The 144,179-nt window shown below is 36.1% G+C and overlaps 4 protein-coding genes across 4 annotated transcripts; 1 reads left to right on the top strand and 3 right to left on the bottom strand.

The window, feature by feature from the left end:
* Positions 1 to 1,831: 1,831 nt before the first annotated feature.
* Positions 1,832 to 30,767, bottom strand: LOC137402242 (uncharacterized). Its single transcript, XM_068088739.1, has 7 exons — positions 30,749 to 30,767; positions 30,446 to 30,556; positions 28,514 to 28,739; positions 25,789 to 25,929; positions 18,726 to 18,866; positions 11,588 to 11,728; positions 1,832 to 1,976 (listed from the first exon to the last, which is right to left on the bottom strand). The coding sequence occupies exons 1-7, from the start codon at positions 30,765 to 30,767 to the stop codon at positions 1,832 to 1,834; spliced, it is 924 nt and encodes a 307-aa protein (XP_067944840.1).
* A 16,250-nt stretch (positions 30,768 to 47,017) lies between these two features.
* Positions 47,018 to 62,636, bottom strand: LOC137402127 (uncharacterized). Its single transcript, XM_068088598.1, has 7 exons — positions 62,522 to 62,636; positions 60,434 to 60,606; positions 58,769 to 58,834; positions 57,667 to 58,663; positions 56,515 to 56,722; positions 54,442 to 54,695; positions 47,018 to 47,156 (listed from the first exon to the last, which is right to left on the bottom strand). The coding sequence occupies exons 4-6, from the start codon at positions 58,592 to 58,594 to the stop codon at positions 54,647 to 54,649; spliced, it is 1,185 nt and encodes a 394-aa protein (XP_067944699.1). The 5' UTR covers positions 58,595 to 58,663; positions 58,769 to 58,834; positions 60,434 to 60,606; positions 62,522 to 62,636; the 3' UTR covers positions 47,018 to 47,156; positions 54,442 to 54,646.
* Positions 62,637 to 87,023: 24,387 nt separating this feature from the next.
* On the top strand, positions 87,024 to 88,814 carry LOC137402243 (general transcription factor II-I repeat domain-containing protein 2-like). The gene is made up of 2 exons (XM_068088740.1): positions 87,024 to 87,655; positions 88,214 to 88,814. Exons 1-2 carry the CDS (start codon positions 87,024 to 87,026, stop codon positions 88,812 to 88,814), a joined length of 1,233 nt encoding a protein of 410 aa, XP_067944841.1.
* Positions 88,815 to 96,039: 7,225 nt separating this feature from the next.
* LOC137402244 (uncharacterized) lies at positions 96,040 to 137,299 on the bottom strand. Its single transcript, XM_068088742.1, has 14 exons — positions 137,245 to 137,299; positions 126,799 to 126,879; positions 124,736 to 124,837; positions 124,479 to 124,535; positions 123,129 to 123,354; positions 109,425 to 109,565; positions 102,720 to 104,728; positions 102,381 to 102,464; positions 102,075 to 102,229; positions 101,412 to 101,594; positions 100,818 to 101,040; positions 99,499 to 100,080; positions 99,178 to 99,287; positions 96,040 to 97,048 (listed from the first exon to the last, which is right to left on the bottom strand). The coding sequence occupies exons 3-14, from the start codon at positions 124,827 to 124,829 to the stop codon at positions 96,899 to 96,901; spliced, it is 4,014 nt and encodes a 1,337-aa protein (XP_067944843.1). The 5' UTR covers positions 124,830 to 124,837; positions 126,799 to 126,879; positions 137,245 to 137,299; the 3' UTR covers positions 96,040 to 96,898.
* Positions 137,300 to 144,179: the final 6,880 nt, after the last annotated feature.

Below are 144,179 nucleotides of genomic sequence, written 5' to 3' on the forward strand. Positions count from 1 at the left end.
TGTGAATATGAGTGAGAGACAAGCAGTCTCACGGCTATGTACATCATTTTGGGTAAGTCCGGGCACATCTTTTACTTCTGAGCGTTTTAACAGTGATAAAGTTTTGTTGATTTTAATCTTGCAACAACTTAGCAGTCAGATCACCTCAAACATTAAAAATAATCACAAATAATAGAATAATACCTGTACTTTCTGATAAAATTTACTAAAATGTTGTGCAAGTGCATCTTTAAAGCTAAAATTTGTGGATTTTATTTTGAACAGTTTTTGGTAATCTGTTGCCAAGGAGTTTCCCCATTCTTGCCAACAAAGCCATTTTGACATTGCTTCTGTTTACAACCACATATCTGTTTGAGTTGAGCTTCCCAAGTTTTACAGCAATAAAAACTAAAAACAGAGAGATTGAGAACTGTTAAGGAAGGGCTTTGTGTGTGTTTTTCTACCATTCCTGCAAGAATATCCATGTTTTCATTCGGGTCCATGTTTCCCACTAAGTGAGTGTAAAAAGACATTAAAAACTTAACTATATGTATTACAGTGTTAGAGTGTCATTCTGTGTTATTTTGCTTGGTAGTGTGACTCAGAACTTTGTGAATGTGAAAAATGTGCTGCGGCTCAAAAAAGGTTGAAAATCACTGGTATAGATATGATGAGCCTACATGCTGATGTTTGTCAGCAATATTTATAATTAACCAATGAAATTATCCGTACATAAAACATATCATACAAATAAAATCCTTAGAAGCTCCAAACGTAGACAAGGTTTGAGATTCTATATTCTACATGCTAGCAGAATTCTCTTCTAACAACTCACATGCATTATTCACATCATGTGTGTGGAATTCCCTAAAAGTTCCCAATCAATCAACAAGAGTCGCCTTGAAATTTTAAATATTTAAACAGTTTTAAACAATTTAACCAAGTGAGTCTTCTTAAATTTTACAGATACAGTGAAACTCGGATAAATCGAACAGTTTTTTGCCAAACGGCTACCGAGACGGTTGTTACTATCGCTTTAGAATATCACTTTATTCCAAGCCATAGAGATAAACATCGACTTTTAGTAGTTCTTAGGCCTCGTTATTACCAACATCGGCAAATATTTTCATTAACAACTTTTCTAAAGGTTTGCAAAAATCAAATTTTACCAAACATCCGCTTAGCGATAAGCCCTCCAAAAGCAAGAAAAGCGAGGTAAAATTTGGATAACTTTAAAGTAATATCGGCAAAATTGATAATGGGTTTTTAATAGTAAAGCAGTTTTGTAATAACTGACTGCAAAATTGATCTTGGTTAAAACGCTCAGTAGAAAAATACGTATGTATTTTTTCTGAGCGTTTTAACTGCGATCAAGTTTTACCAATTTTAATCAGAGAACGTCCTGGCAGTCACATCACCTAAAGCAACAAACAAATCTCAAGTGATAGAAAAATATCTACACTTTCTGATTAAAAATATTTACAACTTCACACGAGAGACCTTTTAACTTGCAACAAGCAATCTATGCTTTTGATTGATATATAGTTTGTATATGTACATGTATCTACTGATAAATACGTGCACTTATGACTGTTCTGATAACTTGAACGCTCTAATAACTCGAACACTTTTGCTCGGTCCCTTGAAGTTTGAGTTATCCGTGTTTCACTGTATTTTGTAAACCAACTTTGGTTATGAAAAGAATAATCACATACAGGATGATAACAACTATAGACAACATCATAACAGGGCCATGACTCATACACAGGTCCTACACTTCCAGTGTATAATTTGTATATATCTGTATAATGGCTCATCCAACAGACTAATAGAGGTATCCAATATTTGTACATTACCTCTGTGGGAGGTCTCTCAGCTGACATCTCCAGAGACTGAGACTCTCCAGTGTTCCTATCTCACTAATCACTGGAGGTAGTCCTGCATTGAAGTTGTTGTAATCAAGGGTTAACTTCTTCAGTCTCTTGAGGGACTTGAGACTATAGAAATATAATAATAATAATAATACTTTAGTCTGTAATTTAATATATTTTACTAATACTAGGACAGCTGACCCCGTGATAATACAAGACACCATCACAGAAGAGAAGGAATAATTTTACTTTATATTTTATTGACATCTTCATAATGTACCTATCATGGTATAAATAAGATAATTACAAACACAATACATCAGGGAGTCTGTTAACAAGTTCAACTAATAAACTTGGCTGTTTTATATAAAGTCAGCAAGAGAGGACGACTTCAGTTATCTATAGCGGATGACCAAATGATCAAGATTATAGTCTTAAAATGAATGTGAGAATAATTTCTTATAAATACAAATTAGTATATTAAAACTGAAACGATTCCACAATTGTAATAATTATAGATATTAATAGTCTTTGACTGTAGTGACATGCAACTCCCAGGATGCACCAAATTACTGCAAGCTGCAGAGTGTGTCGAAAAAGTAGACAGGGTTTGAGAATCTACATTCTACATACTACCAGAATTCTCTTCTAACAACTCACATACATTATTCACATCGTGTGTGTAAAATTCACTAAAAGCTCCAAATCAATCAACAAGAGTTGCCTTGAACTATTAAGGCAGTTATAAAGCATCCTAGATGATGACCATGATAGAGAGATTAAAGAGGAGAGGAGTCGTCGGACCATGCCAACTCAACACTGATTTCTATGTGTCCTCATCAAGTTTTGTGTGGAAACACATATCATTGGATGAGAGCAATAAACGAGGTATATGCTCAACCCAAAACTGTGAGTTATCTTCCACACGTAACTTACAATTATATGCAATGTACTCTGTAAATATTCTATTGACTAGAGTACGGATTTTCAACCAGTGTGTCTGATAATCTCTTACAGCAAAGTAGTCTGCTGTAAGAGATTCTCAGATGTGCTGTGAGAAATTATCAATAAATGGTCTTTTTCTAACTTCATCTACATTCTTATTGGGTGTTGTCAGTCCATATGTTTCTGCTCATAAATCGGAGAGCATAAATATGATCACAAACATTCCTCATTTATGCAAGGTGGTAGGTTATAGTTGGATATAGATGGCTTGTTAGAGGTTAGCAAAGTTGGTTGAGCATTTTTCTTCAAAAACCAAAGTTCATGAGTTCAAGACCTGTCCAAAGCATTTTAGTTTTTCTCAGATTGGTACAACTATTCTGAGGCTTTGAAAGATGGCTGATTAGCTCAGTTGGTTAAAGATTAGTCTAATAAGCTGAATGTCAAGGGTTCAAGCCCCATATTGGTCAACATTTTAGTCATCTTATTAATTGCATGTCCAGAATTGTGTGATTATATGAAAGTTGGTACATTTAAAACAACTGCTACCGTAACACAAAAATAAAATGCTTTGACATCCATACTGCACTTCATTATTTCTGATAATTGAACATTGATTCAAAAGTTACCTTTTATTAACTACGAATCTGTGAGTCCTCTTAACTGATACTCAAATGAAGCTGTATTCAGATAGAAGGAATTACAGTAGAAATTGTAGTTTATCAAATGAAAACCACTCATTACAATGAATCTAATACCCATGAATTATTTATCATCCATGAATTATGAAGGGTTATGAACAGAGAAAGCAGTAGCTATACTTTAAATTGACCAATGGTAATAAAAATAATACTTTTATAATAATCCTTTCTACTTTAATTTTAATAATAAACAAGCTGAATAACAGCAGTAGCTATCGTTCAGTTTGTTCATATATTAACTATAAGGTGAATCTGTCCCTTTCAGAAATGGAACCATAGCATTTTCATGTCTCTTTGTTACCATGGTGATGTAGCCGTGAAACCTATTTATGGTTACTTGTCATGGAGATGTTTTTGAAATGTGGAAATACCAATACTGAACAGGGTCAGGGACCCATACAGCTCAGTATATGTTGCTGCTAGACATGAATTTGAAGAAGCAGCTCATTAAACTGAACAGGGTCAGGGACCCATACAGCTCAGTATATGTTGCTGGACATGATTTTGAAGGAGCAGCTCATTAAACTGAACAGGGTCAGGGACCCATACAGCTCAGCATATGTTACTGGACATGACTTTGAAGGAGCAGCTCATTAAACTGAACAGGGTCAGGGACCCATACGGCTCAGCATATGTTGCTAGACATGACATGACTTTGAAGGAACAGTTCATTAAACTGAACAGGGTCAGGGACCCATACAGCTCAGTATATGTTACTGGACATGACTTTGAAGGAGCAGCTCATTAAACTGAACAGGGTCAGGGACCCATACGGCTCAGCATATGTTGCTAGACATGACATGACTTTGAAGGAGCAGCTCATTAAACTGAACAGAGTCAGGGACCCATACAGCTCAGTATATGTTGCTAGACATGAATTTGAAGGAGCAGCTCATTAAACTGAACAGGATCAGGAACCCATACAGCTCAGCATATGTTGCTAGACATGAATTTGAAGGAGCAGCTCATTAAACTGAACAGAGTCAGGGACCCATACAACTGGGCATCTGTTGCTAGACATGACTTTGAAGGAGCAGCTCATTAAACTGAACAGGGTCAGGGACCCATACAGCTCAGTATATGTTGCTAGACATGACTCTGAAGGAGCAGCTCATTAAACTGAACAGAATCAGGGACCCATACAGCTCAGCATATGTTGCTAGACATGACTTTGAAGGAGCAGCTCATTAAACTGAACAGGGTCAGGGACCCATACAGCTCAGCATCTGTTGCTAGACATGACTTTGAGGGAGCAGCTCATTAAACTGAACAGGGTCAGGAACCCAAACAGCTCAGCATCTGTTGCTAGACATGACTCTGAAAGAGCAGCTCATTAAACTGAACAGGGTCAGGGAACCATACAGCTCAGCATATGTTGCTAGACATGAATTTGAAGGGGCAGCTTATTAAACTGAACAGGGTCAGGAACCCAAACAGCTCAGCGTATGTTGCTAGACATGACTCTGAAGGAGCAGCTCATTAAACTGAACAGGGTCAGGGACCCATACAGCTCAGCATCTGTTGCTAGACATGACTCTGAAAGAGCAGCTCATTAAACTGAACAGGGTCAGGGAACCATACAGCTCAGCATATGTTGCTAGACATGACTCTGAAGGAGCAGCTCATTAAACTGAACAGAGTCAGGGACCCATACAGCTCAGCACTTGTTGCTAGACATGACTTTGAAGGAGCAGCTCATTAAACTGAACAGGGCCAGGGACTCATACAGCTCAGCATATGTTGCTAGACATGACTTTGAAGCTCATTAAACTGAAACAACATAATTTAAAGATGAACTTGTACAAAATCTTTAGTAAATTTTATCAGAAAGTATCAGTATTATTCTATCATTTGTGAGTGTTGTTGATGTTTGAGGTGATCTGACTGCCAGTATGTTGCAAGATTAAAAACTGCCAGTACAAGATTAAAAACAGTTGCAAGATTAAAATCGACAAATCTTTAACACGGTTAAAAGGCTTAAGGCCGGTTCACACTATGCCGCCGTTTGTCACCGTTTTTCTTTCGGCGTTCATCACCGATTATGTGAACCGTGAATTGATGGCATCGACAAGCATCGCGGACACATCGGTAAAGTTTTCAGCTGTCAAACTTTCCTGATGCTTCGCTGAGCATCGACCGCATATCAAATGTGAACCATTTCGGTGATGGTAATTCGCCGTCAAGGATAGCGCAATTTATTCATATCTGTTTAGGATAGTCACTGCGAGACTAGTTTTTAATTCTTGCAAGCAAAAACAAAGAGGTTTCTTCCTGAAAATATAAAAAGATAAATGTCACGGAGTATTTCCTGATATAAACGTGGATGGGTTTGTGATAGTGAGAACATGGCTATCATTGACCGATCACCGAAGTATTGTGGCATCAACACCGAAATACGTTTCAAGTATAGAGTTTCAAATAGTTTCAAGCTGGTGATGAATCCCTGACATGAAGTGTCGCATGGAAAAGAGTTGGCAAGCGATAAATATGCGGTCCCTTTTTTAGCCAATGATCAAAACAAATTTATTTAGATCATAATAAATATTAACACGGACAAACTAGTTCCCTGTGATACCGAAGATTCTCGTTGTTAGAGAATCCACTATTCACAGTTAGACTGGGATAAGTTAGGCATTAGCGTAAACGAAGATCATCTCTCAGGGTGGGGTGGGTGGTGTGTCTTTCAGTAAATTATCAGGGCAAAACTTGAAGAATGGAAGTAATAACACCACGGAACCGCCGTAGATTATGGGAGAATTCACTGATTTACTGAATGACATTCCTTCAATCATTGAATCAGCACGATCTATTGAACCACAACAGAATTACAACCTTGCCTCTAGTTCCAGTGAGGATGCCTCAGACTTTTTTGAGCATCAGGTGGTGAAAGATTGGAGCAGATAGCCTATGGTTAGAGCTGACAGGTGTTACGCTGCTGAGAAAGATATGAGAATGTAGGTATATCTATCTTTGTGTTTGAGTCTCTTCTATCTACTAAACTAAAGTAAAAGAAATAATTTTACTACTCATGAATATATATACTATTAAGAAACATTGTACAATTGATTGTAGTAAGTCACCTCGTTATTTACTACTTGACATCTCTAGTTTTAACAAACTTTTAACTTCTCATTTCACCTAGATTTAATAAATCACCACGAACAGGTAAGAGGTATGTAGTAACAAGTCTAGATATTCAAGGTCAATTATAATAATGATTGTTTTTAGTATCAAATGATGGCTACGAATTTATACAGAAACTATTAATCAAATATATTTGAAGCCTCCACTTGTAGTCTAAAGACTCGATTTCAACTTTAACTAACTGAAAGCTGTAACTATAAGCCATGTAACTAGTTTAGATTTTCTCTGGTTGTTTTAGCTAGTAAATTATATTAATAATTAGAATTCATGCTCACTTCTCACTTGTAGAAATTTGAGGAAAATGCATTGATCAGTGCCCACCTTTGAATTCCAAAACCAAAGCTTCAAATTATTGGCTTGACCTACTTTTGCTGTTGTTAAACATGTATTCATTTTGTAAATTTTCGATCTCGATCTATCTAACTCCCAAATTGAAAGCTTACAGTAGATACATGTTAGAATAAAAACTAAGAATCAGTAGATTTTGTTGTCTATGAGTGAGCCTTCATCAAAGTAGGTCCCTTGTAAAATACAGTATGCTTATATCACACTTGTTTTATTGATACAGGATGTTGATGTTTCTCCATCTGTGGAGCTGTGGTGTCAGTGTGGAAACTACCATGTCTGGGGATAGAGAGAGATGAATGTATGATGCACAAACCATGATAGCGGTATTCTGTTCCTCAGATAGGTCTCAAGTGTACTGCAGAAGTGGGGAGATTAAAGACCTTATAACTTGTCAAACCAGGTCCATTAATGCGCATTATAACTGCCTACACTACCATGGTAAGTTTTGTAACTATATGGACTTGTCTTGCAAACGTTTTCACTAGATGTTATAAATTTCAAGTGACCTTCAATAAGTTATCAATAGATCTAAAATTTCAATATTTTATTAGCACCCAAGTATCCAAATGGGTGAGCCTGAAACTATTGTAACAACTGAAAATATTGAGATGTACAACATGGTATGTAAAGACAGAGGATGTCATGCATCTACAGATCATTGGTATTTTGGACATACTCAGAAGGACTTACAAGAGCAGAGTGGAGACCTCTACCAACCTGTGTATACTTCATAGTGAGATCTACATATCTTAGGACCAAAGATGAGGAGGAATATCCAGATACGACACATACAGAGTTTGAGTTTACTGCAGTAGAGGAATCTTTTTAGTGAATAAGTTGAAATTATGTGATTGGCCACGACTTGGATGGATGTTTTTAATGAAGACTTTGTGTAGAGATGAAACTTTTTTGGCTTATAAAGATTATGTAATGAAATAATAAGGTTAAAGATAATGCAAAACAAAGTATTAAAAATTATCATGCAAAATATCAGTTGCATAATCATGAGTAAAACTGACTTGCAGAAACTATTAAATACATCTTAGCCCCGTTGCCACTTCTGCCCATATCTTGTCTGATAGATGGGTTTATGAAGTGTACTCAGATCTAGGCTCATCAATAGTTTCATTGTATCTATAGCAGTGATTTTCAAACTTTTTGAGCCGCAGCACATTTTTTGCATTTATAAAGCTCTGATGCACACTACGAAGAAAATTAGTGGCAGGTACTTGCTACTACTGACAGGTACTTTTGCACAGCTCGACTCAATTGAACAATTCCAATGGAAATAATATATTCCAATGGAAAGAGCTACTAGAAAAATTATATGCTCCACACAACTAAGTGAAAACAGGTGAGTCCACACCACAAACCACCAACCAGGAGCAGAAAGGACTTTATTAACCCTTTGCTAGACAAGTCTATTTTCAGAATTGAATTGGTGGGTAAATAGATTTACGAAAAAATATTTTGGGGAACTCAAAAACCCTTTGGTTTGTACAGTATGCGCTCCTACAACGTATATAATCTGTTCCAGGAATGTTTATGTTATAGGGAATTTACATTATAAGAACAGTAAAATACATGTAAATTGCCTAATCCGTTCCAAGATCTCTTCAAACCCTTTTGGATATACAAAAAGGAAAAACTAGACTTAACTTTTTTAAGTTGTAGTCTGTACGATACCTGCAGTTTTATTGGTTCGCATCGACAACTTTTCTCCTTTTTAAGATCAATTTCACTGGTTTTATGGACCATGTTTGCGGTAATCTTACAATAAATTGATGGAAAGCGAACATATCTAACGTTCATTTAAAAAATATTTGCACATTTTTTCTAGACAGCAAAATCTATTCTGCGAAGCCAAACTAATAATATACATATATATAATCTAATACATATATATTAGATACACATGTCGCTTTTTCTTTTGAAAGTCTGAAATAGATTAACATTAAAACCGAAATTAGAGAACTCACCTGATTTGAGACTTCATGTTATATGGAAAATTTTCACATAGTATGAAGCAAAAACTTTACATAAATTCTTATCGTTATCTGGAATTTACGTTATAAGAGGAGCTACTTTACTTTATCAACTAATCAAAAGTAACCAGTAGAAAATATTCTAGAAATTGATACTAATAATGACTAGATAATGTTGACTATACATAACTTTTTAGGGATGCAGTTGGTCTCACCTTATATTCGAACATATTCTTTTCAAAGATGCTAGTTATTTTTTTATCTTTAGTTATTATATTTGCTGGTTATTATCTAGGAACTAGCTGAATGCTAGGTGTTGCACAGGTGATAATATAATCACCCGTGCAATGAATTTGAGTAACTTACCTGGTAAGCCAGTAAAGGTAAGCTTACATTTACTAAAATACATGTAATTACAGTGTTTGCAGATGACTTAATAATCGCTTTACGGTCAGCAATGCTAGTTAAAAAATAGAGAAAGCATAATATTGTTATGCTTTATTATTTATCTTGAGGCGTTGACTTATGTTCTAAAAAAAAATCAACGAGATTGGCCAACCAGAAGCTGAGATATAGCCAGCCAAACACAGGTCTACCAAAAAACATAAGTGTTTTGGTAATCATCAATATATGACGTATGAAATCGACTTGTGTGTCATTGGTCAATTGAGCCAACAAATGCGCTCTCCTATAACAATCACGGCATTTTAATTGGTTTAATCCCTGGAGGTATAGAACAATCAAATTGGGCCTAACAATCATTGCTCTGAGAATTCCGAACCAGTCCCTCTGACATGCAGATTAGTTTTAGCATAAAATAATTACACGCATCTATTATTTCGCAACATTTCGCTATCTTGCTAGTTCAGCTCAGTTTTGTTGTTCTCCTACTTAGCTTCCCTATTCAGACTCATCTTTAGCGTTGTTCAGATTTTTTTAACTAATAGCAATGAACCAACCCAATAATTTTTTCAACTAACTTTTAGCTAATAAATGGGATCAATTACATCAATCTCGGTTATCATTTGGAATTTTCTACAAATTATATTAGTTACATCATTTATTTTATACGCAGTTATATTATTATTTTGTATAATTGCATTATGATTATTATACTAATCATAAAAAATAATCATAGAAAAGATAATAGATCGATAGAAAAATCAAATCAAAAGTTATCGTTTTCTTTTCTTACAGCAAGAGCAGCATGGTCATGTTATTCTTTTTAAAATTATGGCTGTAGTGAACTTACGGTCTGTTAATAGTGACGATAATCATGAAAATCAACTGAATGCTGCAGTAGATACACAGTAGAAAAATGATGAATGAACAAAAATTCACATTCTCATTTCTTATTTTAAACGAACTGCAATCGCGGATGTCGCATATAGACTATACACGCGCCGTTTGTTGAACAGAGGATCTTCGGAGCATATTTGTGGAACTCGAGTTAAAATTTGAAGCACAATAGTCAAAATCTGCTCTTCTGTTGCTCTAATGACCCCAAACATTTTTACTAGCTTACATAACTTACCTGGTAAGCCAGTAAAAGTAAGCTAACCTTTACTAAAACAAATGCAGTGTTTGCAGACTTAATAATCGCTTAACTGTCAACCAAGCTAGTTAATGACCCCAAACACTTTTGTTAGTCTGCCAACCAGCAGGTTCTGAGATGAAATCCTCTGCGATGTGGATTTTTTATTCCTAGATTATAATGCTATAGCTGGACATACACACGACACACAGACTTTATGAATTATATATATAGACTAGTTTCCTGTGTGGGTAGCAACTGAGAACTTCCCTGATACAAAGGATGGACTAAGTTTACTAGACAACCTAATTACTGTAGACTAACAGAATCCTAGTCTGATACTCATATGTTTACACAGAGGAAGCTAATGGGACAAATTTTAATTACCTTATTTGAGACATCTGAGACACCTATAGCAATATATAGGTAGCTGGACTTAAAATCTTATTTAAACAATTATGAACAAATACAAATTAAAATATATGCCAATAGAACTACGTAGTACTCAACTTTGATAGCAATAGCCTATGTAAATACGAGTGAGAGACAGGCAGTCTCACGGCTATGTACATCAATTTGGGCAAGTCTGGGTAAATATTTTTCTTCTGAGGGTTTTACCGCGACAAAGTTTTGTCAATTTTAAACTTGAAACATCGTGGCAGTCAGATCACCTCAAACATCAAAAACAATAACAAATAATAGAATACTGATACTTTCTGATAAAATTTACTAAAATTTTGAAGAGCTTTGTGTGTGTCTAGAAATTTAGGGTGTGTCTGTGTGTGTCTGTGAAATTCCCTAAAAGTTCCAAATCAATCAACAAGAGTTGCCTTGAAATTTTCAATATTTAAACAGTTTTAAATAATTTAACCAAGTGAGTCTTCTTAAATTGTAGAGAAATTTTGTAACCCAACTTTGATTATGAAAAGAATAATTACATACAGGATGATAACAACTATAGACAACATCATAAAAGGACCATGACTCATACACAGGTCCTACACTTCCAGTGTATAATCTGTATATATCTGTATAATAACTCATCCACCAGACTAATAGAGGTATCCAATATTTGTACATTACCTCTGTGGGAGGTCTCTCAGCTGACAGTCCCCGAGTGTGAGACTCTCCAGTGTTGCTATTTCACCAATCACTGGAGGTAGTCCTGTACTGAAGTTGTTGCCATCAAGGTTCAACTCCTTCAGTCTTTTGAGAGAGCTGAGACTATAGAAATATAATAATAATACTTGAGTCTGTAATTTAATATACTTTACTAATACTAGGGCAGCTGGCCTCATGACCCCAGCATGCCAGTAAACATATAGTCCCAGAGTATGTCTAAGGAAGACAGATATTATGAGTTTATGGCTGTATGTAGACATGAATAATTGTATATTCGATGATAGACATAAAAGTGTGTAGTAGGAAGGCTTTTGATTTTACCCTAAAATATAACAACAGATACAGCTGTTAAGCTGATACAGCTGAAAAACCTGAAGAGAAGACAGCAGCAAGGAGAGGAAACCCGACACACAACCTTTGTTTCTAATCAGTGAATCTCTAACAAAATTGTTGTAGAACTATAACCTCACCATCACTAGACTACCTCCCACCTATTGGCATCGACACTCACATAGACAGTGAATAACACGCTATAGTACCAGCTAACCAGAGACCTCTGCACCTAATGACAAACACAACTGAAGTGAAGACTATCCATATATAAGAAGATTTGGACTCATATTAATACTGAAGGTAGATAGCTCATTTAGAATAAAATACGCTACAACGCAGCTCAGCATCTGTTGATGCATGAACGTGACTTTGAAGGAACCGCTCATTAAACTGAACCAACCTTATTTTATACAGATAGACTTACACAAAATGTTTAGTACATTTTATTAGAAAGTATCAGTATTATTCTATCATTTGCGTGTGTTGTTGATGTTTGAGGTGATCTGACTGCCAGTTGCAAGATTAAAATCAACAAAACTTGATCGCGGTTAAAACACTTAATTTTAAGTGAGTACAGAGCTCGTGACATATAAAGCGTCGTATGGGAAAGCGTCAACAAGTGATAAATATACTGTCTTTTCTTTAGCCAATCATCAGCACGAATTTTTTATTTAGGTCGTAATAATTGTTATCGCTAACAATCTAGTTGTCTGTGATATCGAAGTTTTTCATCGTTAGAGAATTCACCATCCGCAGTTAGACTTGGATAATTTAGGCATCAGCGTAAGCAAAGGTGATTTCTCCGGATGGGGTGGTGTGCGTTTTAGTAAATTATCAGGGCAAAATTTGAGAAATGGAAGCAATAACACTACGGAACGGTGGTAGATAATGGGAGAATTCACTGATTTACTGAATGACAATTTGCTTCAATCCAAATCTCCTTCAATCATTGAATCAGCACGATCTATTTAATAACAACAGAATTACAACCTGGCCTCTAGTTCCAGTGAAGATGCCTCAGACTATTTTGAGCATCAGGTGGTGAAAGATTGGGGAAGACAGACTATGGTTAGAGCTAACAGGCGTTATGCTGCTGAGGAAGATATGAGAATGTAGGTATATCTATCTTTGTGTTTGAGTCTCTTCTATCTACTAAACTAAAGTAAAAGGAATAATTTTACTACTCATGAATACATATACTAACAAGAAACATCGTACAATTGATTGTAGTAAGTCAACTCATTATTTACTACCCAACATCTCTAGTTTTAACAAACTTTTAATTTCTCATTACACCTAGCTATAATAAATCACCATGAACAGGTAAGAGGGATGTAGTAACAAGATGTCTAGATATTCAAGGTCAATAATAATAATAATTGTTTTTAGTATCAAATGATGTGTACGATTTTATACAGAAAATATTAATCAAATAACTTTGGAGCCTCCACTTGCGGTCTAAAGACTCATTTTCAACTTTAACTAGCTGAAAGTTGTAACTATAAGCCATGTAATTAGTTTAGATTTTCTCTGGTTGTTTTAGCTAGTAAATTATATTAATTAGTAGAGTTCATGCTCACTTCTCACTTGTAGAGATTTGAGGAAAATGTATTGATCAATGCTCACCTTTGAATCCCACAATCATAGCTTCAAATTATTGGCTTGACCTACTTATGCTGTTGTTAAACATATGTTCATTTTGTAATTGTCCACTCTCGATCTATCTAACTCCCGAATTGAAAGCTTACAGTAGATACATGTTAGAATAAAAACTAAGAATCAGTAGATTCAGTTTTCTATAAGTGAGCCTTCATCAAAGTAGGTCCCTTGTAAAATACAGCATGCTTATATCACACTTGTTTTATTGATACAGGATGTTTATGTTTCTCCATCTGTGGAGCTGTGGTGTCAGTGTGGAAACTACTATGCATGGGGATAGAGAGAGATGAATGTATGATGCACAAACCATGATAGCGGCATTCTGTTCCTCAGATAGGTCTCAAGTGTGCTGCAGAAGTGGAGAGATTAAAGACCTTATAACTTGTAAAACCAGGTCCATTGAGAGTGGCCCATTATAACTACCGACACTACCATGGTAAGTTTTGTAACTATATGGATTTGTGTTGCAAATGTTTTCACTAGATGTTATAGATTCTAAGCGATATTCAAAAAGTTATCAATGGATCCTAAAAGTTTAATATTTTGTTAGCACCCAAGTATCCAGATGCGTGAGCCTGAAACTATCGGATCGACTGAAGAAAATAAGATGTTCAACATGGTATGTAAAGACAGAGGAAGTCATGCATCTACAGATCTTTTGGACATACCCAGAGGGACTTACAAGAGCAGAGTGGTGACCACTACCAACTTGCATATACAACATAGTGAGAGCTACATATCTTAGGACCAAAGATGAGGAGGAATATCTAGATACAACACATACAGTGTTTGAGTTTACTGCAGTAGAGGAATTTTTTTTAGTGAATAAGTTGAAATTATGTGAGTGGTCACGACTTGGATGGATGTTTTTAATAAAGACTTTCTGCTGAGATGAAACTTTTTGGCATATAAAGATGATGTAATGAAATAATAAGGTTAAAAATAATGCAAAACATAGTCTTAAAAATTATCATGCAAAATATCAGTCACATAATCATGAATGAAAAACGACTCGCAGGAAATATTGAATACAACTCAGCCCCGTTGCCACAAAACTTGTCTGATAGATCGGTTTATGAAGTGTAATCAAATCTAGGCTCATTGATAGTCTCATTGTATCTCTACCAGCGATTTTCAGCCTCTTTGACCCGTAGGACATTTTCGCATTTACAAAGTTCTGATGCACACTACAAAGAAAATTAGTGGCAGGTACTTGCTACTACTGACAGGTACTTTTGCATAGCTCGACTCAATTCCAATGGGAATAATATTAAAAGCTACTTGAAAAATTATATGCTCCACACTACTAAGTGAAAACAGGGAAGTCCACACCACAAACCACCAACCAGGTGCAGGAAGGACTTTATTAACCCTTTGCTAGACAAGTTTATTTTCAGAATTCAATTAGTGGGTAAATTTATTTACAAAAAATTGACGTTATATTTTGGTGAACTCAAAAACCATTTGGTTTGTACAGTATGCGCTCCTACAACGTATATAATCCGTTCCAGGAATGTTTATGTTATAGGGAATTTACATTATAAGAACAGTAAAATACATGTAAATTGCCTAATCCGTTCCAAGATCTTTTCAAACCCTTTTCGATATACAAAAAAGAAAAACTAGACTTAACTCTTTTAATTTGTAGTCTGTACGATACCTGCAGTTTTATTGGTTCACATCAACAACATTTCTCCTTTTTAAGATCAATTTCACTGGTTTTATAGACCGGTAGATTGCGGTAATCTTACAATAAATTGATGGAAAATGAACATCTCAAACATTCATTTACAAATATTTACACATTTTTTCTAGACAGTAAAATCTATTCTGCGAAGCCAAACTAATAATAAATATTTTATACGTCTACAATAGAGCAAGACAACCAAATATTTTTACTACAAAAACGGTAATACCTGTTCATCATCTATCTGCATCTAGGGGTCAAGGTTAAAATAAAAGATAACTCTCGACAATACTCCAATTCGAGACATTCAGATCGGTGGATCGATGCTGTAATACCTGCACCGATCGATCGCATATGGAGGAACAATTGAACAATTATATGAACAATTGCACAGCTACCTATTGTCTGTTTTGTCGACACATTTGACGATCTATCACGACAAGCTAAAATCTCATGAAAGTTGTATATAGTAAGAAGTATGGAAATAGTTGTAAGTATATACATATATAGTGGATACACATGTCGTTGTTTCTTTTGAATGTCTGAAATAGATTAACATTAAAACCGAAATTAGAGAACTCCCCTGATTTGACACTTTATGTTATATGAACAATTTTTACGTAGTATGAAGCAAAAACTTTCCATAAATTCTTATCGTTATCTGGAATTTACGTTACAAGAGCATCTACTGTACTTTATTAACGAATCAAAAGTAACCAGTAGAAAATCTTCTAGAAATTGATACTAATAATGACTAGATAACTTTGACTATACATAACTCTTTAGGGATGCAGTTGGTCTCACCTTATATTCAAACATATTCTTTTCAAAGATGCAGCTTACTAGTTTTTATCTAGGAACTAACTGAATGCTAGGTGTTGCACGGGTAATAATATAATTACCCGTGCAATGAATTTGAGTAAATTACCTGGTAAGTCAGTAAAGGTTAGCTTACCATTACTATAACAATTGCAGCGTTTGCAGACGGATTAATAATCACTAAACTGTCAACTGTGCTAGTTATTGACTCCAAGCACTTTTACTAGTCTGCCAACTGGCAGGTTCCGAGATGAAATCCTCTGCGATGCGGATTTTTTATTCCTAGATTATAATGGACATACACAAGACACACAGACTTTATGAATTATATATATAGACTAGTTTCCTGTGTGGGTAGCAACTGAGAACTTCACTGATACAAAGGATGGACTAAGTTTACTAGACAACCTAATTACTGTAGACTGACTGAATCCTGGTCTAATACTCATATGTTTACACAGAGGAAACTAATAGGACAAATTTTAATTACCTTATTTGAGACATTTGAGACACCTATAGCAATATACATGTATATATAGCTGGACTTATAATCTTATTCAAACAACTATGAACAAATGCAAATTAAAATATATGCCAATAGAACCACGCAGTACTCGACTTTGATAGCAATAGCCGACCGTACGTCTGATTTAGTCTGATTTAGCCGATGTGAATATGAGTGAGAGACAGGCAGTCTCACGGCTATGTACATCATTTTGGGCAAGTCCGGGCACATCTTTTACCTCTGAGTGTTTTAACAGTGATAAAGTTTTGTTGATTTTAATCTTGAAACATCTTAGCAGTCAGATCACCTCAAACATTAAAAATAATCACAAATAATAGAATAATACCTGTACTTTCTGATAAAATTTACTAAAATGTTATGCAAGTGCATCTTTAAAGCTAAAATTTGTGGATTTTACTTTGAACAGTTTTTGGTAATCTGTTGCCAAGGAGTTTCCCCATTCTTGCCAACAAAGCCATTTTGACATTGCTTCTGTTTACAACCACATATCTGTTTGAGTTGAGCTTCCCAAGCTTTACAGCAATAAAAACTAAAAACAGAGATTGAGAACTGTTAAGGAAGGGCTTTGTGTGTGTCTTTCTACCATTCCTGCAAGGATATCCATGTTTTCATTCGGGTCCATGTTTCCCACTAAGTGAGTGTAAAAAGGCATTAAAAACTTAACTGTATGTATTACAGTGTTAGAGTGTCATTCTGTGTCATTCTGCTTGGTAGTGTGACTCAGAACTTTGTGAATGTGAAAAATGTGCTGCGGCTCAAAAAAGGTTGAAAATCACTGGTATAGATATGATGAGCCTACATGCTGATGTTTGTCAGCAATATTTATAATTAACCAATGAAATTACCCGTACATTAAACATATCATAAAAACCCTTAAAAGGTCCAAAACAAGCAAGAATTGCTCGCACATTCATGGAAAACATGGGAGCATGGTAACCAATGAAATTATTCGTATATTAAACATATCATACAAATAAAATCCTTAGAAGCTCCAAAGGTAGACAAGGTTTGAGATTCTACATTCTACATGCTAGCAGAATTCTCTTTTAACTAACAATTCACATCTTGTGTGTGAAATTCCCTAAAAGTTCCCAATCAATCAACAAGAGTTGCCTTGAAATTTTCAATATTTAAACAGTTTTAAACAATTTAACCAAGTGAGTCTTCTTATATTTTAGAGATACAGTGAAACTCAGATAAATCGAACAGTTTTTTGCCAAACGGCTACCGAGACGGTTGTTACTATCGCTTTAGAATATCACTTTATTCCAAGCCATAGAGATAAACATCGACTTTTAGTAGTTCTTAGGCCTCGTTATTACCAACATCGGCAAATATTTTCATTAACAACTTTTCTAAAGGTTTGCAAAAATCAAATTTTACAAAACATCCGCTTAGCGATAAGCCCTCCGAAAGCAAGAAAAGCGAGGTAAAATTTGGATAACTTTAAAGTAATATCGGCAAAATTGATAATGTTTTTTTAATAATAAAGCAGTTTTGTAATAACTGACTTACTGCAAAATTGATCTTGGTTAAAACGCTCGGTAGAAAAATACGTATGTATTTTTTCTGAGCGTTTTAACCGCGATCACGTTTTGCCAATTTTAATCTGAGAACGTCCTGGCAGTCACATCACCTGAAACAACAAACAAATCTCAAGTGATAGAAAAAATATCTATACTTTCTGATTAAAAATATTTAAAACTTCACACGAAAGACCTCTTAAATTGCAACAAGCAATCTATGCTTTTGATTTATATATAGTTTGTATATGTACATGTATCTACTGATAAATACGTGCACTTATGACTGTTCTGATAACTTGAACGCTCTAATAACTCGAACACTTTTGCTCGGTCCCTTGAAGTTTGAGTTATCCGTGTTTCACTGTATTTTGTAACCCAGTTTTGGTTATGAAAAAGAATAATGACATACAGGATGATAACAACTATAGAAAACATCATGAAAGGGCCATGATCATACACAGGTCCTACACTTCCAATGTATAATCTGTATATATCTGTATAATAACTCATCCACCAGACTAATAGAGGTATCCAATATTTGTACATTACCTCTGTGGGAGGTCTGTCAGCTGACAGTATCCGAGTGAGAGACTCTCCAGTGTTCCTATTTCACCAATCACTGGAGGGAGTCCTGCACTGAAGTTGTTGCCATAAAGGTTTAACTCCTTCAGTCTCTTGAGAGACTTGAGACTATAGAAATATAATAATAATACTTGAGTCTGTAATTTAATATATTTTACTAATACTAGAACAGCTGACCCCGTGACCCCAGCATGCTAGTAAACATATAGTTCCAGAGCATGTCTAAGGAAGACAGACATAATGACTGAGTCTATGGCTGCATGTAGACATGAATAATTGCATATTCAATGATAGACATAAAAGTGTGTAGCAGGAAGGCTTTTGATTTCACCCTAAAATATAACAACAGATACAGTTGTTAAGCTGATACAGCTTAACAACTTGAAGAGAAGACAGCAGCAAGCAGAGGAAACCTGACACACAACCTTTGCTTGTAATCAGTGAATCTCTAACAAAAGTTGAGGTGGAATAACTCGTAAATCATGTTCCCATATAATAATGTACCTGTACAATCATATACACTGGTAACAGTCAAGTCAAGTATTTTCTCTATAACACCAAGCTGACATGTCATTATTCAACCATCAGAGTTATCTACCCTTTGAAGGAAAACCATCCAGTCACTACAGATAGTAAGTTATGGTGTAGAGACAGTATTTAAACATGAACTGGTATCTAAAGCTGTCCACTAGCGGTTAATAAGGTCAATTTTACCCTGAAACTAGATTAGTCAATCATTCAGAGTAATTTTAGATTACAGCTGATGAGAAACTTTCCATATAATCAATTGAACCTCAAATTAGATGAGTTTAATTATTAAAATATTACTGTACAAGGTAGAAGAAAGATCATCAAATCTCTGCTATTACTAACAACTACTGATATCCTCATTTTAAACAGTGTTAAAATATTTACTTACAAGTTTTGATATAAAACTTATTTTATTAGCTGGAGTTCACAGTATAATTATAAGTATTCAGTGTATGGCAACCTTACTAAGTCTCCAACTGCATGTCAATAAACAGACTATAAGACAGTCTACATGTAGCTTTAGTCATATATAAGTTTAGTATTTTAACTCCGTTTTACAAATTATAATACAAGACACTCTGAAAGGACTGAGGGGTGAGAGGAGCGAAGGAAGGACAGATTAAGGGCACCTTAAAATTCCCAATGCATACTCTAGAAGTACCTGTGACAGACTGTCTAATAATATGTATCATGGAACCAGTATTTGTATAGTCCTACAAGTATCCATAAATTTGGAGTTATCTTCTACATGCTGATTTCAACAACGCGTGACAGACACGGTAATTACTATATTGAAGTACTGCGAATGAATACACTGAGAAATCTTTAGCATACGCCATATGAGCTTGTCATCAAGGTAAACGTTTGGCTATCGGAGCCTTAAAAAGTATTCATAAAGATATCAGGCTACGGTTTTGCAGACACATCACCTACTATGCACTTATCGAATGTCAAAGACTCAAACCATCTCAGTTATCACTGACCATTGTGTAGACAAATTGAGACAAAAGCTATCTTACTTTTAAAGTTGGAACTCAAATGCCTTTTGTGTACCGAGTTGGTTCCTCCTACACATAGGGAATTTTAAAGACTGGTTCACACTATATCGTTATATCTTGGCGTTGATGCCACAATACTTTGGTGATCATCGATGATAACGATGTTCACACTATCACAACCCATCCGCGTTTATATCAGCAAATACTCCGTGATGTAGTGTTCTCATTTTTCTCTTTAACGTTGTGTTCTAACTTTTCATTTCAATTTTTCGCGAAAAACTTCTTTGTTTTTGCGTGAAATCAAATACTAGTTTCTAGTCTATCATAAACGGAAATAAATAAATCACGCTACCAGACTCCGACTGCCAATTACTATCGCCAAAATGGTTGACATAAAAAGGCGGTCGTCGATGCCCGGCGAAATATTGGGAAAGTTTGTAAACACATATCCAATGATATGTGTTTACACATGATGAGTACACGTGTCTACCCTGATGAGTACACGTAGGAATCGGTGTCGAGTTGGCATGGTCAGACGACTCCTCCCTCTTCTCTTTGATCTCTCTATCATAGTCATCATTTAGAGTGCTTTAAGGTTGGTTCACATCATATCGCACTATTACAACATTTTCCTTTGGCCGTTCATCGTCAATTATGTGAATTGTAAACCGATGGCATTGATGAATCAATGCGAATAAGCCGGGAAAGTTTGCTACTGTCAAACACTCCCGACGTATTCGCGTTGCTTCGTGACGGGTATAAAACATGTAAATGAAAAATGGAACTTTTTAAATAAAATTCTGAAACAAGATTTTACAAATTCCAATCTGGGTCCTACAACCATATATGTAGAGAATACCAGAATTAAAGATCCTTTAGAGATTTCTCAATGTATTAACAACCATTTTGTCAACCTTAGATTAGATCTTGCAGCAAAACTTCCTAAATCTGATGAACCTTATGAATCCTTTTTACAACTACTAATATCTAATATTAAATTTAAATTTGAGCAGGTCTTAGAGGATGATGTAATAAAAGTGGTAAATCAGTTAAACAAGTAAATACGTACATATATGGAAGACTTAAACATGCTGGTTGATAACCAGTATGTATTTCATGAAAAGCGCAGCACCACAGGAGCTATTAGTGTAATGCTTGAAAAACTATACGTCACTTTCGATAATGGCACAATTAAACATGGCGAGTTTTTTATATTTTTTAAAAGCCTTCGATACATACCTTTAGAAACATATCATTTCAAAGTCATATTACAAAGTTACCCAGTAAATTACATCGTGTACTTTTGATGATGTGCCATGCGAGAACATACTTTGATACTAAAATATAGATTGACCTGTATTATACATTTCTACCCTCACCTGATTTATGGAAGAGTTTTAGGGCAATATTGGCTCAGAGTTGGAAAATACTTTGATATTACAGAATAAAGCTGTAAGAACTCTTTTAAAAATTCAACCAAAAGCATCAGTAACTAATAGCTTTTTTCATTTTATTAACTTCTTGTAATGTCTTTCTAAACGTCTTCCGGTGCTCACTCATCTGTATGCCAAAACTGTATCTGTTTTTCTGCAAACTGCTAGCAGGGTTGTTCTGATGATATTCTCAAACTATCGGATAGTCCCGTTTGCTTTGTTTGCATTTTTATTATTTTCTATGCGTCACCCATAAATTACATGTACATGCAATAAAACATTGTGCACACATTCATGCACACATTCATGCACACACACACACACACACACACATGCACACACACACACATGCACACACACACACATGCACACAGACACCCTTGATTGTTAACTGGATGCTATGCACACTTTGTGAAATGTCCAAACAGTGTCCTTACAGGAATAATGTGTCTCTGCATGATTTTTCGTGCATCTTTAAAATATTTTAGTTTTACGCACAAACTTTTTGCATTTTTTGTGATATGTGTGCTGCTGGTTAGATGATTACTTGATTTATTGTATGCATATAAAATTCTTCTGTGTTTCAAGCTTTGTATAAACAACTCAAATCCCCAACACCTGTCAGTCTTAAAGACATAGCTTTTGTTTAAGCTATCTGAGTTTGTACTGTGTTTTATGTTTTTATATCATGTTGACATATAGAAGTTGACTTTTATACACTAGCAACATTAATTGATATTCAGATGCATGATATTTTTATGTTTTGACAAGATGGCCGCCCCAAAGGCGAGCATTGGAAAAGATGAGGAAAGATCGGAAGGAACTGGTCAAATCTTGGAGGACACTGATAATGATGAAGCTAGGACTAATTTGGTTTTGTTGTTATCAGAAGATCTTTCTGATAGATTTGATGTTTCTAGTGAACATGATGAGATATATAAACATTCTGATCCAATGTAGCAGTAGATGAGGAATATCAGCAGTTATTAAAGTTACCATAAAGCTGTTGAGACTTTTCAGGAGCACTTACAGTACATGTATTTATGTGGAATTCTGTTTAGTAATCTAAACTTTATAAAGAATTCAAAAGTGCCTCACAGAGAGAGATGGCTATGTGAGCCTGACTGAATTACAAGAGAAAGGTAATGGAGTAAGAAGATGGTGGATAAGAAGGTACAGAGGCTAAAAACTAGCAACTCTTCTCTACTACAGAATTGGTCTCAACACTTCTTACAGAGCTTCCTAGTGTTTGTAATGATGTCACTGTAATTGATACAGTTTGTTGAACCATTGTTGGCATCTATAGACCACAAATACCATAGTCAGGGAGGTACATCAGAATGTATAACACTATTTTATAGAGAAATTGTTTAAAAAGGAGAATATTTAGAACCACAAACATCTGCTTCTGAAGAATCCAAGTACTACAAAGTACTATCTAAGACCTTAGTCTACTTTGATGTATCGACAGATGATGAATTCTCAGAAAGAAAATGATGCAGAACATGATGACTCACTGACTCATAACAATGTGAGGTATGTGGTAATTACATGGAAAATTCTAACCTCTTGTTTAAGCTATCTGAGTTTGTACTGTGTTTTATGTTTTTTATATCATGTTCACATAAAGAAGTTGACTTTTATACACTATCAACATTAATTGATATTCAGATGCATAATATTTTTATGTTCTAACAAGATGGCTGTCCAAAGGGTGAGCATTGGAGAAGGTTGGGAAAGATCAGAAGGAACAATCTACAGGAAGAGTACAATCTTGGAGGACACTAATAATGATGAAGCTAGGACTAATTTGGTTTTGTTGTTATCATTAGAACTTTCTGATAGATTTGATGTTTCTAGTGAACATAATGAGATATATAAACAAATTAAATACCAAGTTACAAAGAAGATAAAGGATGATGTACGAATGTGACAAACAGTGAAGGTATTTGTTACTAGGCTCAGTGCTAGAAAACTGAAAAGTTTACAGCTGATAGAGAAAATGAGTTTACACAAGGGTTTTTGACACTTGGAAGGAAATTAATAACAAGATTAACCTTATCGCAAGTCTGAGAGCTACAGACAATAAATGATAGAAGACAACTCCTAGAGTCCATCAGGACCGTGAAAGTATCTAAGAGGGAGTTAGAACTCTGTGATTCCTTAGTTGACAGAGCAAGGCTGGAAAAGAACAAATACTTCAACATTTTGATCCAACGTAGCAATACATGAGAAATATCAGCAGTTATTAAAAGTTACAATAAAGTTGTTGAGCCTTTTCAGGAGCACTTACAGTACATGTGTTTATGTGAAATTCTGTTTAGTAATCTAAACTCTATAAAGAATTCAAAAGTACCTCAGAGGAAGATGGCTGTGTGAGCCTTACTGAATTACACGAGAAAGGTAATGGAGTAAGAAGATGGTGGATAAGAAGGTACAGAGGCTAAAAACTAGCAACTCTTCTCTACTACAGAATTGGTCTCAACACTTCTTACAAAGCTTCCTAGTGTTTGTAATGATGTCACTGTAATTGATACAGTTTGTTGAACAATTGTTGGCATCTACAGACCACATATACCATAGTCAGGGAGGTACATCAGAATGTATAACACTATTTTATAGAGAAATTGTTTAAAAAGGAGAATGTTTAGAACCACAAACATCTGCTTCTGAAGAATCCAAGTACTACAAAGTACCAGCCACTGGCTGACAGAAAGACATATAAATGTTGCTCACAGCTGCCTCTGGTAAGATTTTACTATCATGACAACTGCAGTGTAAGCAGAACTAGACTGAGTACCAACCCTGTAGGATATTGGCTAATTTACTAACAACAAATTAAACATGATAATGCTAAATATTTGTGTAAAGTGATCGTCTACAGTACAGAACACCTACACTAGGCAGTAGAGCATCTATCACTAGGTGTCTAACCACAGAATACTAATGATACATGCATGCTAGTGTAAACACACCTTTACGCTGAAGTAGATTAATAGAATGACTCAGAAGAGAAGATAACTCCATATATGATAACCATACCTTAGGACCTAAGGTACCTAAGGCCCTCTACCTAGGGCCTAGGTAAAGGGACCACCATGTTGGCTACAATAAGAAGAGAAGAGCAGACGTACATATTGCTGAGCAAAGGAGATCTGAGGACCAGTGGAGAAAGAATGATTATAAATTATAATACAAACATTAAATATAACGGCTGCATGCAGGAAGAAAAAGGACCTAATAAAGAACCTTATCCTATATAAACAGTGTTAGTTTTCTCTCTGTAGAATAGTCACTATAAGTAGAAGATGGTGGAAATACTTTATGGCTATAAAATGCTTGATTTAAGAACTTTTTGTGAAATCTTCTGTGCTTTCTGTATAAAAGCAGTCTATGATAGCCTGATAGCCTAACCTTAAATTCTAACAAAACGCTTTGTGGAATTTTACATGAATAAACATTGTTTACGTTATCATAACGTTGTTAGAAAACATTGTTATTGAATGTTCCAGCAATGTTGCTTTGGACTGTTTGAGCATAAACGTCCATATGACATTGGCTTGCAACTTAACATTATGGTGTGTCAGAAGATTATTTATAGACACCTTTTTAATGTTCCAGCAAAATGGACAATGCAATGCTGGAACATACAGCAAGTACTTCAACAGCATTTCATTTGCAGTATTTGCAACAGCATTTCATTTCACTCCCGTTTCGCAGAATTCTCTAACTTTCTATAATATGGTATGATGGTAGTATGGATGATGGTATTTATATAATTATGACTCATGGTCTGTGACATCACAAGATTGGATAATTTAGTTAATGATTCAGCACTTGGCTCTGATATTCACTAATCCACTAGACTAATACAACTAGTAGAGGTATCCAATATTTGTATAATTAGTAAATGATTAGGGAGACTCTAGTTAATATGCTGTCAATATTTCAGTCTTATTAATTTAATTAATCACAAATATAATCAGTTAAACTCCTTCAACCTACAGTCAAGTTAAACAGTAGATACAGACTCAGTATGTACACAGTACACTGTATATTATACACTACCTCTGTGGGAGGTCTCTCAGCTGACAGTCTATGAGTATGAGACTCTCCAGTGTCTCTAACTCAGCAATCACTGGAGGGAGTCCAGCACTGAAGTCACTGATCCAAATCCTCAACCCCTCCAGTCCGGTGAGGGAGCTGAGACTATAGAAATATAACAATAATACTTTAGTCTGTAGTTTAATATATTTTACTAATACTCGGGCAGCTGCACATGCACTACTGCAGATGACCCTTTGACCCCAGCATGTCAATATAGACATAATAGTTTTAGAGTATGTCAAAGGAGGACAGACATTACAAGTTACATTACTATAGAGTATAGATACTTTTAGATGTTTCATGTTGACCCCTGAAGGTTAGATACAGGAATCTGAAAACATACTTATTGATTAACAGAGACTTGGAGAAAGCAATAAAACACAAAAATAGACAATTTTAATAAATTCATAGTATTTTGTGTTTCACTTGTTTTAGTTTTATTCATACTAAACAAGATGTTATCAGTACACAGTGACAGCAGCATTATTTGCTGCCATAAGTTACTCTAAACACAGATGAGACCTCATATTTATACCTGACACACTCTCTCTACTTACTAGTTTAATAGAAATAAAAGTATTGCTGTAAGATATTTTAAGTTCTGAATGTAAAGGGAACAGCTAAATAATATTATATTTCTAACAATTATTATAGTCTGTTTACTTTAGTCATACTTAGCAATCACCTTTATATCTATGAAAAACTCATGCTAAAACTAGGATTGAACACGGGTGCTTCTTCCCATCCTCACACTACCTAGCACAGGGAATCACAAGCTACAGTAACTGATACTTATTAATAATTCCTGTTTGTCATTGTCTGTGTGTCAGCTAATCTGTGTAAACACGAGGCATTTCCACAATTTATTGGCCGATTTCGTCAAACTTTACTAGATTATGCTCCATGCCTACCACCAGATCACCAAAATATTTGGTTTTAAAACTCCGTCTGATTCCTGAGAACCAGCCCCTTAAATACTCTGATTAGAGACTCAAGAATACATATTTACATGTATTAAGTACAACTCTATGGATATGTTCATGGATTGTTGTCATGAAAGTAGCGTAGTGATTTGTATTAAAAATCTACACGTATGCTGCGTGCCATCTGCTTAACAATGAAAGGAATCTCTGGCAACACCAGGTTTAATGCTAGCCATTATCATAAAGTATACATTGCTACTGAATCCTGGCTATAGTCTGGTTCCTTCTATGAATTCGAGATTGAATGCTAATGTGTTAGAGTAAAACTACATCATAGACATATACACATATATTTAATATAATAAGAGTTATCTCCTCTTGTACATTTATACTGGCACATCTAGATGAGTAAATGTCCCAGTTTACATCGTCTCTCTGTAAACTCAGTACACTAACAACACAGGGTAACATCTATGTTAGTGTTTATTATATCTTAGGATATGTAGGAAGAGAAGTGAACTTTTTATAGTTCCATCTGGTACTACATCTACTATGATTATGGATCTACTAGTTCTATAGTCTATCATTACTATTACTAGAAATTCCCCTGTCATACAGCCCATCACCAAAAGGATAATGGAAAAAAGAAAGGGTACTGCTGGTTGCTGAAAAAGTAGTTACAAAAGGTCAGAATTCTACAAAAGTAGAATTCTTTAGTTAGATGTTTTAGGCTTCGCCTACAACATCTACTAAAGATTTCTCTGAATCAGATGAGTTGTTGTTATTATTTTGAGTAGCGTGTTGTTGAACATTAGCATTTGATGTCAATGGTTGCCGTGAGGACCTTTTATTTCTCATCCTCCGTAATAATTGTGAGAAACGTGGACGGCCACTGCGATGACATGGTGTTCTGGGAGGTTATATGTCCATGGTAGTTGTCAAGTTGTTTTGAAATGAAATTCAAATGGTCAATTATGCAAAACAAAAGGTTGTATAAAAATCAGACCTCATCTACTACTATCTCAAACCTATGTTTTACAACAATAAAATAAATATTAATTCAAGCTGTAGGCCTAACCTACTGTACGTAATTTAACTAACAACAGCAATAAGTTGGTTGTGTTGAATGTGGAATGGTTTTGACAGCAATATGTAACAGAAAGCAAGCATTAGCATTAACGTGTCTGGAAGTTTTCTGCAAACTTGAGTAAAATAAGAAAATATTCTTGTCACAAAGGGGCATTGTAGTTCGGCCCTAGCTTGTAAATAAGATGTAAAGAAATCTGGCTAATGTTCTAGATAATTTAATGAAACCTTCGGTAATTGGACAAAAACATAGGCTGATAAACTGTGTACCACATTTTCGTGCCTGTAAATCGGTCACAAATATATTCATAAAACCCCAATCTGTTATGTTATCTGCTGCTGTACATATCATAATAATTTGTGATGTCAGCTAACCTTAACAAAAGATATTCCAATATGTAACATGATTTCTTTATAGAATAACTAAAAGAACTTTACAGATTTCAAAGTAATATAGCAATTCAACCGTGTTTATTCATTATCAGCCTTTATGTGACATTGAAGGAATTTCTAGAGACACTCACTGTCTTTGAAAATAGAGAATTAGGTCAAGGTAAGTCCAATACAGGTAGGTCATATACATACACCCGCTGTGCAGGTGGTATATCACATATAAGATGATATGAAGTAGCAACACTTAGCCTCAGCACCAACAAATGTACCAACAATAGACATACCATTCCAATTGGGAGGAGTTCACATTCCTGAGCGCTAGCTGTTTCAGACTTGGAGTCATCAGAGCAGGAATGACTCCATTCATGATGCTTATGTGGGTGATATGGTGGTCACCCACATCCTCCAGTATCTTTCTCTCATCATACATAGAAGAGTATGTAAGAAAAGGAGGAATTCTCTCAATCTCAGGCTGGCCAGAATGTCTGTACCAGACCTGAATGTTCTGCCCTGTAATGTAAGTCATTTACTACATACAAAGTCCTGTTGTACCGTGTTCAGGTAGAACAACCTGTGAATACCATGTTGTTAAGTAGAGTCTTTCATGTAAAATCACTGAATTTCAGGTCATTTGAAACATCGGTTCACTTGTAACAGGCTAAAGTATATGACCATATTAGGTCATGACTCAACAAACAGTCTGAACCAGTCATTTGCTGTACATAAAGAATTACATGTTGTTGTTTAGAGCAGCTGACCAGTGAACTGACAACATATAAATCATATATAAAGAATAATCATGTAAAAATAGAGAGATGAATTCCTCAGTTATCCTATTGAAGAAATCTAAATCAAAGTATATAAAACAAAGTAGATAAAGGACCTTCACTTGCATTTCTTTTCATCCTTTCTCATAATATCATTCTGCTAAAATATTTCACTGTGTCACCATTTGCTTGGAATAGAGTCTTGTCTCACTCTTGCTTGACTACCTTATATTGAGACTTAAGTGGACTTAAAAATTCTTTGATTGTTATTACTATGGCTAGCGGAACTGTGGAGGACCATCTAATAGCTTGCTAAAATGTTTTCAGTGTTCTTAGTTTCAGTGCAAGTAGTTTAGACCATAGTTAGACAGAATGAAGCATAATAGTTTGAATTCATTGCTCTATTTCAACTTTTGATATTTTCCCTATTTATCCCGGAGTATTTAAGGTGGAAAGTAAAAACCGTATTTTTCCCAGTGGTATTTACGAGAAAATCCTTGCAACCATGTATGGGTGCCTGTGTAAACTTACCACTGGAATGTTCTGCACACACTGCTACCAAAGGATCTTTACTCTAGAAGGAAATTATGATTAGTTGAAGTAGTTAGGAACTTAGGCTAGCAGTTTGTAAATAATAATGAGCAATTATTTTTATATATTATTAACTGACTGGTTGACAACATAGCTATTTGTTGAACCATGAATAAATATGGTCGTATATTTTAACCACTTGGAAGAAAACTAACACATCACATGACCTGAAACTTGGCTATTCTACATAAAAGACTCAGGTTAGCAACACGGTGTTAACAGATTGTTACACCTGAACATGGCTGACTAAGGCCTTTAAGGAATCTCATTGTACATAGAGTTATCCATCTTTACTAATATTAAAATGTGGAATCCTGAAGACTGGTTGACATGAAGCTGTAATAATTTACAAATCTAGAAGATTTGCAACAAAAGTTGCCTTTGAATAACATGATAACACAAGTGAATGGTAAGAATGTAGAAATGTAGGAATTGTCTAATTTGACATTTAAAAATTCGATATAAAATAGAATTACTACTTGACCTGGTCAATTCCTGTTAGAAATAAATTATAAATGAGCTGAAACACGCCTGAGTGTAAATGATCACATGATAATAATAATAAGAAATATAAAGTCAGTGATATACAATATGATCAGCTGTATGTTAGTCATGTGACAACAACAAATCAGATCAACCAATCAGAGATGAATTACTAGCGATTATCTTGAGTATAGTTGGTGTGACTTGGGACTCACTGTCTACAAATGAGACTTCTATAGAAGAATTGTAATTGTAAAAGAACTCATAGACTCATCTAGTCTAAACACAATTTAACAGATGTCTATACTTGCAGGTAAAACAGTCATACTATACTAAACAGTAATTCACTGCTACAACTTATCATAGAGTACTTACTCTCTGTAGCTCTTGTTTGATATACACGTATCTTGCCTTCGCTCTCTCTCCACTCTCTGTTAGCAGTTGATCTTCTGTCCCTCCTACTCTGAGAAGATCCCATTATATCACCTGTAACAAGTGTCACCTCATGTACATTGAAGTAGTTTGATAATCAGCATGGAGTCCCAGTTATGGAACTAAGGCTACAAAGAATAATCTTTACTATTGTAAGAATCATGTCCGTCTGACTGTCAAAAGCTACAATTAAAAATGCACCTGGTGGGAATCACGGATAATCATCTTAGCAGCCAGGTACACTACCAACTTTATCCTCAGCCATCTTGCTGTACTATGGAGTAATTGTGCAGATAGTTATTACACCTGATGATCTCTCAGGGCGCACAAAACTGACCAAATACTAGTAATAGTAGAAAGACCAGGATTCTACATTCGACTAGTTTGACAATCAACCAGGGTTGGCTCGGTTTAAACCGAGTGGTTTAAACCGAGTGGTTTAAACCAGCTGAAAAAACCGGTTTTTATGGTTTTTTCGGTTTTTCATTATTTTTTGTGAAAAACATATTTTAAGCTCCTAGTGGTTCATGTGCGGTGAAATGCAATTATATGTAATTATCAGCGGTGGAAGTTCATTTAAGACACAGTAGTAAATTGATAGCAGAGCTCAAGTTGAAACTACATGAAATCCTAGCACAACAATGAATTAGTAAATTTCATTTTCAATTGGTTTTATCAAGTGATATGATGATCTCTTCACTGATGAAATATATAAACCATGTGCAATATATTAATCCAATGATCATCTCTAATAATGAATGAATACTTCCTCAAGTCTGGCCAGCGAGAAAGGATTACTTATAATTAGAAATTAAAACAATAAAATCCTTTTGGGCAAAGGCTTTAAGTTTGCAAACTAATATTTTATGTTATGGACACAAACTAAAATAATTGGATTGTTAGAATCAGTTTATCAATTATTTTGTGCTTTGAAAAGTTAAAGTTGTGTCTCAAACTTCCAACATGCCTCGCCAACAGGATCCCGTTTGGCAGTTTTTCACACGAACTGCAAAAGTTTTAAGGCAAAACGTAATAGGTGTCCGGTTATAACGTGAGATCACGCCGATAGGCTTAAAGCTCACGTAGCAAAATTTCAAGCTGACAACACCAACTTAGACAGTAGTGCTAGTATTCAGGTGGTAGAAGTTGAGTCATCAGCCACTGCTCCAAACACTACCAATGCATCTGCATTATGCTCTGCTCTACACTACCACACGACTAATCACTTGGAATAAAATTCCTACTTATACATAGAGCTGTATGTAAAATATTCACTTTATGTGATAAGATTTCTGTTCTGTATTTCATCGATCATGTTTGATTAAAGACTCATTCTGAAAATTCCATGTTTTCTATCTATTTTCCCATAACAACTCCCACAGTACCATCTTTAACAGATGATTCCACATATGGGCTTGTTCATAAATACAATAAAAAATACCCAGTTTTCAAAATGTTCTCTGCACATACAGACCATGTCTGTTTTGTTTAGAACAAGCTTAGGGCTCAGAAAACATATAACTCATCATCATACTTTAGTTATACCACACAATTGAAGTTAAGTGTTCTCAAGTCACCCTCAAAAATTATTTTCAGTGGTAATATTATATTTGCTAATATTGGGGAGCAATATACTGAGCACAGCCCGGCTCGGCTTAGCTCAGTTCTAGGCTCAGCTCTCAGTGGATCACATTCCACAACAATATTATATTTGCTAATATAGTGGGAACTAAAAATGCCAATTTTTATTACTATAAAAATATCACTTCAGTCTGCTTGTTACACTGTAGAACATAATGGAAAATGATAAAACAATTAAAAATGTTAAACCTCTGTCTATACTACATGTTTACAACTACTAGCTATATAACTGTCACTCAGCTAACCAAAAACATTGACAAGTTACTCTTGCACCCACACTGTTCAAGTCTCAGTATTTTTATTCTAAGTTGTATTAGCATTCACCAAGAAACACCATGAATTTTGGGTTTCTAGGTTCAAATAGATGGCTGTGGGATGGTTAGCCATGTGACGGGTTAGTCGCGAGACACCCCCCCCCCCCTGTTGTTGTTTTGTTGCGTTCATAATCCAATTTAATCACATAAAGCAGACTTGTATATGTTTGGTTAGTAAATAGTACTATGCCTTTGAGATTTTCCTTCAATTTATGGCATATAAAAGAAGTCTGTCGATAGATTTTCAAGATCTGAACATAAAATCTAATACCCTACTGGCAGACTGGCTAACCAGCACATAATTGGTTTGCCTGGCTATTTGATGATCAAATGAGATGACATACGTTTGTAAAACGTTACGTCACTACATAAGGACACAGTAGATGCGCTAAAAATCAGTATAACCTTGTTCATCATGAGACGCAGTTGACCCATGACCGATGCCGAAAAAGTGAGAGCTTACGAGGAGCGAATAAAGGATGATTCTGTTAAGTATGAAGAGTTTAAAAGAAGGAAAGCAGAACAATCAAGGATTTCAAGGCAGAAGAGAAAAGATAATAGGACAGAGAAAGACCTAAAGCAGCAAAGAGCTAGCAACAGAGAATGAAAGAAAAAGCAGAAGGACCTGAAGTATAAAACTATGACACTTAAACTAACACCAGGTATGTAGTGATGGCTGCAGCATAAATAAAGAGCAAGGTGAGTAAAGTATTAAGTTACTAATATCACATAGACACTTTTTGGAGTGTTGCTTAACAGAGCTGACAGTTCTTTAGTGGAATAGTTTTTATTGCAGGCCCTTCTCCCTTGGGCTCTGCACAGTCTGCTGGAAAGGCATTGAGGAAAGCTGAAGCAGCTCTGCCAAGAAGCTCCAGGAAATCAGCCCATGTACTTAAACGTCTCATTGATCAGTGCATTCCAGATGAGCCAAGCACAAGTGACTCAGCCTCAAAAGGAAGGAAGGGGCTGAATGATGACCAAAATTATCACCAAAAAAGTCAATGACTTCTATGAGAATGATGACATCAGCAGGATGGCACCAAGAAAAAAGGATTCAATTAAGGTCAAATGCCATCTGTACAATATAGGTGAGACATACGGACTGTACAGAGCTGACAACCCTAATGATGTCATCAGTCGGAGCAAGTTTGCAGCTCTTAGACTCACACACGTGCTGCCATTCAATGAGGTGCCACACACTGTGTCTGTTCCATTCATGAAACCTCCGATTTCTGGCCAAGGCGCTTAAACCAACAGGAAATGACATGCCAAGCACCCGAAGAGAGCTGCTTGACTTGTGTGTCTGCAGCAGAGAGAACCCCATTTGTATGATGATTGAAGGCACTTCATGTGTTAGATGCAAGGGACTAAAAAAGTCTACCAAACCCTTAGCTTTTTAGAGGTGACACAACTTCAATGGTACAGATGGTCAACAGTTGAGGAAAGAAATCTGAAAACAAAACAGAATTACACAGCAGGAGAAGCACTGGTTGCACTTCAAAAGCAATGGAAGGCCTATATCAAGCACTGCTTCTACAAAGATCACCAGTCAGAGTACTTTGACCAGAAAAGAGCCAGTTTGTCTGATAATAAAAGCATCATTCAAACCGATTTTTCAGAGAATTATCAGACCGGCTACCAGGATGAAATTCAGTCTGCTCACTTCACCTACAAACAAATTACCATCTTCCCTTGCTGTGCATGGTTCAAGGGAAATGTCAAATCCTATGTTGTTGTTTTCGACTATCTTCAGCATGACAAGTACGCCGTGTTCACCTACCTACAGGCACTGATCACCCAAGTGAGGCAGCAAAGTCCTAGAGTTTCATCGCTTTATTTATTCTCTGATGGCGCTGCTTCCCAGTTAAAGCAAAGAATTATCTTATCAAGCCTCAACCACAGTAAGCAGTTGAATGACCTAAATCATCTGGAGTGGAACTTCTTTCCTACTTTACATGGCAAAGGGGCAGCTGATAGAGTTGGTGGGAGTCTGAAGAGGCAGGTGTGGAGATTGGTGAAGGCACAAAGAGAGACTGTTGAGGATGCGGCATCATTTTGCAAGGTTGCTAAAGCTCACTCCAACGTAGAGATTTTGGAAACTGACACCTCCACAATCAACAGTAATAAATACTTCCTTGACCAGTGCTGGGAGAATGTGTAAAGCATACCAGCACTGCAGAAGATCCATTTTGTTGTTGCCAATAGAAACAAAATAGTAAAGTACTCAACCGTCACTGGAATAGAAACCAAGTGTCACCAGGTCAAATCAGTCAGCGGGCAGAGAGGCCATATTCTTGATGATGACATTGTTGAAGATCTTTGACTTTGAATGTAGCACTAGTGTTGTCGCATTTATTTTTATTATCTTTTAATATAACCAAAGCATTGTTCCTTTCTTCTCAATATTTTATATGAAGGATCACAGAAGTCACACGACTATTTGTTAGATGTCACACGGCTAACTGTTTTTCATTGAAATAGTTTAAGAACTAAAATTGTTTAAACAAAATTAAAAGTGGAGTAATCTCTTTGAACACCTAGTGGATGCTAAAATTGCAGTAACTTTACAGTAGGGCATTTCAATTCAAAGAAAGAATAAACCAAACATAATGCCTCCTATCAAGCAGAATTCTCTGGATCTCACGACTAACCTCAAATTACACATGGCATTTTTATGATTTTACAAATGGTCCAAATCCAACTTATCAAGGCTCAAGCATGCTTCAAACACTAAGTGGTGTAGTCCAAAAAATACAAATTTAGAATATTTTGAATCATCATATAGCTAGAAAACCTTTACAAAAGTCACACGACTAATTATGGACCAGCCCATATGTATGTTCAATACTCAGTCATGCAGCTTTAGTAAGCGATGTTAATTGGACTTGAAATTGCAAAAAGCTTGATAAAATTATAAAAACCATAAAACCCGGTTTAAACCATAAAAGCCGGTTTAAACCAAAAAAACGTGGTATTTCCGATATTTTCATAAAAACAGTGGTTTTTTCCAACCCTGCAATCAACACTGAGTGACATTTAAGGAACTAAAGCTACAAAAATATAACAATAACAATAATGGAAAGAACAGGTTTCCAGAAGCTAAGAATGATAACCCTAGGACACTTATATTTCGCTAGTATTTAGTTTCGTGAGTAACATACAGAGTAAAATTTTGCTGCAACTTAATTTCGCAACTCTGATGAGTGCGAAAATATAATGATGTGAAAATAAAGGCAGTGGAACAAACATAATTATATTCCTCAGGTTCTGTTCGCCGGTAAGAAAAAATTTTCAATTTGGGACTAGTTTGTAATTGTGAACCGCAGGTAGAATTGTATGGCCGAGATCGATAATGCAATGTGATCGCTTGCTGCCATTTGTTTCTTGGACTACTGTAGAATGGAATTTAATTACGCTGAAAATTTTAATGTTTCTGTCACAATTTAGCTTGTTTTTATATTAACGTATTTTAATTTTAACGATCAACGGTGTTGTGTATAGGTATTAATTTTAACGTTTTCCCAAACACTCAACTGCCGCTAATAATTGCTGAACATCTTTATTACAGTAATTACAAGTTGTATACAAATACATACGTGATACAGCTGCTAGTAATACTACATATACTAGCACAGTGTGTAGTTATTATGACTTCCTCTCTTCCGTTTTTATTAGTGTTATTTATCAGAGCTAACTCTTTCTCTATTGCCTCATCTTCTGAAACATTACAAGTTATTGAAGAGGTATCAGTGGTGAATCCAAACCTTTCCAGAGCCATGCTGCTTGTGTAGTACTGTGAGTGTCAGTGTGTCTTATTTTCTTTCAACACGCGGTGCTCACTGCATTGATTGATGTCCCCAACAAACGATAACGCTACTAATGCGTGTGCATTGACATCAAATTCCTATCATTATAAATCATTCTTAATGGGAAAATAATCATAATTAATTGCAAAATAATAACGTAATAAATTTTGAGTCAAATTATTTTGTTGGTTTATATTTTACCGACGCTATAGTGGTCGTTAAAAACGTTAAAATAAATGTCGTTATAAAATTCCATTCTACAGTATCAACGAGCAAAGCTATCTAATTCCGCGTTTTCGCTCGTTCGTTATGATAGTTTAGTTTCGCTCATGAAATTTTCGCGAGAGGATGACCCCGCGAAAACGCGAAAGTTAGATGAGGGGAATACATAGGTGTCCTAGGGAATAACAAATTATAGTGATGCTACTTCATAGAGATAGAAAACAAAGTAAAGTACCTTCAGAGTATAACATTTATGGGAGGAATAGCTCTAGACATGTGTCACTAGACAAAGGAAGTACAATGTAAACTATGTTAGATATGTGGAAGGTGTATAGACCATATTAATACTAAACAGTCGCTAGACAGAGTAAGTACACTGTAGATTATGTTAGATATGTGGAAGGTACATAGACCATATTAATACTAAACAGTCACTAGACATAGGAAGTACACTGTAGACTATGTTAGATATGTGGAAGGTATATAGACCATATTAATACTAAACAGTCGCTAGACAGAGTAAGTACACTGTAGATTATGTTAGATATGTGGAAGGTATATAGACCATATTAATACTAAACGGTCACTAAACAAAGGAAGTACACTGTAAACTATGTTAGATATGTGGAAGGTATATAGAACATATTAATACTAAACAGTCACTAGACTGAGGAAGTACACTGTAGACCATGTTAGTTATGTGGAAGGTATATAGACCATATTAATACTAAACAGTCACTAGACATAGGAAGTACACTGTAGACTATGTTAGATATGTGGAAGGTACATAGACCATATTAATACTAATAGTTACAGCGATTACTATTTGATTAACTCTATAATCGCTGTAGTTTCCCTCTAACATCTTCATATGGATTCAACCCCTTATATTTATCTCACGTAATAGACAATCATTCATGAAACAAATACTACATTCCATGCTAGTTTATGTTACCATGTAAACTCCACAAGACGGTAGACCAGAAATCAACAACATGAAGAGATGGGATAACCTGGCTTGTTTCTCACAAATTCTTACCCGTACTTGTCTAGTACGGGTAGACGTGTATGTAGTTCTATTATTACTCACCTTTGTTTTGGCTTCTGATATATTATGATGTAACCAGTGCTTTGTTTTCTTTGTAGACAACCAGGGCCTAAGTTTCTCTTAAATCAACCAACTACAATTGTAAGAGCGGAACAGCCTGAACATAGTAGTAAACAGCCTAAAAAGGTGGATTCCCACGCTGTACCTGTGATTGAATGTTAATTTCTTTTGGTCGTCAGCTACAAAATAACACCTGCTGACCTACTAAACTTTGACCTTATGAACAACTGAATTGCGCATCTTCTAGCATATTTAGTATAAATTTACTTGCATTATTTTACAAGCTTGTGGCATCTAATCAAGTGCTTGACCTTCTTACCGTTCAAATAATAAAATAAGCAACCTAATCAGTTAGCATATTCACAGCATTCCAACTTATTTGTGGTTAGTAACATGAACTAAGATGAACATTAATTAGCACTTTATAGCAGGCCTACTGATGCTCTTGTGGTCAACGTGCATGCTGGGATAATCATAAGTTTGACTCTCTAGAAATCCACTTAGAGTTATAGACATTTTAACAAATGACTACTTGCAATCAGAGAATTCTAACACAATCCAGCTTTACCTAAATTAACGCGAACGTTATCATTTAATCTTCAAAAAATCACTAGCAATATTTTCAAGCGCAATATACTTTTAGTAGTAAATTTTCATATATTAGCTAAACTTATACTTACTTTCATTGTCACGTAGAAAGCTTCATGGCACAACTATTTTTCAACTTTCTATTTTTGTGAAGACGCTCGTTGTAGTTGTATTTCAGCCATGGCTTGCAATGCTGTTCGCAGGACATTTCAACAGTGGGCGTATTTCCGGTCATGTTTTATGCTCGTCGGTACTCCGCTTATAGTAACGCTAAGCTATGCAATTTACCGATTTCAGCATATTGAACGCTGCGGTTAGTCTAAGGACATTCGCAATGCAATTGGCTAGATCGTTAAGGGGCGTTCACCGCTCATAATACCGCTTGCTGTACAGAGTGAAACACTCGGCATATAAGAAACAAAAGTTATTTTACATTCCCCCATCAGAGAAATTAGAAGTGAAAATGCTCTCACTCTCTGACTTTCCCTCTCACTCTCTGATTCTCACTGTCTGATTGTCACTCCCTGACTCTCACTTTCTGACTCTCACTTCCTGACCCTGACTCTTTGACTCTCACTCCCTGACTCTCACTCTCATTCACTGGCTCTCACTCTCCGACTCTCACTCCCTAATTTTCGCTCTCTGATTTTGACTCTCTGATTCTTAATCTCTGAGTCTCTCTTTCTGACTCTCACTCTCTCACTGTCACTCACTGATTCTAACACACAGCTCTTCGGATGCCGCTGACAACCTCTACCAGGGTATCCTTCTCACCTACAGATTCGCTATGCCATATTGAATAATATTTTAAAAATTCAATCAAATTTTCCACTTCTTGGAGAACAGAACTTCACCAGACACGTCCATTGGATATCCTTACAATCTAATCACCTGGTAATTTTGTCTACAAATGGCTCCGTTTTTCACTCAGACATGCCTTTACATGCTCATCAGTTCACCTCATCATTACTCGAGACACACTCTGATATATTCTCAGAATAATTTCCCTTTCCAGTGTGACATAATGTGAAAACGGTGATTACGCAGCCGATTTAACTATGTGGATTTAAACATAATATATATTTTATTCTACCATTCGCATTGCGCAACCCAGTACAAGCAGGTTACAGCAAATCGCATGGTGAATAACATATACAAGGAAGACAAATCCTACTAATGGTAATATTGGAAAAGCATCTGCTACAGTATTGCTGTCATGTAAAATATGCCTTTTCTGTATCTATCATGACAACCTTTTAACCCCCAGTTGATGCGTTGTAGTGTAAATTTTCAGTTGTATTATGACTACTATCAATTACCTACATAGATCATCCTTTTCTCAGCCATACGCATCAGACTACTCTCAATACAGACACACACACTAGTGTTTTCTTTATATGTACAATATGGGCTCTAACTTAATTAAACATATTATTATAAAAGAGAAAAATGTTACTTTAAATTAACTGGATTTAGATGCAGTTTAACTAAACATCTTATTAAATATTATAAAATACATACCACTAGCTGACTCCATCTTATTCTAACTATGAAAACAGTCTAATTATGAAATAGCATAAACTTCATCACCATGTATATAAATTGCATGATGGGAAGGTATGAATGATTGTTATCAGATGGTTATTATATACGTCAGGACGTTAGTCAAATATTATAAAGAGAAAATTTCAGGGTTTATAAGCCATATCAGCTAAGGTAAACATTCTTGAGCCAGGCACAAAATTAGCCATGAGAAACAGTATTATGTACATGTAAACATGTGTCACTTCTGTCTGTTTCAGGCATACAGACAGAAGTGACATGTGATAGCGTACAGGCATATTTGATATAAACAGAAAACTCGTTAGACCAGAGTAGTTTATGCTGACATACAACCTCTGGGCAGCAAATAATAAACATCTCGAGTCAGTATCAAACTTTGAGCACTAAATTGTTATTATTGTTACTCCAGTGATACCTTCTATGTATATACATGTATATGAAATACAGCTGAGTAGAGCTAATAGACTTTATCTCTGTTTGGGACGGTCACATGAGGGGTCTGTCCTTCTCTGAGGTTCAAGGTCTATGTTACTCAATCTCACCTCAACTCACAATTATCATCAAGTCATTTTAAGTCAATTTATTATAAGTCATCAAACTCAAACTATCATGGATGTACATATGATGAATTTAAGATCTGAATCCTGTTTTATCTGCAATTCTGACCTGACTGACACATAACAGAACCTTTCAGTTATAATCAGACACATACTTATACAGTAAATATGGTTTTTAAATAGCAGCCTGAGTCATAGATTGATCAAATAGTTTCATAGAGCTACTCACGAAGATACCACAAAATATATTATAAATTAGCTAGATGTAGGATGCAATACAAATAGGATTGAAGATAGCTCTAGTATAATGACATGTACTAATAAATGTTTATATGGTAACTAGACTTCTCATATATTCACATCACCTTCTTACTATTCTACTGTAATAAACCTCCTTATATTCTCACATAAGAACTCTCTCTCTAAGAATCATATTGTTGACTCTCATGTAGCGATCACATCCCTAGAATTATGTCTCATAGCCTGTTCTTTTTCTCTTGTTAATCTCTCACTGTGTAAACCCTCTGTACAGAGTAAAATGTCTACTTGTTCCACTATAACTAAACTAACATTCCTAGAAATAACGGCTCGTCGTTACTTGGTGATGTTATTCAAAACTGAGGCGAAAGGATATGCTTGGTTTAAAATGCTTCTGGCTTTAGAAATAAATCTACTGGATCGAGAGGTTATACCATAGACCGATTAACTATTACCTATAGTTAATAGGTCTATGAGTTATGCAGTCAACTGAATAAACTATTGTATTGTACTGACCAGACCGAAGCTGGAGGACAGAGTTTAGTGTACTTTTACCAGAGTGTTTGGAAAGTCTGAAGGGACTTTAAATTAGTCAAAGAAAGAGAAGTGGTTGGGTGAACATGGAGAAGACAGATGACTGATGGAAACCAAACACGTTGGGAATAGGGCAGGTTGTAGCGACCACCCCTAATATTATTGCAGAGTTTATTGGCCAAAAGGATTAAAGTGAGAGAGTGGAACAATGAAAAAATAGCCAGTCAACTCCTGAACCATTCTAATAACCTACGTCATAGTTACATATACTTGTGACATCATAAAGGTGTATTGTTATAGAGTGACTATTGTATTATGTATGTGTTGTAATATGTTGAACAGCTGAAGAGGTAACTTGTGAAGGTTGTACATTGGAGCACATCTGGTTCAGAAATGCTACAATTGCTATATAAATCAAACTACTGATTGTCCTGCACACTTTATTAATGGGTAGATAACTCATAATGTGAGGACAGACAACTCATAATGCTAAGACAGTTACAGACTCAATTGCTGGGAGCAATAATTCATATTGTGAGGACAAATAAACTTTACTGAGAAGAGTGATAACTTATAGAGCAAGGACAAATAACTCATAACACTAAGAATGACCAATTAAAAATGTGAGGACAGACAACTCATAATCTTAGTTTACTAACATAAAACTAACTTGAATTTATCAACTACATGTACTTATCTACAACAACCTTGTAATTCATTCACCTTTTTCACTTTGGTAACACTCTGTCCTTTATGGAATAAACTGGTTTCTAGTACCTTCTATACATAATTATTGTTAACATTTGAATGAGCCATACTAGTTGGGAAAACCTATTAGGTAATAGTGGAAAAACCAGAGGTGTCAGCTGTAATCACTAGGCAAACAAGCGTATATATAAAAGTCCTAGTGAAATCATATACATTACCCTCTATATAAATGTCTCATATTCTGGTAAAGTGATCAGCACTCATCTATATGTAGGAATGTACTAATTCTTATATAAAACAACTGAGAACTCTTCATAACATTTACTGCTTCATGATTGGTTGATGCAATATATTTTCTGTATTACGATTGGTTGCACATCATCATTCATGCAATCTTATTGGACAGTCATATTGAATTTATTATAAAAGTTATAGAGTATAGTTCATCACATGTACATGTTAGAGCATCAGTGCTGTTATAAACGTCCATAATAATCTTGTTATTCTCTATGCATAAACCAGAAAAACACTTTATATACAACAAAGCCAGAGTTGCAGACCTGCTGATGAGCAATATTCATATAGGTAAATATATATAGATTGTGGTTATGAGAGCTACTCCTGTTTTGGTGACCTCTTGATAAGCTAGTACCACTTCTTGAACTCCATACCATCTGGTGGTTTCACCTCAACATCCTTTTTACCAATATCTCCCCAGTTAGTGCTGAGAACTGTACCTCCTGATTGTTGCTGTAATGACACATACACGTAGGCTCAGTTCTATACTTTGATAGGGAGGACAACTCACTGGCATCACACTCACAACATCACCATGCATCCCACAATGCAGTGTAGTAAAAATAACTACTCCAGTGCACACACAGAGAGTATAATTAACGTCCCATGTTGTCCTACATAAGACAGGAAGCACATTATCACATGATGGTACTACTATCTGCTAGTAGATACTAGATATCAGGTACTAAAAGCTTCTACGGATAATACAGGTAATACTATGTACTACAGTAATATGTCTTACTAGTGTAAACATCGTGGTAACATGAGACTACCCTAGTTCAAAAGGTCAACTTCTGTATACAGTGGAACCTCTATATGCGTAATTACCAAGTCATGAAAGATATTTTTGTAGAAATATTACTTCAACTTACAAAAGATGTTTATAAATACAAAAGGCCGCAAGGGCCATATTTTGGACTTTTTGTTTGAAAAAAAAGCAAAGAAGTAAAGAATATTCAACTTTTCTGCTTTTTTATTTTTAATTTATTATGTGTGTTTTGAATTTAGCGTGCGTTTATAATTTTTGCCACCTTTTCTCTCAACTGTCCACTGCTGGCTGCCTCTTTTCATTGTTGTAGAATTTGGAGTTATCATATACCACATACAGAGCAGCACACCTTTAGTTTTTAACAATTTAAGTTTGCTTTTTCCGTATAATGACATAGTTTTTTCATTTTATTTCGACCGGATGTAATTTTTAAACTTTAACACGTAATCCGAGTAAAACAAGAAGAAGCCAACTATACAAGACCTACCGGCTCTGATTACCATCTTTCCGCTCCCAGAAATCCTTGTTTAACCTCGTCTAGACCGCCAAGGATAAACAACCATTCTACAGCTTCTACAGCCAGCTTGTCTCACTTGGTACTGTCAATAGTAGCTGCAAATAAATGATATGTTTGACAGCAATGACTTTGTGTCTACTAACGCTGTCCCTGAATAACTATGTGCGCCTTTGGAAACAGTTACCATTTAAATGTTACCATAATGTTTAAGACCAGAAAAAGCAGAATTTTTTGATATAGCCTGAGGTAAATGTAAACAGTTTAGCCTTAGAGCCAATCAGTCTATGTATGCATTTAATGCTTTTTTAATGCATCTAACGCATTTTAATGCATGCAATGCTCTCTGCTGCATTTAATGTGTTTATCATAATAATTCTATCCACAACACAATAGGAAGTGAAGGACGCAGAAGTTTTGATTTCCATGTTTTTAAAAGCATGTTAGTAAATTATTCTCGCTGACATGTTCTCCTGACATGAAAGACAAGCTTGATGAAGGTCATTTCCATACGCAGTGATATAAAGGCAGCCATGTTTAGTAGGACATTTATAGACAATTAACTTACTTTAACCTGGTGGTCTAATGACTTATAACTGTAATAAAGTTGAGCTCTTAATCCTTATTTCACAGCTAAATAAGGCCTCTATTTGAGCTCACCTTTATTTGAATGCCACCTCTAATAAAATGACACTATACAGGAAGGGTGGAAAAATACAGCGCCCATTAATTGAACACCACCTCTAATAGACCACCACTTTATTTGACTGCTACCTCTAACAGAACACCACTAGCGAGGAAGAATGGAAAACACATCACGATGACGCTCAAATAGAAGTTTTATGATATACTAATTTTGAATTTTCACTAATTCTTAAATATGACCAGACAAACAGACATATGACCTTGGATGAAGGACAGCCCTACTAGCAGTAAATGTACAGCCATTCAGTACTCAGCATAGTTAGGATACTAACCTGGTTCGACACTGAAGGTTTTTAACTTATCCAGCTTTGAGTCAGTCTAAAGAGCTTTCCAACTAATCACCTCTACAGTTTTATCTCCACCTGTACAATAACAGTATCAGTGTACAGTATCTACATGACCATTTGACTTATCAGCTGTCAGGAGAGTACTACTAGCTATAAGAATAGTTTATGATTAGCCTTGAGGTACTAGTACTGTTATACTATTATTAACCTTGAGGTACTAGTACTGTTATACTATTATTAACCCTGAGGTACTAGTACTTTTATACTATTATTAACCTTGAGGTACTAGTACTGTTATAATACTATAAACCCTGAGGTACTAATACTGTTATACTATTATTAACCATAAGGTACTAGTACTGTTATACTATTATTAACTCTGAGGTACTAGTACTGTTATAATATTATTAACCCTGAGGTACTAGTACTGTTATACTATTATTAACCTTGATGTACTAGTGCTGTTATACTATTATTAATCCTGAGGTACTAGTACTGTTATACTATTATTAACCCTGAGGTACTAGTACTGTTATACTATTATTAACCCTGAGGTACTAGTACTGTTATATTATTATCAACCCTGAGGTACTAGTACTGTTATACTATTATTAACCCTGAGGTACTAGTACTGTTATAGTATTATTAACCCTGAAGTACTAGTACTGCTATACTATTATTAACCTTGATGTACTAGTGCTGTTATACTATTATTAATCCTGAGGTACTAGTACTGTTATACTATTATTAACCCTGAGGTACTAGTACTGTTATACTATTATTAACCCTGAGGTACTAGTACTGTTATACTATTATTAACCCTGAGGTACTAGTACTGTTATACTATTATTAACCTTGATGTACTAGTGCTGTTATACTATTATTAATCCTGAGGTACTAGTACTGTTATACTATTATTAACCGTGAGGTACTAGTACTGTTATACTATTATTAACCCTGAGGTACTAGTACTGTTATACTATTATTAACCCTGAGGTACTAGTACTGTTATATTATTATCAACCCTGAGGTACTAGTACTGTTATACTATTATTAACCCTGAGGTACTAGTACTGTTATACTATTATTTAACCCTGAGGTACTAGTACTGTTTTACTATTATTAACCCTGAGGTACTGGTCCTGTTATACTATTATTAACCCTAAGGTACTAGTACTGTTATACTATTATTAATCCTGAGGTACTAGTACAGCTATACTATTATTAACCCTGAAGTACTAGTACTGTTATACTATTATTAACCCTGAGGTACTAGTACTGTTATACTGTTATTAACCCTGAGGTACTATTACTGTTATAATAATATTAACCTTGAGGTATTAGTGCTGTTATAATACTATGAACCCTGAGGTACTGGTATTGTTATACTATTATTAACCCTGAGGTACTAGTACTGTTATACTATTATTCACCCTGAGGTACGAGTACTTTTATACTATTATTAACCCTGCGGTACTAGTCCTGTTATAATATTATTACCCTGAGGTATTAGTACTGTTATTAACCCTGAGGTACTAGTACTGTTATACTATTATTAACCCTGAGGTACTAGTACTGCTATACTATTATTAACTCTGAGGTACTAGTCCTGTTATACTACTATTAACCCAGAGGTACTAGTCCTGTTATACTATTATTAACCCTGAGGTACTAGTACTGTTATATTATTATTAACCCTGAGGTACTAGTACTGTTATACTATTATTAATCCTGATGTACAAGTGCTGTTATACTATTATTAATCCTGAGGTACTAGTAGCTACTGTTATACTATTATTAACCCTGAGGTACTAGTACTGTTATACTATTTTTAACCCTGAGGTACTCGTACTGTTATACTATTATTAACCCTGAGGTACTAGTACTGTTATACTATTATTAACCCTAAAGGTACTAGTACTGTTATACTATTATTAACCCTGAGGTACTAGTCCTGTTATACTATTATTAATCCTGAGGTACTAGTACTGTTATACTATCATTAACCCTGAGGTGCTAGTACTGTTATACTATTATTAACCCTGAAGTACTAGTCTTATCACAGAATACTAGTAACATATTTATAGTGTTCTTCACCAGCTTCATGTACCTCACTTCAACAAGTATTTTAACACCGAGTCCTTTACTATAGGTGGAGATGCCGTTTCCTTTATTTCATTCTCACCATGTATGACCAACTAGAGAACCAAAGCTAATTATCAGCAGATAGTCTCATGCTACCACCCCACATAGATAAGAGTTGCCAAGGCTATAACCAACCGTCTGATCTGTAACTGCTGGAAGTTATCAGCTCTGAGCTTCTTCATAAGTAGAGAGATGATGATGCTGGTGTCTGTCTGGTACCAGTCATACCTGAAACAGCACCAACACTGTAAAACATATACATAAATAGAGAGATGATGATGCCGGTGTCTATCTGGTACCAGTAATACCTGAAACAGCACCAACACTGTGAAACATACATAAATACATGTACCCATTTTACAAATAATAAATTATAAATTAACAAAATATCAGTTTAATTTACTAATACTAAATTAGCTCTGAATGACAGACTCTTGTCCTTGACCTTACAATCATATATAAAATACCAAGAAGATTTTAGAGTCTGCAGAATTCCTACCTGAGAGAGCTGAGAGTACTTGGGGGCCAACACCACCTTGTGAATAAAGATATGAGACAAGACTTGTTGTTACTGTGGCATCAGAGAAGATTGATGATGTCAAATATCGACAGGTAAAATCATCTGACTTAATTACTGCCTGTAAAGAAACAACTCCAGTCACACAATCACAGGTCATTATGCAGTGAATTGCCACTTGTTATCATGTAACCTCTATACACATGTAAAAGTGATTAATTTGTATCTTTGTGATCGGTACAAGTTTTACTAACTTGTGTATTACATCTCAGTATTAACAGAATAATGGAGTGATGTTAGCAAGTTGATGAACATTTATTTATATCTGAACAAACTATGAGAACTAACATTCTATTTCAGCTACAGTGCACCCTCAGGTTAAGATGACCATGTTATATGATTTCTTCCCCCTGCGGTGTAGAACACACTGATTTTTCATTCCTTTTTTCTTGCAAAATATGTTTCACCATGCGAGATCATTAAAACATCAAACCATGCGAAAACATCAAAAAACTTCTTTCGAAATACAAATTTGGCAGTCGGTAGGCGGATTACGTCGGAATAACAAACATGCCGATAGCTATACGCCGAAATCCCTTTAACAACAAATGAAAGAAATACGAAGCTCGATCTTACTCGGTTCAGCGTTATTTGTGATAATGAAATCGGAAACATATAGGTGATTAAATTTTATTGATGAAAAAAATTGAAGTTAACAAAAATAGTTAAAAATACGTACTAAAATTTATCTTTAATTATGTGTTTAGTAAGCTGAATTCCTTGAAGTTAAATTCAACATTTATGTTATACGCCTATCTCTGCCTCGAAAGTAAGAACTCCCTATTTTCTGCATATATTACATTGTAGCGTTACATTTTATTGCAGATCATAAACACTAAATACACTTAAGCTACTGTAGGTAACTATAGTTACTGAGGTTAACATATCATTGTGTTACTAATTTTTAATATGTACAGTATGTATATAAAGCTTTGATGATTTTACCAGGGGGTGTTTGAATTACTATAGGTTTCTATACCCCTCTATACGAAATGTTCACCTTACAATGCCAACACTGGAACAACTTGAAATTGTATGGTTAGGGTCCACTGTAATGTGTTTACCAAGGCGTTAATAAAATTATCAGACATTCTCTACAAGTATAAGGAAAGCTCTAGCGACAAACTAACGAGTGGCTAAGTTACACCGATCAGCTCACTGATCTACAGTCATTTCTGTATCTTTTCCTAGCTGGGTTAGCATTAATATTATACCAACAACTTCCAGAAAGTGACACACCGGATTATGATAAGTTAAAGCAACACTGCACTGATGAAAACTACTATACAACTAGCAGACAACTCCAAAAAACAAGTGCTCCTAAATGAAGAGTCTGCTGAAGTATATTTGGATACTTGGGCATTAAGGATACTTTTGGTTGGTGGCACCTATTGGACAGGTTCATGCAGGTCCTATATTGAAACAGGCTTGTCTTTATGACTGGGTTGTAAAATCAGCTGAATTCTAAGGCATGAGGTGGATAGTTAACACTGAGCGAACTTGTAGCTCAAGAGAGGACATTGCAGAATACTCAAACTAATGAGTGTACATGTGAATTAGATATTTCATATTAGATACAGACGTTATTCCCTCAGGAACCCAAATTACGTCTCACAAGATTACTAGAATGAACAGAACAGGAAACCACATAGCCTGTTACAAGTGCAGATATGGTGGGCAGCTGGCCCCTCACTGCCTTCACGCGCATAACAAAAATCTTTAGACAAAAGACTTTACGCAAATAACTTTACATAAGAGCAAAAATGTTTTCACTTGTAACTGAACCGTAATGATCGATAATGTGAATTGCAACCACTTATGAAACATTTCCTATAGTTTTTATATACATGTAATTAAATCGGTTCAGCAGTTTTGCTATAGGCTAGAATAGCGATACTCATAGCTGTATCAACTTTACTAATATCACAAACTAGTGATTCTCCTCATGAATGATAAATGTGGTGACATTACTTCAATAATGGTAACCGTTATACCTCTAGTTGGTGAGTGTAGCCAGTCCTTAAATAAGGGGTCAGTTATAGCTCTAGTTGGTGAGTGTAGCCAGACCTTAATTAAGGGGTTAGTTATACCTCTAGTTGGTGAGTGTAGCCAGACCTTAAATAAAGGGTCAGTTATAGCTCTAGTTGGTGAGTGTAGCCAGACCTTAAACAAGGGGTCAGTTATACCTCTAGTTGGTGAGTGTAACCAGACCTTAAATAAGGGGTCAGTTATACCTCTAGTTGGTGAGTGTAACCAGACCTTAACTAAGGGGTCAGTTATACATCTAGTTGGTGAGTGTAGCCAGACCTTAAATAAGGGGTCATTTATACCTCTAGTTGGTGAGTGTAGCCAGACCTTAAATAAGGGGTTAGTTATACCTCTAGTTGGTGAGTGTAGCCAGACCTAAAATAAGGGGTCAGTTATACCTCTAGTTGGTGAGTGTAACCAGACCTTAAATAAAGGGGTCAGTTATACCTCTAGTTGGCGAGTGTAGCCAGACCTTAAATAAAGGGTCAGTTATAGCTCTAGTTGGTGAGTGTAGCCAGACCTTAAACAAGGGGTCAGTTATACCTCTAGTTGGTGAGTGTAGCCAGACCTTAAATAAGGGGTCAGTTATACCTCTAGTTGGTGAGTGTAACCAGACCTTAAATAAGGGGTCAGTTATACATCTAGTTGGTGAGTGTAGCCAGACCTTAAATAAGGGGTCATTTATACCTCTAGTTGGTGAGTGTAGCCAGACCTTAAATAAGGGGTCAGTTATACCTCTAGTTGGTGAGTGTAGCCAGACCTTAAATAAGGGGGTCGGTTATACCCCTAGTTGGTGAGTGTAGCCAGACCTTAAATAAGGGCTCAGTTATACCTCTAGTTGGTGAGTGTAGCCAGACCTTAAATAAGGGGTCAGTTATACATCTAGTTGGTGAGTGTAGCCAGACCTTAAATAAGGGGTCATTTATTCCTCTAGTTGGTGAGTGTAGCCAGACCTTAAATAAGGGGTCAGTTATACCTCTAGTTGGTGAGTGTAGCCAGACCTTAAATAAGGGGTCAGTTATACCTCTAATTGGTGAGTGTAGCCAGACCTTAAATAAGGGGGTCGGTTATACCTCTAGTTGGTGAGTGTAGCCAGACCTTAAATAAGGGCTCAGTTATACCTCTAGTTGGTGAGTGTAGCCAGACCTTAAATAAGGGGTCAGTTATACCTCTAGTTGGTGAGTGTAGCCAGACCTTAAATAAGGGGTCATTTATACCTCTAGTTGGTGAGTGTAGCCAGACCTTAAATAAGGGGTCATTTATACCTCTAGTTGGTGAGTGTAGCCAGACCTTAAACAAGGGGTCATTTATACCTCTAGTTGGTGAGTGTAGCCAGACCTTAAATAAGGGGTCAGTTATACCTCTAGTTGGTGAGTGTAGCCAGACCTTAAATAAGGGGTCAGTTATACCTCTAGTTGGTGAGTGTAGCCAGACCATAAATAAGGGGTCATTTATACATCTAGTTGGTGAGTGTAGCCAGACCTTAAATAAGGGGTCATTTATACCCCTAGTTGGTGAGTGTAGCCAGACCTTAAATAAGGGGTTAGTTATACCTCTAGTTGGTGAGTGTAGCCAGACCTTAAATAAGGGGTCATTTATACCTCTAGTTGGTGTGTGTAGCCAGACCTTAAATAAGGGGTCAGTTATACCTCTAGTTGGTGAATGTAGCCAGACCTTAAATAAGGGGTCATTTATACCTCTAGTTGGTGAGTGTAGCCAGACCTTAAATAAGGGGTCATTTATACCTCTAGTTGGTGAGTGTAGCCAGACCTTAAATAAGGGGTCAGTTATAGCTCTAGTTAGTGAGTGTAGCCAGACCTTAAATAAGGGGTCAGTTATACCTCTAGTTGGTGAGTGTAGCCAGACCTTAAATAAAGGGACAGTTATACTTCTAGTTAGTGAGTGTAACCAGACCTTAAATAAGGGGTCAGTTATACCTCTAGTTGGTGAGTGTAGCCAGACCTTAAACAAGGGGTCAGTTATACCTCTAGTTGGTGAGTGTAGCCAGACCTTAAATGAGGGGTCAGTTATACATCTAGTTGGTGAGTGTAGCCAGACCTTAAATAAGGGGTCAGTTATACCTCTAGTTGGTGAGTGTAGCCAGACCTTAAATAAGGGGTCAGTTATACCTCTAGTTGGTGAGTGTAGCCAGACCTTAAATAAGGGGTCATTTATACCTCTAGTTGGTGAGTGTAGCCAGACCTTAAATAAGGGGTCATTTATACCTCTAGTTGGTGAGTGTAGCCAGACCTTAAATAAGGGGTCAGTTATAGCTCTAGTTAGTGAGTGTAGCCAGACCTTAAATAAGGGGTTAGTTATACCTCTAGTTGGTGAGTGTAGCCAGACCTTAAATAAGGGGTCATTTATACCTCTAGTTGGTGTGTGTAGCCAGACCTTAAATAAGGGGTCAGTTATACCTCTAGTTGGTGAATGTAGCCAGACCTTAAATAAGGGGTCATTTATACCTCTAGTTGGTGAGTGTAGCCAGACCTTAAATAAGGGGTCATTTATACCTCTAGTTGGTGAGTGTAGCCAGACCTTAAATAAGGGGTCAGTTATAGCTCTAGTTAGTGAGTGTAGCCAGACCTTAAATAAGGGGTCAGTTATACCTCTAGTTGGTGAGTGTAGCCAGACCTTAAATAAAGGGACAGTTATACTTCTAGTTAGTGAGTGTAACCAGACCTTAAATAAGGGGTCAGTTATACCTCTAGTTGGTGAGTGTAGCCAGACCTTAAACAAGGGGTCAGTTATACCTCTAGTTGGTGAGTGTAGCCAGACCTTAAATGAGGGGTCAGTTATACATCTAGTTGGTGAGTGTAGCCAGACCTTAAATAAGGGGTCAGTTATACCTCTAGTTGGTGAGTGTAGCCAGACCTTAAATAAGGGGTCAGTTATACCTCTAGTTGGTGAGTGTAGCCAGACCTTAAATAAGGGGTCATTTATACCTCTAGTTGGTGAGTGTAGCCAGACCTTAAATAAGGGGTCATTTATACCTCTAGTTGGTGAGTGTAGCCAGACCTTAAATAAGGGGTCAGTTATAGCTCTAGTTAGTGAGTGTAGCCAGACCTTAAATAAGGGGTCAGTTATACTTCTAGTTAGTGAGTGTAACCAGACCTTAAACAAGGGGTCAGTTATACCTCTAGTTGGTGAGTGTAGCCAGACCTTAAATAAGGGGTCAGTTATACTTCTAGTTAGTGAGTGTAACCAGACCTTAAATAAGGGGTCAGTTATACCTCTAGTTGGTGAGTGTAGCCAGACCTTAAACAAGGGGTCAGTTATACCTCTAGTTGGTGAGTGTAGCCAGACCTTAAATGAGGGGTCAGTTATACATCTAGTTGGTGAGTGTAGCCAGACCTTAAATAAGGGGTCAGTTATACCTCTAGTTGGTGAGTGTAGCCAGACCTTAAATAAGGGGTCAGTTATACCTCTAGTTGGTGAGTGTAGCCAGACCTTAAATAAGGGGTCAGTTATACCTCTAGTTGGTGAGTGTAGCCAGACCATAAATAAGGGGTCATTTATACATCTAGTTGGTGAGTGTAGCCAGACCTTAAATAAGGGGTCATTTATACCCCTAGTTAGTGAGTGTAGCCAGACCTTAAATAAGGGGTTAGTTATACCTCTAGTTGGTGAGTGTAGCCAGACCTTAAATAAGGGGTCATTTATACCGCTAGTTGGTGAGTGTAGCCAGACCTTAAATAAGGGGTCAGTTATACCTCTAGTTGGTGAGTGTAGCCAGACCTTAAATAAGGGGTCAGTTATACCTCTAGTTGGTGAATGTAGCCAGACCTTAAATAAGGGGTCATTTATACCTCTAGTTGGTGAGTGTAGCCAGACCTTAAATAAGGGGTCATTTATACCTCTAGTTGGTGAGTGTAGCCAGACCTTAAATAAGGGGTCAGTTATAGCTCTAGTTAGTGAGTGTAGCCAGACCTTAAATAAGGGGTCAGTTATACCTCTAGTTGGTGAGTGTAGCCAGACCTTAAATAAGGGGACAGTTATACTTCTAGTTAGTGAGTGTAACCAGACCTTAAATAAGGGGTCAGTTATACCTCTAGTTAGTGAGTGTATCCAGACCTTAAACAAGGGGTCAGTTATACCTCTAGTTGGTGAGTGTAGCCAGACCTTAAATGAGGGGTCAGTTATACATCTAGTTGGTGAGTGTAGCCAGACCTTAAATAAGGGGTCAGTTATACCTCTAGTTGGTGAGTGTAGCCAGACCTTAAATAAGGGGTCAGTTATACCTCTAGTTGGTGAGTGTAGCCAGACCTTAAATAAGGGGTCATTTATACCTCTAGTTGGTGAGTGTAGCCAGACCTTAAATAAGGGGTCATTTATACCTCTAGTTGGTGAGTGTAGCCAGACCTTAAATAAGGGGTCAGTTATAGCTCTAGTTAGTGAGTGTAGCCAGACCTTAAATAAGGGGTCAGTTATACTTCTAGTTAGTGAGTGTAACCAGACCTTAAATAAGGGGTCAGTTATACCTCTAGTTGGTGAGTGTAGCCAGACCTTAAATAAGGGGTCAGTTATACTTCTAGTTAGTGAGTGTAACGAGACCTTAAATAAGGGGTCAGTTATACCTCTAGTTGGTGAGTGTAGCCAGACCTTAAACAAGGGGTCAGTTATACCTCTAGTTGGTGAGTGTAGCCAGACCTTAAATGAGGGGTCAGTTATACATCTAGTTGGTGAGTGTAGCCAGACCTTAAATAAGGGGTCAGTTATACCTCTAGTTGGTGAGTGTAGCCAGACCTTAAATAAGGGATAAACTAGTTATATTATAGTGAAGCTCTGCAGAAGAGAAGATAACTCTTGTTTCATCAAGATGAACTTACATAAAATTTTAGTTGAATTTACCGGAAAGTGACGACATTTTTCTATCAATTGCGATTGTTTTTGATATTCGAGGTCTGACTACGAGGATTTTTCAAAATGAAATTGACAAAACTTGATTGCGGTTAAAATGCTCAAAAATATTTGAGTGAAATCATGTTACTAGTTGCATTTGATGCTTTAGTTGATACCTGCTACTGCATGCGAGTTGCAACATTACATGTCTTTACTCTGTCGGTCTCCTTGCAAATATAGACATCATAATCACACTTTCACTTGATATGAGCATTTTAACCACGATAAAGTTGGGTCGATTTTACACGTGAAACATCCTGGCAGTCAGATCACCTCAAACAAAAACAATCGCTAACGATAAAAAATATCGATACTTTCTGACAAAATCTACTAAAATTTTATGTAAATTCATATTTAACTATGAACATCAAAGTGAGTTATTGACCAATCAGATGATAGAATTAGCTGTTATCGACCTTGAGTTGATCATCAGTGAGAGTTCCAAAGTCATCCATTGGTGTGAAAGGACTTGGCACATAAGCCTTGTGTGTGCCCTCGCGATGAGGTGTTCTCATATCTTCTGCTAACTTCCAAGGTGATACAGAGTTACCGGGAAGGCCTGCTTTAGGTCGACATCGAGTTGATGGCAGCGAGACATCGTCTAAAAACAGCTGCTTTCCTTTAACTCTGCTGAGTCCTCTGAAGTCGTCCATATGAGCAACCGGCTGGCCTGAGAAATGAACAAATCGAGGTGAGCTCACATATATTGAGGGTTACATCGATCATCATCCTGTCATACTATGATCAAATGGGATGTGTTATACATGACCTTTACTCACCGCACGTTAAACATAGAGCAAACAAATGGATTTATTCAACTTTTTATCAATATAGGAAAATCTTTCAAATAATGTACGGTATGTGAAAACTGCATGATTAACTATTTTGTACCAGCAATAGGTCAACTTCAATATTTCTAGAAATATGTCAGTCTTCACCTGATATATCTCAAACATTTACCTCTGGAGCTTCCCAACAGCGATTACATAACAATGAATTACCAAATGTGAGTTTAGGAGAAAAACTAGTGAAAACATGACTAACAAAAAAAGCCAACAAAGCTTGGCTACATCCAGACAGCTAAGCTAAAAATAGAGAATCAGTCGGCGTTCAACAATCCTAACCAAATGCACCTAAACAACTGTGATAGATGTAAAGTTAAAGGTTGACTTGCAACAAAATTCACATTACAGTTATTTGGTATCAAAAGACTCACCATGTCTTACTCTGTTGTGTTGTAGGTGCGAAATATGTGGGAATGTGATTACAAAAAACGAACAGTTAATCGCAGTCACACGAGACCGCCGTAGTTTGGATTCTCTCTGCAAAATGGCTCAAATGTGACGTAGCTGTGGTAGATGGTTTCTGTTTACACTTTCATGCAACCTTATTCGTCAAAATATTTTCACAAATATACTTCACGCACTCAATAAAACCATGTCTATTGTTCTTACGCGTCTATTTCATCGTCATTGTAATGCTGTCACTTTTAGCAGTGATAGCTTATAACTTACCGTAAAATATCATTTAATTTTTTAACCTTACCTCGAAGGAGTACATATCATTGTCTGATAATCAAGACGAGCCTGTTGGTCACCTGTGATAATCGAAAAATGCTGCAAAAATTATTTGCGAAGTATTGGGTCACATGATCAGATTACGATTTGACGATTAGATCAAGCCGAAACAAAACTGTAAAGTAGCGAGCATCTATATTTGATACGGGGTCTTCGGTAAAACCCGAAGTGCTTGTCATAAACTAGTGCTACGATAAGTTTTATATTGAGCTTTTTATTGGCCTTTCAATTCACGTGAGAACATCACGTGACAAGACAATAATTAAACTGTAATGACTATGTCAGAAAAATAAGCAGATTCCAATCTACAGCGGCTTTTCGTTTTTGAGCTTTTAAGAGCTTGTAATCACATTTCCACATGTTCGACACCTACAACACAACAGAGTAAGACATGGTGAATCTTTTGATACCAAATAACTGTAATGTGAATTTTGTTGCAAGTCAACCTTTAAGAACCATAGGTAACATATAGTCATGTACCAACCGTGCATTACACGAGGGTGTGTGCCAACTATGCATTACATGAAGGCTTGTACCGGCCGTGCGTGAATAAGGGTGTGTGCCAACCTCGTAGGATATATAAACACTCACAGCCAAGCTTAATATAGGAGCATTTTACACCGCGGTAAAGCAACAAAGATATTCTGTGGTCCAAAGGTATTGCGACATGTGCAGATTTTTTCGTTAATTCTGACAGAAATCACGAAATGAACAGAAAAACACAAGAATTATTTAGCCTGAATTCGCAGAATTGGCAGAGCTGTGCATGCACACCAAAATCGTCGACAAAACGCTTTTAATTGGCTAAACAAATTATTAGCGAGCACGATATTAGCAGCTTTCGCAATTTATATAATCCGTTTGAAAAGCTTTTCCTACTCACTGAGTTCAGCCTCGTTCATAGAAACTTACACATCTTTTGGACCAACTGATGCCTCGAGTTTAGTGAAGTCACGTGAGGTAATCTCTAAAAAGTCTCCAAAAAATTTTGCATCTTCGGAACGAATGATAACATCTTTTTCATTCCCATGATCAGCATTAGCCTGTTCCACTGTGCCGCCATCAAGCACCTGCCCTGGCATGACGTCTTCTGTATCTTCTGACAGACCCTTTGCACCAGCTGTGTGGGAAATAGATATATGAAACATGAAAATGCTCTTGAATGAAGTGAGTATTGCAAACTTGAAAATTTCATTTGATATATAATATAACGACAAAAAGGCTAGAGATGAGCTAATTTTACATTAATCTACACAGTTGCAGGAGAATTTTGATTTTTATATACCGGTAGTATACAGTTCTTGGTACCTTTACGTCCTAAGAAACATGTTTAAACACAACTGATTGAGGGAAAATCATGTGGGCTTTAAGCCAAGAATGCTTTTAAATTGAAACACCAAGCTTTGAATGAATCAATTTTTGTGCCAACCATCAATCACTTATCTGCCCGTCATTCATACATTGATGTATTTTAAATGATGCCGACTATGAAATTTTATTTCTCTCTAAGCAATACCTCATACAAGCTCATACAGCCAAATTTGAAGAAATTGGGTAGTTTTATATTTCCAAACTAGTTACAAATGAGAGATTATGTATGCACAGCTATTGTGAGATTTAAACACAGTTGATAGAAGTACAATTAAATAGCGTTCATCTATGAGATAGATGAACACAAGAATGCATTGAGACGGCTGAGAGTTTTTTGGTTAGTAGAGGGGGCAGCTTAGCGATAACAAAACAGATTAAAGTTTGCTATCGATTTGTGCTGGCGCCTGAGGACAAGCTCTCCAAATTATCTTAAATCGTTTCACAAGAAAATTGTTACCAATTTGTCTGCCCAGCAATTAATATGACAAATTGAGCAGACTGCCACTCTCACACTTTCTTCAAGAATGAAGGCTAAACCTGTTTCCATCTTGCCTATTTTTTATGTATCACAGACATTTCTTTATAAAATTTGAAAATAAGGGCAGTCTGCATAAAAAGGCTCCCGTGTATCACAAAATTGAAAAACAACTTCATTGACTAACAGCAGTGTAACACTTGGACAACTAAATGTACCTGCAGGAAAGTTCCCGACGGAATGATTCTTTTTTTTAACATCAGCTGAAGGTGTACCTGCAAATGATTCACTGTTAGTACTTAGGTCGACCGCTATAGGACTAGTATCATAGGTTTCCACAGTAACCGAATCTGTTGAACTCATTTGGTCCTCATTGCCAACACAGGCATCATCTGTCCTCAAACTGTCATATTCTATGGCTTCCTGAGAAATCATAGAACTCTTGTGACTTGAGCTCTGATTAGGAAGCTTTTCTATGTCTACGATAGGAACACGACTAAAATCCAATGAAGAGAACTCGCTTGGATCTGCATAAGGGTATTGATTTGGAGACAAGATCTTGTGAGAATTTTCAGTTACTCTACACTTCGATTTAAAATGCAGTTTGCGTTTTCGGCCCCGCCCACCACCTTTTTGACTTTTTATACAGAGTCCAAAACTCTTTTTTGCTAGACTGTTGTCTGTAAACTTGTGAATATTGTAATCAAATGATCGAGTTGCCTCTCCTTTTGTTTGGTAAGCTTGTCTATACTTTAAGGCAGCTTTCTTTGACAGCGAGTGAGATGGAATGAACTTTCGTTTACCTTTTTCTTTGCCTCTAATAGTTAAAAGGTTAATATTCTTTATGGGCTTACAGCTCTTTCTGGCATAATTCCGACCTCTGGGAGATTTACTAGAGATCGCATTGTCAAAGCTCTTACTAATCGGGGAACTGCTATTACCCCCAATATCGTTCTCTATTGGCTTACTAATGTTAAACATCTTTTGAAGTTCTAAACTTTTATTGGCAGAAGGGGGTGAAAGAGCTCCAGCGAGGTTCAACTCGTTAGCCATTTCAGAGTTTTGCTGTGAATGGTCGATAGGCATTTCTGGAGAATGCATAGAAGTACGCATGGATGTATCAGATAAAAACTCATCATTATTCATTGATCTTCAACTACGGATATTATTCACAGATTTTCGATGTCTGTTCACAGTCTTATGAGGTGATGGAACCTAAAAGTCAAGAGAACTGATTCTACAATCTGCAAAAGTTGAGCTCATCTTCAGGTTCAAATGCTCTAATGCGCCAATTCAAAAATGAGAGGGAAGTCATGTTACCAAAGAAACAGTCGATGTGTCAGCCGATGTGTCAGCCGATGCAAACTTCTTAGACCGTCCAGTAACCTACAAAAAGCAAAGACTCCAAAGCTAATATAAATTGATGCATGTAAGGCTTTTTGCGAAACCTAGAACATTATGCAAATATAAGATATACATAGTTTAATGCCTCCTGAAAGAATGTTCTTTTTTTAATCATTTTAAAAGTGAGAGGAAGTACTCTAGTAGTAGTATAGAAATACTACCATCAGAATAAGAGGAAGTACTCTAGTAGTAATATAGAAATACTACCATCAGAGTAAGAGGAAATACTCTAGTAGTAGTATAGAAATACTACCACCAGAGTAAGAAGAAGTACTCTAGTAGCAGATTAGAAATACTACCATCAGAGTAAGAGAAAGTACTCTAGTAGTAGATTAGAAATACTAACACCAGAATAAGAGGAAGTACTCTAGTAGTAGTATAGAAATACTACCATATGGGTACGAAGAAGTGCTCTAGTAGTAGTATAAAAATACTACCATCAGAGTAAGAAAAAGTACTCTAGTAGTATAGAAATACTACCACCAGAGTAAGAAGAAGTACTCTAGTAGCAGATTAGAAATACTACCATCAGAGTAAGAGAAAGTACTCTAGTAGTAGATTAGAAATACTAACACCAGAATAAGAGGAAGTACTCTAGTAGTAGTATAGAAATACTACCATATGGGTACGAAGAAGTGCTCTAGCAGTAGTATAGAAATACTACCATCAGAACAAGAGGAAGTACTCTAGCAGTAGTATAAAAATACTACCATCAGAGTAAGAAAAAGTACTCTAGTAGTATAGAAATACTACCATCAGACTAAGAGAAAGTACTCTAGTAGTAGATTAGAAATACTAACACCAGAATAAGAGGAAGTACTCTAGTAGTAGTATAGAAATACTACCATCAGAGTAAGAGAAAGTACTCTAGTAGTAGATTAGAAATACTAACACCAGAATAAGAGGAAGTACTCTAGTAGTAGTATAGAAATACTACCATCAGAGTAAGAAAAAGTACTCTAGTAGTAGATTAGATATACTACCATAGGGGTACGAGGAAGTACTCTAGTAGTAGATTAGAAATACTACCATCAGAGTAAGAGGAAGTACTCTAGTAGTAGTATAGAAGTACTACCATCAGAGTAAGAGGAAGTACTCTAGTAGTAGATTAGAAATACTACCATCAGAGTAAGAGGAAGTACTCTAGTAGTAGTATAGAAGTACTACCATCAGAGTAAGAGGAAGTACTCTAGTAGTAGATTAGAAATACTACCATCAGAGTAAGAGGAAGTACTCTAGTAGTAGTATAGAAATACTACCATCAGAGTAAGATGATGTACTCTAGTAGTAGTATAGAAATACTACCATCAGAGTAAGATGATGTACTCTAGTAGTAGTATAGAAATACTACCATCAGAGTAAAAGGAAGTACTCTAGTAGTAGATTAGAAATACTACCATCAGAGTAAGAGGAAGTACTCTAGTAGTAGTATAGAAATACTACCATCAGAGTAAGAGGAAGTACTCTAGTAGTAGTATAGAAATACTACCATCAGAGTAAAAGGAAGTACTCTAGTAGTAGATTAGAAATACTACCATCAGAATAAGAGGAAGTACTCTAGTAGCAGTATAGCAATACTACCATATGGGTACGAGGAAGTACTCTAGTTGTAGATTCGTTATTTATGGCATAGGTTTCATCCTTGGGTGTTGCAGAAGATCTACTACCTCTTGGCCTGCCAGGCCTCCTTTTAACACTAGGCCCTCCGCTGACAGCAGCTTTTTTCTGCCGCTTTTCCGAGGTGCCGAGGCTACCTAGAAATAGTAAAGATTACACCTTGTACTTCTCCATGGACACAAGAACAAAGAAAGGACTACGCAGTTTCGTAGAGGCTACTTTCTTGCCTATTGAAAAACTACCAAACGCAATGCACAGCCACTCTGTACAAAAAAGATTACACGGCCTCCGACTATGGCAGATGTTTTATTTAAAAAATGCACAAATTTGAGCCAATCCGCAAGTTAACTGCATCATGGAAACGGCATAAATCCATAAGCTAAGTGAATTTTGCGATGCGCAAATCTTTATCGAATCCATCATGCTTGTGAATGATGAAAACGGTACATGCGAATCATGCGCATTAAGATATCGCTGGATATTCCATTCTAAACATTTGCACGCTTCAGTCATTTTTATTTGATTTGAGCAGTTTCGAAGCACCAATGTTCCAAACGATTGCTACTAAGGTTAGCGTGACAAGACTGCGTAGCTATTTATAGAGTCATTAATTAGGCTAATACTTTACCTACTGGGGGGTCAAGCTGCGCACAGCCCCAAAACGTATCACGCGAGTCATGGAAACATAGTGATTGTTTCATAGAGGCTGCTTTTTTACTATTTGAAAAACTAATCAAACGTGATGCACAGCCACTCTGACCATGGCAGATGCTTTATTTAAAAAATGTCCCATATTATATTCATAAAACCTTAATACCGCCTGCAGAGTTAAACTTACCCGTCATTTTTTTAAGTTGATCTTTCCTGAGGCAAACTTAAGAATATAGGCTACCTATAAAATGTAACAAAATTTTCAAATCAAATTTATGGTACCATAAATACCCTAAAGATGACTGCAACATTGAGTTGAAGCATTTAAACTGTTAATTCATGATCGTGACAGCAAAAGACAGGTAATAAGGGGCTGTGACAGCAAATGACAGGTAATAAAGGGCTGTGACAGCAAAAGACAGGTAATAAGGGGCTGTGACAGCAAAAGACAGGTAATAAAGGGCTGTGACAGCAAAAGACAGGTAATAAGGGGCTGTGACAGCAAATGACAGGTAATAAGGGGCTGTGACAGCAAAAGACAGGTAATAAGGGGCTGTGACAGCAAATGACAGGTAATAAGGGGCTGTGACAGCAAATGACAGGTAATAAGGGGCTGTGACAGCAGATGACAGGTTGTTGTTATGGCTGTAATAGCAAATGAGAAGTAATTCATGGCTGTGACAGCAAATGACAGGTATCTTATGAGTGTGACAGCAAATGACAAAAAATTCATGGTTGTAACATGACTTTTTTGTAACAACAAACCCATAAACTATAGACTTATACACATAGCCTTGTCGATATGTGTATAAGTCCATAGTTTGCGGGTTCGAGCTTCCGTACTAACAATCAGCAAGTTCTACTTTGATAAACACTAGGATGGTCTCACAGATAGCGCACAGGAGAGACAATAGTAATTGTACAACCCAACTTGTGCGATACAAATTATTTTAACAGTACACAAATTAGCCGACAGTCGAGCATAAAGTGAACATAAAAAGACATACAAAAGCTCATTTCATATGCTACTTAGCCAATGAGGTGGGTTGAAATCTTTACTATAATAAGAGCCGTGTCCGTTTGTCGGAAGCCACGCTTAAAGATTGAGAAAAAACGGATTACACAGGAATTGAACCCAGACATCCAGATTTGCAGCCAGGCGCACTACCAACTGCAGCACTGGACCACCTTGTAACATACCTAAATAGTTGTGCGCACGCTGATTACATACGATAATCTCTCATGGCGCATATTGCCAGCATACTAGTACATAGTAACATCATAGTCCTTAAATCAAGATATAAGGACTACAAATCAATAGTTATCAGAGTTGTACACAACATGAAGGTGATAAGCAAAGATATATAAAGGCTGAAGGAAAGTGAGAATAGACACACATACTGGGATATTTGCATGACATTGTCAGTAGGTATTTGGAGAAGGGCTGACTCATCACCAGTGTAAACATACTTGAGCCAGGCACTCACATGACTGTAGGAGAGAGCAGACATGTCTAGTGTGTCCACTGAGAGCAAACCCTGCATCAAGAGAGAACAGAACGCATTAAGATTTCTAGAGAAAATGTTAACAAATATTTCTGATTTGTCATAAAATTAAACCATTGCGTTAAGCACAAAGGTTTTGAGCTAATTTTATGCACTGTAAAACATATCTCACAGTAAAAGCAGCACCTATTTACCGCAGAAGTCATAGAGAATATGTTATCTAGACAACCTGTGAGTAAAACTTCAACCTGCAAGTACTAAAAGCACCTGTAAATAGACCAATTATCTCGGAGTAGCACTTGCACCATAACAAATGGGTGTCAAACAAGGCAAATGCTGCTTCATCATACTTTGTAGCCAGCTCAGCAAACTTACACCATATTAATTTGAATCCAAAGTAGGGAGCCTCTATAGACACCATTGAAAAGGTGGTTGGGCAAACTGGTAAGCCCTAGTGTACAAGAAGCTATGCGTGGATAATGGAAATGAGACAAAGTTGAACAAAACAACCAAAATATAAGATAACCTAAAACACCTTCCACTAATACACCTTCCACTAATATACCTTCCACTAATACGCCTTCCACTAATACGCCTTCCACTAATACGCCTTCCACTAATACGCCTTCCACTAATATACCTTCCACTAATACGCCTTCCACTAATACGCCTTCCACCAATACGCCTTCCACTAATACGCCTTCCACTAATACGCCTTCCACTAATACGCCTTCCACTAATACGCCTTCCACTAATACACCTTCCACTAATACACCTTATGCAAGTCTACAGCAAAGACATGGGAATGACCTTTAGTATTGAAAATGTAGAAGGCTAATCCTCAAGAAAGGCCATACTGTGCATACAGATGGCCAGGAAATACCAACTGGTACCATCAAGGATATAGAAGGGTAAATACATGGTGACTATGCAAAACAATATCAACCATGAAACCAAAGTGCATTACAAGGCCATTACCGAATAGGTAATAACAGGCATAATAAAGCACCTAGCAGGCATAATAAGGTACCTAACAAGCATAATAAGGTACCTAACAGGCATATAAAGTACCTGATAGGTATAATAAGGTACCTAGCAGGCATAATAAGGTGCCTAACAGGTAGAATAAGGTACCTAGCACGTATAATAAGGTACCTAACAGGTATAATAAAGTACCTAACAGGCATAATAAAGCACCTAGCAGGCATAATAAGGTACCTAACAAGCATAATAAGGTACCTAACAGGCATATAAAGTACCTGATAGGTATAATAAGGTACCTAGCAGGCATAATAAGGTGCCTAACAGGTAGAATAAGGTACCTAGCATGTATAATAAGGTACTTAACAGGTATAATAAGGTACCTAGCAGGCCGAATAAGGTACCTAACAGGTGTAATAAGGTACCTAGCAGATATAATAAGGTACATAAAAGGTATAATAAGGTATCAAACAAGCATAATAAGGTACCTAACAGGCATAATAAGGTACCTAACAGGCATAATAAAGTACCTAGCAGGTATAATAAGGTACCTAACAGGTGTAATAAGGTACCTAACAGGCCTAATAAGATACATAACATGCCTAATAAGGTAATTAGCAGGCATAATAAAGTACCTAACAGGCATAATAAGGTACCTAACAGGCATAATAAAGTACCTAACAGGTATAATAAGGTACCTAGCAGGCATAATAAGGTACCTAACAGGCATAATAAAGTACCTAGCAGGCATAATAAGGTACCTAGCATGTATAATAAAGTACCTAACAGGCATAATAAGGTACCTAACAGGCATAATAAAGTACCTAACAGGTATAAGGTACCTAGCAGGCATAATAAGGTACCTAACAGGCATAATAAAGTACCTAGCAGGCATAATAAGGTACCTAACAGGCATAATAAGGTACCTAACAAGCATAATAAGGTACCTAACAGGCATAATAAGGTAATTAATAGGCATAATAATTTGCACTGGGGAAGCCATCAAGTAATAGATTAGTCTATTAGACTAATCATTAATAATAATTATCTAATCTAAACTACTAATAGTTTAATCAAGACTAATAGTAGTTCCTTTTTAATGCGGTCCTAATATTTCGATGTACATGTACAAGAAACAGTTTACAAGTTTTGGACCAAAGGTTACATTTAGCGAGCAAACTTTTAGGCATTTGTGCTAAATGCAGGGCGGAAAGGTTTTGCTCAGATGAAAAATTGTTTGGACACTAATATCGACTAGCTCAGCAGTGTAAAAAAAGAGTCGGGACCAGAAAATATTTTGGAAGGTATTAGACAACTAGAAGATGTTCGTTCCATCGAAAATAACAATCAGAACGCAGCTATTCGAGCAAACGATGCAAATATTTTTGTTTTAAAAACCTTTACGTTTTTACGTGTAATAAAGTATGATTTGTTTGCGTGACTTGTTCATGAATATAATTTTGTAGCATTTGGTAGATTATCATTATATAACAAATAAATTTGCAAATTTACAGCACATTATTTGATAGCATCATTGCGGTAATCTGATCATGCAATTGATCAACGCTCGTAACTCCTCTTCTATTGCACATAAAAAGCTAGTTTTGGCGGCAAACTGTAGCCAACATATCAGTGAGTGCAATGAGCTTTTATGCAACAATGTTAAATATAGATATAAAATAAAAATATGTCTTCAGATTTAGAATGAAATAAAAATTAAAAATGCCAGCAAATTGTAAAGAAGGACACAGGCTATACTATCATCGCAGGTCAATTGCAAGCAATAGATATCAACTGGTAGAAATATTGAGGTAGAGAGCATAGCTCTCTTGCTGTGGAGGCAGATTCATCAAGGGCTATAAACTAGTACAAAAGCTATCCCGCTTATTTTTTTTTCTATTCTTCCGATCTTCTTTCACTTAAATTTAATTATGGTCTGCACCCACGAGGATGATGAGGTGATTACTTTCCTAGACTTTGTTATTGATGCCAACACTTTTCGAAAAATAGGTGGCAAGTCCTAAAGTAACATTTAAATAATATATTACTTGAATATACTTATTAAAAATATATTACTTTGTAAAACCTTGTGAATATGTATTGTAAATAAAAGTATAATGACAACAGAAGCATGAAAGGACCGTTTCTGACGTTCGGTATCCATGATCGATTCTATGTCTCCATCTGGCGATTCGATATATACAATTTCTCTTCTCTGGCTAATTTGCTGAAAACCACTGCGCAGCATGTAAAGGTACAATACCTTCAACTCCTCGTCGTACTGGATTTGAACTTGCGACAAATTGCAAGTATGCAAACACTTTCACCTAACTACAAGGCTATGTCATTCTTATCTGATTTAGGTCACAATAAATTTAGGTCACAATTTACTTTTCACTTATCTAGCCATTACTTGCTAATTACTTCACAATTAAACACCTTTACAATAGTTTTATTAAGGTACAGCCACACGTAATTCTAGCAGCTTTTGCAATTAGTATAGTCCAAGACACGTATGACAATACACAATAAAAGCACAAGTGCAATTCAACATAGTACACACGATGCAACTTCTTACATTGCGCTATTGTTGATTATTTTTATCGTTTGCACATTATGGTTATAGATCGTTTCTTTTTTTTAATAATAACAATTTTCCTTTTAGCAGCAAAAGTTCCGTGGTAGAAAGAGTTGCCATCTTTAGCGCAATCAAGTCAGTTGCATCGTATTTACTATGGCGATTTGCCGTAATATTTTTCTTGCGTGTTCCTTTATGCGCTTTGGACGATGTAAATTTTAAAAGCTGTTAGAATCATGCTCGCTAACCAACAATAGCGCAACTTGAGCAGTTTCATCGGGTGTATTATGTTGAATTGTACTCGTACTTTTATTGTGTGTAGCGGTACATGTCTTGGACTATACCAACTGCGAAAGCTGCTAGAATCATGCTCGCTAAAATAAAAATTGTTTAGCCAATTGAGAGCGTTTCGTCGATGACTTCGGTGTGTACGCTCAGCTCAGATAATTCTGTGAATTTCAGCCGAATTATTCGTTCATTTCTTGATTTCGGTCAAATTGAACGAATAATTCATTACGTGTGGTCAAACCAATTTAATTTAATCACTAAGAGATTAACTGTAGAGGTTCAATAAGAAAATCAATGGAATACAAGTAACTTGTGGACTACTGCCAAAGACCAAATTTGAAATGTTTTTTTTAATAGACAATTGAAATTAATCAAGCAACGATTGTGAATTGACTGAAAGCTTCCAAATAACAAAACAGCAAACTTGACAGCACTTGGTATGTAGTGAAAAGGTTTGACAGATACATGTATAACGTTTTCACCAGAATACGAAGTCACTGCGCTTTCAGGCTCATCGTAGTTTCATAACTTTTCACTGCACAAAATATCATCGCAAAGCCAGAGATGCCTAGTAAATGCTAGCATTATGTTACTGGTCAAACACGTGTATCCATGCTGAAACCATAAGTCGCAAAACTGGGTATATAAGCAGGTGGTATATAATATAGGTGGTATATAAGCAAATGGAATGAATTACTGAAGCCATTCTTCTTTACTACAACTGATGACCTACATTAATACAATGTGGGGCAGCTGACCAAGTGTTGAGTTTTTTCCTGTGATCGTAAACAAAAGAGTGCTAGTATTGGTGGCTTGTCAAATTTAACAATTGACACTACCCTTTAACAGGCATGAAAGTGAGGTGGCATGTGAATCAGGTGAAGTGTTGGGGAGGTGAGTTGTTGAAGCTGTGAGGTGCTGACACTGTGAAGTGTCCGTGTTGGAAAGATACCAGTGAGTTGTTTGAATTTATTATTCGTGAAGCAGAAGGTGACTATTAAAAACAAAAGGAGAGATGTAGAGTGAATAGAGTTGGTATTGTAAAATAGATTGTGTTGTGACATGATGAAGTTCGGTTATCCAAAGCTGGTGTCCGGTGAACACAGTGATTGTTTGTAGGAGAGACTTGTTGAGGAGATGAATTTGTGTATCCATAGTGTAGTCAAGAGGAGAGGATATAAAAGTGAAAGTGGTAATAGACAACCTAATATGAGAGATACACAACCTAATATGAGGGGTAGAACTAAGTTAATGCTGTTATTAAAAGTTATTGAACATAGTGGTAGAGAAATTTTGAAAGTTGCAAGGGTCGATGTAGAGAGCGCAGATTGAAACAACTGCCAATAGGTTGAAGTTGCAGTTAAAGAAGCCATCAACAGCTTGAGAAAATGCTGATGGTAGTGAGTTGAATATAGTTGGAATTGTAGAAGTTCCATTGGAAAGTAAATACAGGAGACTACGGAGGATGAGGTTTATGTGGTGAAAGGATAAAAAACAAACTTTTTGGGCATAACTGAGTTGCAGCAGCTAAAATTATAAACTGTGTTGTAAGTGCGTTATGAGAGAGCAAGTTTGAGTCTGATCAGGATGACAGAGAAGAGAGTGTTATATTGGCGATGGTGCTGGCACTAAAGAGGAGAATATTTTTGGCAGTAGCCTGGGGATAGACAAGTCAGATGCACAGCCTATTGAGTCAGGTAACAAACATCACAAAGCGAGTTGGTACGTGTGCTCATTGGTAGTTATGGTGTAGCTCGAAAAAAAGGGTATGGTGTATGATGGGATTTATGAAACTTGGGCTATGTTGACGTCTGAGGCCAAGGCAGTTGCAGGTGGTCACAGCAGTTATGGTGAGTGTATAAGGTAGGGAATTATGCAGGATCAGGCGTAGATGAGCACTCGAGTTCACACGTTTGCTCAAGCATGCTCAATTTACAAATGAATTGAACCGATTTTCTGGTATTTTTGCTTACTGTAGAATTGAAATGCCTTGGCGCATCCTACCAGTAATAATTGAATTATTTCTTTATTGTCATCATAGACGAATCGCCTCGATTCTCCATTTTTCAACAAGCAAAAAGACTCGAGTCAATGATTCTCTTTGTTATTACTATCTCAGTACCTCCATAATTAGTAATTTATTACTACATTGATGGAAAATTAATCATGGACAGTGACAACCTATTTAACCAGTCAGTTATTAGTAAGTGCAGAGTAGTAATGCCAGCCGCACATGTTTAACATTTTCATAAACCTCGATATGACAGCATGTTTTTTTTCGATAATATGCAGTATTTTTTATATACCACACAACGATAGAGTATAGTTCTATGGTTTGCCTGTGCACTAGGAACAAGTTTAGCTATGCTTTTTTGATCGTCAAGCAAACAAATGTAACTACATCTCATGCATATATCAGGCCTCGTCCTACGCAGTTGTCTAAATTTATCACTCAGGACTCAGTGGTAAGTTGAACCTAGTTCACTGGTCTGGTTGTTCTCAGTTTTGAGGTTTGTTGGCAAGATTTTCTCTCACTGGATAAGTAGTTCCATTAGTATGGTGGGTTCACTATTTTATTCAAAATTTAATAAATATATTTATCAACTTACTAACAAAATCCATTCTTTTTTACAATATTATTATAATCATATTATAGATATGAGAAGCACTACTGATAGGGCTAGCGTGAGCGATGTCGCTTTTTTCAGAAGTAGCAGTGCATGCAATGGTAAATAGTTTATTTATTTAGGTAAGTATTGTGTTATATTAAATATGAGATGAATGAAGGAGTCTAAATGTAGTAAATGAATGAGAAAGCAATATTTTTAATTATTATTGCTCTACCCTAAGCTTTTCATGTTTTGGTGCATCTCAAACCTTTTCCAACTGTGCATTACCAAAATGATTCATTGTAATCATTACATTATCTATTTTATTCGTTATTCACAATATTCATTTGTCGTTTGACATTTGCTACTAGTGGCGGTTAATAAACAAAACAATTATTATAATACTAGCTGTGTCTCCCAGCGTTGCCATGGTATTATGCCCGGGTAAAAATCAGCTTATAAACAATGAGAAATGATGATAGTTGCCTACCACTTGCTAACCTACCACTATTAGCCTGGCATCAGATAGTGGACATGGTGATATGTAATAATAATGGTGCCATTACTATATAGAAGAATAGCGTGTCAAATTATTACCAATGCATTAGGACATTTCTGTTTTCTTTCACCCACTACTAGCTTTTACTAACTTGTATCTGCTTTTAGAACTCAAGAAATAGATGTCACATTTTGCTCAGCCAGTGGCACCTGTTGTCATCAAACAGCCAGAGAAGCGCAGATTAGGCCTCGTTTACAAACTAAAGAAGAGAGCCATTGCTCTTTCTGTGTGAGATATTGGCTTAAAGGTTGAACTATTTAAATATGACGAGTTACCTGCTACACATAATGGTAATTTCACCTGCATTATTCTGTTTTGGCTGTTTGTATATGTCAGCTAGTGGAAATTATTGTTTTAGCAGTTGCTACTTTTGCTGCCGTAACTTTAAGCTATGTGTAGTCATGTGTCGACTAATCTGGTGTGATATCACTCAATTATTAGTGATAATACAAATCTGGTAGCTAGTTTCTATAAATGAGAAATGTCATGCTTTGGTGCTGTTCAATATGCATTCTAGAGAAGCTGTAGAAAGCAATTTGATTGTCAGCACTGAAGATTTTTATACAGGTTCCTGTATAGAGTGTTGGAGTAAACACAAGAGACAGATGCTCAAGTCGACTGAAATTAAGGCGATTCTATTCATCCCGCTTGCAACCAGTACCCTAGTGAGAGAGTATATAGTCATGGGGGCATGATCATGCGCCCCCATAGATCGACCCCAGCAACTTAAACAAAACTTATATTTTGTAAATGTAACCACCGAGCGCATTGAGAAACTGCCCTATGTTATATAATAAAATGAAACTGCAACACTAAATGGTTATTTCACTTCTAAGGCCATTTTGCATAGGTGTTACCCAACAACATTTGTGTACATACATGCCAACTTTCACGCATTGGGCGTGAGACTCACACAATCACCCCAAAAAAAAAATAAAAATGCGTGAGACTTTTGCCCCAATTTCCACAATTTTATATATACTATCATTGATACATCAACTGCGCCAAAACCAAATCTCACGCATTGCCCCACTCTTGGGTTGGCAGGCCTGTTTGTGTAGGTGAGCAACTTCTATTCAGATCAGATAGCTAGTGAACAAATGGTGAATTGATAAAGTATTCATTTTATTTACAAAACTGAATTGATTTATTGGGAGTTAAGATAGCATAAGAATTTAATTTTAGTGTTTTGTTTATTGAATTGAAATTAATAGATTCTTACCAGGTCTTGCAAAAGAATTGGGAGTTGAATTGCTAATTTTTTTGATAAGAATAAAATCGAGTACTTTTTCAGCCTTAAAACATTTCGGGTATCAGGCAGCGTTAAGCAGTAAATAAGTCAGTGGATAAGAACACGGAGGCCGTTCTTCTTTGCTACAACCGATATATGCACCGAACTTAATACAACAGTAGTAATATCCAAAATTGCTGGACTTGCGATGATTAGCAAACACAACTATAGTAATAAAACATTATTTTTAATCAATGGTGTGGTATGGAAAATGGCAACTGTGAAATGAACCCTACTTTAAAAATAAATTTATTTTGCGCTTTTTAAGACTTGTGGCGCTACCAAATACATATCCACGCTGTATGTTCACCTATTTAAATGCAGTTCGCGTTGTCGTTGCCACAGCGAGTCAACGCGCAGTTTTGTTTTTAAAGTCCAAAGGAAGAAAAGAATATATTAATTGTATAGTCAGAGCATTTTTGAGTCATTTTTATGCCAATTAAACACACACAAAAATAAAATTTAACAATATTTAAATTGCATAGATAAAGTAGTGCATTCCACACCTCATATTTTGTACTTATGAATAAGACAATAAGACTTATAAGACAATCTGTCATTATCATTTATCCCTTTATTACATTTATATCTATATTTTAAGGTCTTTCCTCTGCCTGCAAAAAGAGGCTCTTTGTTTAATTCAATAAAGAAATATATATATATACTTATAAAAAACGTGAGTAGAAATACATAAATAAGATTTTCTTTCCGCGATACGCAGTTAGCCATATCAGTTTTTTGGCTCCGTAAACATAAATCTATGCATATTCTTAGTACGAAACGTGTCTGGTTGCACCGATAACACATAGGTCCTTAGTCTGTTTCCGCTATCTTCTGTCAGAATTCGCCGTCACCGTTGGCAGTAGCAATGAAAATTTATATACCCTATACACTGTATGTATCTATTAAAATTGATTACTGTTGCCAGCTAATATGGATTTCGTAATACTGTAGCCTAGTTCTTATAGCAAAATATTCGTTTTCCGTGGCAACGGTTTCATAGTTGATTCGCTGTTTGTTGGGAAATATAAGCTATTCGTATGAGTAGTGAACGTTGTTATATGGTTTTTTAGGTAATTTGACTTACCTGAATACCACACTAACATCAATGATTAATAACCACGAGTTCTACTTCAATCTAAACTATGCTTGTTGTGGTTAATTAGGCTAGGTAAGCCTAATTGTTTATTCAATGGTTGCTAATAGTATGAGTATGGAACTTGACTCAGATCTTTGTGCAAGCCTCAACTATGCTAACTCTCAGATGTTTGGTATAGCAATCAAAATATCTTTTATTATTATGAACCAAAGCCTAATACACAAGTAGCAAAATTCTAGAATATAAGATAGATAGCAGCAGCAAAACTAGGTAAAATAATCTCTTACGCCAACAGCTGTATCTGCCCTTAAGCTCGGCTTGTACGTCTACAAGTGTCACTGTCAAAAGAGGATGAGCTAATAAAAATTGTTAGCTTTTATAGGCATTCAGGATAGCCTGAGGACAGTACGTATAATGTTCGTATTATATCTTTGTGTTGTAGGAGTAAGTCCATTGGAGGGAACGCTGTCTCTGAGCCGTCATCTGATTAGCGCTATATCTGTATCTTGAAACTGGGATTGCATAACATTGATTGGCGCTGTGTTATGTAATGGAAAAGTGCTGACTCAGGGTAAGCTCAGTTATCCTTGGTTGTGCTTGGTCATGGTTGGTAGATGTAATTGTATTCCAAATTCCTTTGGCGCTGTTGACGTGGTGTTGACGCAGCAGTTTCCAAGATTGATGTTTTCTAATTCTGACATTTTAAAATTAGAGAATCTTTTAATGTCTCTTTACATTCCCTGCTGGTATCTTGTTTTCGAAGTATTTCCATACAACAACGTTAGGTACCGTTAAGTTCAGTACATGTATCAGGCAACTAAACCAAGATTTTTAGTTACCATTATTGTGACTTTCAAACGTGTTTCTGCTTATCCTGTATTTGAGAGATTAGCATATAGACCTGTATACATACATACATAAGTCGCTTTTTATCTCGCCAAACTATTCCTCTCTTAATCAAAATATGTTTTATTTTAGCAAGGCGACGCTTGCAAAAGTATCATCATTCGATGATGTGAAAACTGTGGTTATAGACATGAGAATGAACAGACGGTGAAGTTTTGTGTCTGTTGGGTCAGAAAAATGTTTGGATTTCGGTGAGTGACTGAAAAAGCTGTTATAGTAGTCAGTCAGTGCAAACCACGGGCTAGCCGGGTCACGCACTCAAGAATTTTCGCCACGCACATACAAAACAAAAACAACTGTTGTTTTTGTTTTGTATATGCGTGGCGAAAATCTTGCGTGACCCGGCTAGCCCGTGGTGCAAACCTTGTTCCTTCCTCATCACCAGAGCAAGCAATTATGACTGGGGCTTCTGAATAATAAATATATTAGTTTTGTTTTTACTTACTTGAACTTGTTATGCCCACCCAGAGTTGTATTATTATCTGCTTACCCACATCGGGACTTCAATAACATGAATTACATTGAATAAAAAAGATAAGAAGGGGAAAAAGATCTGTGGAAGGAATGGCAACAACTGTGAGAGGCACCAAGACATACCAATGCAAGGCTAAAGAGAGGTAAGAAAGTATTGTGTAATGCCGTGAATATCTACATATATGTTGTATTTTGAGTAATGAGTGTATGCCATCATCTGCTCGGAGTATATCCATAAATAGGCCTATGTTAATAATCTTATTCTGTAATACCATTGTAGACTGCATGTATCAAGATAATACAATTTCTTACATTACAACCTTACAACTTCCCACACTGACTAGAGCTTTGCCAGTGTAGCAATGCGAGCCTATTTGTCTGGGCAACTGAGAATAAAACTCAACCTGGTTTTCAAATATCCTATCATAAGTCTATCTAGCAGAACAATGTAAAGATTATAACAGTAAATGCTATCATGTTATCTGCTGCAGAGAGAATTATCTGAACACACAAACACAAAGCGACGTCGAAATTTATATCAAACTACAGTGAGGATGAATTGACCTGCAACACTGTGTGTTATAAGGATGGCGTGTTAGAAGTATGGTGTGTTAGAAGAATGGTGTGCTACCCGGAATACAAAGTGAGTGTTGATTGTGTTTATTTTTAAATAAGAGAGACACCATAACAGGTTTGCTAACCATAGATTTTTAATTTATGTCTGTTAGTAAGGTTTGTAATATGTATTATCTTATAGGATTTTCCTAGGAAATGTAAATGGGTGAGATCACTTTTTGCATTAGACCTGTCGCTGTTAGAAACAGAAAACATTTTTGTTCATTTAAATAATGTTCATGTCACTATATCATGCAAAATACCTTATAATTAAAAGACTATTCCATTCTATTTTTACAGATAACAGAAAATACCATTAAATATCAGCGACATAAAGTACTCAATTTATTGCAAACTGCCAAAGATCCTAAGGTTGAGGAAGTCTTTGAAGTTGGTGTCCCTGAAATCTCAAGTCACAGAGTGCACCCAACTGGATAGGTATGATATTTGTTAGGCTTCTGGATATTCATATTTTGTGCAGGGAGGTGTACAATATGTACAATATTTTGGTGGGTTGTGAAATGCTGAACATTTCTACAATATTTGTTGGCTATTGAATGAATTCTACATTGGAAAATTATTACCATATATCGCCACATATAAGCCTATTTTGCGCGTAAGTCGACCTTATAAATAGTAACACGGGGTGTGTGCCTTAGAACATGGTACCTAAGAACCAGACTTAGTACGAGACATTTCTGATTGGTAGTTGTATAATTAGCCTATCGTGTCTTCGTTTAATCAAGAGAAAACAATCATCTGTTTGCATTGAGCCAATGGAAAACAAGTTTGCATCTCACGCTGGCCTTAGTTTCGCTTTGCAAACAAAAGCACATTTTAGTATTATTAGTAAGTTATAGTGATAGTAACTCATCTGACTCGGAGCATGCTTAACTTGTCATCCACGATAGTATGAACAGAACAAAAAAGTGTCCAAATCAATTCTGCAACGCACATGTATTTGTGGCTTTTTTGTGGAATCAGATGATGTAAAGGTTTATGCTAATTAATTTGGTCAAAAGTTATGACAATTCATATGTGCCAATGTCAAATATTTGGTTTTACGCAATATTTAATTCTTTTCGTAACGAATTTATTTGGTAGCGAAAGAGTTAACGGTAGTGGTAAACATTACTTTTGTTTCACTTCTACATATATAAATCTCAGTTTGTCGTTTGTCTTTCCAGCTATAGCTATTAAAACCAAGCAAGAAAAATTCGAAGGGGATAGACTAACCCATTAATCTAGATGGGATGCAATGGAATCATTGGCCAGTATGAGTAATTATTTGGGTTAAAATTTGCATAGTGACTCTGCGTTACGCACAACGTCACTAACTATAGCTCTCTCTCACAGGTCTTATTAGTAAGTTTACTGGTTTACTCAATGACAACTACATTGTCTGCCACTGTTTATAAGCTGTTTTTATTACCCCTGCAACGCCGGGAATTAGGCTTGTCAATATATATTTCTATTTCCCAAAGTCTGTTTTCGGTTTGTCTAACTATAGTTAAAGTCTTGATATTAAAATTCCACCTTGTGATGAATTTGAACTCACAACAAATGCATCGACAAGTTTCTTATCTGGATGCTCTACCACTGAGCTAGAATGGCATGTTGATCAAAGACGGTTTCATATACAGCATACCCCATGTGCAGGCTAATATCTAGGCCTTGCGCCCACGCGTAACGATGCTTCTGTTAAAAAATATTTTGGGACCTAAGTTTATACGACACGATGCTTCGTTTTATTTCGCTAGGGCTAATTTATTCCGCCCCCACGATATCGACAATAATTTATCTCGAACTTGAAATTTGGCGATTTGTGTACTGATTATATAAGTTATTAAAAGATATACGAACTTATACATCTGCTGAACTTGCCTTGGCGAGTTATCCGTTAGCCAGTATATCCGGTATCCGATAAAATAATAACGTTTCACAATGATAAAATTAATGTTAAAAGTCTAAGGTTTACTAAAACTTTTTTCATGTATGTGCTTAGTAAATTTAATTCATATAAATTAGATTCAGCATTTATGTTACATGTATGTCTCGAAGGTAAAAACTTTCCACGTAGTACATTGTAATATTATATTATCTTGGGCTCGCAGATCATAACCACAAAATGCACTAAAGTCATTGTAGGTACCTATAGTTACGAAGGTTAACATAGTATTTTGGTACTATTTTAATGATGATGGTATTTGCCAGGAGGCGATTGCATTTTAGATTACTATGGGTTTCTATACCACTCTATGTACGTCTATAGCCTACTATATTAGCCTTCATGCCAATTTTTGCATGCAAACACTGAAACGAACTAAAATCATATAATTGTGTACCAAATAATTTTTGATTGCAATCATAGCGAAATAGACTGTATTTAGCAATTACTTGCGATTGATTTTACATTTAAACACCTTTACATTTTTATTTTTCTTTCTAATTTATATCAAGGAAACACTTATTTCAAGTTATGAAATTTTAAATTTACAGTTGGAAAATCTTTTCAGAGGTTTTATTTAGTTTAATTTAGTAGTCCTGCACAAAACCTTTTCCTCATGATATAAAGTTCGAAAGTTACAGTTGTTTGACAAAGTTTGAAAACCTTTACAGTTGTTTTATTTTCTCTTTTAATTTATTTCAACTACACAAAACACTTCTCTCATGATATGTAGTTTGAAAGTTAGAATGGCAAATGTTGTTATATGTTAAATACAAATCAATTTTCTGTCCAAAGACTTTTTTATTACCCGAGTAACGCCGGGTTGTACAGCTAGTTTATTAATAAAGTTGATTTAATAAAAGTTTGAGTTGCAGTTGTTGAAATTAAGTTAGCATAATTTCATTTCGTTTGCTTTCAATCAGAGTTGTGCACCATGACCAGTTTCAGTCAGATTCACGTGTCTAAGCCGAACCTCTCAGTTTGGTAAACAAGATTTCGTTCTAGAATGGAATTTTATGTGGGGATGTACAGTATTCATGAAATTTGTGTCTGGGTTACTGTCAGCTTCTAATGACTTTCAGTAGTTGAGAAACATGAATTTAGATTGACATCTGCACCTGCTTAGCTGGATTCTATTTGAGCACAGATCATTTATGTATATCTCTGTTTATCTAGCGTGGTAGAATGCTTCAGTCAATAGATGATGATAGGAAAAAGCTAATACATCAGCTACTAACACAAGGCATTTTTATTTGGGAGACCTCAAACCCCATCTTGAAACCTACAGAAAAGAGCAATTCAAAGGGCAACAGGTACCGCACAGATCCAACCAAAGATTCTGGCCTACCGACCGTAATCTCAAGAATCGTATGCAAGCTGCATTCAAAAATCTGCTGTGAGTGAAATTACTAAAAAAATTCCCTGTCTGATTTTGTTTGATTTAAACCTTAATAATAGCACATTTTGCGTTTCATGGCTGCTATCAAATTATCTGTACATTGGTGCTGTGATGATACAGTGTTCTAAATGATATGGACCCATTTGTGTTGCAATGCTGCTATCAAATTATCTCTACATTGGTGCTGTGATGATACAGTGTTCTAAATGATATGGACCCATTTGTGTTGCATTGCTGCTATCAAATTATCTCTACATTGGTGCTGTGATGATACAGTGTTCTAAATGATATGGACCCCTTTGTGTTGCATTGCTGCTATCAAATTATCTCTACATTGGTGCTGTGATCATACAGTGTTCTAATTGATATGGACCCATTTGTGTTGCATTGCTGCTATCAAATTATCTCTACATTGGTGCTGTGATGATACAGTGTTCTAATTGATATGGACCCATTTGTGTTGCATTGCTGCTATCAAATTATCTCTACATTGGTGCTGTGATGATACAGTGTTCTAAATGATATGGACCCATTTGTGTTGCATTGCTGCTATCAAATTATCTCTACATTGGTGCTGTGATGATACAGTGTTCTAAATGATATGGACCCATTTCTCATAGCAATGATGCAATTTACTCTGAAAAAACCATTCTAAAATCATTGACCTCTCGTGTAAGTCTCATCAAGTCTCATGTGTAAGGTCAGGTGGAAGGTATATGTACATGTATGCACTCATCTTTCTCATGTCATTTATTCTTAAGTGTAGTCGGAATGATATAAAAATCGTTCAATTTATTTTATACCGATACAATACAAGCCCAAGATTAGCATATCACAGTATGATTGAATGGATTAGCAAGAGTTGTCTTACCACTGATTTAATAGCACACAACTCTTCAGTCATAAGTTACTGTCCAAGTTTAATCTAAGTAATCAAAGACTAACCAAAGGCCGTTGACTAGCATTTAGATGTTATGTTGCTGTAGTTTCTTTTTTGATATAATCGTAACCCAAAACATAATCTCATATCGTCTAGCAATTTCCAACGCTAGGTAACTATAGCTACTAAGGTGGATATATTATTCTGTTACTAATTTTTAATATGTACAGTATGTAAATAAAGTTTTGATATTTATCAAGAGGTGTTTGCATTAGATACCGTAAAACCACTAATTGAATGCCACCTCTAATTGCCTGCCACTATAGGGGAAGGATTGAAAAATAGTGCGCTTTGGCATTCAAATAGAGGTTTTACAGTGATGAGTATGGGTTTCTATACTCCTCTATACGACATTTATGCTTTACGATGCCAACACGGGAATGAATTATGTCATATGGCGGGGTCTAATATATTTTGAAGATATACATGTAAACTTTGATCACAGTTACAAGTAATTAACCCAAACCATCTCCCTGGATGATAATTACAGTTTGATTTGTTTTGTTTTTCCTTTAGTAGAAGTAGTTCAGACGAGGATAACTGTTAGAAGATGGTTGAGGAATTACAGTGTAAATTTCTGTATGATAAGTTTTTAATCCGTCCTTTCATCAGAGATAATCAAAGTCTGTTGTTCATACATCAAACTGCATATCAACAGCATCTCTTGGAGCGGTATGGTGATGAGTTGTGTTGCTTGGATGTGACATACAAAACTTGAAAGTTCGCCATACAGACATTCTTCATTGTCATGAAAACTAACCCGGATTACCAAGTACGTGTGAAGTTTACTCATATGCATAAACGAATAATGCTTTCAGCGATTTGGTTGACCTTTCATCGTATGATATGATTCTATTAAGTGCGTCACTTGGGATGTCATGAGACTTGATTGGGATTAATTTTAACAGACAGACATGTACATTTATAACGTACAGCGTGACACATTTATGTTTTAGGTAGTTGCAATTTTCATCTTAAATGATGAGAAATCTGAGAGCATTCCGATGCTCTTTAAGTAATTAAGAAGTGAAACAGTTCATGGACACCCCGGGGCATGGATAGTTGATTATACAGATCAAGAGATTGCTTCCATAGAACACGCATTTGCTGGTAAGTATCGTATCTTGTACCGGATCAACCACAAATAGTATTATAACTATTTCCCACTGTAACTCACTTCACAGAACATATGAATCACTTGAGGCATGATGTTCCTTTGTTTAACAAACACTCAGGTTGGTGTAATGGCTAAATTGTCTTCTATTTTTACTGCTTCATCAAATATTTTCAAATTCATGAATCAACTAGGTGGATAGTTATTGCAATCTTATCAAGTCTTCCATAGACTTAACTATATGTATAACTGTTAGTAATGAAGTTAATTCAGATGTCTATGCGGCAGAGACTAAAGTACTGCTATGTAATTTTCACTCGGAACAAGTTTGGGAGAGAGCAGTCAAAAGGAAAGAGTATAAACTCTGCTTGGAGTAACAGCGAGTTGTTCTCAGTGACCTTCAGAGAATTGCCTTTCCAAAGTTAGTATTTGACTCGTGACAATGCTTCAATGTTTGTAACAGCATCAAGGTTTATATTCCTGGACACAACCAAAATAAAATTTCACAAGCTCTCTCAAGCGCACACAGTTCCATTTGATAATAAAGACTGATACCCAGACATGTCTTAGCACATCTGGGAAGATCTGAGAAGTTCTACTAAGTCATGTGTGAGAATCAGCCCTAACATATCCTTGATCTAACATCTATCTTACTTTGATTAGCTAAAGTAGCGCTGTTTGTGAGTCAGGGTTTATTTACCTTAATAGCCTACTAACTGGTTACTTACTGAACCGAGGAGGAATACATCAGAAGAGGGCCATTGAGAATTCTAACTGGTTGACAAGAAATAAGAATTTTAGAGAATATCTGGAGCAGCAGTGGCTCCAAGATGATTTACCAAAGGTAAGTCAAAATCAGAACCAATTGAAGTCTAAGGAAATAAAATGGCATTTTTACTCCAGCAGGTAATAGTTACGTATACAAGTTGAAAGTGGTATTTAGATATATGTTTGCTTTATTTAGAACCTACACCTACATATCAAAGTGTTCAACATAATTTGTAGAGATGGTTGAATATTACTGTAGAGATAGATTCCTCTTCTACGTATGGACCAACAACAGAATTGAGTGAATAAACCAACGTTTCAAGCAACAATATTTGTGATACCGAACTTGTAACACACTTTCTCCTGTGTTGCACATTCTTGTCTCTCAATTCGTTCAGAGCTCTTTGAAAAGTATGTTCTTAAAACTACTATGTTTTCAGTGAATTCTCTGCAATGGGTAGCATTTTGGTAGTCATACGGACACCATTCATTGATAGCCAATAGATAGCAACGCAGCCTCAACAAACTATTAGGGTCACTAACTGGGACAGTTTTGATTACAGCTTGGAAGGAAAGCAAGTATTGGAGATATTGAGGAATCTTTGTTTGTATTTGTATTGTGGGGTTGAAAGCTTGTTCAGCATTTCTATGGCTATGGTAAAAAAGTCTCTGTTACTGAACATAACTCCAAAAACTTTAATGTCTGAGAGTCATATGTTGCCGCTTTTTTAGTAGTTGCCATTGCATGTACATTGGCAATCTGATCTGAATACAGTAAGATGCTACTTATATAACCCCATTCACATCACTCTTTTCTGTGTGGCAAATCTAACCATTTCCACTCACCTGAGTTTGCCTTGCACCGTGCGTGTTATTATCATGAGGTTGTGTGATTGAATTCAAAAGTGATTGAAATGTTTTATGTTTATCTAGCTACAGGTACTTTCCTGTAGCTGGATAGCTATATTGATGTAGCAAATGACCAGATCTGTTGTTTTAAACTTGATTATGATTAACAAGTTTGGGAATAGTATATTAAGTAAGTAATTAATGCTATACATGTATTCATGTTTGCATACGAGTATCGATACAATACTATACACATAGTATAGCTTTATGAATAGCTCTATGCAACTATACACATAGTATAGCTTTATGAATAGCTCTATGCAACACTAATGAATGTGTATACTTCAGTCTTCCTTGTTTCGACTACCCTAACTTCATGATTATTTGCTTTCTAGGTACCAACCATGACATGTGTTTTGGCTTGTGGAGAGTATACAGCTTCGACGTGCCAGAATATCTGTGAAATCACCCCAAGGAAATGGTCAAAGCGTGTCAAACTAGGAGAGTGTTGGTGAGACACCTGCTGCCAATGTGCAGCAGGAGTACTGGGGTATGTACAAGATTCTGGGTGATTCTGAAAAAAAGTACATAGTTACTCTTGGCCTTTCATGATAGTGATATGACTTCCAACAGCATCTGTATCCATGTAAACATGTGTTTATGGTTTTAGCCTATAAAACGGAAGGCTTTATGAGCCTGTCTCCTGAATATGTGTCAAGTCCACAGTTTTTACATGATGAAGACATCATGTCATGTACTCAATTCTCTCCATCAAAAGAGCCACTGATTAGTTATTCAGCTCCAGCAAGTCCATCTACTTCTTGTACCGAGAGTGCTGACGGTGCTGAACCGCTACCATCTCTACCAGGAAAGGTGAAATCACAGCTTATGAGTGCAAGTGAATGTAGGGATCTGTTGAATATGTTGTCATCAAGAACCTATCTCACCAGTGACATTGCTGCCCTAGAAGATCTTGCTGCAGGACTGAAGGTAGACTTGAGAAAGCTTGATGACTCTGTGGAAAAGGGAAAGCATAGGAATAAATGTCAACTGAGAAAATGGAGAATCAACCATGGGTTTTAACACCACGAAAGAGGTGACTCTCAAAACCCAATCACTACCTACAAAGCTAGCTTTAGTTCACCCAATAACTTCATACTATTCTGATATTACCCGCATATCCAGCATGTTGCCTTTTTTCCTTCCAGGATAGCTTTCCATGAGGTCTACCCTGGTCTTCTGTGACCAATATAGACCAAGATCTGTTTGTTAAGTATTCATTTTTTCATATTTTATTTAAGGGAAATCATCCAACAAGAATGATAAAGCGTAAATTTCCTAGCCAGCTGCTAATGATACCCAAAAAGCACTATCTGTCCAACAGGTGGGTTGGATGTGTTGGAGTCGCTGCATCACAGAAGCGACCAGTTAACATGGCTGCACGTAAAATACTTGCTGCATGCAAGACAGCCAATCAGCTGAGAGGAACTGCAGCTTGATATGGTATGCTTAATATAACAATCAGTTGATGGTGTTATTGTTTAAGGAAATGTTTGACTTATGTGGGAACTTCATTTATTATCATATCTCTTAAAGAAAGTGTGCAGCAAACTTGTAGACAGCCAGTTTTATCCTAAAATTCTCTCCTATACTAGTTGAGCACATTTGTAAATGTTCAGAGACATTCTCAAACAGTTTGAGGGAGTAGTTTGTTGTGAGGTAAAAGAGATTACAGCCTTCTGTAGAGGATATAATTTATAGTTATCCGTTTTGAATTTGCTTTCAGGGGTTCATAGGTGAAAGGTCAGACAGAGCAGAGCCCACACTATCAGTGACAAGGTAAAAAGGCATTGTATAAATTATAGTTAATAACCAGCACGCTTTTGATGACATAAGCACAGCCCTCGGTCAAGATGGCACATTTCATAAAATACAACTGGAGACCGGACTATTTATTTTGAAAGATTTTTCCTTACTACTCCGTTACTGTAAGAGGCAAGATTTCTGTTAATAAGTTCACCTTGGCTCAGATTTTTTTCATTTTGTGTCGTATGTCTCGTTTGCCAACACCGACCCTTTGTAAACACAGAATTCACCAGTAGACCTGTAGTTGTCTCCCCATTAAAAACTAGTACCCTGGCAGTATGGCGTGGCGTGAAAGATGATCGGGTGTAATAACCGTATGCACAGTTATTCTGGAATACCAGTGGGTGGTCTATTGGCACAGTTGTTGATGTGTCCGTCATCCGTGCAGAAAGTTGTAAGTACGAATCTCGTATGATGCAATCTTTTGTTCCAAAAGAATCATCATTATACGGTTCTTATCATAGTAAAGAGATTTAATAAAGATTAGTTGGTGACTGAATCATGTATCTAAAGCAGTAAGTATTCACCAATACCAGACACTACTACTAACTTCTGTATTAGCAATGTATGCAGCATCCTTTTGAATACCTTGTCCAGCTACAAGACTACTTTGTATACAGTTCTTATCATCCATTCAGGTCCTACTAGGTATTGGTAATAGCCTTGGTTGTAGCCTATTGCATCCTCATTTATCTCTATATTACTGTCTTGTTTCTAGAATGTTCTAGATGGCTACCAACTGTTTATAAGCTGTCATCAGGGCCATTTATGAACCTGCTATCCTGTTTCCAGCTACCTTATTTATTCTGGTAGTTAGAAAGCAATGCCAGATAGATAAGTATTTGGGTTCAGACCTAGCAACTAGATATTCATATGATATACGTACTCATGTTATCTCTATATCCTGTATTGCTCTCTGTATTGCATCATCTTGACACTCTCCAGTGATCATCTATTTTTAGAAAGACAGATATGTGTAAAGTTATCATATCTCCATGACAACCTCTGTAACATCATCAGTATCAGACTCATATTAAAGATGGTAGACCCTCAACACCCTGAACTTGTAATACTATTATAATATATCTGTTTAGCTGAATATTTATTAATCCATTATACATCCAGAGTTATGGGTGTGTGACTGGAGTTGTCAGACCATGTATCACCTTCATATATTCCAATAATAAGGATCATTTGCATATTCCCAAGTCAACTCTAGGGTCTTATCAACATGATAGTTGTGTTAGCATTATGGAGAGTTGTCTTCACATTATTATATGCATCAGTGATATTCCTAATCACCATAGCTTTTTAGTAGCCTAGTAGTTGTCAAACTCTTAGGATCTAAGGCTCATCCCTGATCTTGTATAATTATACATAATATTACCATTTGTGGGAGCTTCATACCAGAATATACCAGAACTAGTGAATCTCAACCTGTCTATGCTGGTTACATACACCAACAATTGTATGTATTATCAACATATTCATTATTCAAGATGGTGACATGTACATTTTAAACACTAGATTATTATTGACTTATCCCTTGCAATACTACGCACTGGCCAGGTTGAATTTAGAGATTTATTTTATAATTTCATGGCTCATATTTTTACTACATCCATAGAATTTATGTTGATCATTCTGCTTGCATTGTATGTAATTGGTTTGAGTTAGATGTCATTATGTTATGGTGAGCACAGGCTTTGTTACTTCTATTTTGCCACTTTATAGCCTGTGATTCACACTCTGTGTAAGACATTGCACAGGATATCACTTGTATCATGATTCTAATGCTTCATTTTACTAATCTGTTACTTGTCAGTTACAGGCTACAATCAATAAACTGTAACCAAAACATTAAGAACCATCCTACTAACATAGTCGCAGTTGACTGAGGAATATGGAGCAAATCGTCACCACCACGGAAGCTAAACACACAACAGCTAAGTTTAAGCTCTCCTCCATCTGCAGCCAGCTAAGTAAAAAGCTCAGACTATCGAGTGACCAATCACACGCTACTTTCTTAAAACTTCATATTGAATACAGTGAATATGTTCTGTCTGATCAACAATATTCTGATCACCGTGCGGTCAACAGGCTAAATTTAGATGACTATCTCACCCAGGCTAGGGGCGTATACAACAAGGCCATCAAACTTTACGTTACAGCTATATCTCAGCCTATGTCTCGTGGTGCTAATCTGGCAATCAGAAAATATGATATGATTTTGTTCCCGTATGATAAAACCACGCCGGAGCAGTATTCTCATTTTCCTAAGGTAGTCGCAGACCATTTAGGTGTATGTAAGGAGTTGTGTTCACACTTTAGTACCTTTCCATGTGAAAATACTAATTCTTACATAGCAGAACTAGAGGATTGTATACTTAGACTAGATAGTGTTTAAATCAGATAAATCTCATACAGTCCATCAAACTCAGTACATTTTGATAATCTTTCATGATACAATCATCTAGCCAATCAGCTGCACCGCAGCCTACTAACATTGATATTAGCATAACCTCCAGTGATGACGGTGACACTGGGTCGGCTGGGGTGCCCCATTGACTTTGACCGTCCCTGACCCTCATAAGTGCACGAATCTTAGTCTCAGGCTAAGTGGAGATAAATCTGATTCTCAGTACAGACGGTCACATCCTTATATACCACACTCTCTCACAGAGGATTTATCCAAGATATCTGTATACAATAACAGTAATCAAACTATCAATCAAACAGGTAACACTAGTGATGCTATACCCAATAGTGATACCAGTAATTATCAACATTCTGAGAGCTTAAAGTTCAATAGGTCACTGCTACCCTCTTTTAGTGGAGTGCTTTCCAGATTTCAGATCAGTTTGTGGTAGTTTTGCTGAAATAGAATACAGAAATGATCATGAATGTGCATGAACTATAAATCAGTGCCTTAGTGTTGAAGCGGTTGAGTGAGTAGATGCCATATCTATAACCTAGCCTAAGGTCTACCACAGGATATGGTGAGTGCATAGACGCCGTGTAGTGTGTTTTTAGTTTAGTAAGCTGAATTCATTTAGGTTAAAGTTTATGCTACGTAGCCTCACAAAAGTACCAAACTTGCCAAGCCTCTCACACCCTGCTGCTAGCAGCTATCATCTGTCTCGATGGTAAGAACTTTATGTGGTACTTTCCATAATAATATTATATATTTAGGGGTTATAAACTGCAATAAAATGCTTTTATTACTTCATGAGCATAGATGGTGAATTAGGTGGTAAAAATACACTGTTCATTGTAATATTCTGCTTTTAGGTGTTTTTTTCAGAGGATGAGAACAGATTAATTTGTATATAGTTATTTTATATAGGAAAAGCAGCTTTGAGATACGAGGCAGCTAACACATTAGCTCGGCCCCGGAACGCATCAAGCTTGTATGTTGGAATATGACTGTACATTAATTGTATGTGATGCTGATGCATTATGGGAACTTGAGTTGACTTCTGTGTTCCCTATATGTAGTCCAGATATGTACGCGTGATAAAATACCATATTATGTATGAAATAAGCAGGCATCCCTAAACTTGGAGTTATCCTCTCCATGATGCTCTCAATGATGTACAACCTACACCATTGATTAAGGAGATGATCCAAAGTGCTAGATAAGCAATCGTTTGAGTCTATACAAACGACTTGGAGTTATCCTCTCCATGATGCTCTCAATGATGTACAACCTACAACAGGGGTGGGCAACTGGGGGCCCCAGGGCCACCTGTTGCTCTTTGCCCATTCTTCAGTGGCCCTTTTAATGCTTAAGATAAGTAAAAACAATTATATGCATTTTGATTAGCACAGAATAGGTTTGGTGACAAATTACTTTATTATAATAAAATTTAATATGTGTACAAACATATCAATTTGTAAATGTAGTAGCACCAATATAGACAAGGATGATCAACTATTTTCCTTCTCTCCAAATAGGGAAATTTTCTATCGGAAATTCGAAATTCCTCATATGAGTTACTGCGCTATCAATCATCCATTTGTTCTGGGGATTTCCTAGATGGCCTAGAAATTTCCCCACATTATACACTGCCTAGCTTTCATTTTTGAAATATAACCAGAGAAAATTGACAACATGGCTTCGACATCAGTGGACAGGAAAAACAGATCATTCAATACAGATTGGACTGAGAAGTTCTTCTTCCATGAAGTAGCGAATAAACCGGTGTACCTAATCTGTTCTAAAACAATATCTATAAACAAGCGATCAAACCTCACCAGACATTACAATACAAACCACTCAGATTATGATGGAAGATATCCAACTAGAACTGTCAGAAGAAAGGAGCATCTACAGAAGTTGTTACAGCGAGTGTGTGGTCAGAAGAATATGATAAAATCTGCAACTTCTATTCAAAAAATATGCACTGCTGCTAGTTACCAAGTAGCTCACATTCTTGGTAAAGCCATGGCTCCGTATAATGAAAGCGAGACTATCAAAGAATGTATGCTGAACACTGTTAAAACACTATTTCCTGACAAAAAATATATTCATGAGGCTATACAAGAAGTGCAGCTTTCAAGCAAAACTACTACCAACCGAATGGAAACTATTGCAGAGCACCTAACAAAAAATGTCGTGAATGACTTGAAAGAATGTACTGCTTTTTCCATAGCTTTGGATGAAAGTACGGATATTAATGATGTTGCACAGCTTTGTATATTTGTTCGATACTTTGCCAACAATGCGTTCCAAGAAGAATTTTGGTCACTGATTCCACTAACCAATTGTACCACAGGTGAAGATATTTACAAAGCTTTCAAGACATTCATAGATACTCATAATATACCTCTGGATAAAATAATAGGAGTAGCAACTGATGGCAACCCTGTGATGGTGGGGAGACAATCAGTTTTTGTAAAACATCTCATGGATGTTACTCTCACTGTAGTTCCATTCCACTACATGATTCACGAGACTATGTTGTGTTCTAAGTTAAATGCTGACAACAACAACCTTATGCTGAGTATCATGGAAATGATAAATTATCTTTAAAACAAGTCAGCGTTGCGCCATCGACAACTGAGAGCCATTTTGCAGAACCTTGAAGCAGAATATGATGAGCTTCTTACTCACAATAATGTCCGGTTACCTGCACGCATATAAAATGAATGTGAAAGTCATGTGCAACTTGTTTACAAGCTTGGCAGCACATGAAACTGGATTTCTCATGTTGTTTTTATGTTATCTGGTGAAACAATCACTCATATTATATTTATATCAGTTTCAATTTTTACTAATGATTTAAATTTGCCAACTTGCAGGTGGCTGAGCAAAGACGAAGCTTTGAGTCGAGTGTGGATGCTCAGAAATGAGCTGGACAGCTTCCTTAGTGAGACTGATACAGAAGAAGCTAACACATTTTTAAAACTTCTGCGATCTGAACAGAAGATGGTGGACATGGCGTTTCTAGTTGACTTCCTCAGCTACATGAATGATCTGAATGTCAAGCTGCAAGGTGATGGAAAAGATGTTATTCATCTTTGGCAAACGATATCTGCTTACCAAAGAAAGTTGGAAGTATTCCACAATGATATTGTTAGTGATTTGGATCCTTTCACAACGCTAAAAGGCTTTATGCGCACATTGGAAGATCCTGACATTGTCGATCTTGTCAACCCACAAACGTTCATATCTTATGTTATCGATGAAATGAATCGTCGTTTCAAAACTTTCAATGATTTGAATTCCCTGATCGATTTATTTGCATGCCCTGATGATAAGGAAAACCACAAATGGAAACAGCAATTGCGTACATTTATGGTGAAGGTTAGTCCAGCATCGATGGAACTGGAGCTATGTAAGTTTTTGTCAGACAGCTGTATTCGAGAGCAAAACAGAACCCAAGCACCATCACTCTTCTGAACACAGCTCATATGTCATCTGCTGTCAAAAGTTGCCATAAAACTGCTTAGGTTATTTGGCAGCACATACTCGTGTGAATATCTGTTCAGTGAACTGGTGTTCATAAACAATAAGTACAGAAGTACTCTGACCGACCAGCATACTAAGCAGCTTATAACTGTAGCGGTAAGCAAGATATAGAGGTGGATTATAAGGAGCTAGTAAACAGCTGAGAGCGGCCTCAATTATCCCGCTGATCTGATATGTCGTAGTGACTACGTCATAGTTATACTACATGTATAGTTATATAGTGGTATGGTTTGGCAGTTTCCAAAGGGTTTGATCATGTGGCCCTTCGTTTTGGCTCACTTCTGAATTTGGCCCTCATGCAAAAGAAGTTGCCCACCTCTGACCTACACCATTGATTAAGGAGATGATCCAACGTCTTAGATAAGCAATTGTTTAGGCCTATACAAACGACTTGGAGTTATCCTCTCTATTATGCTCGCAATTACCCAAGGACACTTATATTTCGCTAGTATTTAGTTTCGTGAGTAGCTCACAGAGTAAAGTTTCGCAGCAACATAATTTCGCAGATCTGATGAGTGCGAAAATATAGTGATGTGAAAATAAATGCAGTGGAACAAACATAATTAGATTCCTCAGGTTCAGTTCGCCGATAAGACAAAAATTTCAATTTGCGACTAGTTTGTAATTGTGAACCGCAGATAGAATGGTGTGGGCAAGGTCGATAATTCAATTTGATCGCTTGCTGCCATTTGTTTCTTGGAGTATCAACAGGCACGTTTTCTCTGGGGCGGCTGGCCGGCTGAGCCGCCCCAACTTTTTGGGAATTTTTACGGTAAGTACAGTCCAACTCGGATAACTCACCCTCGGATAAAATGTAACGTTTCATCTCAAACACAAGGTTTACTCGAACGGATTTGTTTGGTCAGTTCCAACGCAATGATAAATTGCTTCAGATAACTCGACCTCAACATCATTTATTCGAAAAGTTATTTGCCCACCGGCCATGGACACGGTTTTTATCGCTGTAGAATATCACTTTATTCGAAGCCATAGAGACAAACATTAACTTTTAGTAGTTCTTAGGCGTCATTATTATCATCATCAGAAGCAAAATATTTTTGTTAACGACTTTTATAAAGGTTTGCAAAAGATTAAGTTTTATCAAACACCCGCTTGGCCATGTCCCATCAAAAGCGTAAAAGCCTCCGAATGAACTTAAAATAAAATCCGCAAAATTGATCTTTGTTAAAACACTCAAAAGAAAAAGATGTCTTTTTCTGAGCGTTTTAACTGCGGTCAAGTTTTGCCTATTTTAATTTAAAAACGTTTCGTCAGTCACATCACCTAAAACAAATCAAATCTCAAAAAATAGAAAAATGTTGATAATTTCCAATAAAAATTTTTAAAACATCCCACGAGAGGCCCGGCTGAGGCCCTACATGAAAGAAACCTGTTGGGGGCTTACACCGCCCCCCCTCCACACCCTAGGTGTTCATAACTAGTCGCCTAACATTAGCACCCCAACTTGCAACCAGTGAATACAGGCCTGACTATCAATGAACAAAGCTATTGAGTTTCGCTTTTCCGCTCGTTTGTTATGATAGTTTAGTTTCGCACATGAAATTTTCGCGAGAGGATGACGCCGCGAAAACGCGAAAGTTAGATGAGGTGAATACATAAGTGTCCTAGGGTATGCGCAACCTACACATCTCACACTATTGAATAAGGAGATGATTCACTAACAAAACTAATAAACACATATTAGCATTCATCTAACATGTTTGTTAGAAAGGAAGAGTTCAGTTATTATAGCCTACAAACTTATGCTATTTATAAAGATCTCAGGCAATGTCTTCAGAGGATTCATCAACATGTATGTACATATCCACTACCAATGATACCTGATATTACATACCTTCAGGTAAACCAATCAAGATAACAACTACCATAAATCCTCTACAAGGTGCTCATGGTTGGAATTCAAGATAACAACTACCATAAATCCTCTACAAGGTGCTCATGGTTGGAATTCAAGATAACAACTACCATAAATCCTCTACAAGGTGCTCATGGTTGAAATTCAAGATAACAACCACCATAAATCCTCTACAAGGTGCTCATGGTTGAAATTCAAGATAACAACTACCATAAATCCTCTACAAGGTGCTCATGGTTGAAATTCAAGATAACAACCACCATAAATCCTCTACAAGGTGCTCATGGTTGAAATTCAAGATAACAACTACCATAATTCCTCTACAAGGTGCTCATGGTTGGAATCCAAATGCTGTACCTCACCTGTACCTCATTGTGAGCCCCTCTGGGTAGGCAGGCGTCTGAAATCACTCAAAAAAGGCCACTCAAAAAACATTGTTGGTAGTTTTCCTCCTGGCAAGTATTTTGCCACTTTTATTTTAAGGGTGTCCAGCATCAGCTCAAACCACTCCATTCATCACAGCAGAATGTTGGTGCAGAGCTATACAACTGTACAATCTGTGAGACTGCAAGAGCCATGATTGTTAAGTTTGTACTATCAAAGTCACTAGGAGCTGAGGCTATATATACTGTTGTCAATGTACGAAACTGTCTTTTTACCACAGCTTACAAGAAATCAACAGTCCCATATGATGTTTGGTATGATCATATACCTGACAGCAGTTATCTCCACATAGTCAGCTGTGTTGTACGTGCTCACATTCTTGATGAATTTTGCTAATAACGATGATAAAGCTGAAACCATGAATCATGTTGGCTACAGTGTCTGATTGAAAGCATAGTGATTAGTCCAGCCTGTAAAACATGAAGTTGTAGTACATCACTATCTTCGTTATCTTCAGTGCTAAACTGGGAACATGTACACAAGATACGAGGGCAGACAACTATGAAATACAAATGGTTGTAAAACAGCAATCGATCTGAGTCTACCCATACACCTCATCACAGTTCTTGAGGCAGAGTTGAACCAGTGAGATATGACATTGATGATGTCACTGGGCAGAGTCATTCAGCTCACTTCACTGCTGATCTAACAGAACCAAAGTTCATACAGGAAGAGAAAGAAAACAATAACTCTAGGCACGGGTAACGCATGGCCTTTTTGTTGCTGGCTAAAGAGAAAAAAATTCAATGCATTTTTATCTGAATGCTGCAAAAATCGAATGCCAGTCTGGCATCATATAGAAGTTGCTTCCCTTATTGATGGAATAAAGCTGTCCTAATGGGTCATCACTGTAATTGTCATGCAGGAAAATGAAATCCCCTTTTTGCTTGGATGAGAAAACCCATGCAAAAAGTTCAACTCTACCAGTTTCTTCTCACAACAAAGTATTCCGCAACTCTGTGGCAGTGAGTTTTCAGGTGCAACAATAGCAAGTGCAGCAAAGATTTCAGACCTTTCAGTAGGTGAATAGAATCGCAAATTCAATAAAGAGTGGACTAAGGACTTTTTTATGATGGAGCTGCCAAACAGGAATGGAATTTCTTGTTAGAAAGCTTTGACATCATAAAGACCATAAAAAAAGCAATGCAAAGATGCTAAACATGGAGCAGTATATCAAAAGATATCTAATGGTAATAACAAAAAGAAATGTGACACTGTTCAGCAAAAAAAGAACACAGCAGAATATGATGAGGACTCCTAGTGAGAGCAGCCAAAAGGTCACTTTAGCAAGCATGAAGATAGTTTACTGAAACAGCAGGTGTGGAAAGCCATTTATGGTTGGGGAGTTAATCAAGGGTGTATTGAAAATACAAGTGATGTTTTATGCTCTGATGAAAAAACCAAGAAAACTTTTGAAGTTATACCTCTCTACCATCGTATACGGTAGCTCGTCGATCTGAAGATTTGAGTCGGGATGTGCAGCGACAGCTACAAGATAAATTGCAAGGTTTACAATATATTACATCGCACTCAATAAAACGACAGATGAATCAGATACAGCCCAGTTAGCTGTCTTTATTCGTGAAGTAGACAAAGAGCTCAATATTGCTAAAGATTTGCTTGCTCTGTGCAACATATTTGGTCGTACAACAGGAAAACATGTGTTGGCCAAATACGAAAATTGGTAGAGCAGAAAAAGTTTGATCTTAGCAAATTATGTTTCATAGCAGCAGATGGAACCTCTGCTATGATTGGCTGTGTTAATGGTTTCGGCAGTTTGCTAATGAAGGAGCTCAAGTAAAATGAGATTAATCCACTTCCCTTACAATTCCACTGCATACTACATCAGCAAAACCTGGCTGCTAAGGCAATGAAACTGGATCATGTTGTAAGTATTATCAACAATGTCATGTTATGTCATCTATCTGCGACAGAAAGGGTAGAGACATCTGTCAGGTTCACAACGGTATCAAATTAGAATTTGAAGATATTCTATACTTTGCTCAAGTACGCTGGTCATTAAAGGGAAAGATGTTACTTCGAGCCTTCAACCTGCAAACTAAGATAATAGAATTTTATAGATTGCAAGTGAAACAGCTGCCTGAGTTTTATGATGTTCAATTTTTGGATGACTTTGCCTTTCTTGTGGATATGATGCCGCACCTTAATGAACTCAACGCCATACTGCAAAGTGAAAATCAGCTGATTAGTGACATGTATCAGGCTGTTGGTGTTTTTCATGGTCGACTTGAAATGTGGGAATAATAGTTGAAAGAGAGGACAACGTTGATGTACAAAGCTTTCCAACACTTTGTGATCAGCCAAGTGAACCACGGCTAGATAGGTATGCTGATGCTGTGAGTGATCTACAGCAAGAACTTGTGGCCAGATTTTATGACTCTAAGAATATAAAAAGAGAACTCTGTCTGTTTTCAGCGGTGCTAATTGTAGAAGACATTCTACTTCATCTTCAACTAGAAATGATTGATCTTAGAAATGATCTCATCTACTCATCGCTGTTTAACTCTGGCCAAGATCTCACTCACGCCTATCGTATGCTTCCCTGTCTGAAATACCAACAACTGAAGGCCTTTGCGGCACAAATTAGGAGCATGTTTGGAAGCGCATACAGGTGTGAACAAATCTTCTCTCAGCTGGATTATGTAAAAAATAAATACAGAACAAGGCTCACAGATGAGCCCATCAATGACATTCTTCCCCTCTCTGCTACAGACATTACGCCACCCATGGTACACTCAAGTCATGGATGACATTCAATGCCAAGTGTCTCATTAAAGGAGTCGTGTGTAAACAGGGACTGCTGTCATCATGCTGACAATATCTTATTTTTTTGTTTTTATGTATACGAATTCATTTTTATTTGCTTTCAAGGAGAATTAAAGGTGAATAATACAGCCATTACAACTGGACAAAGTTGAGTTTCTTCCAATTTCCATAAATTTCTAAAATTTTATAATGTTGAAGCAATATCTGAGAATTCATGCTATGAGCCTTGACGTTTTGAAAAATGGTGTCATAGGGAGGTAAACATTATTTTGCCTGCACTGGTCATTAAAAGTTATAGGACTTGGGTGATGGGGGCCTTTTATCAAATTACCATTTGAAAGTGGCCTTATGCCCAAAAATGTTGTCAACTCAAAGTCTAGATGATAAAATCTAAAGGTTCAAGGTCAGGGCCTTGGGGAAGGTTTTTGCTCAGATCTAGTGGTGATTATGAGAAGACAATTCTACACGTGGCTCACCAGCTAGCTTACGCTGTCAGTCAAGATAAGATAATTCTCAAGTGAATGGCAATATTGCATTTCTCAATGGTGACATTTTAGAAGAACTACATGTATATGTAGCAACCTGAAGCACATATAGCTAAGAACACCTGGTATGTAAGTTACAATGTTTTACATATGAGCTCAACATCTCAAGTCAATCGGATTCCAACAATCGGATGCTGATCAATGCATCTACTCACATCAACACTACAGAATCCAGACTATTATTGCTGTATATGTAGACGACCTAGTCCTGAGCTTGAACAACCAGTCTGACCTCAACTTTTACTTCAAGATGAAAGTTCTGTCTAGTTATTCAGCGTGAGTCTAGTGATGGAGCACTCAAACTTCATCAGAGGTTGTACATAGAACAGCTGTTGAGAAGGTACAAGAAGACTAGGTACAAACCCACATTTATGTTTATTTAGGTTTATGTTTATTACAAACCCACAGCTATACTCATGGCTGTCAATGTAAAGATGGTGAAGGATAGTGTCAGCAGACTGGTAGACCACAGGCTATACCAATTTATTGTTGTTAGTATGGTTTATGTTTATTACAAACCCACAGCTATACTCATGGCTGTAGAGATGCACTTCATTAATTAATAGTACCCTTGCTAGTCACATGCACTGTGAGAGACTGTCATGAGCGATTAATGTGTGTACGATTATCCAATAAAGTGGTAAGGTGGAGGCATGTAGTTGTAGCACGCTTGCTTTTGCATCTGATGCGCAAGTTCAATTCCTGTGGGAGGTAGTCTTTTAACCTAACGCTCCGAACGTGGCTTCAGTTTATTGACGGACACGGCTCTTATTATAGTACAGATTGTAATGGTCCAATCAACTACCAGAACCAGGGAGCAACATAATACAATAGCTTTCTTGACTGGAGAGGCAGAGTGTATTTCAGCACACATAGCAGCGAAAGAGACAGCATGACTGACAATTATCCAAGGATATCACTGGCTCTCAATCATCACTACTACATGTTTGCATTGATAACTTCTCTGCCATAAGCATTGCCAACAAGACCAAAGCTAGTAAGCGATCTAAACTTGGACATTTGATACTATTATATCAGACTAACTAGCCGAATTCCTGTGTTGCACGGATATTAAAAACAGCTTATAAACAGTGGCAGGTAATGCAATTGCCTGCCACTTACCATTAGCCTGGCACATTGCCAATGGCTAATTTGAGTAAACTAGTATTGCTAAACTTGCTAATAAGAGCTGTGAAAGCAAGCTTGAGTGACGTTGCGCCGTAACACAGAGTGCTATGCATACTTTAACCTAGATAATGACTCATAACACCCAATGAATCCATTGCATCTCCCGTAGCTCAATAAGTTAGTTTATTGCCTAATGAACGGGAGGATCTGAGACCAAATCTTCTGCGATACAGATTCTACATCCCTAAAAACTAATCGCTATAGATGGGCAGACCGAATGACAGACAGACACACAAACTTTGATATTTATATATAGATTAAGATTATGTAGCTACTCCTGATGAATATCCACAATAAAACTTTCTCTTTTGTTTATCTCAGCTATCAAGATGGCTGTTTGTTTTATTCATTTTGAATAAACTATAATCTAAATAGAAAAGTTTAACAATGTGTTTATCATAAAAGTGAAAATTGCATAATAATCACAGTAGTTGTATCCTCTTGTTCAGAAAGGACAACTCCCAAAATAATGGTCGTCCCAATTGCTTTCTATATGCAAGCAAATATGAAAAATACATAAGGGTTTCGTTTTTCTCGTTAAAAAAAGAAAAACACAAAATAAGAGTGATTCTTTCTTATATTATCAATGCTGACAGACAGCAACTAAGAATTAGCCTGTTCCTCATACACTCTCTAAAACAACTTATTATATGTCTATGGTCAGCCTCCATAACCAACTGGAGGTATATTGAGTGATGGGATTATGTACATTATGTACAGGTGATAGATAAATAAACACTACACTAGTGATATCAGGTAAGGTTATAGATACAGAGTCTGTGTACAGCAGGTAAGGTTATAGATACAGAGTCTGTGTACAGCAGGTGAGGTTATAGATATAGAGTCTGTGTACAGCAGGCAAGGTTATAGATACAGAGTCTGTTTACAGCAGGTAAAGTTATAGATACAGTCTGTGTACAGCAGGTAAGTTATCCTTTCACGTAAATACTCATCTTCATTGATTCTCAAACATATTAGGTCTGCTGTTAAACATTAACACAAGTATTTACAATAAAAAATGAGCCAATAGCATCAATGTTCTCCGCTATGTCAAGCTGACCTATTAACCAATGAGATGAGTTTGTAAGAGGTACAACTATGAAAACAAGAGGAAGTTTCATGATTATTCTAGTTGATGGTCTGTCTGGTGTCAATGTAGGAACAGTGAGAAGTTGTCAGTCCTTGCCTTTTCTGAATCCAGGGAAGAGATAGAGTTTACGGAGTTTTGTAAAGGTGCAGATGCTAGTTGGTACATTACCTCCCTGAGTGTCACACGACCTCGCATTCTGATCCGCCATACTGACCTGTCTCACCCGTGACTGTATCTAAAACATACCAATAAACACAGAATAACATATCATGATGACATCAAAAGGCTTGCTACAATGTGTTAGTCGAATTGATGAGATGAGTTCAAGTCTCAGAACTAACAGGATGTTAATTGTACCAGAGAAAAGGACCTGTAATAGTTGATAATATCAGGTACCAAAGCTACTAGTAGTATAAGGAGTGGTAGTTGGTGACGGAGCCTCAGGACCGTTCAGCATTTTGTGCTAGTGGGTGCACTATGGAAAATTAGCCATTTGCTACGTGAGCATAGGCGCGATTTCCTTAAAAACCCATTTTGTCGGGGCAGTAGTCAAAGATAGCCTACAGACATTCCACAAATACTCAACTAAACAGATCCATGCTTTTACTATAGGTGTTTTGCGGGTGAACTTCGATATCCTCTCCCTCAGGCATTTAGAAATTAGCCTAAATTTAATGTGAGCATTAAATGAAGAGAAACACTATGAGAATATAGAAATTCCCTGAAGAGATCCAAGAGTGTCCCTGAGTTCATCTGAAATAAGAACATTGAAAATAACCTGAAATCTATAGAAATGAAATTTGAACAGGCAGAGGAAATGAGCAAGGATAAAAAGGAATGGAATAGCAAGATAAGGAAGGCTACCTGAGCTGGAGAGACAGCACAAGTGATCAAATCACGACGATGCAGGTGATGGTGATGTAGTAACACTAAGACTTTAAAGCTAACATCACGTGACCGCTATTACGACCTTGATCTCAATTTTTTTTGAGAAACTAAATTTGTTGTAAAAGCAGTCTAAGTTTCTAATGGTCCTGAGGCTTTAAAGCTAGCATCATGTGATCCTATTGCAACCTTGACCTAAGGATTACCAACTGATTAGTCCAAGAATAATAAACTGCCCTCTCCTTTGCAGGCAGTGGTCAAGAAAAGAATACAGTTATTGTAGTTATCCCCTCCTACATCTCACTAAACAGAGAACATTTTTATTAAAGTTAGTAGATTTTGGTCAAGAGGCTTCAATTTTCACATCACCCTTTCTGATTCAAGTTTTTGATGGATTAGCCCCAGGAACTAGCCTAAAAGACACAGTGAGTCTAATGGTCTGTTTATTATAAGGAACAGCGAGTCCAACAGCTTGTTTATGACAGAACATGGGAACTCACCTACTGGTGACTGGAATACTCGCTAGAAATGTTTGATTCTTTCTCTGCAGCAGTCAAAGCAAAACTGACCTATAAGAGACTGCTAATCAAGCTCGGATCACACAAAACCTGCCTAAACCGCTTCCCCGGCGAAGATCATGTGACGAAACGTAATAGCGTATTATTTTTACTACTTTTATCATACATATTCTAAAAAAAAAGTGCAGCGCAATGATCACCGTCCTTACGCAGCTACGTCCTATACGCTCACAGCTGAAGCGATATAGTAACGTATGGGAGGGGATAACTACAATAATTCTAGTCTTTTCTTAACCATCGCCTGCACAAAAGAAGGGCATTGTCTTAATAATCTGTGCTACTAGCTGTGCAGCCTCAGGGCCTTTGAGAAACTTAGGCTAATGCTCATGATAAATTTAGGCAAACTTCCTGATAATAGAGGTCAAAGTCGTAATAGGGATCATGCGATGTTAGCTTTAAAGTTTCAAAATCATTAGGAACTTAGGCTAATGCTCGCATCAAATGCAGGCTAATTTCTAAAAAACCTAAGGAGCTGGTGTGGATGCTCAGCCGCAAAACACTTGTAGTAAAAACCAGGAACTTTAGCTACTTTGTCAAGTATCATTAGAATACCCGCAGTCTATCTTTGATTATCGCTTCGACGAAATGGGTCTTTAAGGAACATAGGCTGATCCTCACATAGCAAATAGGCTAATTTCCATTAGGTTAGGAGACACACTCAAGCGCTAAGAAAGCCGCAGGTCTTGAGGCTCTGTCACCAACTGCCCTCTTATACTACTGCTACTAAATACTAACTCCTGCTGATTGTGATAAGAGCAGCACAGGATGTAGACAAAGGAAATCATTGAGAAACAGTGTTAAAGTGTCAAAGGTGAATATATTAACATTAAAGTTAATTGGATATAAAATAAGATGGACAAATATAGGGATTCTCAGGCTATAAAATAGACTGACTACTTACAATCTTAAAGAGACTCTCTATATCTCTATGAGAAGAATGTTTGCAGAATGTGGCCACAAGAACTCTGATGAACCAGGCTCCATGGGTGCAGGATTTAGTAGCCATGTAGGCTAAAATAGACATAGAGTGGTATGTTGATAAGTTCATGACTCAATGGTATATGATAGCCATAAATCATGTGTATAGAGTAAATACTGATAACCATCTACATGCACATCGTAGGAACTAAGGCTAGTCACAAACTAAACAAATAGTTATTCACAGAGGAGATACTTTGATAAATCTTGGTAAAGCACTTCTGAGACACGACTCTGTACTTACATTCACTGCTGGCCTTCATGATGAAGAAATCATCAACATTCAGAGTAGTTGGAGGTGGAACTGAAGTAGCTGGTGACTGAGGAACTGATGTACTGCTAACTGTGGTTGACTGAGGAGCTGATGTACTACTAACTGTGGTTGACAAAGGGGCTGATGTACTGTTAACTGTGGTTGACTGAGGAACTGATGTACTGTTAACTGTGGTTAACTGAGAAGCTGATGTATTGTTAACTGTGGTTGACTGAGGAGCTGATGTACTGTTAACTGCGGTTGACTGAGGAGCTGATGTACTGTTAACTGTGGTCGACTGAGGAGCTGATGTACTGCTAACTGTGGTTGACTGAGGAGCTGATACACTGTTAACTATGGTTGACTGGGGAGCTGATGTACTGTTAACTGTGGTTGACAGAGGAGCTGATGTACTGTTAATTGTGGTTGACTGAGGAGCTGATGTACTGTTAACTGTGGTTGGCTGAGGGACTGATGGACTACTAACTGTAGTTGACTCAGTGGTTGGGCTGCTTGTGATGGTAGATATTGGGGAAGGAAGAAGCTCTGTACTTTCTCCAAAGTCTCGCCTCTCTAGATAACAGAAAGTTTGACTAGTTATGTTATATTTTTATACTAAGTGAATCTCTGTAAATGTATGTTAATACTAGCATACAAGAAGTGCACACATTTTGTAGTTAGACCATGAGTGGTTATTGACCTAATAGATCATTGCCGCATTCATATTTTGCCAGTGTTACACGTTTTGGGGTTAGTGATGAAATTTCATTGCCCAGGGCAAACTTTCTGCTCTGTAGGCGACCGTATTAGCCAAGAGGCTGATACTCGGGGCAGATTTTCCACTGCAGTTGTGCAGCTCGATCATATGCAGCTGTCCTTATAATACATACTTGTTTCCATCAGCCAATGACTCATGTTTTGGAACACTATGACACAATTTTGACAATACAAGCTACCAAAGCTATTTGATTCGTTACCAAATTAATCAGTATAAAATTGTACATCAGTGGATGCAGATATGCATAACACATGCAGATATTTCTTTCCTTCTGTTTAAGTACAGATACTATAATTTAATTGATTAATCACTCACTAATAAGAAACTTGTTTCACACGTATTAAAGTCACGCCAGGTGGTTCCATATACAAACACTGTGCTGAGCCACACTGCACGGCTTGTGGTGCACAAAGAGTTAGGTTATCAAAGAGTTGATGAAACTGATATTTAGTCAAATAGTACTTATTCAGAAAGTACTTCTTAAAGTACAGCCTGTGTACCCAAACTGTGCATCCTTTATCAAGTGACAAACCTCCTGAGCATGCTTGCAAAATGACCAACTTAGGCTTGCCCTTCATAGCAGGGAAATTCCATGGAGAGAGAAGGTCTTGGATATTGATGAAGGGAATCATGTTACCCTCGATATCCAGCAGATGGTTGCCACTCGTGCCATGAGTCATGATTACTAGGACAAACATGCCTAGATTCTGGTGTTCCTCTCTCGCTGTTTCAATCTGTATTTCTCTGTAGATATCCTGTAAAAATATAGTAACCCTGACTAGTACAGGCCATTAATTTTATGGATTCACATTCTTTTGTATGACTGCCAGATAGCAGGAAGTCGTTGAAGTGTTGCTAGGAAACCTTACCTAACATTTAGAGAATGAAAACTAAAAATGAAACTCTAAAACAAGACTAGGTTCCCTGCAAACATAAATTACAATTAGGAGGCCTTGTATCAATGTCCCTCATCAGATGATCTGTTAACACCCTGACTACCAGCCCAAGACATACACTAGTCACAACAGTGTCTCACTTTAAACAGAGTTTTGTACCATGAGTTTAAATCAGCTAAATTCTACAATCTGTAAGCAGAAACAAGACTATGAGAGGACATACGGAGTACCTGTGCTCGCAGGTCTGTTAATTCGTCCTGTGACTTGGCAATATCAAACTTGAGGTCTTTGAACATCCTGCTGAGATTTTTGTAGTCAAATTGGGAACCAGCTCTGTTACCGTGACCATAGCGAAAGTTCATATTGTTGATGATTAGAACTCTGCCCCTCACTGGTTCACTCATAGCGTAGACCTTTATAATACAATTATAGAACCCAGTTAAGTTGTAATATAAGAGAACATAACTCTCGCTGTTTGTGTTTTGACAAAAAACCTCATCATTAGCCTTACCCATTATCTGAGTTCAAGAGTCACAAGTCTTAAAGGATACAGAGAAGGGAATAAATATGGTGAGAAGTTGTCTGCTTTTGACATTGCAACGCTTTATCAAAAGCAAAGATGAACCATTGTTCTTTAACTGAGAAAGCAACAGGTAACTTCAATTACATCACGAATCTCTGATGGTTCTTAACATTCTTAACTTGCTATATGATATCCATATGAGTTTTTATGATCTTTATCATTTAACAAATTATTAAGCTATAAGTTTAAATTATAATTAACAATAATTTAATTAACAAATTACCTTACCATGTCTATGTTCTTCCTCTGATGGAAGCTGTCAGCAGTATGTTAGTTACAAGTTAGATATTAAACTGATAAACTATATTACCTTGTTAGACTGATACAGTTGCTTAATTTTTGGCTTCTTGACTATGCATAGTCGTAGCCTCATGACCTTGTCTGCTTTGGACTCATCACAATATCCTTCACCCTCCACATCTGACAAGTCACTTTCAGCCTCCTCAGATGTGCTCTCCAGATGCCCTGAATATAACAGAGTTAATACTCTATGTTTCTGTTGTATTTATAGAGTATCAATCTCTTTCCTCGTATTCACTCCCATCTTCATTTACTCTTATACAAACATTATATAAATCAGAGACCTAATGAGAACATACACAGGGACGAAGCTTACCAACTGTTTGGGGAAGAAAACTTTCTCTTATTTCAGATATATGGTTCTCAAGGCTTTGTATTTCATCATCAGTTAGTTGGTCACCTGTAGGTATGATGTAATACAATTACTAATAGATAAAAGATGTCAACTAACCAAAGCATCTCATAATCTACAAATATGTTTCCAGAAATGTTTAATCTATTTCCTATATGCAACTGAAGGACATCATAAGGATTGTCATCAATACTAGCCATCAAAAAGATTTTAATATCTAGAGAAAAAAATGGTAAATTGTTGCATTTAGCCAAACCTTGACCTAGACTAAATTCAAGGAAAAGGGTGAGAAAGGTGACTCACAAGGAAGTCTGAGAGGCTTGGGCACCGAAGGTTTCTTATCATTTCTCAACTTGTCACAACTTAGACAGACCACCTTGGACAGATGTGAACGTGTAGCAGGGAGTTTAGTACAGGTAATGCTATAGTTACAGTCGATAGGATAAAACCATTTAGGGTCGACATAGAAATCAGGTGCAGGGTTTTGTCCGATGAGACACTGAGAACAGTAGAGAAGAACTTCAGCATGACTCCCTTTCCACACGGCGTAGAGCTGGTTAAGAATAGCTTTAGTTGTCTCTATTAAATGTTTCCAAGAAGCTGGTAGCTGTGCCACTGTAGTACCAACTCTCAATGAGACCACTCGGCTGGTTAAGTCATGATTCAGAATTGTGGTAAACTCCTCATTGTGTATCACAGCTCCATCTTTCCACACCTTTATGTTTGACAACAGACTTGAGCAGAGTTTCAGGACTGCAACAGTCATAAGTTGATATACATAAGGAGGTGGAGAAAGACCACCTAAGGCAATGTCCAGTCGGAGAGGTACATTGTCATCCAATGGATACGCCTTTTCTACAAAAGTAGTCGTAAAGTATGGAAGGATGTATGATCGCTTTTCGGAGTTGTGTTCTATTGGACCATTCAAGATGGCGAAGCTCTTTAAAAGTTGCATGGATATTTCAACAGGCAACGCACTGCTGTTTTTAAGGAGATCTACTAGCAAGACTTCATCCATGATGCCACTAGTAGTAAACTGTGCTATGAATGCTTGGTACTTCCATTTACTGACCCACTCTTCTTGGTATGTGAAAGGAACAAACTCTTCGACCCTCTTTACCCATTGTTGCTCAGCTGTGTGGTGGAACAAGAGAGCTATCATCTCAGTAATGGTAGGAATCTTGTGGAAGATGTAACTGGACAGACCTTGGGTTCCCTCAAACCACAAGATCTGCCCAGTATTATGCATATAGCGCAGAATGGTTTTAGCATCAGTGTATGAGAATTCGTTCTCTACCTTCGACAGAGGAATGTAAGTTCCTTCTTCTCGTTCTATAAATCTCTCTACACGCTCCCAAAGTAGCGGAATTTTCATGGCTAACTTCTCACACCGTTTCTCCAAGTTTGCTCTTAAACCTTTAATGTTAGATACTTCATCAGGATCATTGCCAAATTCGAAGATCTCCTGAGGGTTAAAGAGAGGCTCGTCAGGGTTGGTGAGATAGATGATAGGACAGGACTCTTTTGGAAATTCCCCATAGAACAGCTTGTAGTCTCTGAGTAACTCTCTTTTGGCTGCTTTTGAAATGAAGAGCAACTTGTCTCTACAATGTTTCACCAACCCACTATCCAGCTTGTCAGTGTGTGTAAGGACCAATACAGGTGGATCTAATCTTGGGCTGGCCAAGTAGAGATGAGACAGCCAGTCTATACAAAGTCTTCTTGCACCTTCTCTAGACCCTGCAGACAGATATGAGTTAAACTCTTCCATGTTGACTACAAGGAGTGGAATGCATCGCTCCCGTATGACTAGCTGGTAGGCCATCTGATAGATATCATGGCCGCCAAAGTCTATAAACTTGAGAAGGGAGTCGTTCAGGTCTTCCATTTGAAACACTTTGGTTGTTTCATCAAATGGTGAATTTTTCTCTCTGCGGGTAAGTTTTCTTTTACCGGACTGGAGGCTTATAATGAGACTACTTTTTCCTGCACCAGTCATACCGATAACTGCGACTGGTACTTTGAGCTGCTCTACTCCTTTTCCTTTCAACAGATCAGCAAAGAATTGATTTACAGCGGCAACCCCTTGTATGCATACTCCGAATGGTGGAGACTGGAGAGAGTAACATTCGTAGCAATACAGCTGTGTAAGTCGCTGTAGCTTACAGATTTCACTATTTATTCTTAATAACTTCCTATTATTGTAGAGATCTAACTCCTTCAGATTAGCCATACGGTAAACGACTGAAGGTAGTTCTACCAGGTTGTTGGCTGATAGATTTAAATACCTCAGCTGGGTCTCACAGTCCAGCCTACAACAGAGAACACCATAGACATGCAGTTGTTAGGGTCAAGGTAGACACAATTAATTATAATGCTGTATATTGGTCATGTTAGTTAAACTAATAATTACTGTAAAACCTCTAATTGAACCCCACCTCTATTTGACCACCACTACTAGAGCAGGGTAGAGAAATAGAGCGCTACCCTCTAATTGAATGCCATTTCCATTTGGCCGCCACTTTGACAATATTTAATCTTCACGAGCCCATAATATCAATATAATACCATAATATATGTTAATATATAAATATATTAATATATACCATAATATCTTATATAAAAAAGTTTACGAGTTGAAAGTTTAGGAAGTAGAATCGTTTGCATCAATAACAATTTATTCTCTAATTATTCTAGTTGTCTAACTCTGAAACTTTTCAGTTTTTTTGTTAAAACTTTGAACACAGTAGAAATAATTAATAGCTGTCTAAGGCTAATACTAGTTCCGTATTTAACGCAGTTTTAATACTTCAAAGTTCATGTATATAAAAAGCGGTATACATTTACAATGGTAGATGAACGACTAGTTTTAGGGTCAAGGTTGTGTTTAGCAAGTAAAACTTTTGTGCACTGCCTTTATCTTAAATGCAACACATAAAAATATTGCACCACCAAAAAATTGTTTGGACGCTAATATCGATTAGTTCAGCAGTGCAGCAGAAGATTTGAAGTCAGTAGACATTGCGGAAGAAATTGGACAACCAGAAGATGTTCATCCATCGAAAGCAACAATCAGAACACAGCTATCCAAGCAAATGATGCAAACATTTTTGTTTAGAAATGTTAATTTTTTGCGTGTATTATAAGTATGGTTTGTTCATCTCACTTGTTCATAAATATATATATTATTAGCATTTGATCGATTATCATTATATAACTTATAAATTTGCAGATTTATAGCATATTATTTAATAGCACTCTTCCGGTTATCTTAACACGGCTTACAATAGAACGATGCTCATAACTCCTCTTCTATTGCACTTGAAAAGCCAGTTCTAGTTGCAAACTGCAGCAAATATATCAATGAACGCAATGAGCTTTTAATTAACATTATTATATCTGTCATCACACATTTGGATATCTGTCTGTCCAGCCATAGCTATTAAAATCTCACATCATGCTGGATTTGAACTCATAATTATTGCAGCCGCAGGTTTGCAATCCAATTATTAAACCACCAGTCTACGACGGCTCTTTTTGTAAACAAGGTCTTACTATATACCTGTACTTTATACACCCTTTTCCCGATTTCCCATGCTGAATGACGTAATAATTGAAACTCTATTAACTCTATGAAACACGATAGTTTCATAGATTTTTTCGTCCTTGCCGTACTAAGGCTAATTTGTGTTCTGCAAAACAATATCAACAATAATTCCTCTCGAAATTATATTTTGGCGATTGTATCTCAGTTTAGTGTCATCCGTTCGGTAAAGACGGGTTCGCAAACAGATAAATAATAAAATTTTGGTTAAAAGTTTAATAAAAGGCATACTAAAACATGTATCATTACGTCTTGTATGGCTCAGTGGTAGAGATTCTGGATTTTAAACTTACAGTAGTGAATTCCGTGAGTTCAAATCCATCAAATTGCGGAATTTTAATTCCAAGATTTTAATAGCTATAGTTGGACACGCATACATACGGCAAACTTTGAGAAATATATCGCCTAGGACTATATAGTTTATATTAAAAACCTAACCTAACCTTCATGCTCCATATCATGAGAAAAGTGTTTCGTGCAGTTAAAATAAATTAAGAGAAAAAATAAAACAACTGTAAAGGTGTTTAAACGCAAATGTGATGTAATGGCTAAATAAAGTCTGTTTTGCTGCGATTACAATGAAAAAATACTTGGTATACAATTATATGATTTTACTTCGTTTCAGTGCTGGCATCATAAGACGAAAATATCGTACAAATGTATAGAGTGGTATAGAAACCCATAGTAATTGTATAATGCAACCACTGCCTGTTAAAAATCATCAAAATCATCATCATTGAAAAATAGTAATAAACAATATGTTAACCTTGGTAGCTATAGTTACTTACAAAAAATTTAGTGCATTTTGTGAGTATGATCAGCAAAAAATGCAACATTACAATGTACTGATGTAGTACATGCAGAGTTCTTACCTTCAAGACAGACGTGTAACATAAACGCTCGTAAAGCAAAAATGACGAATGTTGTAAAATTTTATACAAGTACTGTACATATTAAAAAATAGCAACAAAACAATAGGTTAACCTTAGTAACTATAGTTACCTACAGTAACTTGAGTGTATTTAGTGGTTATGATCTGCAATAAAATGTAACGCTACAATTTAATAATATATATGCAGTATGTACCGTAAGGAGTTCTTACTTTCGAGGCAGACGTATAACATAAACATTGAATTTAGCTTAAATGAATTTAGCTTACTAAACACATACTTAAAGTTAAGTTTTAGTATGTATTTTACTCAACTTCAACATATTCATCGGCTAAAATTTTATGATCACTTGTCTATTTTAGTTTTCCCTATAACTTTTCCCATTTCATTTTCGTTTTAACTTAAAACGAATAACGCTCAACTGAAATAAAGAGCAAGCATTGTATCCCTTTCAGGCATTGTGGGACGGGCTTCGGTGAATAGCATAAAAACATTTTTGTTATTTCGCCGTAATCAGCACAACAATCGCCAAATCTCAAAATCGATAAAATTTTTGGTTGATCTTGAATGGTGGAAAAAAATTTTCATCTTCACAAGGCAATGAAAAAAACCCTTGCGTTCTACTTCGTATGGCAAAAAATATTGTATAACAGGGTCATCGTAACCCGAGGGCGCACCGTCTAATGAAACATTTGGCCTGTGCAATCACAAATAGTATATACAGCATATGGTTAAAGTGGTAGAAATGATAAGAAACAGTTTTGTGGTTATGCGTGCTTGTTAGTAAACATGTGATTTAGATGTCGTGAGCTGAAATCCACGAAGATGAATTTGATATGTGGCTAAAACTTTATCACTATGGCTAGACAGACCAACGAAAAATATACAGACAAACTTTGAGATTTATAGGCATAGAGATTAAATGCAAAGTTACAAGGAAGTTACAACTGAATCCAAGAATCACCTTGCAGCAACAAGGATTATCAAGAAGAAAGTGGTACATCTACATGTAAACATGGTACAAAAACTATGCAAAAAACTTAAAAGTCCATAGTTGATAAACCAAATAAGTTTACACAACGGTTTGACACCTGGAAAGATATTAATAACAAGATTGACCTTATCACAGTTTTGAGAGCAACAGGCAAGAAATGATAGAAGACAACTCCTAGAGTCTATCAGAACCATGAAAGTACCTAAAAGGGATTTAAAACTCTGATTCTTTAGTTGACAGACTGCCTGAGCTAGAAATAACAAATACTTCAACATTCTGATCCAATGTAGCAGTACATGAGAAATATCAGTAGTTATTAAAAGTTACCATAAAGCTGTTGAGTCTTTTCAGGAGCACTTGCAGTACATTTATTTATGTGAAACTCTGTTTAGTAATCTAAACTATATAAAGAATTCAAAAGTACCTCAGAGGGAGATGGCTGGGTGAGCCTTACTGAATTACAAGAGAAAGGTAATGAAGTAAGAAGATGGTGGATAAGAAGGTACAGAGGCTAAAAACTAGCAACTCTTCTCTACTATAGAATTGGTCTCAATACTTCTTACAGAGCTTCCTAGTGTTTGTGATGATGTCACTGTAATTAACACAGTTTGTTGAACAATCGTTGGCATCTACAGACCACAAATACCATAGTCAGGGAGGTACATCAGAATGTATAACACTATTTTATAGAGAAGTTGTTTAAAAAGGAGAATATTTAGAACCATAAACATCTGCTTCTGATGAATCCAAGTATTGCAAAGTACGAGTCACTGGCTGACAGAAAGACATATAAATGTTGCTCAAAGCTGCCTCTGGTGAGACTTTACTACCATGACAACTGCAGTGGTAGCAGAACTAGACTGAGAACCAACCCTGTAGGATACTGGCTAATTTACAAACAACAAATTAAACATGATAATGCTAAATATTTGTGTAAAGTGATCATCTACAGTACAGAACATCTACACTAGGCAGTGGAGCATCTATCACTAGGCGTCTAATAAACTCTTTTAGTAAGGAAATACCTTGACACAGCTCAACACCTACTTTACTGTAAAAAGTATCAATCCAATATTACTGTTAATTTATAAAAGATAAACTTTACTATAATAAGAGCCGTGTCTGTTCGTCTGCCTGAAGCTACGATTAAAGGTGGGAAAAATATTGTATTGTACGAGATTTGAACTCGTGACACACAGCTTGGTAGCACTACACTCAAACACCTGCACCAATCAGCTGCTTTGCAGCACCACAGAATATTTGTACGTATAGTTATTACACCTAAAGATCTCTCACCGTACACTAGACTGCAGGGTACTAGTAATAATAATAGTTTAGTCTCTAGTTTAAAGGGTGAGTCACACCAGAGTTATTCATCAGTGAATATAAAGGTGCGAGTAGTGAGTCATCTACTAGTGACCAGCTACACTGTCATCAGTTAAACTCCTTCAACCTACAGTCAAGTTAAACAGTCGATACAGACTCAGTATGTACACAGTACACTGTATACTATACACTACCTTTGTGGCAGCTCTCTCAGCTGACACATCCAGAGTGTGAGACTCTCCAGTGTTCCTATTTCGGTAATCACTGGAGGTAGTCCAGCACTGAAGTTACTGTCGCGAATATCCAACAGGTCCAGTCCAGTCAGGGAGCGGAGACTATAGAAATATAATAATAATACTTTAGTCTGCAGTTTAGGGAGCTGAGACTAGAAATACAATAATAATATTTTAGTCTGTAGTTTAACAAATTTTACTAATACTGATAATACGATAACCCTTTGACCCCAGCATGTAAGTATACATAATAGCTTTAAAATGTGTCAAAGGAGGACAGACATTGCAAGTTGTCATGCTCATGACATTGCAAGTTGTCATGCCCATGACATTGCAAGTTGTCATGTCCATGCTCAACCCTGAGGGTGAGCATGGACACAGGAATCGTTTTAAAATTCCATCTGATTCCTGAGAATCAGCCTCTTAAATACTCTGAATGGAAACTCAAGAATACACATTTACATGTATTAGGTACAACTCTATGGATGTGTTCATGGATTGTTGTCATGAAAGCAGTGTAGCGATTTGTATTAAATATCTACACGTATGCTGCGTGCCATCTGCTTAACAATGAAAGGAATCTCTGGCAACACCAGGTTTAATTCTAGTCATTACCATAAAGTATACATTACTACTGAATCCTGGCTTTGGTCTGATTCCTTCTATGAATTTGATATTGACTGCTAATCTGTTAGAGTAAACATATATCATAGACATAGACACATATATTTAATATAGTAGGAGTAATCTCCTCTTGTACATTTATACTGGCACATCTAGATGAGTAAATGTTACAGTTTACATAGTCTCTCTGTAAACTCAGTACACTAACAACACAGGGTAACATCTATGTTAGTGTTTGTTATATCTTAGGATATGTAGGAAGAGAAGTGAACTTTTTATAGTTCCATCTGGTACTACATCTACTATGATTATGGATCTACTAGTTTTATAGTCTATCATTACTATTATTATAATACTCCACTTCTTGGTTAGTAACTATAATACTAGAAATTCCACTGTCATACAGCCCACGACCAAAGAGATGGCCAGAGATATTGGCAAAAAAATAAAGGGTACTGATGGTTGAGAAATGCAATATTAGCAATCAAATGGCTCTGCAGCGCAATAGGATAACTGCAATGGTAGTTGTAATGTACTGGGTGTGGGTGTTATTATATACAACAATAAGCAATAATGAATGGAAAAGATGTTTATACTTACCCCCTGCAACAGGAGAAATGCAATATTGGCCAATATTAGAAGTAAAATGCACTGATATTCTTAGAATAATCAATTTTATTAATATAGTAATAATAGAAAACCAATACACAATTTTGTTTACATTTCAAAACGTCATAGGTAGCAATATCGAAAAGTTGTGGTATTTATATAGGTTTTTAGAAAATTTATTTAAAAAGTGTTTGGTCATGACAAACAACAAGAATGAAAGGAAAATATTACACGTTTATATCTCTCCCTTGCAATAGGAGAAATGCAATGTTGGCCAATATTATAAGTAAAATGCACTGATATTATTAAAATAATCAATATTGTTAATATAGTTATACAGCAATAATAGAAAACCTATGAGCGTTCATGCGTCTCGAAGATTTCTGCAAACTGCAGCAAAATAAAAGCTGTTATAAAAGTGTTATAAAGCTGTAGGCCTAATTTACTGTAATGTATGTAATTCAACAACAATAAAGAAATATGTTTATTATAACTCTGAAATGCAAAATTAGAAGTAAAATGGCAAGCTACTGTGTACTATACACAGTTTGAAAGTTGGTTGCGTTGAATGTAGAATGGTTTTGATAAGCGATCTTTAACAGAAAGCGGGTAGGAGCATTCACGCGTATAAAAACGTAGCAAAATAAAAAATGTTCTCATCATGAAGGGGCGTTGTAGTTTGGCCCTAGCTTGTACATAAGTTGTAAAGAATTTCGGCTAACGTTTCAAATAATGAAACCTTCGGTGATTGGACAAAAAACACAGGCTGATAAACTGTGTACCACAATTTCGTACCTGTAAATCGGTCTACGCCTCAAACGGTCTACGTTTATTACAGAAACCTTCGAATAAATTCGAATACAAGTAAGAAAGGCCATAGACTGAAGAAATGAGCACGGTTTTCTCGTGAAATGCGCACTGCTAAATAGTTCTACAATCGGTCGCACGGCTTTATTGGCGTTTCAATTTTTGGTCTTAACTTTTATTAAACCGAGCTTTTCAAGCTTTTTGTGGCAATTTTCGTTCAAATTAATCTGTCTATTTGTGTATAATCCGATCAGATGGGTAAGTTTTAAAATAATACCGACGGTTTACAAAGACTTGGTAACATATTTAAATAGGTTTAAATGTGTTTTGTATCGTTATTATACTTTAACGACTTTACATTCCGATGCTTAAATTTTTTGATGAAATTTCTTGACGAGGGTTCGTCTCATTGTTGATGAATAATTTTCGTAAGTTGTGTGCACATGCATTTATCATAAAAACTCCCACACTTCCGCTCCGCTCGTGTGGTCGTGGGATTATTAACTTTCTTTCAAAATTATTATTTCTATTATTTGATTCTCATTTTCCTAATAAATATTAAATACAGTTTAAAGATATGGTTGCATCAAAAAGGTCGATTTAATGAAATTAAGACCAATAAAAGGCTAAAACATCAGCTACAATTTGATGTCATTTTTGTCTTTGTAGACTAACCCTGTCCAGAGATATATGCATTTGAATGAGGCCATCTTATAAAAAGCTCCGATTCCAGCGGGTGCTTCATTTGTGACGTAACGCGTGATAGGGTAACGGGGGCACAATGGACATAGGGGCACAGTGAACACCCCTTTCTATTCAGAGATACAATTAGTTGAGTGTTTTCACACCAGTTATAGTTCATAGGAAATTATGTCAGAGGTTTACTTCCTTCATTTTGTAATACATGTAGATAGCTAAAAGAGGAAACGCTCAGGTGAGTAAAATGTAATTTTTCATGGTAAAAGTAATGTATGACATGCAAGCTAAAAATGAACATATGCATTACACTGTCATAGGTATGTATTTCTTAATGTGAATAAATATATGCGTAAATGATCTTTTTTTTCAATATTCAACATAAACAATGGATGGAAGCTCTGTGAAAATTTCAGCTCAATTTATCTCACATGGCATGGTTGGGGCACAGTGAATAATTTGAAGTGGGGCACAGTGAACTTGGTCCACAATACCCAGCTTTATTCTTAGTGCTCCTACACCAAAACAAAGGTAATGAAAAGGCAATTTTAAGCTAAAATTGCTAAAAAGCTAAAATACAGTTAGACTTACCTTCCCTCATATTTGAGACGGCTTTTAAAAGGCATTTGTTTGTACATATTATTTTTAAATAAAAGGATCAAGATTGAGACCGCTACTAAAAAAAGAGAGGGATGGTGCGTACATATAAGAAAATGGCTGTTGGCCATGAGAAAAATTGAACCCCTGCTGCTGAAATGAGAGCTGCCATAAATATGATGCTCGAGGAAGGCCTAGCAGTGCGCAGAGTTTCTGAGGACTTGAATATTCCAAGAATTATCTTGACTCGTTATGTAAATCAGGCAAAAGACAAAGGAATAAATAATGTTGAGTCATTTTCAAAAAAAATCACATAGAACAGTTGTTACAGTTCATCAAGAACTGTTACTGAAAGAATACTTACTCACGGCTTTAAGGCGTCATCACGGGCTGACATAGAAACAACTAAGAAAGTTAGCACGAGACTATGCTAAACAAAACCATTGTATCTATCCTCCCAGATGGGATGAGAACCAATGTGCTGGGGAGGATTGAATAAGTGGGTACTTGAAAAGACACAGAGCAACTTTTAGCTGAATACATTGGTTTTTCTTGTCACCCGTTTGCTTGTTGTGCAGTAAATAATAAATATAATTTCATATAACTCACAAAGATAAATAATCACATTAAAATCATTTTGATTTGAGAACATTATGATGGAATATAAGTGATGTCCAGCGTGCCCCATGTCATGGACCACTGTACCCCAGCCATGGGTACAGTGGTCTAACATTTTCAGCTTATGTAACACACAATATTTTTTACAAGGATTGGCATAGAGCCAGAAGGCATTAAGATATGTTAGAGAACATATTTCTCTTGCTTTCCTATTAATTTAAAGTTAGTTGATCGACTAAGAGCAGGGAAATCTTGAATATGGTCAAAAGTTGCCTACTGTGTTCCCGTTACCCCTACATGTGAAAAGAGTCCACGAGCGATAAATACACGTATAAGAGCTCTTCTTTAGCCAATCATCAGGACGAAATTTTTATATAGGTCATATTAAATGTTATCGCTTGTAAAACAAGTTGTCTGTGATGTCAAAGATTCTCGTTGTCAGGGAGATTACTCTGTTAGGGAGATTATTCTACGTTGTTAGGGAGAATAACGCGTCAGCAGCGTTATGCTGCAGAGGAAGATAGGAGAATGGAAGTAAATTTATCTTTAACTTTGAGTATCCTATACATATATTCTAAACTAACGGTAATAATTTTAGTACTCATGAATACATCTACAAATAAGTAAAATTATAACTTTGTGCTATCATGAATCATTGTTGCATAACTTTTTAATCATTTCACAACTTTTTCTCATTTCACCTAGCTATAGCATTTTCTTTGGCATTTTTAGCTAGTAAATTAGATTTATGATTAGAATTTATGTTCATTTCTCACTTGTAAAAAGTGAGGAAAACTAATTGATCAATGCTCATCTTCAACTCTCAGAAACAAAGCTTCGAATTGTTGGCTTGGCGTATTTATGCTTTTATTAAACATTTATTCGTTTCAAAAATTACACTTGCAATCTATCTAACTCTCAAATTGAAAGCTTTCAGTAGATACGCGTTAGAATGACATTATATATATATATGAATGACATTTATTACATTTGTCTTAATATTGCAGGATGTTTATGTTTACAGGTTCAATAGCGGAGCAGCTGTGTCGGTCTGGAAACTGCCATAAATGAAAAAGAGAGGCATGAATGTGTGCTGCACAAACCATAATGTGTTTTGTTTGAGTTTGCTGCAGTAGATTAATTTGTCCTATTATATGAACTGAAACTATGTGAATGGCCACGACTTGGATGGATGTTTTAACAAAAACTTTGTGCTGCGATGAAAATCTTTTGGCTTGTAAAAATTATCCCACGACCAAACACGAGCGGAGCGATTGGTTGGGAGATTTATGATAAATGCACATGTGCACACAACTCACGAAAATTATTCATTAACGGCCATCACAAACCCTTGTACCGAAATCTCATCGACAAACTTAACCATTTTTCTGTAGAGTCATTTAAGTATAATAATGATACAAAACACATATAAACCTATTTAAATATGTTATCAAGCATTTGAAAGGTTACCGCAGTATCCTAAAACTAACCCATCTGATCGAATGACACATAAATAGACAGATCAATTCGGCCTAAAATCGAAATAAAAACATGAGAAGCCTTTTTAATCAAAATTAAGACCGGCCAACGAAACGCCAATAAGGCCGTGCGACAAATAGTATAACCATTAAGTCGTCCAAATTTCACGAGAAAAACATGGACATTTCACCAGTCTATAGCATTGTATGATTGCCGAAGGTTTCTGTAATAAACGTAGACTGTTTGAGGCGTAGACTGATTTACAGGTACGAAACTGTGGTACACAGTTTATCAGCCTACGTTTTTTGTCCAATTACCGAAGGTTTTATAAATTATCTAGAACATTAGCCAGATTTCTTTACATCTTATCAACAAGCTAGGGCCGAACTACAACACCCCTTTGTGACAAGAATATTTCTTTATTTCACTCCAGTTTGCAGAAAACTTCCAAAACTTAAGACACGTGAACGCTAATGCTTGCTCTCTGTTACATATCGCTGTCAAAACCATTCTACATTCAACACAACCAACTTTCAAACTGTATATTACACGGCAGCTTGCCATTTTACTTTTAATATTGCAATTCAGAGATATAATAAACATATTTCATTATTGCTGTTGTTAGTTAACTTACGTACAGTAGGCTAGGCCTACAGCTTGAATTAATATTTATTTTATTGTTGTAAAACATAAGTTTGAGATAGTAGTAGATTTGGTCTGATTTTTATATAACCTTTTTGTTTTGCATAATTGAACTTTTGAATTTCATTTCAAAACAGCTTGACAACTACCATGGACATACAACCTCCCAAAACACCACGTCGTCGCAGTGGCCGTCTACGTGTCTCCCAATTATTACGGAGGAGAAATAGAAGGTCCTCACAGCAACCATCAACATCAAATGCTAATGTTCAACAACACGCTACTCAAATTAATAACAACAACTCATCTGATTCAGAGAATTGTTTAGTAGATGTTGTAGGCGATGTAAATGTCATGGACTTGGCAGCCCCTTTGTTTCCAGATGATGATCATGATTTTATGGACATCGTTGACCATGAAGATATTGCACCAAAGATTGCACAAAACAATATTGCTCCTCCCAATGCTCCCCCTCCATCACATTCTTCATTTTCAATGTTTAGATTGTCCTGGTTTTCAAGAACTGCGTAACAACTTTCTAGGCAGACTTGACAACAACATATCACAGCTCACATGTACTGGATGTAATGAGAAACATTTTACTACATACAATGCTCAAATACAACTAAGTCATACGTGCCAACAAGTTAGACCTGACGCTGTTAATAAATTCAGTGCATCTTATGATCTTAAATTTTAAATAATTTTAATTTAAATAATCATATGATTTTAAATTTACATCTTATGTACAAGCCCGGGCCGAACTACAATGCCCCTTTATGACAAGAACATTTTTTTATTTTGCTCCAGTTTGCTGAAAACTTCCAGACGCGTGAACGCTCATACTTGCTTTCTGTTAAAGATCGCTATCAAAACCATTCTACATTCAACACAACCAACTTTCAAACTGTGTATATTACACAGCAGCTTGCCATTTTACTTCTAATATTGCATTTCAGAGATATAATAAACATATTTCCTTTTGTTAAATTACATACAGTACAGTAGGTTAGGCCTACAGCTTTAATTAATATTTATTTTATTGTTTTAAAACATAGGTTTGAGATAGTAGTCTCTGTCGATTCCTGCTGACAATTATTTCTTCAACAACCAACACTACCCTTTCTTTTTTCCATTATCACTTATTCCATTATCAGGTCATGGGCTGTATGACAGGGGAATTTCTAGTCAGTATAAAATAATATTATTGAAGACAATGCAAAACATGATTTGCAGAATATATTGAATGCATTATACCCCTGTTATCATCTGTGCTGAAATCTTCTCCGATAGATGGATTTATGAAGTGTAATCAGAGCTGCATTGACTTTTGAATAGCTCGACTCAATTCCAACAGACCAAATATTAGGTTCAAAAAATTTTATGGTCCACCCAACTAAGTGAAAACAGCTGAGTCCACAAACCGCCAACCAGATGCAAGAATGTTTTTATTAACCCTTTGCCATAATCGGTGGGTTAATTGATTTCAACAAACTTGACGTTGTTTTGCCTTCACTATTTCGGTCAACTCATAAAACCATTTGTTTTGTACTTGAATTAACTAATCAAATGGGAGCAGTAAAATTTTTTACAAATTGATACTAATAATGACGAGATAACGCAGGCTATACATGACTTTTTGGGATGCAGTTAGTTTCGCCATATATTTGAACATATTTTTCCAAAGATGTGGGCGTGCTTAAATTAAGCAGCTAGTTTCCGGTGTGTGTGTATAGCAACTGAGAACTTAGCTGACCCAAAGGCCGTGATGAAATAAGTTAACTCGCTGACCTAATTACCGTAGACCGGTAGAATTGGTAGTCGGTGCTCAAATGTTTACACAGCATTTAGAGGAAATTAATATGACAAGTTGTCAATTTCCCTTATTCGAGGCGTTGAAAACATTCATAATAATGTATCTGTAGCTGGATTTAAAATTTTATTCTAGCCAACATGAGCAAATACAAAATAAAATATATGCCAATAGAGCCGCGTAGGACTAGACTTTTATCGCATTAGCCGATGTGAATACAAAAGATAGAGACAGGTTATATCACGCGTTACATCATTTTGGGCAAGTCTGGGCATGTTTTTTTGGCCTGAGCGTTTTAACTGCGATCAATTTTTTTCGATTTTAATCTTCAAATATCTTGACAATGAGATCGCCTAACACAATAAACAACATATCAACTGATAGACAAAAAAAACTTTTTTTTAAAAATCAACTTAAATTTGACACAACCACATTTTCAAGCTTAAAATAGACACAGGAATAGGAAAAGATTTGGGGTAGCTTACATCTGTATGTGTTTATCCAATCATAGTTAAGATATCAGACCATGATACAGTACTTCTTGCAGTTATTTTGAACCAAAATGATTAACCAAAAACATAACATAATGTGTAACACAAAATACAAAACATTTGAATCCATCCTTTAGGTCTTATAGCTCTGGTCTGTTCTAGTCAGCTCTGTTCAACTTACTCTATCATACCTAGAGGTCGTCATTAAGGTACCTCTGGCAGCAGGTTTTACTAAGGTTTCACTAGCCCTATAGCACCTGTACTCTGCTGTCATACTGCTACCTGCTGACTATTGACTGTACCTCTCGACATGAAGTTACTACAGCAGCAAGTTTATAGATCTATAATAGACAATGAATATCAACAGAGTATTAATATTTTTATAATAGATTGTGAATACTAACAGAGTATCAATATATCTTTAACATATAGTGAATATTAACAGAATATCAATATACAGTCAAACATGGATAACTCGGCCACGGATAGCTCGAAAACATGGTTAATTCGAACGGTTTCTTTGGTCCGTTTCCACGTAATGATAAATTGCTATAGATAACTCGAATTCAACACTGTTAATTCGAACTGTTTTTTTGCCCAACGGCTACCGAAACGGTTGTTATCCTGCTTTAGAAAATCACTTTATTCAAAGCCATAGAGGTAAACCTCATCTTTTCGTAATTCATAAGCGTTGTTATTACCATCATCGGCAAAATAATTTTGTCAACGACTTTTCTAAAGGTTTGGTCAAATTTGATTTATACTGCTATACGATTAATAGCACGGACTAGCCGGGTCACGCGCGCAAGGATTTTCGCCACGCACATACAAAACAAAAACAGCATGTTGTTTTGTATGTGCGTGGCGAAAATCCTTGAGTGCGTGACCCGGCTAGCCCGTGACGAACAGTTTTCCGACGTTGATTCCGTGTTGAATCAACGTCGGAATGTTGAATGTTTAAAACGTCTTAAAAATTGTTTTTATTAAACGTATACGTTGTCTTAGCTAAAAAAAACTATTCATCGTTTGACCTAAACACAGAATACGTGTGTACATTCAATAAGTATCCATTCAAAAAGCGTGAGTGATATACAATGTACCGTTAAACCTCGTAAAACTTTTAATTGAACTGCCTCGGAGTGTTGCTCTCCCGTTGCTCTTAACGAATCCCAGGTAAAGTAAGGGATTTTTCTTTGGTAACTTTTTCTTGAAGTTGCATAAACTTCAAGAAAAATTGGCAAAATTGATCGTGGGTAAAACGCTCAAAAGAAAAAGATGTCTTTTCTTTTGAGCATTTCAACAACGATCAAGTTTTTCCAATGTCAATCTAAAAAAATGTCCTGGCAATAACATCACCTCAAACAACAAACCAATCTCAAGTGATAGAAAAATCTCTATACTTTTTCATGAAAACGTTTTAAACTTTACATTAGAAGCATTTAATTTGAAACAAGCCATTTGTGCTTTTGATTTATATTATAGTTTGTATATGTACATGTATCTACTAATAAATAAGTAAATATATGGACTTGTGACAGTGCTCTGATAACTTGAATGCTCTGATAATTCGAACACTTTTGCTCGGTCCCTTGAAGTTCGAGTTATCCATGTTTGACTGTATCTATAATATATAGTGAATATCAACAGAGTATCAATATATCTTTAACATATAGTGAATATCAACAGAGTATCAATATATCTATAACATATAGTGAATATCAACAGAATATCAATATATCTATAATATATAGTGAATACCAACAGAGTATCAATATATCTTTAACATATAGTGAATATCAACAGAATATCAATGCATCTATAATATATAGTGAATACCAACAGAGTATCAATATATCTATAATATATAGTGAATATCAACAGAATATCAATATATCTATAATATATAGTGAATATCAACAGAATATCAATATATCTATAATAGATAGTGAATATCAACAGAGTATCAATATATCTTTAACATATAGTGAATATCAACAGAATATCAATGCATCTATAATATATAGTGAATACCAACAGAGTATCAATATATCTATAATATATAGTGAATATCAACAGAGTACAGTAATACTTCAACTTACGAGTGCTCCAACGTACGAGAAACTTGAGATACGAGCCAGCTTTCAAGCAAGTTTTAGCACTAACATATGAGCCATGTTTGAGATACGAGCACTTGAGTCAGTTGCCAAGTATGCCGGAGGTGTTTTATGAGAACAGCATCACTATGTATTTTTCAACTGCTCAGGTTATACTGTTGTACCGTGTTTTTTGTGCACGATTTTCTGTGCAGAATTATGTGAATTAAAAGTACTGTGCGTACACCGAAAGTCTGCCAGTAAACTGAAAGATAATACAAAGAAAAAGCAAATGATAACAGTCGATGTTAAACGGAAAAATATTGAAAAATATGCGAAATGTGTATGCGTGATTCAGCTAGCTCGGCAATATGACAGAAACACATTCATAATTATCAAACAGAAGGATTATATTCAAAGCATTTAGTTCGCAAAAGGACTAACCATAGTTTCTAAACGGTGCAGCGATCTTCACGACCGCTAATGGCATTGGACAAACAATTGGCCGGTGGCAGCGTAACTGAAACGATGCTAGGTGAAAAGGCCGGCGCTATCTATCCAAACTGTTTAATAGACATTCGGACAAGTAGGCTAGTGGTCGTGCGTTAACCGTTTGTGACAACACCTGTGTTCGTCCTAATCGCAACATGTTGCAAGGGCGACAAAGGCAAACGTCCTTAGATAGGTTTATCTTAAAACGGCCGGCTAGTCGTGAAAGCGAAAAAAAAGGATTTATTCGGCGTTCAAACTATGAACGCCGAAGAAATTTTAATTACGTTTAGTTGAAAATGAAAGTTTGCTTTTAGGTTTGCTTTTAAGTTTGTCTTTTAACACTTTGATAAAATCCAAATTTATCAAAGTCAACTGTTGTAACGAAGGATAACTTATATCTCCCTCCCTGGCAAATGCGAGTGTTAACTGCTATTGTATGTATTTAATTTTACATTTTAATTAATCACATTTCCTTGCATTATTTTTATTTGTTGCATTTTGAAAGCATGTAGTACGTAAGGACAATAACCAACATGTTCTTTCTGTTACAATATCTTGTTTTGAGTGTTTTATTTGCTTTTTTAGAGTATGGAAACCAATCAATATATATTTAATTGTTCTATATATAAATGAATTGCACCAACATGCGAGTAAATTGACATACGAGCTCAGTCTCGGAACGTATTAAGCTCGTAAGTTGAAGTATGACTGTATCAATATATCTATAATATATAGTGAATATCAACAGAGTATCAATATATCTTTAACATATAGTGAATATCAACAGAATATCAATATATCTACATCTGTATAATATATAGTGAATATCAACAGAGTATCGATATATTTATAATATATAGTGAATATCAAAAGAGTATTAATATATCTATAATAGATAGTGAATATCAACAGAGTATCAATATATCTATAATATATAGTGAGTATCAACAGAGTATCAATATATCTATAATATATAGGGAATATCAACAGAATATCAATATATCTATAATATATAGTGAATATCAACAGAGTATCAATATATCTATAATATATAGTGAATATCAACAGAATATCAATATATCTATAATATATAGGGAATATCAACAGAGTATCAATATATCTATAATATATAGTGAATATCAACAGAATATCAATATATCTACATCTGTATAATATATAGTGAATATCAACAGAGTATCGATATATTTATAATATATAGTGAATATCAAAAGAGTATTAATATATCTATAATAGATAGTGAATATCAACAGAGTATCAATATATCTATAATATATAGTGAGTATCAACAGAGTATCAATATATCTATAATATATAGTGAATATCAACAGAGTATCAATATATCTATAATAGATAGTGAGTATCAACAGAGTTTCAATATATCTATAATATATAGGGAGTATCAACCGAGTATCAATATATTTTTACCATATTGTGGATATCAACAGAGTATCAATATATCTATAATATATAATGAATATCAACAGAGTATCGATATATCTTTAATATATAGAGAGTATCAACAGAGTATCGATATATCTATAATATATAGTGAGTATACGCAGAGTATCGATATATCTATAATATATAGTGAGTATACGCAGAGTATCAATATATCTATAATATATAGAGAGTATCAACCGAGTATCAATATATATTTAACATATAGTGAATATCAACAGAGTATCAATATATCTATAATATATAGTGAATATCAACAGAGTATCAATATATCTATAACATATAGTGAATATCAACAGAATATCAATATATCTATAATATATAGTGATGTATATCTATGTATATATAGTTGTTACAGGATGGTTTCTGTTTACACTTTCATGCAATCTCATTCGTCGAAATATTTTCACAAATATACTTCACGCATTCAATAAAACCATGTCTATTGTTCTTACACGTCTGTTTTATCGTCATTGTGATGCGTTCACTTTTAGCAATGATATCTTATAACTTACCGTAAAAAATCGTTAAACTTTTTAACCTTACATGTAGCTCGAAGGAGCACATATCATTGTCTGATAATCATGACGAGCCTGTTGGTTACCTGTGGTAATCGAAAAATGCTGAAAAAATTATTTTGGAAGTATTGGGTCACATGATCAGATTACGACTTGACGATTAGTCCAAGCCGAAACGAAACTGTAAAGTAGCGAGCATCTATATTTGATACGGGGTCCTCGGTAAAACCCGAAGTGTTTGTCATAAACTAGTGCTACGATAAGTTTTATATTGAGCTTTTTATTGGCCTTTCGATTCACGTGAGAACATCATGTGACAAGGCGATAACCAAACTGTAATGACTACGTCAGAGAAATAAAGAGATTCCGATCTACGGCGGCTTTTCGTTTTTGAGCTTTTAAGAGCTTGTAATCACATTTCCACGTATTTGGCACTTACAACAAAACAGAGTAAGACTTGGTGAATCTTTTGATACCAAATAACTGTAATGTGAACTTTGTTGCAAGTCAACCTTTAAAGTTTTCTTTATTCTAAACCATTTCTTTATTCCATTATTCTATTTCACTTTTGGTGTAATTTAATTTATAAAACTGAAAGTCTTTTTCATTACTATCATTATCGTTATCTCTGGTTTGGTGGAGCAAAAGTGATATGAAGTAGCAACACTTAGCCTCAGTATCAACAAAAGTGCCAACAATGGACATACCAGTCCAATTGGGAGGAGTTCACATTCCACAGCTGTAGTTGTTTCAGACTCGAAGTCATCAGAGCAGGAATGACTCTATGCATGATGCTTATGTGGGTGATATGGTGGTCACCCACATCCTCCAGTATCTTTCTGTCATCATCCATAGAGAAGTGTGTAAGACGAATAGGAATGTGATCTATCTGAGGCTGGCCAGAGTGTCTGTACCAGACCTCAAGGTTCTGCCCTGTAATGTAAATCCTTTACTACATACAAAGTCCTGTTGTACCATGGTCAGGTAGAACAACCTGTGAATACCATGTTGTTAAGTAGAGTCTTTCATGGGGAATCACTGAATTTCAGGTCATTTGAAACATCAGTTTACTTGTAACAGGCTAAAGTATATGACCATATTAGGTCATGGCTCAACAAACAGTCTGAACCAGTCATTTGCTGTCATACATAAAGAGTTACATGTTGTTGTTTAGAGCAGCTGATCAGTGAACTGACAACATTTAAATCATATATAAAGAATAATCATGTAAAAACAGAGAGCTGAAATCTTAATTGACAGCATTTAAATCTTACCCAACATAAAGAACATCTAGGATAAAAAGACTGTGTGAGTGGAGTGTGTAGTTTAAGGTCTCACGTTAGTTTTACTGAATGTTGTTGATAACAATATAAACAGAACACTAAAACATTCTGCAAGCAAAGGAGCTTACTCTAAAAATCTAAGGATCTCTAAAAAATAATGGTCAATAATGATTAGTTGAAGTATTTAGGAACTTGGGCTAGCATTTTGTAAATAATAATGTGCAATTATGTTTACATATTATTAACTGACTGGTTGACACCATAGCTATTAGTTGACCAAATATGGTCATACATTTGGTTAAATATATCATATATAAAAACATGGTGTTAACAGGTTGTTCATGTTTCACCTGAATATGGCTGACTTTGGCCTTTGAGAAATCATATCATATATCGAGTTATCCACTCTTACTAATATTAAAATATGGAATTGTGAAGACTGGTTGATATGAAGATGTAACAACTTATAGTTGAATATCTTACAATAATTGCAACAAAATTTGCTATTCAAATCACCGGACTGCATGAGTAAACGGTAATGATTGTCTGCTTTTAAGATAATCTAAAAATTGAATATAGGACATCCTATGAGAATAAAGAAATATTACTTGACATGGTCAAGTAAAATAATTCAGAGACTCACCTAGTCTAAACACATTTTAACAGATCTCTATACTTGCAGGTAAAACAGTCATACTATACTAAACAGTAATTCACTACTACAACTTATCATAGAGTACTTACTCTCTGTAGCTCTTTTATAACATTTCTTACCTTCTCTCTCTCCACTCTCACTCTCCCTCCTGCTCTGAGAAGAGCCCATTATATCTCCTGTAACAAAATTCACCTCATGTACATTAAAGTAGTTTGATAATCTGCATGGAGTCACAGTTATGGAATTGTAATTGTAAAATAACTCATAGACTCACCTAGTCTAAACACATTTTAACAGATGTCTATACCTGCAGGTAAAACAGTCATACTATACTAAACAATAATTCACTACTACAACTTATCATAAGAGTACTTACTTCCTGCATCTCTTGTCTGAAATATCTCTCCTCTCTCTCCCCTCTCACTGTTAGCAGTTGATCTTCTGTTCCTCCTGCTCAGAGAACAGCCCATTATATCTTCTGTAACAAGTGCCAACTCATTGAAGTAGTTTGATAATCAGTACTGAGTCACAGTTGAGGAACCAAGGCTATAAAAATTACAAAGGTACAAAGAATAATAGTCTATATATAAATCTTAATGTCTGTTGGTCTGCGTATCCAGTTATATCAATAAAGTTTTCAGAATGAAAAATCCACTGCGCACTAGATTTGAACTCAGAAGCTCCATATCTGCAGACAGGCATTTACTACACTATGTATGCATTTGCTTTACTACAGACACTATGCTGTCCAAATGGCAATACTATAAATAAATTCGGTACATACTTATTATACATGTCAATCTTTCATGGTTTCAAGGTCAACACTGCAGTTAGTGTTATGCGTAAAACTATAACAGAAGAAAAATACATGAAGAAAAATGCTTTAACTCATATAGCCAGCAAAACTATTGCCATCAGTATAGAGCTGTAGTAAGCACTGCAGCTGGTATGGTATGAATTACACAGAAATAAACAGAGTACACAGGACCAGACACTTTCAATTATATCTTATTTTAGTACCGAGTATTCATCTAGTCTTCACTTTGATATGAACAGTGTCCGTCCATCTGTTCAAATCCGTGAACAGCCATCTAACTATAATAAGAGCTTTGTCTGTCCGACTATCCAAAGGATTGCCAAAAATATTGCTTTTAAAGGGATTAAAACTCAGGACTTGGTAGACAAACACTCTACTAAACATTCTGCTAGCAGATGCTTGTAGGTGTGAGACCTCCTCAAAATAAAAACAAGGGCAGCTTTATAAAGGAGACATTAATATAAACATGTTATGATAAAAATACAGATATGGTATGATAGAAAGATAGACATGATAGAATAGAAATATAGACATGTTAGGATAGAAATATAGACATGATAGGATAGAAATATAGACATGATAGAATAGAAATATAGACATGTTAGGATAGAAATATAGACATGTTAGGATAGAAATATAGACATGTTTGGATAGAAATATAGACATGTTAGGATAGAAATATAGGCATGTTTGGATAGAAATATAGGCATGTTAGGATAGTACTATAGACATGTTAGGATAGAATAATAGACATGTTAGGATAGAAATATAGACATGTTATGATAGAAATATAGATATGTTATGATAGAAATATAGACATGATAGAATAGAAATATAGACATGTTAGGATAGAAATATAGACATGATAGGATAGAAATATAGACATGATAGAATAGAAATATAGACATGTTAGGATGGAAATATAGACATGTTAGGATAAAAATATAGACATGTTAGGATAGAAATATAGACATGTTAGGATAGAAATATAGACATGATAGGATAGAAATATAGACATGATAGAATAGAAATATAGACATGTTAGGATAGAAATATAGACATGTTAGGATAGAAATATAGACATGTTTGGATAGAAATATAGACATGTTAGGATAGAAATATAGGCATGTTTGGATAGAAATATAGGCATGTTAGGATAGTACTATAGACATGTTAGGATAGAATAATAGACATGTTAGGATAGAAATATAGACATGATAGAATAGAAATACAGACATGATAGGATAGAAATATAGACATGATAGAATAGAAATATAGACATGTTAGGATAGAAATATAGACATGTTAGGATAGAAATATAGACATGTTAGGATAGTAATATAGACATGTGAGGATAGAATAATATACATGTTAGGATAGAAATATAGACATGCTAGAATAGAAATATAAACATGTTAGGATAGAAATATAGACATGTTAGAATAGAAACATAAACATATTATGATAGAAATATAGACATAATAGTATAGAAATATAGACATGCTAGGATAGAAAAATAGACAAGTAACAATGAGTATTTTTACTAGTAGCAGCATAACAGAACAATATTAATGATGAATAACTCTGAATTGATGTCTAAACCGAACTTGTCTCTTCCTCACCTTGTCTCTCTCCCTTAAAACATCCAGTATAGAACAGCCACACTCAGACTTGAAAGTTCTGGCATCATATTTCCTCTAACTCTGTCAGCATAATGAATCAATAGCTAATGTACCTGGTCTTTACCGGCTCTTGTATCTCAACCCTTAGCGACTCTTCACTCAGGAGTTAAACTAGTGAATTCTATTGAGGTTCATGATGACTCTAACAATATGGTTAGTTTCTATTGTTCACAAGTCTATTGATTCTATTCAGGATAAAACAGGCTTTTGCCAACTTTAGTAACTCAACCAATCAGAGCTGCTGTCACAAAAGAATTAACTGTATACTAGAAATTCCCCTGTTATACAGCCCAAGACCAAAGTGATATCGGAAAAAAAGAAAGGGTACTGATGGTTGAGAAATGCAATATTAGCAGTCAAATGGCACTGCAGTGCAATAAGATAACTGCAATGGTAGTTGTAATGTACTGGGTGTTATTATGTACAACCATAGATATATAAACCTAGATTGGCCAATAATAGCTATTCCTATCAGTTGCCTTGTCAGACTTAAATAGCATGACGTTACGTCATTGTATTGTACCTCACGCTTGACTGCACTGTTGTTAACAATGGAACTATGAGGAGAATTTGACAAAATCACATTTATTTTCACATAAAAACCTTCCTGGATACATAATCCAGTAAACTAAAGCAATTCTGTGATAATAGCTGATAACCACCATAGATTAAAACTATAAAAGATATGAATTGTTGCGAACAAATCATGAGCCATCAGGGCTTTATTTGCCACCCTCTCCTATCCCTATTCTCTCTTTTCCCCTTCTCCAAAGAAGAAGTGAGAAGGGGAAAAGAGAGAAGGGAGAAAGGAAAGGGGGGGGGGGAAATAGCCCACCCACTCAAAGAGCCAGACCCTGGCTAGGTAAATAGACTAATATCATGCTGAACTAAACAACTAAATATGATGAGTATGCAAGTATGTCTTAAGTCAAAATGAGACAGAATGATTATTTTACAACTGGATATGTATCTCGGTCACTAAAGCTGAAGTGTAATGATTGTATCACTAGCATCGTGGATGTTACCAACTATGATGTAAACCAAGCAACAAATTCCCTAATCACAGTTAAGAATCGTGGTGGCTTGACTTTGTCTTCGCCTGTGGTGATTGAGGTTTACAACCACAGTGAGAAAGCGACGAAAGTGTTGCTTAGTAGTGCTGGATTGGTGAAAAACTTTCCCAGGTTAGCACTAAGTGCTACCATGGCGAAGTTGCTGGGGTTCAACATCATGCTATTGTTTAAAGGTTGACATGCAATAAAATTCACATTACAGTTATTTGGTATCAAAAGATTCACCATGTCTTACTCTGTTGTGTTGTAGGTGCCAAATATGTGGAAATGTGATTACAAGCTCTTAAAAGTTAAAAAACGAACAGTTAATCGCAGCCACACGAGACCGCCGTAGTTTGGATTCGCTTTCCCAAATGGCTCAAATGGGACGTAGTTGTTACAGGATGGCTTCTGTTTACACTTTCATGCAACCTCATTCATCAAAATATTTTTATAAATATACTTCATGCATTCAATAAAACCATGTCTATTGTTCTTACGCATCTGTTTTACGTCGGTGTAATGCTGTCACTTTTAACACTGATATCTTACCGTAAAAAATTGTTAAAATTTTTAACCTTAGCTCGAAGGAGTACATATCATTGTCTGATAATCATGACGAGCTTGTTGGTCACCTGTGATAATCGAAAAGTGCTGCAAAAATTATTTTCGAAGTATTGGGTCACGTGATCAGATTACGACTTGACGATTGAATAATGCCAAAACAAAACTGTAAAGTAGCGAGCATCTATATTTGATACGGGGTATTCGGTAAAACCCGAAGTGTTTGTCATAAACTACTGCCACAATAAATTTTATATTTAGCTTTTTATTGGCTTTTCAATTCACGTGAGAACATCACGTGACAAGACGATAACCAAACTGTAATGACTACGTCATCGAAATAAAGAGATTCCAATCTACGGCGGATTTTCGTTTTTGAGCTTTTAAATGCTTGTAATCACATTTCCACGTATTTGGCACCTACAACACAACAGAGTAAAACATGGTGAATATTTTGATACCAAATAACTGTAATGTGAATTTTGTTGCAAGTCAACCTTTAAGCTACAAAGAACGGTCCACCTCAATACTATTGAGACATTTACAACGAGGGCATCCTGAGGAACTTAAAAGCGCGTCTAAGAACCTTCAATCCAGCAAATTTAGTTTATTTTTAGTTTCTTTCACTAACACCAGAAGTTTTAGGGAAGTGATGGATTTTTGCTTTCCACTATGCTGGGTTATCTATTTCTATATTTGTAAAGTATTTCTTAACTAATCTCTTGTTGATTATAATAGCAGTTGAAAATAAAATCTGTAATAAAAACACTAGCCAAATCATGCCATTAATCTATCACCCATTGAATAGCATTGATCCACCAATGTCTAGCCATAAATTGTAGATTGCATATATAAACCAAGCCACAAAATATAATGATTGGTGTGATAAGGGTTTCTTTTATCTCAGTTTATTGATGTCACAACATTAGGCTGTAATGGAACTATCTCTTAACCTTAAATGAATAAAAAATCGCGCGTGCTGACCCGGTCCGACCCGATCTTGGCCCTCATTGCAGACCCCGAGTCTGGTCCGACCCTGCATTACTTGGTCTCGTTCCAGCTCTAGCTAAGAAAGCCATTGATTCCATTTCCCTGATCAGATCAAAACTTCACAGGCTCATCATATTTCGTCATGTTTAGTTCAACATGATATTAGTCTATTTACCTAGCCAGGGTCTGGATCTTTGAGTGGGTGGGCTATTTTCCCCCCTCTCCTTTCTCCCTTCTCTCTTTTCCCCTTCTCACTTCTTCTTTGGAGAAGGGGAAAAGAGAGAATGGGGATAGGAGAGGGTGGCAAATAAAGCCCTGATGGCTCATGATTTGTTCGCAACAATTCATAGCTTTTATAGTTTTAATCTAAGGTGGTTATCAGATATTATCACAGAATTGCTTTAGTTTACTGGATTATGTATCCAAGAAGGTTTTTATGTGAAAATAAATGTGATTTTGTCAAATTCTCCTCATAGTTCCATTGTTAACAACAGTGCAGTCAAGCGTGAAGTACAATACAATGACGTTACGGCATCCTATTTAAGTCTGACAGGCTTTTTCCCTATTGGCCAATCTAGGTTTATATATCTATGTGTACAACAAACAGCAATAATGAAAGGAAAAGATTATATATTTCTGATGTTTTATGATTATATATCTCTCCCCTGCAATAGGACAAATGCAATATTAGAAGTAAAATGCACTGATATTATTAGAATAACCAATATTATTAATGCAGTAATACAGTAATAATAGAAAACCAATGCACAATTTTGTTTACATTTGTCCAATATGTCAGTTACTTTGAAATCGGCAAAAAAGAAAGGATTATATTTCAGTACTTCTACGTTAATTACAGAAACCTTCGGCAATTCGACAATGCTATAGACTGGTAAAATGTGCACGTTCTCTTTTCGTGAAATGCGCACGACTTAATGGTTCTATTCTCTGTCGCTCGGCGTTTCGTTTGCCGGTCTTAATTTTGATAAAAATAAGGCTTGGCAAGCTTTAATAACGATTTTAGACCAAATTAATCTGTCTATTTATGTATAATCCGATCAGATGGGTAAGTTTTAGGATATTGTCTCAACTTTTCAACAATTTAGTAACATATTTAAATAGGTTTATATGTGTTTTGTATCGTTATTATACTTAAACGACTACATTGAAAAATGGTTAAATTTGTTGATGAGATTTCGTTACAAGGGTTTGCGACGGCCGTTTATGAATAATTTTCGTGAGTTGTGTGCACATATGCATTTATCATAAATCTCCCAACCAATCGCTCCGCTCGTGTTTGGTCGTGGGATTATATATGGAAGTGCGAGTGAACATTTACATCTGGTTGAATACCACGTCTATGCAATCATCTCCACAGACAATTGCTAGCTATTCACTGACTTATTTATTTTTATAGTTGTTCACAGCAACATCGTGCAAATATTAATCTTCCTTTCCTGTACATAATTATAATGTACTTTTTACTGATGAAAAAACTTTAGACTAAATCTGCGTTCGTTTAATCACTGTAATAAGTCTCCTGTAATATATGTAGACTCGAATCAGAAGTCACACCGATTCTACTATTACTAACCCTGAGATACTAGTACTGTACTATTATTCTTAACCCTGAGGTACTAGTACTGTTATACTAGTATTAACCGTGAGGTACTAGTCCTGTTATACTACAGTGGAACCTCGGTTTTTGAACGACTGGCAGTTCGAACAAATCGGAGTCCGCACAAAAAATTCGAGAAATTCTTGCTTCGTAGTTCGAACGCCGGTACGACGCGTGAGTGCGTACGTGAGGGTGGGATACTGAGCGGCGTACGGGTGTAGATCCCTCTCTCCATGACCAACTGTTGTCGCATTGTCCAAGATTAAACAAATGTGTAGCAAATGGGCCGAGTTACAGAATTTTGTCGAACGCCACCACCCTGATAAAGCTGCAGCCACCAGAGTCATCAATGACTTTAACGACACTATCATGAACCACTTCCGAAAAGTGCTATAAAGAAGGCAGAAGCAAGTGTCATTGGATAGATATTTTAAGAGAAAAGAACATCCTGTAGCCGAGTAAAAAATCCTATTCATAATTCTTTTCTTTATCCTTTTTTTTTATTTTTACACGTTCATGTTAGCGTAATCTTTCGTATGGAAGACTACGACAACGCGAACGTACGATTAGTCTGAGTTACATTTATGTTTATGTTATTTGTGTCTTTACCATTTTGCTTAACATTTTCTGAGACATACATTGCTTTTTATGTGTTGGTCAGCATTTTAATGTACAATTTCATGCATAAAATAATTTATAAAATACTAAGAAGGTAAACATTCAGGGTGTTGGAACGGATTAAAACTTATATATAATAATTCTAATGGGAAAACCTGTTTCAGATCTCAAACAACTCGGTTTTCAACCAACCTTCTGGAACGAATTGTGTTCGAGAGCCGAGGTTCCACTGTATTAATAATCCTGAGGTACTAGTACTGTTATATTAATATTAACTCTGAGGTACTAGTATTGTTATACTATTATTAATCCTGAGGTACTAGTACTGCTATACTATTATTAACCCTGAGGTACTAGTACTGCTATACTATTATTAACCCTGAGGTACTAGTACTGTTCTACTATTATTAACCCTGAGGTACTAGTACTGTTATACTATTATTAACCCTGAGGTACTAGTACTGTTATACTATTATTAATCCTGAGGTACTAGTACTGCTATACTATTATTAACCCTGAGGTACTAGTACTGCTATACTATTATATACCCTGAGTTACTAGTACTGTTATACTATTATTAACCCTGAGGTACTAGTACTGTTATACTATTATTAACCCTGAGGTACTAGTACTGTTATACTGTTATTAAAGCTAAGGTATTAGTACTGTTATACTATTATTAACCCTGAGGTACTAGTACTGTTATACTATTATTAACCCTGAGGTACTAGTACTGTTATACTATTATTAACCCTGATGTACTAGTACTGCTATACTATTATTAACCCTGAGGTACTAGTACTGTTATACTATTATTAACCCTGAGGTACTAGTACTGTTATACTATTATTAATCCTGAGGTACTAGTATTGTTATACTATTGTTAACCCTGAGGTACTAGTACTGTTATACTATTATTAACCCTAAGGTACTAGTACTGCTATACTATTATTAACCCTGAGGTACTAATACTGCTATACTATTATTAACCCTGAGGTACTAGTACTGTTATACTATTATTAACCCTGAGGTACTAGTACTGTTATACTATTATTAATCCTGAGGTACTAGTATTGTTATACTATTGTTAACCCTGAGGTACTAGTACTGTTATACTATTATTAACCCTAAGGTACTAGTACTGCTATACTATTATTAACCCTGAGGTACTAATACTGCTATACTATTATTAACCCTGAGGTACTAGTACTGTTATACTATTATTAACCCTGAGGTACTAGTCCTGTTATACTATTATTAATCCTGAGGTACTAGTATTGTTATACTATTGTTAACCCTGAGGTACTAGTACTGTTCTACTATTATTAACCCTGAGGTACTAGTACTGTTATACCATTATCAACCGTAAGGTACTAGTACTGTTATACTGTGATAAACCCTTATGTACTAGTCCGACATAGTCATCTTCAACTTCAAAAGAGATATTTTAGGCATCCAGTGGCGTCACAGTATTTTAATCAAGTAAAATATCAACTCCAAGTTCAGATTAATATATGGGAAAGGAAAGGATAGACTAAAGGGGTGATCACACGAGCGCCGAACCAAACTAAATGACGCAAAACGACGTCGCTCTCAGCTGTAAAAAGTTCGGCCGAAGACATTTCTGGCCGAAACGAACCATTTCGGTCCTGCTCGAAATTTTGTGGCCGAACCCTTGCTCTTATTGGCTGGTTAAAATTCTAGAATTTTAGCGAGCATGTGTCACATTTCTCCTTACGTGCGTGTGCGTAAAGTTAAAAAAGAAATGGGACGATACTTTTATTTCGTTAAATAAACAACATGAAGCAATTTACGACAAGGTTCACCCGGACTTGTGATTGTGTTGCATAAATGTAAGATGTTGCACTTGAGTTTTGCATAAATGTAAGAGAAATTTTGAGCAGCTGAACGATCTTCTGATAAATCTGCTGTGTAATTGTAATTTATAATTGTTCCTCAAAGTTTTTTGTATACAATAGAAATATTCAACTCAATTACATAAAAACTACTAATGAAACCGTGTCCTGTCTCTATACGTATGGTATCTAGTAAGCGAAGTGACTTCAGATGCCGTGTGATATGTGCCACGAACCGAACTAGCCTCCGAACCGATCCTACGTCGGTTCGGTGCTCGTGTGACCACGCCTCAAAGGCATGGTGAACATATGAATGTTTTCCTATGCTGAGTACATAACAAAGAAAAACAGTCTTTATCATAGTACTGTGGTTTTACATAAATAAATCAGTCAACGATACTTCATCAGGATGAATATGACACATGACTTATATTCTACATGAAAGAAAATCACAACCATTCTCTTACATTTATGCAAAACTCAAGTGCAACATCTTACATTCATGCAACACAATCACAAGTCCGGGTGAACCTTGTCGTAAATTGCTTCGTGTTGTTTATTTAACGAAATAAAAGTATCGTCCCATTTCTTTTTTAACTTTACTCACACGCACGTAAGGAGAAATGTGACGCGTGCTCGCTAGAATTCTAGAATTTTAGCCAGCCAATAAGAGCAAGGGTTCGGCCACAAAACTTCGAGCAGAACCAAAACGGTTCGTTTCGGCCAGAAATGTCTTCGGCTGAACATTTTACAGCTGAGAGTAACGTTGTTTTGCGTCATTTAGTTCGGTTCGGCGCTCGTGTGACCACCCCTTTAGCCCGCTAAGGCAAGAGTGGGCAAACAATGGGCGTGGGCGAAATGCAGCCCTTGTTATCTCTAATCCGGCCTGCTGAAGATTGGTACAGATTATGTACGGTTAATAAATTCAAGTGTTTTTATCTAGGCTATTGTATCTTGTGCTGACCCGGCCCGCCTGTCAAATTTTAAAAATCAATGTGTGTTTCATGTTTGCTACAACAAGCAATAGTATTAGCTCTGCTCAAACTAACAAGCCAAGCTTTTTATCAAAAGCTGTGAGATTATTTATCACTTCAGCTAATATAAGCAGTCTATAGTCAAACAATGTTCATTAGCTAGTTTGTGAGGATCACTTGAGAGTGAGAACACCTGCATTAACAGTAAGATTATTTTTTCTAATACATGTAATTTTGAACTTTTTTAATGACTTTTTGTACACGCGCTAAAATGAGCTCAATTGTTATTTTCCAGCAACAGCTAGTTATCGATCACAACAGCTAATATATCTCACCTTCTGGGGTCAGTTGTACTAGTATTTGGAGCGGATCTCCCAACTATTGTGAGTGTTGGTACCATACATGTATGTTCAATTCAACTAATGCATTTGCCTGTTTTTGTTATTTACTAATCGCCCTGTATATTTTCTTAACATTCTTATCATTTACTGTATACAAGGTACAATTAAACGAATAAAGCAAATCTCAACCTACGAGAACACCTATTCATTGTCGCCATCCACACGTCCCAAACCAGATACTAGAACAAAGTGGCCCCATGGGTTGAAATATTTGCCCGCATCTGGACTAAGGTATGGTGTGTGGCTGCTTTATAATCATTATGAGAGGATTCAAATGGCAGACAATCTTCCATACATCTGTCTTAAATCACGAAGAATACCTATATGCACAGTTATTCTCAATTGTCAAAAGAAGGTCGATAGGCGTAGGTTTTAGAAGGTCGATCTACCAAGCTGAATGCCAGGAGACAACCTTCTATGCGTCCATCTTACACACCAGTTTGTAATTTTACTATAAAGAGTGTTTGAAAACAGTTTGACTGCTGACATTGCTCGTGTGTTCAGGAAGGCAAAGGAAGCAGGTAATGACTCTCGGAGTAGTTTGAATCATAACACCACTGACAGGGCAACATAACAATAAATTAGTGTGACATGACACATTTAGTATTGGTACACAAGGTTATCCTCACCTATCCTAATAAGATATGTCAAATGAGCACACTTAGCATTTTTATGAACTTTCAAGCACGCGGAAAATGTACTCATTATCAACATCGGCTAGCAAGAGGCAGGAGTGGATAATCAGTCCTACGAGACACCACAAATATTGTGTGCTAAATTACTGTCTCAAGCATTTCTATGTCACTACGATTCAAAATAGAGAAATTGTGTAATGTAAACACTCTTTAGTCCAGGCCTTCTGAAAGCATCTATCATGGAGAGAGTGGTGATGTTCTATTAGCTTGACGTCGGTTAATACAAACAGAAAGAATAAGCAAATAGATGTAGACGAATCTGTGGTTGACTTGTTGAATAAAGGTAGCTGATTGTTCTTAAAGATTTCTTAGTTGGAGCTATTCTATTGACTCTGTTTAAAGTTGTTTACATTAAAACCCTCTTTTGTTATTTGGAGACACAAAGCTGGGTACGGTTGCAGCTGGTTACATAAACAGTATGAGCTTTTAACAAAGTCTTTAAGACTAATTCATACGCAGTATGGATCTTAAGAAAACTAAATATATCTTGGCAATGTTCCATTTTAAAGTTAAAACTCAAACACGCTGTGAGCAGGCATCAATGACTTCGAAAAGAATAATGAACCATATTACATCATCAACATCAACGAAAATCAAATACATGATTACATATTTACGCAGACATGGCTCACTCAACTATCTGTACATATAGCTCTTGCCTTACACCATACGAAATCTTACTTCATTTAAATGGCTTCTACAGGAATGTTCAAGTTGTAGAAATATATCATATTAATAAAATATCCATCTTGTTCAGCACCTGCGAGTGGTTACAAAATTCACTCACTTCCTATTGGTCCGTTATATCGGTCTATACTGATGAGTAGTTATACAACCAGCTTTCAATTATGTTGCCACGAGGTGATTGTATAGCATCTTATCAGTTCGTTAGTTTATTTATTAACTTTTGTTTATTCCTTTTATCACTCTACCATTATGAGAGGAAGTTCATAGTTTAATATATATATAATTATATCTGAAACATATATATTTCAGTAATAACAATGTCATACAATTGCAGCTTAGAGTAATAAATACAACTGTTAATAGTAACAGTGACAGATATATGTAGATTTAGTACTAAGAACTGAGAATGCTATAAACAAAGGTGTCTTTTTATCACTTTATCATTATCATAGTTTTAACAACCCTAATATCTCATATGAACTTATTGATAACCATCTGTGTTTTATTCTGATCCACTACTGAGCAGACTAGTACCCTGACAGTCTCGAGTGCCGTGATAAATTGTCTACGCTGACTTAAGTAATCCAACCAATCAGAGACATGTCACAAGAGAATTTACTGTGTTTATATATGGAAGTGGCGAGTAAACATACCTGGTTGAATACAAACAACCACTCACTACACTCACAAACAATCACTAGCTATTCACTGATTTACATGTAGGACCTATTGGTAGTTATTTGTATAGTTCACAGCAACATCTTGTCTGTATTAATCTTCCTTTCCTGCACAGAGTTATGTCATTATTAAGTACCTTTTAACTGATGGAAATACCTTGAATGAAGGTCAGCCTTTCCAGAAGTAAAGGTATAACCATTCAGTACTAAGCATACAATGAAGCATATCTACAGACATAAGTTAGGATACTAACCTGGTTCAACACTGAAGGTTTTTAATTGATCCAGCTCTGAGCCAGTCTAAAGAGCATTCCAACTAATCACCTCTACTTTATACAGTTTTATCTCCACCTGTACAATAACAGCATCAGTGTACATTATCTACCTGACCATTTGACTTATCAGCTGTCAGGAGAGTACTACTAGCTATAAGAATAGTTTATAACTAACCCTGAGGTACAAGTACTGCTTACTATTATTAACCCTAAGGTACTAGTACAGCTGTTATACTATTATTAACCCTGAGGTACTAGTACTGTTATACTATTATTAACCCTGGGGTGCTAGTACTGTTATACTATTATTAACCCTGAGGTACTAGTATTGTTATACTATTATTAACCCTGAGGTACTAGTGCTGTTACACTATTACTAACCATAATGGACTAGTACTATTATAATATTTTTAACCCTGAGGTACTAGTACTGTTATACTATTATTAACCCTGATGTACTAGTACTGTTATACTATTATTAACCCTGAGGTACTAGTACTGTTATACTGTTATTAACCCTGAGGTACTAGTATTGTTATACTATTACTAACCCTGAGATACTAGTATTGTTATACTATTATAAACCCTTCAATTGAACGCCACCTCTATTTGACCACCACTTTGAAATTCTTTGATCTTTACGAACTCATAACAGCCAGTTATTAGTAGAAGTGTCCAAAAATGGCGCTAATAATGACTCGATCACATCAGTAACAATTAATTATTCCGTGGTTGCACGTTTTCTAACTCCACAGTTTACGTTTTTTTCTTAATTAAAAGCAATTCCATAGAAACAATTAATAATGTATCAGGCTAATAGTAGTTTCTTGTTTAACACAGTCTTGTTACTTCGAAGTATATGAAAAAGTTTTACAATTACGATGGAACCTGTACAACTATTTTCAGACTATAACTGTTGCTTCACGCATAGGGCTAAAAGTTTATTATTATTTTGGCGAAAGGTTTTTCAAATAGCAACTTAAAAATGTTTTTCTAAGCTGAAAAAATTATTGGAATGCTAGTATCGACTAGTTCCGCAGAAGAATAGTTTAGGTAAGCGGACACTGGAAGGTCTGCTTACCAGCCAGAAGATGAAATGTTTCCATACGCAACCTGCCGAGCAAATGATACAAATATTTTTGTTTCAAAAATGTCAATTTTGGTTTCTGCTTATATTATAATTATGGTTTGTTTACGCCACTTGTTCTTGAATATGTACTTGTAGCATTTGATAGATTATTATTATCATATAACTTATAAATTTGCAGGTTTATAGCATATTATGTGATACCATCATTGTGATTATCTAAACTCGGCTTACAATAGATTGACACTCATAACTCTTCTATTGCACATGAACAGCCACTTTTGGCTGCAAACTGTAGCAAACATATCAACGAGTGCAATGAGCTTTTATTCAACATTGTTAAATATAGATATAAAATAAAATGTCTTCAAATTTAGAATTTAATAAAAAGTTGCAAGTTCCAACAAATTGCAACTCAGTCTTATAAGATCATCGGAGGTTAATGGCAAGCGATAAATATCAACTGGTAGAGATATTTCTCAGCTTCCCGATGCGTATGTATTTACAAATCTACGACAAGTTCGAGGTAAGTTACAGCTGAATTATTGCATGCAAAAGGGTAAATGCTGCTCCTCTCAAAGGAAAGTGCAAAATATAGGCAACATTCGCTGCATCCGTAAAAAGGTTTAATTTAGCTTCCTCAAATTCTGATGAGCTGTTTGAATACAATGCCACCTTCTATTCGAATGTCACCTATAATAAACTTGCAACTACAGGGCAAGGATTGAAAAATAGATCGCCATGGCATTCGAATGAAGGCTTTACAGTATGCCATTTCACATAAGACTTTAATAAAAAAGGTATTTAAATGGAAAAAATGTAAAAGTTATTAAAAGCTTTGTAAAGACCAGGAAGAGAAGGCCCAAAACAACATTCAGTGGAGCCGTAATTATGATTACAACAACTGAGGAGAAGAGACAAGCTAAAAGAGATGAAGTATTCAAAACACCAAAACAGTGTACTATATACCTGCAAGTCAGTAAACACAGGGTGTCACATCATGCTGTGCTACTGACTTCATTAGTCTTATGACTGTCATGTTGTCCTTTTGTCACATGCATTTGCATCCTGATGAAACGTCACAAAATTGTCAATGTTTTAAAGTTTTAGGTAGATAAGATGTTATATTATGTTATATTATGACATACTAAAATTTACGAATATACGAAAACTTAAAAAACTTTGCAAGATTTTTATGAAAAAAATCTTGCAAAGTTAAAAAATCATACCCATGTTGAACAATCACAGAATATTACTAACAGATTTATAGTGTTCTTCACCAGCTTCATGTATCTCACTTCAACATGTACTTTAGCACTGTGAGTTCTTTAATGGAGGTGGAGATATTGTTTCCATATTTCACTTTTACCAGGTATGACCAGCTAGAGAACCAAGGCTAATTATCAGAAGAAAGCCTCATGCTACCACCCCACACAGATACAAGTTACCAAGGCTATACCAACCATCCGATCTGTAACTATGAGTTGGAAATTATAAGCTCAAAGCTTCTTCATAAATAGAGAGATGATGATGCTGGTGTCTGTCTGGTACTAGTCATACTTGAAACAGCACCAACACTGTAAAACATATACATGTACATAAATACATGAACACATTTTACAAATAACAAATTATATATTATTAAAATATTAGTTTAAATTAATAATACTAAGATGCTTTAAGGAGAATGGTTACAAATCTCTTACTGATAGAATATCCTTTACAGATAAGCTCTGACTGACGGACTCTTGTCCTTGACCTTATAATAGTTTATAAAATACCAACAAGACTTTAGAGAGTCTGTAGGATTCCTACCTGAGAGATCTGAGGATACTTGGAGGCTAACACAACCTTGTGAATAGGGATATCAGACAAGACTTGTTGTTACTGCGGCATCAGAGAAGATTGATGATGTCAAATATCGACAGGTAAAATCACCTGACCTTATTACTGCCTGCAAAGAAACAACTCCAGTTCGTGATGCTGCCTTGCGCATCAGACAAGTAACATATAAAGAACTTATGCGATATTTGTCGACGGTTTTAGCTGTACAGCATCTCAGCTGACTACTCAATGCATGAAACAATGTCACATGTCATTACGTAGTAAATTGTCACTTGTTATCATGTAACCTCTATACACCTGTAAAAGTGATTAATTTGTATCTTTGTGATTGGTACTAGTTTTACTAACTTGTGTATTACATCTCAGTATTAACAGAATAATAGAGTGGTGTTAGCAAGTTGATGAACATTTATTTATATCTGAACAAACTATGAGAACTAACATTCTATTTCAGCTACAGCGAGCTCTCGGGTTAAGATGACCCTTTTATACGATTTTTCCGCCCTGCAATGTAGAGCTGCTGATTTTATAATGGATCATGATGTTGCCTTTAGTTAATACTGGATGCTACAGTGACCCTCGGGTTACTCTATGGCATCAGGTAAATGGCTAAGCCTGAGTGAACTTGTACCTCGAGTGAGGACATGGTGGATGCATTAGATTATACAAATAAACACAGATGCAACTGTTATTCACTAAAGAGCCAAGTTATGGCTCACACAATTGTCAAAATCAACAGAACAGGAACCACAGAGGGCCTGTTACAAGTGCAGATATTGTGGGCACCTTGCCCAGCACTGCCTTGATGGACAAGAAAAATTGAATAACTAGCAAAGTAGTGGGAAGAAGCGAGCATCAGCATAGGATGTTCCTCTACAAGTACTCTACTCTCTTACTAACATAACAGGTCATATATTCATCAATACTAAAATAATGGATCATGAAGCAGCCTTTAGTTAATAATGGATGCTGATAGACTGGTCAACAGCTGTAGCTAGAGCTCAGATGGGAGAATTAGTCTCTATGCAAGTCAGAGCAGCTGCACAGGAAGTTTAAGGTTATTAAGGTGACTTATAAAGATCTAGCCAATTGCCAATGGAATTTGAAGTGACTGTGATGCTATTGTCTAGAGTGATGCCAGCATTATCGCTATTGGATACCTTTTAGAAATCTATGAACGTATTATTAAAGCAACATGGCTCAGAAAAGATGATGGGCCACACAAACATAGCAAAACAGGAAGCATCAAAGACAAGAAGCATCAAAGACATGAATAAGATGTCTGAATACTGAAAATGAAGATGGTCACTGACTGCCTTTGTTCACGCTTGTTTCAGCTCTACATCCTCTGACATTTTATTCAAATCGAAGGCATTTGGATTCATAATCCATTCTTCAGAAGATTCCAGATTCCCTAGGGAAGCTGGAATCCCTATTAACTTAAGATTTCATGACGTTATCGACTTAAGTTTTTGAAAACTTTTTTAGAATTTCCTCAAAAGATATTACATCTTTTAAAGTGCAAAACAATTCATTAAACTAAGGAAATTTCTTAAGCGTTGCAACCCTGCTTCTCGCACCCCCTGAAAGGATGTCTCGCACCCCCTGGGGGTGCGAGACATCCTTTCAGGGGGGATGTCGCACCCCCTGGGTGCGACATCCAGTGGTTCCCAACCAGGGGTGCGAGCACCCCTGGTTGGGAACCACTGCACTATTGGATACTAGTAAGAGGTCGATGGACGCATTGTTAAATAAGCAACAAGGCTCAGAAAAAATTACACAAACTCAGTCACACAAACTCAGTGGAACAGAAGGTAGTGATCAATGACAGGAATTTAAATGCTTTGAAGAAGAGTTGTTGTAGAATGAAGAAAGTTACTGACTGCCTCTGTTCACACTTGTGTATGATAGAGATGAGCGGACAAAAAAGGCAAGTGATCTAGGAGACCAGCTCAGAACAATCTCCAATACATCTCAGGCCAAGATATGTTTTTTGCGAAACCGGAAAATGCTAGAGGCTACTAAGGAAGGCAAAAAGTAACTATGATTGGAGTCATGGAAAACCATATGATAGGAATCGATGTCACCAGCAGAATGCAGATGTAAGATTGGCAGTCAGTCACAATTGAAGACTGTAAATTAGAGGCAGAAGAAAATCGTACAATGATGAAATATGAGAATGACATTGACATTAATATGGATCATGCTCAACAGAATAATCACTCAGATATGACTGCTTTCAGAAAACATAGTGGAACTGATGAAGAAGTTTGACTTCCAATGAAAACACAATCAGCCCCGAGTCCTTATGTGAACAACGTATATGACACTTGGATTGATCTTGAAAATGCAAAGGAAATGTGCTATACTAGTAGATACTTGTAGACTGTATTAGCTGTACATGTTTCAGCTGATTACTCGATGCCGTAGTCATCGTCATATGTTATTATGTAGTGTTTTGTAACTTGTTGTTATGTAACCTCTATATACCTGTAAAAGTGATTATTTTGGGAACGGTAGTCGTTTTGTGATCTGGTGTGAGGTAGTTATCAGCATAAAGGCGTGTTTTCAATGAGTTGCTGAACAACTATTTACATCAAAGCTAACAACTAGAACTTACAGAAATATGCTTTGATGTTCAAATTCACATACCTGAATATGATTGTTACCATTGATTAACCTGCAAGCACTTACCAATGCCTCTTGCCTTGTCTCCGTTTTTGAAGGCATGTTTGTACACTTTTTGCTAGAGGGAACTTCTGAATCACTGAGAGTACCGCTGACCCTGCTGACAGCTAGAGTTGATAGAACAGATCTATCTTCTCCTCTGTCAGTGGTAATTGGGGTGCTAGGAGTCTCGGGTACCAGCACTTCTAGAGAGACTGGTAATTCTAAACAGTAAACGTTCTATTATATCGATACGAACAGAGTGGATGAAGTAGAGTTTTATATTTCTAGCTGGTGAGTATATTAATCAGTAAGTTTCCAGATTCAGTCAAATATTTAAGATCTTTAGGTCAAAAGGTAGTAAAATGCCGGGCTTTTCCTCTAAATACAAGTCCTTAAAATATTACTTGAGACTAACTCATGGTAAGAGATTAATTGGAAGACCTCTAGTAAACTTACTATGAATAACGTGTGAGATTAATATTATCAGTAATTATTCAGTTAGCCTGCTGTAAGTAACCAACTATCTCCTCCTGTGGAGGGGACGATTATGCTGAGCCCTGCATCTATATATATGCTCATCCTTGGAAACCAGAAGTCAGTCTGTTTATTAATACATTACTGCTGTTTCCTCCAGCCTGACATGAGAATGCTGTTATTAACTTTATCAGCCTCATCATATTTACACACTAACCAATACTATAGACATACATAGATGTATCAGCATAACATATACTCCATAGACATCTACATCCCTTACAAGTAGCTGGTACACAGCCAGTAACATCAGTCATCATCAATTCACAGGGTTCAGAATCTTTAATGTTAGTCAGATCTAGCAAAGTGCTTGGATCTTCAACCTGTTGAATATATCTCACGATCTCTTGCATACATCTATTGATAGAAGAACTCTGGCTATATAAATATGTAACCTATCAAGTAAATTAAGTGGTATAACCTGAACATAGGACTGAATAAGAGCTCACGAAACATAATATGACCAAAGAAACTCTATGGAAATAATGGAAAACGTTTTATACTTTATCAGCAATGTTTACTCAATGAATTACCAATTTATGTTATAGTAGAGTATTATTTGGAGTTGTGAAAGGTGGAAGTATTTACAGCTCATAAATATTTGAGGATGTAAAATGAGTATTTAAACTCTGGGCAACAGCAATACAAATGGTAGCAACTTGGAACATAATAATCTGAAATATTAGTACACTGTATTTATAATTGAAGTACTGATAACAACAAAGGCATACAGATACAACAACATACTGTACAATTACAAAAATACAGGTAGATGTAC

The sequence above is a fragment of the Watersipora subatra genome, chromosome 8 (genome assembly GCF_963576615.1).
Source record: "Watersipora subatra chromosome 8, tzWatSuba1.1, whole genome shotgun sequence".
Lineage (NCBI taxonomy): Eukaryota > Metazoa > Bryozoa > Gymnolaemata > Cheilostomatida > Watersiporidae > Watersipora > Watersipora subatra.

Coding starts and splice junctions, on each gene's coding strand:
- LOC137402242 (XM_068088739.1), bottom strand. Junction 28,740..30,445: donor TCAAACAAGAGCTACAGAGA/GTAAGTACTCTA, acceptor CTTACATTACAG/GGCAGAACATTCAGGTCTGG. Junction 25,930..28,513: donor AACTCCTCCCAATTGGAATG/GTATGTCTATTG, acceptor ATATTTCTATAG/TCTCAGCTCCCTCACCGGAC.
- LOC137402127 (XM_068088598.1), bottom strand. CDS start 58,594: ATGAATAATGATGAGTTTTTATCTGATACATCCATGCGTACTTCTATG. Junction 56,723..57,666: donor CGTCGGGAACTTTCCTGCAG/GTACATTTAGTT, acceptor TTTCCCACACAG/CTGGTGCAAAGGGTCTGTCA. Junction 54,696..56,514: donor TCAGTTGGTCCAAAAGATGT/GTAAGTTTCTAT, acceptor TTCATTTCTCAG/GCCAGCCGGTTGCTCATATG.
- LOC137402243 (XM_068088740.1), top strand. CDS start 87,024: ATGGCTTCGACATCAGTGGACAGGAAAAACAGATCATTCAATACAGAT. Junction 87,656..88,213: donor GCGTTCCAAGAAGAATTTTG/GTCACTGATTCC, acceptor GCCAACTTGCAG/GTGGCTGAGCAAAGACGAAG.
- LOC137402244 (XM_068088742.1), bottom strand. CDS start 124,829: ATGGGCTGTTCTCTGAGCAGGAGGAACAGAAGATCAACTGCTAACAGT. Junction 124,536..124,735: donor TCAGACAAGAGATGCAGGAA/GTAAGTACTCTT, acceptor ATTTTGTTACAG/GAGATATAATGGGCTCTTCT. Junction 99,288..99,498: donor CATGAAGGCCAGCAGTGAAT/GTAAGTACAGAG, acceptor TGTCTATTTTAG/CCTACATGGCTACTAAATCC.